Source organism: Cyprinodon tularosa, unplaced genomic scaffold (genome assembly GCF_016077235.1).
Source record: "Cyprinodon tularosa strain WSP-4 unplaced genomic scaffold, ASM1607723v1 ctg134, whole genome shotgun sequence".
Taxonomy (NCBI): domain Eukaryota; kingdom Metazoa; phylum Chordata; class Actinopteri; order Cyprinodontiformes; family Cyprinodontidae; genus Cyprinodon; species Cyprinodon tularosa.
Genome location: NW_024038158.1, coordinates 544,032 through 688,210, shown reverse-complemented (window position 1 = coordinate 688,210; position 144,179 = coordinate 544,032). Strand labels below are relative to the sequence as shown.

Here is a 144,179-nt window from a genome sequence, read left to right as displayed (position 1 = left end):
ACAAACCTCTCCTCCTCTTGCATGTTTCCACTGTCCATAGCATTCCTTGACAGGGTTGTTTCTAAGTCACCAATTTAGTGCTACTGTACTTGGTCCCAATGGAATTTCCCATTGGGAACCTACTAGCACTATTTCGCTAACTGGTTAGCAAGATGCTTCCGACAAACAGGCCATAACCAAACTTGCTTGTGAACCTTCCCCCAAAATAACCCCGCCCCAATCACATTCACTTTATTCACTCATGCAAAGTCATGCACCTCTCAGGAGAACTCGGAAATGCAGCGGTTGGAACAGCCGCTTCCCTATTACTTTAATGCTTTATAGGACACTCAGTGAAATACTTTGAAAATCCAAATTTCAAGCCAATAGTGTTATTTGAATCCAGGACAAGACCTTATTACCTTTTTAACATTAAAAAAATATGGATATTTTGATGTCAAAAATTAATGCCAATGTAATAACAAGGAACGCCAACTTGCCCGACAAATATTAAGAAAAATAAGAAAAGTGCTTCTATAAGAAATTCATGAAAACTACTCTGAGTAAAAGAAACACATTTTCTTGGTTCAACATAACCTTAGAGGCATTAATGCTGATACTGGCACTAGGCTTATTAAATTTTTACTTTTTAATTAGCTTTTTACCTTTTTTTCTTGACTTTACCTTTTTTTCCAACTTAATTTACAGTAAGTAATGTATCATTCAAGGGCTCATCTAATTGGTCAATTGCCAAAATCAGATATACAGCCATGTAGCAGGATCTTTGCTGGATGGCTGGATATAGATCTTGTGTTTCTAGACCTCACTGAGGGATGGGTGGACTCCATTTGTAAGGGAGTTCCATTTGCAAGTTATCAAAAATGATAAAGGGTTAGGAGGGTAAATCAAAGGGGTTACAGTCAACTGAAACAGCAGGTCTGGAAACTACAGGTCTCTATTTTTCTACTCTTATCTTCTGCTTCAGTATGGCTCCATCGTTTACCTGTGGTATCATTAGCATTAGCAATATTAAGACAGCCCAGTCCCATTTCTCTCACTTGGTTCTGAGAACACTTCAGTGAGTTCCCTCCACAATGAAGTTCACTCAGTATGAGGGAAGTGCAAGTGAAGATTCTCCCTAAGAGATGGGACACTGCTAGATGCAAATTTATAGTCAAGCCCGGTAGATTGTGGTAATGCCCTACGCATGATGTATTCACTTATGTCATGTGTAAACACAGAGTGAGCCAAACCTGTTGGGGTGTTTTTGTTCCAGGTGTTTGTACATGTTTGGAAATGCTGGCTGACCAGCCTCAGCAGTTATTTTACCTTTTGCTTTGGCCATGATGAATTTTCTCTGTTTGGCCAACCAACAGAGAATAAATGTGGAAAACCAAAGACAGCTCGGCCGCTATTTTGTCATTATTAATCTGTTTACGGTATGTGGACTTATTTGTTATGATGCGTTGTTGGTATAATATTAGTCTTAACGCTAGCATATATTCCTTGTTGGGGTTTTTTTTCGAAAAAAAAAATATCCAATGTCCAACTTCTAGCTAGCTCCACTGCAGTCATAATCATCCTACTTTACGTTTTTGAAAGAACTCTTTGTAAGTATTCTTGGAAGCCACAAATCAGCTCTTGACCACCCTCGGTCTGAAGGGATCCTTTTAAGGGTTGAAGGGCACTTCCCCCTAGCTCTCATAACTATTGGGACACCCTTACCTTACACATGAATGTGCAAAACAGAGTGCTAGGGCCCAAAACAAGTGCAAGTGAGAGAAATGGGACTGGGCCTTATTTTAGTGATCTACAAATGGAACAACAGAGAGGAGAGCATTTTTCATAAATGTAGAAATGGCCTGCCATAGCCCATATTATATAAACTTGTGCATTAACTTGAGCAACAATCTCATCTCTCATTTTTTAGCTGTAGTGCTGTTTCTTTCTCTTTAAACAAATTCTCAATTTTCTTTCATTTCTGCATTAAAATCTCTAGTTCCAGCAGGGTGAAATACACAATTCCTGTTGCCTGTTGTCATGGTGACTCGACGATACGAAGCTCCACTGATAACAGGTTTTCATATTTGTTCCGCACTTGCTAAACTCTGAGTGGACCTACTTAGAGGTTCTTGATAGCAGCCGTTGTGAAACCGAAAACTCAGAGTTCCTGACAATAGGCTAGATCAGCTTAGAGTTGCGGATTTGATTCCGATTTTGTTAAACTCGTAACCGAAAAGAGTCTCCCAGTCTCTTTTCGGTTCCAGTTTATGATCCTGGTGCTGACCTTCAGGGCCTTTTACAGTCAGGCTCACTCCTACATTAGAGACTTGTTGTGGCCATATACCCCCTCTTGGAGGATGAGGTCTGAGGACCAGAACCTGCTCATGGTCCCTCGTACTCGTTACAGGGCCAGGGGAGATCACTTGTTTAAGGCTGTCGTGCCGGCGCTATTGAAGGATCTTCCACTTTCCTTGTGCTTACTTGACTCTGTTGATGTTTTTAAAAGTGAAGTGAAAACCTATTTGTTTAAGAAAGCATTTTAATTCCAGTAGATTAAGGGTTGTTTTATGACCATGTCTTTTGTGACTGTAAATGTATTTTATTTGTATTCTAATTTTGTGAAGCACTTTGTGACCTCTATGTCTGTGAAAGGTGCTATATAAATAAACATTACTTACTTACTTACCTGCTTCGTGAAACGGACCCCAGGTAGTTTATGACTTCGAAGAAGGTCTGGTAAGTGATTTTCTGTTGAACTCAGATCCATTACCTTTATGAAATAAAATATCAAATTTTTTTATATAATTATTATTTTGTAAGAAGGAAAAAAAAAGAAATCCGAATTTGTAGGTCACGGGTTAGGGAAAGCAGGAAATTTGCATCAGTCAGGAAAAGCCTCTGCTCTTTGTTTATACAGTGCTAGAAGATATCCTGTAGCCTGTTTGAAAATATCTACTCTTAGGACTTAAGAGTCTAGTTTTTCTGTTTATGTAATTGCTGTTTAGAATTACATGTCTTAAAAATGAAAGCAAAGGGTTTGGTACCAAAATAATTTATTTTGATCCAATAAAAATCGACTGCTGTGGAAAAGGATTTGACTCGATTTGACTCGATTTCTGTTTTTTTGTATCATCAGATATATTTCTATTTTGGATCACCTGAGAAAATACAAATAAATAAGCAACAATTAACAATATAGAACTCCATTAAGAAAGAAAAGTGAGGCAATACAGACATAAAAATATTGTAGGTTTGAAGAATTCAGAGGAAAGAAAACTTTTTGTTTGTTTACTGTGTCACTGCAATGATGACGCCGTCTTCCTCACACCTGCCACTTTCTGCATTAAACACTAACAGAGACCTGTGGCTATTCATCAAGCTGTCAGCTGCAGCACACATCCATCATCCTTTTCCCCAGTGTCTCTGGTTCTTATACACCCACACACACTTAGCCCAAGGGGGTTTGGAGCATTTCCCCTCAGCTGACATTGTTGAGCTCTGGGGAGATTGCACAGGTATGCATAGAGGGCAAGGCCACGAACATCTCTCTGCTGTTGTTTTACTTTTCTTTGTCACTTTTCTTTTCCATATTTGAACAAAAAGTAAGAAAAGTGAAGAAAATGCTGATGCCAGGGAATGGCCTATTTTAGATCAGAGAGCAGAGCTAAAGCTTGGCAAGCCACAGATGAATATTATTCATTATTCATTTTTCAGAAAAAAGAAAAAGAAAAAACAAAAAGAAAGTGCCACAACATGGGGTGCTTTTAACATTGCTGATTTTCTACTGGTGTTTAGAGATAAAACCAGATCCTGCAATAATAAGCACAGATAGGCAAAATTAAAAAAAAGGTTTTACAAAAGCAGTGTTTCTATAAAAGATGGTAAACTCATTCATTATTCATCGTCTGATTAAAAAAACTCATGCGTACAGTTAATCTCCGTGATTTTTTTTTTAAATGAATGCATCATTTAAGGTTTAAGTTGTTTTTCACTGTCTTGCTGCATGAGGCATTTTGTTCTATTTTCCATTTACGTTTGTATTGTCTTTTCATGTTATACTTTATATGACCAATAAAAAAAAAACAAAAAAACATTTTAAACCAGACAGACTATTCAATGGTCATACTATCATGATCCCTGAGTGGTTTAAATAAGTTGAATATTTTCAGTTTCTTAATTATTTATCTGATTTCTGAAAATGTCTTAATTAAAACATGACTGACTGACTTTCTTAAATGTTTGCTTGTAGCTCTGCAATGCTTTTCATAACATGAGCTGCCTCATTATTTACTATCCATATCTAGGCTAGAGTAATAAGAGGCACGAATGTCTTTAAAATGATAAGTACATGAATGCAACAGTGGATTTTTCATGCACAGATGAATACAGTAACAGACAGAAAAAGAGAATGTGAAGCTCAGGGATTTAACTGTTTAGACAAACAGCTGAGATGTGTTCATTCCAATTTTGGTTATGTTCTTTTAGTCTATTTTAATTATGCTTGAATATTCAAACCAAATTGCTGCAGAAAAATTCGGAATACTTTTGATTTATATTTCCCAAACGAAAAAGAGAGTGGAAGAATGAATTGGTAGAAAAGGTGTGCAAGACACTGAGACATTAACAGTCTTGAAATGATGGTGAAGTAAGAAATTGGGGACTAGTGAGACATAGACTTTGGCTGGGGTCTTCCACAGCTACCACAGATGTATTAGAATATAACTTGTACACTCCTTTTTGTAAACCACCGCTGACACAGACTGAAAACATACCAGATATCTAATCCATATAATAGACATCTGTTTTAGCAATTCTGTAAAATAAATAAATAAATAAAAATAAAACATAATAATAATAATAATAATAATAATAATAATAATAATAATATATACACATATATATATATTTATATAGTTTTAGGATGTGTAATTAAGCTAGTTTGAGCTTTTTACAGAGTTACTGAAAGAAATAAACTATTGGAAGATTTTTGTTTTAAATGTAGTTGTAGAATGCCCCCATTTCTCTTGGGACCAAAATGCATCCAAAATGTTGCCTTCAAAAGACATCTGCTAACACTAAAAGCTACATTACAGGTTTTAGTTAATTTAACAACCAAGATGCACTTTGCAAAATATTTTAGGCAATTTAAAATCTCTGTTTTTCTTAGATTTTATCTGCTGATATTTTGTTAAAATGTGGTTTCTATTTACAGTAGGAGCTTTAAATAAAAAAACATAAGAAAAGCACTGAGTAAATATTTTCTGCCTACAGTGCTCATTATGGAGGACCAACTCAGCCATATTTAAAAACAAATACATAAATAAATAAATGCTCAGTAAATAAATAAGCATACAATTAATTGCCCCCAAAAATACAATACACAAATAAATGTAGGTAGAAATTTAATTATACAGTGAGACATAAATGTATATATCTCTTTTAATTAGCTTCTTTATTTATTCGCCTTTGGTGTTACTACCTTATTTAGTTATTCACCTTGGTAAATGGGCCTTATAGTGATGCTTAAAAGTATAATGTTCTCACCTCAAATGATCCTAAAACACAGTGAGCTCTGTGAGTTAAGAAGATGGGATGCCAACCAATGGGCAGAAGTTAACCATCTAAGACACACCCCCTCCTCATTTGCATAATGTAGCAGAAATGCATACAGAAATGTAAAAACGACAGGCAGAAATAAATAGCGTTGAAGAAATAAATAGGGTAAAAAAAATACACAGGAAGAATGAAACAGACAAAAATATTATCGCATAAATAAATACTTAAAATAATAAGTAATAAATAAATAAAGTTGACAATTACAAGGGACAATAAACAAATAAGGTAATTATAACAAAGGCGAATAAATAAAGAAGGTAATTAAAAGAGATATATACACTTATGGCTCAATGTATAATTTAATTTCTACCTACATTCATTTGTTTATTGTATTTTTGGGAACAATACATTTTTTGCTTATATATTTATTGGGCATTTATTTTTTAAATATGGCAGAGTTGGTCCTCCATACTTTAACAGATTGGAATTCCACATTTCTCCCAGGTGCCATGCAATCTTTGCAGCATTCTAACTCGGTTTTCTGCTAATAACCTCCTAAAAGTCTCGGTACATTTCACTTGAATTAAATCCATTGGACAATTTGACATGTAGTATAGTTTATCGGGTTTTTTTTCTCTTTTCCTTTTAACCAAATGTTCTTATTTTGTTTTTCCGGATTTAGTTAAGTTTAGTTCCATCACTTTTTACCCATAATGCACTGCGAGACAGCCACGTAAACCAGTGCATCCTGACGTCTCAGCTTGCTAGCTGCTTCTGCTTCCTGCACAGTTTCAGAGCTGCACATAACAGACAACCGCATGATGCTAAACTCATCCAGCAGGTATATATATATTTTTAAATCAAATTATTGACTCCTTTCATCTGTCATGTACAGTCATTCTACATTAAAGCGTATAAACTAGCAGTTAGCTCCCGAGCTAGTCGATTCTGCTAATGGTGTTAGCTCTCAAGCTGTTTCATTTAATATTTCTAAATGTCTTTTAGTCTAAGTTAATGTTTTTCATCATATTAAACTATTTTAGAGTGTTTATTGATGAGTCCTTCGATTATCTGGTTTATAGAACGGCTATATTCTATATACCGTTATAAACTAATATGTTTGGATTTTACCGTTAGCTTGTCCTGCTTTGCCATGTTTTTGTCAACTCAAATGAAATATTAAATTCTAAATTAAGGCTTAATTTGTAATTTACAATGAATATAAGCAGTGAGATGATGGCTCACATCACATCATTTCCTGTCGGTTTGTTTTCGTTCAGCCGTGGAGCTCTCCGTGGTTCTGATACAAACGACCCCATCTCTAGGTTTTGGTTTTGATGTTAAACCCATATTAGTTTGTTTTGAAATAAGAATAAGATACACAACATACATACGTCAATGAATAAGGTAAAGCAACTTTTGTTTTATTTCTGTGGTTGCAGAATGTAGTAGAATGCACCTATCTTCCCCCCACTGTTTGGAAATGCAGGCTTGTCAGTAGAAAGCAAAGGACTAACATGTGCAAACATCACTGAATTACTTTTAAATAAAAAAAAAGATGAATAGAGCAGGATAGCTTTTAATCGCAAAACTGTGTAAGCTTTCTATAGCTTCACCTAAAATGACTCAACCTAAACTGATAAGTAGGTTTATTGGTGCAATTATCAACCTTTTCAGCAAAATAACAATCCGCTTTCTGATAGTTTTTCTCTATTAAAAGCTGCCTTTTCTCCAACCCTTTATTGAATCAGATTGTTACTCTTGCTGTTAACAAGGAATAGTGGAGGTGTTTATTGTAGCTTGTTGGGTTTGAATGTGATAGATTTTTTTATTTTGGTGCAATACTGTGCAAAACCCATGTGAATAGTTGGGAAACCAATAATTAATTATAAGAAAAAAAACCTACAGTAATTACATCTAGATAAACAATACTGTATTCACATGGCCTGTTTTGAACCTGTTTACAGCCAATCAGGGAGACAGCCTCATCTGTAAAATGTCGATGGTGTTGTTTGCCTCCGTGGTTCGCGTTGCGGACGGCCTGCCTCTCTCAGCATCCACCGACTATGAACAGGAGAAGGACCTTCAGGAGACAAAGAGGCATCTTAAAGGTCTCTCCAGGAAACTCAACCAGTTTCCTGACCGCTGCACACTCAAGTCTGGGCCATACAATGTGAAGTATGACACATTTTATGGAATTTATTTAATATTTTATGAAATGATATTATATTTTAAAGGTAATATATGCATTTTTTAAATTTAACTTTTAATAACTTTAATTATAAAGGATTATACATTATACATTCATCCTCATTTATAATTATCCTGGATAGTTTTCCTTTTTCTTTCTCTCTGAATATTGTCATTGAATAATGCCCCCTGATGTTAGTAAAACTAAAACATGGAACCATTTAGGCATTTTTTCCTCAAAGAGCTATTTATAAAAGCTCAGCTGATGTTCAGGGGAAAGGCGTTAAAAAGCTTTCCAGCGCTGTTTGATAGGAGCCAATTAGTCTTGTTAAAACGCAGGACATGACCTTAAATGAAATGAGCCGATTACACCTTTCAGCCACAGCTTCCTTTTGATCAGCATCATATTTATTAATTTATTAAGCCTGCAAATATAAAACTGAAGGGAAGGTCATGATACTCAGCTGTTTTATTTCAGTGTCTAGTCTTTTTATATCTCCTTTACCATTTAGATGCATTTTAGGGATGAATAAAGCCTCAAAATCATGGCAGGCTGATATTCAACTCAACTTCTATGTATTTGATTTTTCTTGTTATAAACTGTAGGTAAAAGATAACAGAAAATGCCACAGATCTGACAGGATTCAGCCAAATCTCAGTAATCTATCATAAATTGGCTTAAATTTTGCTACAATTCATCTTGTTTTCATCTGATATTTCAATACTTAACTAACCTTTTATTTTTGCATTTACTGAACCAGATGTTATTGATTTATATATATATTTATGAAGTCTTTTTTGTTATATAATATGGTTATGCATCAGCTAACCCAGAGCATTACTATCTGACTGGCTTCCAGTTGCTGCGTCATAGATCAGCAAATAGCGCCTTTTTGCATTTTAACTTATTATTGGCTAATTTATGACAGAATAAATATCTAGCCTCTTGACTAAGATGTGTTTATCTGAAGTGAGGTGTGTATTTTGTTAAAAATAATTTATAAATAATACACACGTTACATGTGTTACCAGTGTACTTAAAGCCATATTCTGTAACTTTTCTTAACCTCTTAAAATCCACCTAATTTCTCGGGAATTCACCTATTTTGCATGCCCAAATGGAAAAGCAAATAATTGAGGAACTGTAACACCAAATAACATGTGTGATACATTATTTGAAAGCTAACACCTTCCTGTTTCTGAATATAAACCGGAAATTTGGGTGAGTAAAACACCCAAGCTGCATAAGTTCAAACAAGATTCAAAGTTTTTTTTTTAATTTATCAAAAATAATAGGTCTTTTTTGAACAGCAGTTATAAAGACATGCTTGCTTGTTGTGGCTACTTTGTCACGCTACATTTCGTGCTGCTATAATTGTGCTTTGGTGCTTACTGTGTCCATAAAATGAACTTGGTGGTTGAATTGTGGAGAATTTAAGCTTTCCAACGATGTCTAACATGCCTATATTGGTAAACATTTTACCAGTATAATTTTCATGCATTCTGAGTTATTATTTGTAAACTCTACCAGAGATGTCACATTATTTATCAACCACTGTAAAGATGCATGACAACCCTAAATATCATCTCTTATTGGTCTCACTTTAAAAAGGCAGCCTTTAACATGATATATGTTGAATAAAAATTACTAATGGTCCAGATATTGAAATACATGCTGTTAAAACTTGAGGAGAGTTTGTTGAATTTGTAAAATCCCTCGATATGATTAATTATAGTTACTAATGGGACCATAGAAAAGTAGACTTTGTGTCTAGTAAACTATTTATTGGCTGATCAATTATCCTAAATAATTATCTAGCTGAGCAAGTGACAAATTTATTGGATGGGTCCTCCTGATTTTTATTTACACATTTTTAAAGAAAATCAAAGAAATCATGGACTTTTACACTGTTTTCCAAACTATTAATCCTGCCTTTCACATTTTATAGAGCCTGTTTTTAAATAAGAAAAAAAACTCAGCCTTAGTCTCTTCTAATCACACTGGAAAAAATTATTTGGTATTCGAAAAAATGTCTTAAGTTAAGTGTATTTACCCTTCATTTGAGTAGGTAAATGAGGTAGTTTACCAATGTAATTAGTATTTTTCTCTTAAAATAAGATAATTCGATAAAATGCACTTGAAATAAGACAATGTAATTGTGTTTTCTTATTTTAAATTTAAATGGTCTTGTTCCATTTGCAAAATATCTCTTTTACCTCAATTCAAGAACAAATGCACTTATTTTAAGAAAAAAAAAGACTATCTAGATTTTGATTTTTTTCCAGTGCAGATCGCTTGAATTCAGCTAGTTTTGGCCTAGTTCACAGGGTAAAATAGGTTTGGAGAGATTAATCAGAAAAGACATTTTCAAATCTGTTTTAGCTCCTGGCTCTGCTATTCTTCCCTTCCTGGAGAGACTAAAATACTGCTGAATCCATTAAAAGGTGATGAGGGGAGTGAGAGATGGGAGGGAAGTTAACTTGAAGTGGTGCACAGTGTTATAGTGGCATTTATTTAAATATTTAAATGTTAAATTGTAGTTAATAAGAAAACAAATATCTTCTGCAGTGTCTTTGCTAGAGGATATAGTTTTGATTCGAAAAGAAGCTAAATGTTTTTACAGATTTGTCACCATCAATGCATCAAAGCACATGTTTCTTACCTTTATTTTATCTTGGTTCTAGTAAAAAGTAAATGCTTCAAAATACATGATGTAGCTTGATAAGTTTAAAGAACGAACACATTTCCAGTTCTTTGTTTGGATGCACTTTATTTTTAATGTTTAACCTGAAGATTAATGCAAAATGCAAGTTATTTTTCTGTTTGTCAACATTTATTACTTATTTTGCCTTGGTGACCCTTTTAACTAAAAAGAATTGTGTAGGGAAACATTTCTCAACTTCTCAGTTTATATTGTTGGTTTCCTTTTTGAATTTTATGACAGCAGAACATTTGAGTTAGAGGGAGCTTTGAGGTTATCAGCTTCTGTTTAGTTGCATATTTTGACTGTTTTACTTCTTGGAAAGAACTGCAGAATATGTGGAACAAAGAGTGATGAAGCTTTGCCCTAAATGCCAACCTGTCCAGCAAGTTCTGGGAAAGACTGAGGTTGAAAAGCTCAAAACAGAGGAGCTTTGTTCACCTTCCTTTTATGCACTGAAGGTCTCTCTCTCTCTAAGAAAATAGAGTTCACCTTTATATACATCTCTGTGTCTCCTCGGTTTCTTTGCAAAACGTATTCCTGATAAAGAAAAGAGCTAACTTTGAGTTTTCTTTACTCAGTAAAAGCTTCTGCTTCAAAGACTGTTGCTTTCTCTGCTACTATGAGAAACTACACATTGGTGCTTCTACCGCTTCTCTGCTTTCCTTCCTCTCTCTCTTTGTAGAGACCTATAACAATCAGTGCAATAACACCTATAACCTTCCTTGAGTATCTTTCTTTTTCTGTCAGACTAACCTGATGTGATTCTGCTGCAGCAATAAGTCCCACGGTTGGAAATCTTTACCCGTGCAACAGGGTTTACCATCATATCTGACTAGCAGTGTAACGTGTTCCAGTCTCTGCGGGTGGCTTTAGTTATGGCTGCAATACCTCCACCTGCTCCTTTCAGATTTAACTAGATTTTTCTCTTTTTTAAGACACTTAAGAGTTAATTTATCTCATCTTTAAAATAATTCACACAGCCTCCTCTGCTCCTTATTTCTGCTCTGAGCTATTTAGACAATACCAGTCTTTATCAGGGAAAGTGAACCTGCTAATCGTATTAATTAAAGCTTCCAGGCTGATAGGTGTTGTCTAAACAGCTGCATTTGAGTGTTAATGTGGTTATTATGTTCACTTCCCTGTAAAAGTGGGATTTTATGTTTTACCTGTAGAGGGGTAATGCATTTTAAACCGTGTTTGCTCTGTGATTAGAGCATTAACAAGCAAAATCATTACCCTTGTTATGGTACCCTTTGCAGTTTGTTGTCTTATTAGTTCTCTGGTGCGTTTGCCCTGAGAAAAATGCAGGACGCGTTGAGTTAAAAGCAGTAATATCTGTTCTTATGTCTGGGTTTTAGTTTCATATACTCACTGGGCGTTGGATACCTGATGGTCTGCACTGCAAATTACCCTAATATGCTGGCCTTCTGCTTCCTGGATGAGCTGCAGAAAGAGTTTATCATCACTTATGACAGCAAACGCATCAGCAGCGCCGTGCGGCCTTACTCCTTCATTGAATTTGGTAAGGTGTTTTTTTTATTTTTTTTATTACTACCTCCACACCATTTACATTTGATCAGATGTCACATTATTTAGCAACCACTGTAAAGATGTACGACAACCCTAAAAAATATATACCGTATTTTCACGACTATAAGGCGCACATAAACGTCTTTTTTTTCCCCTCAAAATGTGCAGTGCGCCCTTTGGTGCGGTGCGCCCTATGTGTGTTGCAACTGCGACTTTTGAGACCACCTCATTGAGGAGATGATGAAAGAGTGGCTGAATGTAAGGAGACCAGGTGTTTTTTTTCCACGCATCACCATCGCTGTTAATCTGACTCCATGCGTGCCCATCTCACAGCTGATGTGAAAAACATGGTGAAACAAATTAATGCTGTGCTCGCTGTGAACCGGACGCAGCAGGTGCAGCAGAAGCAGCGAGTTTACATGCAAAGTCAACGGTTGACGAGCGTACAGGCGCAGCAAAAGGTCCCGCTGCTGCTGCTCGAGATGGAAAAAATTGAAGTTTTGCTGCTGGACGCGCCGCATCAACGAATCAGAGAAGCTGATCTGGGAGCTGACAGCGAGACAGACACAGCGCTCTGATGACATATGATATTAACGCAAATGAAAAAAGCTGGATGGATGAGGAGATGATGAAAGCGTAGCTGAGGCAGGTGTATGTGAGGAGACCAGGTGTTTTTTTTCCACGCATCACCATCGCTTTTAATATGTGACTCCATGCGTTCCCATCTCACAGCCGATGTGAAAAACATGGTGAAAAAAAATGAACGCTGTGCTCGCCGTTATCTCGGGGTCTGACAAAGGAACTTCCACCGCTCAACATCGGTGTGAAGCGCCCGTTCAAAGTAAGGCTGCGAGCGGCGTGGGAGCGATGGATGACAGACGGAGAGCACAGTTTCAGGATAAGTGGAAGGCAGCGCCGGGCAAGTTACGCCACCGTTTGCGGATGGATTGTAGATGCTTGGGCTAACGTGTCTGCTGGCTCTGTTGTTCAAGCTTTTGCAAAAGCAGGCATTATTTCTGAGGAGCCGCGCGGCACGGAAAGTGACTCTGACAGCGAAGAAGGGGAAATTGGCATGTCTGATTTAGCGCAGCTGTTTAATTCAGAAACAGAGGATGATGACTTTGATGGGTTTGATTAATACTTTGTAATAAATACATGAATAAAGCACAATCATACTCAGTTTTGCTCCCGCTCTATTTTTCTACCTGAAAACTTAATTCAACAGCAGCCTCTGGGCCGGGTCTCCTCCTCTTCATCGCGGTGGCTGGCAGGTGTTTTTTCATCTAAATAATCTAAATCTTGCAGCTATATTTGCTGTGATCAGTGGGAATAAAGTAGTTTTAATATGTTTTTTAAGTGAGAAAGTCCACCTGAAAACTTAATAATTGCAGTCAGTTCATCCAGATTATCATCCTGCCTATAGGCTACTATTTCTGTCGGAGGCGCTCAGACCCCGACATACCAGCGGTGCGCCGACAGTAGAAATCCCTTCAACAGCAGCCTCTAGGCTGGGTAGCCTCCGGGTTCACCACGGTGGCCGGCAGGTGTTTTTCATCTAAATAATTTAAACTGCAGGCAACAGGATACAGGTAATAAAAGCGAACATATTCTGTCGGCAGGTTTCAGGATTTTAAGTTAATTTAGGAGTGATCACAGCGCTCTGTCATCTGCGATGTGTCTGTCTCATGGCCAGCTCCCAGGTTTGATTAATACTTTGTAATAAATACATGAATAAAGCACAGTCATACTCAGTTTTGCCCCCGCTGTATTTTTAAATACGCAGTAGAGGTATTTAAAGGTAGTAGAGGATATGTACCTGTATAGAAAAAACGCGCCCTATAGTCCGGTGCGCCTTATGTCTGTGTTAAATACAGAAATGGCACACATAACTGAGAGTGCGCCTTTTAGTACGGTGCGCCTTATGGTCGTGAAAATACGGTAATCTGTTATTGATCTCAATTTAAAAAGGCAGCCTTTAACATGATATGTGTTGAATAAAAATTACTGATGGTCCAAATATCGATACACATGCTGTTAAAACTTTGTACAAAGTCACTTTCTTTTCACGGATGGAAGCAAATTTAGGAGAGTTTGTTTAATTTGTAAAATCCCTCGATATGATTAATTAAAGCTACTAATGGGACCATAGAAAAGTAGACTTTGTTTCTAGTGGACTATTTATCTGTTCTAGCTGAGCAAGTGACAAATTTATTAGATAGGTCTTACTGATTTTTGTTTACACATTTTAAAGAAAATCAAAGAACTTATGGACTTTAACACTGTTTTCCCAGCTATTAATCCTGCCTTTCATATCTTATAGGTCTGGAGAGCCTGTTTTTAAATAAGAAAAAACTCAGCCTTAGTCTCTTCTAATCACACTAGAAAAACGATCTAGAAATAGGAAAAAAATTCTTACTGTAAGTGTATTTACCCTGAATATTACTCTTAAAATAAGATACTGTGATAAAATGCACTTGAAATAAGACAATGCAATTGTGTTTTCTTATTTTAAATGTAAATCATCTTGTTCCATTGGCAAAATGTCTCTTTACCTCCTCAATTCAAGAAAAAATGCAATTATTTTAAGAAAAACTTACTTATCTAGGTTTTGATTTTTTCCAGTGCAAATCGCTTGAATTCAGCTAGTTTTGGCCTAGTTCACAGGGTAAAATATAGAAATTGTTCGGGTTCTTTTCTTTTTCTTTTTTCCAAAACCCAACATACTTCACGCATAATTATAAAGAAAAACATAAATATTCCAAGTTGAGGTCCTACTTTGTGTGGAAAAGATTCACTCAGGAACGTTCAGATGGGAAATTTTCCAAAATCTCGAATTCCAAAGTGAGTTAAGAGCAAATAAATCCTGCAAAGATCAGGAAGGAACTTCTGTAGTTGGTGGATACATTTTAACAGAAAAAAATAAATAAGATAAAGAATCTGGTTATCCATTTGCCACGCTGATATGGAGTTGTGTTTTTAATTTTCCTTTCTGTGTTTCAGTCACATTTAGCAGGCTGTGTTTTCGTAGCCTGAACCAGCCAGGCTGACTTTACATAGCGCTTAAGTCAGTCAAATCAGGCTTAATAACTCGGCCTGAAAAAGACCCGACCAATCATAGCGCAGAAGGTGAGCCTGTAAATGCAGCAGGGCTTCTGTGTAACCATAACTCCTTGGTTCTGACCTTGTAGTTCAGTTTTTACATTCTTCACAATAGCCTCTGCAACCGTCAAATCTGTCTCTGTGCGCGACCACGCCCCGTAGTCGCGCACCTCAAAAAATCCTAATTACACATCGGACGGCCATAAACCCGTGCAGACCTCTAGTTTGAGTGCGCAGACAAAAAGCAGCTGTGATTGGTCCTTGGTATGCCTTTCCAGCTGCCTGTGTGGTCGTCCTTCTCGATTCGGTGCTGGGGCTTGTCATTTTTAAAAACCGAGGAACAACTTCAATGGAAAACTACGACAAAAGGTTAATCCGTGTTTTTGCCAACTTCATTAACAGAACCTGTTCCTCTTCCATTTCTAGCAACTCTAGATCCATCTCCGTAACTGTGATATCTTGCAGATGCGCCATTGTTGTTTTGGAAGATAAACACTCCCGTCGGCGCCGCCGAAGTTCTCTTGACCATCCGCCGAAGTTCAAGCGAGTTCTCTAATAGGCTCTCTCTTGCACTTTGGCAGGAAACTGCTGTGAGTCCCTAGAAATTCCAGACCAAAGGTGCAGAAGCATACCAGCAAAACTGGTTCGCGACCAGATGCAAGCGACATTTGATGTGTGCGGTTGCAGAAGTATAATCTGCCCTTTAGGGTAGAACCTTTTCCCAAAAAAGGAGGGGCATTCAGCTGAATTCTCTAAGCTGATTGGCTACCTGCCTCCCATCACAACAGCTTTAGAGGCTGTGACGTGTCACATTCTTCTGTTGCTTTACAACAGGTGGATTTAAGTGATAAATTAAACTCCTGCCAAATCAGGTCAGGAGGAACGTGCAAATATCTGTGTATCTTTTAGGATTTTATTTTAAAACGATATAGAAGGTATTCCAGCTAAAACCGTCACAGCCATCTTTGTTTGGCTTCAGCCTTCTGCCTCTGGTTGATATCATACACGCTACTGCATTTCATTGGTCCAAAACGTTTCTGTATCGAGGCTAATGCAATGGCTTATGGCAAGATGTATTTTTGGTAGTATGCCTTAGACTGTAAAAAACTGTAAATCTGTGTAAGTCAATTGTCCTTGAAATTAAAGTGTTTTTTAGCAGTTAAGTAGGACAGTTTGCAAAAGAATGAAATTATTTACACTGAAAAAAAAAAGCATATCTAACTATCTTCTTTTAAGGACAAAACTACAAATTTTCTCTGGTGAATGATCTTGTTTACCTCCTCAAAAAACTTATTTTATCAGATCATTTTATATATTTTTAAATCTGTTTTTTGCAGTTTAAGTGTCTCCATTTGAGGTCAGAGCAATCCCACCTTCCTTCAGTGTAGACTAGATTATGCAACACAGTACTGGAAGTATATCTCATAAAATGTTCTTTAGAGCCGTCTGAATAATCTAAGAGTCATAAAGATTGTCTCAAAGATCCATGAGATTATCTTATCGTGCAGGGCAAAAATGGAAATAAAAGCAAATCGATAAGGCGATTTCCATTTAAAATAATAAAAAAAAACACCTCCATTATCATATTCATGGTTTATACTATCTAATAATCTTATTTTAAGCATGAAAATACAAATTCTAATGGAAGATCATCTTATATACCTGCTTAGATTAAGAGCAAATACTCGTATTAAAGACAATTTTACTTGCTTTAGATCAGTTTTTGCAGTGTGTGAACCATCAACATGTTCAGATTTAAGTAGAAGGGACTAGAAAAACGTTTTTTGTTTTTTTTCCAGTTTTGCTAAAAGCAAGTAATCATGTTGATGGCATGTGACTGTTGTCCTGGAGATTTATGAGCCCTAGATACTGCTCTGTGCTCCAACATTGGCTTTAAAGGTTTATTCTACCTCCTGTTTATTGCAGTAATGAGAACAGCGTTCTCTCTTACTGCAAACGGTCAGATCCACAGATCCAAGTACTGCAAATCTAATGTTAAACAAGAGTTTTTTTGCATTTGCTTATTTTCTAACGTAATAAAATTCACTGACACTCAGATGGAACCATCACTGCAGGAAAAAAAAGTTTGAAACAGAAAAAATAATCCTAATTAATAACAATTCTAATAGGATATGCAGAAATAATCAATTTGTTTACATTTTTGTTAACACAATAAACAAAGGATTATCGGGCCATCCAACATGGTTGGAAGACTTTTTGCCCAGAAGACAATAGCTAAAATTAAAATAATAGAAAAAGGCTTCTCCTTCAGACATCATGGATAGCTAATTAAAAGTCCCTAGAAAACTGTGGGCGCTATAACAGTAAATTAATTAAAACAGTTATTCAGTTTCATTCCTTTTAAAGTGGAATGTTGGAGGTTGAAATGATTTTCCCAACAAAAACAATTCTCACTATTCATTTGTCCCCCAGCAATAAATGGGCTCACAATAAAGGTTGGATTTGAATTATTTCCTGAGATAATAAAAGATGGGCTTATTTAAAGCCGTTTGCTGCTCTTCACAAGATTCCAAATAAATATAGAGAGTAGAATAAGAACAATACCTGAGTTAGTGTGCACGCCAGTGGCAACATTACCAATAGAGGGCGCTAGGGCGCCGCCCCACACCCAATGACACTAAGACATAACAGATCGGAACGGTGACTTATTTCCGCCCTAGGGCGCAAAAATCTTTGCCCATTGACTCTCGTTAAAAGTTGTCCATGCGCACTCAGCAGCTCCTCTGCAATACAAAGGTGTAGGAGAGCTCAGGGCACAGCTCTCCTGCGCCCCGAGCTGACAGGAAATATATCTGCTCATCACTTCCCGCCACAGCGCAGACGTTTTGCGGGTGATTGACAGGTCGAGTCACGCGGGTTTGAGATGCATTAGAGAGAGAGAGAGAGAGAAAAAAATGGCGCAAGAACTGTCCATTTCCAGGACCTGGTTTAGCTACAAGGCTTGGCTAACTGCATTAGCAAGGCAAACACTTTATTCTGCTTTCCTGCCTCCTCTTTCAAGCAATCTGGGATTCAGATGGAAAATAATATAATATAGTGTACTTTTTCTAGATGTTTGTAAATTTGCATAGTTGCTCATAAATAAGCACATTCTCAGAAAATAGTTTTATATATTAAAAAAAGGTATAAAGCTCCCTTATCAAACTGGTATATTGTTTTTCGTTAGGTTTGTGACACAATATTGGACCATGGAAAACACAGATTTGCATTCTTAAAGCCTCAGAAGGGCAGGATTTATGTACAAAAATTAAACCTATGCATGAAATTATGTTTTTTTTTATATAAAGTGTTTTCATAATGTTTTTGGCATTCATATAAATATACTGGTGTGATAACTTAGTATACGTTTGATTGGTTTTTGGTATACATCTATTTTGAATTTATAGCCCTCCCTGCAGAAGACCCCACCAGCCGCCACTGGTGCACACTAACTTCTTAAATGTGTTGACTGCTCTTTCACTTTCCTGCTGTTTACGCCAACAGTGTCCCTACCTCTCAGCCACTGAATGTTTATCTCCCTGGTTTATCTCCCCGCTGTATTAACCACCTTGTTGTTGTGCTGATGTCATCCCCCAGACACCTTCATCCAGAGGACCAAGCAGCGCTACAACAGCCCTCGGTCCCTGTCCCCCAAGATCAACCTGGCTGACATGCAGACAGAGATCAAGCTGCGGCCGCCATATCAGCTTTCCCCAGAGGACCTGAAGGCTATCAATGGATTCTCAGTGCGCACTGCTTCTAAATACAAGGGCATAGGTAGGACTCAAGCTGCCACACAAATAAAAGCCTTTTTAACATTTGTTTTTTACTGCCTGAAATGTCCATTCACATGCTCAAAAAAATGCCTGCTGCATTCAGGTGTGTAGATAAGAGCTTCTGCCCTCTACGTTTTGTTGACACGTTTGCTTTGCTTCCTCCAAAGATGCGGGGTCTCATGTGTCAACAACAACGCATCACCTGTATGCTGTTTGTCGATAGGTGCTTCGCCCTTTGAGAAGTATTTTTTATCTTCTAACTCTTCAACAACTTTCTCCGCCTCCCGGCTGATGATGCTGTTTGTTTACTAATGTTCTCTGAGTCCTTCACAGAGCAGCAGGACTTATATTACAGGCTGGTGTTAGTGGGTTTACTAATGAGGGGACCTCTGAAGACATTTAGTGGAGATTTGATTCAAGGGTATCAGAGTGAGGGGGGAGCTTAATACGTATTAATGCCACACTTCTCCTTCCTTGAACTTCAAAACTTGAGCGTTTTACTTCATGAATAGTATTTTAATTATTCCCCATGCACAATCTAATGACACAAAGCAAAACCGTAACTTGTTATTTCAGGGTTTCAGCGGGTTAATAAAAACATTAAAAGTCGTTAAATGTGATTATTGTTGCATTTAAAATGATTTATTTAAAAAAAAATTTTATAAAAACAATTTCATCAGATACATCGCAATATATTTGTGCGGAACTGCTTCCGATTGATCATAAAGCCGTATGTTCAGAATGGGGAAAATAATAAATTTCAACGAAAGTGGTTGGAAAATGAGGAATTCGGGACATGTCGACAGTTAAGATGACAAAGGATTTTATATATATATATATATATATTAGAGTCATGGGTACTTGTTGATGGCATTAAAATTATTTCTAAGAGCCTTAAAATAGTGTTAAAATGCATTAAATTAGAGTTACTCATTCCTGTATAAACCCTGTATTTATTTGACAAGCTATTTATGTTTTCACATGTTTCCAGGAGTCAAAAACTCTGTATAATTTGCAGTAAGGTCCAACTTTCTGATCTTTGTTATCACTGCTGAGCACAGCTGCTGCTCATATGTTCTTGCTGATGTGATGAGGATCCTGAGCATCTCTCTTCATGCTTGCTCTCTTCATCTGTGTTTTTTATAATAACATTAATCATTTTGCCTTAAGGGATGAAGCGAAGCGACAACAGTGACACATTGCTTGTTTTATATCAGGATGCCCTAAACTTAATGACTTAAAACATCTTTTGACTAATGTTTGGTTGTTTTTTTCTTGATAAGAGGGATTATGCATCATGAGACGACACAGTTAAAGAATGCAAGCATTTACAGTGACCGCTGCCCTCTTCCAGCCCCCACACAGATGCTGCAGCCTGTGACGCTCCCTGGTATCGTGTCCTGTGTGCTCAGTGTTCTCTGCGGAGGCCTGAACCTGCTGAGAGGAGTCCATGCGATCGAGAGCATATTACAGGTGAGGACCTGCTGCAGCTGATATTTGGACATTTATTGGTGTTACAGCAGGAAATAACTAAAAGAATAGAATCCTTCACCATCAGATTAATTTTGTTGTTATTCAGTGCCGCAGTGGTTAGCTCACACGACCCATGTACGGAGGCCTTAGTCCTGGAAGCAGCCGACCTGGGTTCAAATCAGACCTTTGCCGCATGTCTCTCCCTCTCTCATACCCCTTTCCTGTCAGCATAATGTTCAAAAAATGAGCCACTAGTGCTCTTAAAAAGTCAGAAAAGAAGACAAAAACATTAAAGTCTTTTCAGTCCCTAAAAAAAACAAACAGTAAAAGCATATGTTGGTTGTTCGAAAGATAAAAAAAACTAATATATTAAAGCTGCAGTATGTAACATTGAGAAGAGAGCAGACTTCGACTGAAAATTTGAAGAAAAGCAGGTTTCACGCCACTCCCCCACCCTCTCTGCTTCACTCATGCCCCACCTCCAAGCTCCACCCCTCTCACAGCATCTGCGCGGCTACCGCATGCGACCAGAAGGGGGGGGGGGGGGGGTTCAGCGTGTGTGAGCTGTGATTGACACTCCATCAGACGCTCCTCTGGCTGTGATTGGTTGTTTTGACTTGTCCCGAATTATTCTTTCCAGATTGAAATACAGGCAGTAGGCGGGACCAATTGAAGCAGTTTTTTTCACAGGTTACATATCACATGTACTGCTGTCTGGGCATAGGGACAGTTTTAGCCAATATGACAAAAAAGTGATTTTTAAAAACTTACAGACTTCAGCTTTAAAGGTACAGTGGAATTTTTGAAAACACCCGCCCTCTTCACTTTTAAAAAAAATACACATGCACACCCCTGAACCCGCTCCTGAGAGAGAACGCCTATTAAAAGCTGATTGCAATTTTTCCACCGAGTCAGACTCACCACCGGTAAGTGGAAATGGGGGCGAGCATGTAGGACGGCCTTACGTAAACATATCACCAGGATGATTGACAATTAGGAGGACCACTTATTTTGATGATCCACCCGGAAAAAGAACATCCTGCACTATACCTTTAAATGCAGCACTTTATTGCACTGACTATAATGCGTTTTCTGGTAGCATCACCCTTATATTTGTAGAATAACTGGGTGCTGACCTTAATCTTCAAACAATATTCTATATTATATAGAATATATATATATATTCAATATTCTATCTTAATTGTCATGCTGCAAATTCAGTGTCTGCGTTCAAATCAACAGAAAAGTCTAAAGGTTTTGAGGCCATTTCACCTCATTCTACAAGTTTAACATTCAGTGTAACATGTCATGTAAGGCCTCATTTAATTAAACATAATTATGTTAGTTGGAAAAAATGGAACAGAAGATGCATTAAATAGTGTTTACCTTTAAACTGACTCTGTATTTGGACTTTAGGCATCATGCCGATTTTCTTCCTCACTAAACGTCTCCAAATCAGTCATAATATGAGGACATCTGGTCTCCCTGTGATCCTCTAGAGGTGAACCCATAGATTATCAGTCAGACTACGTTTTAAGCTCAGCCATCTTAGATCTTCATTTTATTTTTCTAGTGAATTCATCCGTATTTTTATTTATTATTTTTGGGCCAACCAGGATGCTGAGAAGTTAAAGCTCTCGTCCTCCACAGCTATCAAAGCGCTTGATCAAAGCTAAACAGTATTTTAAACTGTTAATTCTATTAGACCGTACAGAAAAAGGTAACAGTAAAGCCACATCATCATGCTGCCACCTTTGTTTTTCTCTCAAAAAAAATGTATTTGCTGTTCATAGGTTTAAGGTTAAACATAGCTGATAGAATTACCCCAAAAGGTTAAAGTTTGATTTCGACCGGGCCATAATACATTCCTGAGAGCTTTTAAGGTGTTTGTGTTTCCTTTGCTCATTTGGTCCTTAAGACAAATAAGAAAAAAAATAAAAAATAGCAATTATTTATCAGAAGTTGCCCTTTCAGTGTTACCCTTTGCCTCCCTTTTTTCCAGATCTTCTTGTTTCTCTCATATTTTCTTCTTACCCCTTTCCTGACTGCTATAAACTATTGGGTTTATTGGAAGGTGTTATTTTTCAGCTTTGTTAAGCAAATATCTGGGAAATAAGGTCATAATATGTTGTCTAATGACCTCCTTTACTCTGTGACAAAGGTAAAGGCCTTTTTTCACGGTTGCCATTATGTCCCATTAATCTAAAAACAGATTTAAGGTGAACAGAACTCCAAAATGCTGCATGATGATGATTTAATTTCACCAACAGACAATATGAGTGACAGTAAACCTGGTGCGTTTTCTCCCTGTGCAGAATGATGACGAGGACTTTAATTATGTGATTGCCTTCTTCCTCGGCACAGCGGCCTGTCTGTATCAGGTAAGTGATAGTCTGCGGTAAGAGCAGGCCCATCACCGGCTGACTAACAGCCCTGCACTTTACGGCTCAGCAGCTTGTCAGTTAGACAAACATTCGCTGAAGCTCAGTGCTCCTCTATAAAACATTTTCATCAGCTCCTTTTGTGCAGCTCCCAACGCTAAATGGAAGAGCACAATTTAGTCGATATACGTGTGAAATAGAGACATCAAATAGGGTTTCTGTTTTAAGGCATTAGTGGCCAATATGTTTTTGGTTCAGCATTAATGTGATTTAATCCCATATCTTTCAGTGCTACCTGTTTGCCTACTTCTCCGTCTGGAGGAACAGCAAGTCCTTCTTGGCGTTTGCACTCATCTGCCTGTCCAACATGTATCTGTATGAGCTGAGGAACATTTGGCAGATCCTCTTCCATGTGGCTGTGGGAGCCTTCATGACCCTGCAGATCAGACTGAGGCAACCGCTGGGCAAAGCGCCAGACTACAATGTCTGACAAAGACCTGTAACAGAATAGACTCATCCACCTTTGGTCGTGTGTCCTGGAGACACAGTGGAAACAAAAAAACAAGCCTCCCAGGTCAGGACAGATGGAGAGACGAGCGTATAGACGGATGTGTCTCCATTTGGGTTTGAAAGGAAATGTCTGCTTCAGTCTGACTGCTTCATGGATTGGATCGCCTTCCTGAACATTCAAATGGCCTGTTTTTTGTTTTTTTTGTTTTTTTTTATGTCAACAAAGGAAAAACTAATCCTAATCCTTTGTGTGATTTCATTTCAGAAAAAAACCTGAATTGAGAACCTTCCTCCCTCATCTGCTTTTTAAACTACCTTCACATGACTACCATGAGGTTTAATGGATTCCTGGAATAAACATAAATGTGCAAAATAGCAAATATCTTATTATCTCTATAGCTGCAGTGTCTGTAAACCTCATTGGGTTTAGCACCACTAATTTAAATAAATGGCATTTCAGGTTTCTGTCCAGGCTGATGAGCTTATAACCTAATTTAGCCATTGAAAACATGGATGTGTTGGATACCCGTCACTCTAAGCTTTTATTTAAGGTTTAATTTTCCCAATTTTTCCAGTATTTGCTGTTCAAATAAAGGGGGTCCATAGTATGCACTAGAAAAACAATCTACAAATAAGTAAACATTTCTTAAATTAAGTGTATTTACCCTTAATTTGAGTAGGTAAATAAGTTTGCCGATGTAATGAGTATTTTTACTCTTAAAATAAGATAATTAGATAAAATGCATTTCAAATAAGACAAAGTAATTGTGTTTTCGTATTTAAATCTAAATTATCTTGTTCCACTGGCAAAATGTGTCTTTTACCTCCTCAATCCAAGAACAAATACACTTATTTTAAGAAATAATTACTTATCAAGACTAGACTGAAAAAAAAAATTGCAGTGAGGAAGTGTTATAAATTTACCCGGAAAAGCTAAATAAATAAATTGGTCTTTTTTTCCTGAATGAATGAGATAACGCTGCTGTGTTTTCACAGAGGATGTTCTGTTACTGTTGGCATTACAGATTTCTAAGTTTTTTCCCTTAGAGAAGCTTCAACGGTGTCCCCTGTGTTTAATTTTACTTATGTAGATGCGGTTGCTATTAGTTTTTTGTTTATTTCAAATGAGCTTGTCAATTCAGAAAAACAGACCTTTATTTTTCAGGGGAATGCAATAACTCTTCCATACCATAGAAACCGCTCTAAAGTTGATGCCTGGATAACCAGACCATATGCATGCTGTTTTTCCCGTTCCTGTATTGTAACTTTTTTTTTTTTTATCTTTTTTCCAATGTGTGAATGGTTGTATAAACAAGAAGAAAAGAAATCAATTTTGCAAACCATTCATGCTTGTGTGGACAGGCTTTAAATTAGAACAATGTTTTTGGGTTTGTATCGGGTTGCCAGTGCGGATTCATTTCGGCTCGTAAGACCACTTGGCAAGGAAGTGTAAAAAATCTGCAGACCACAAAAGATTAAATTAGGATAACACATACGAAAGAAACTCAAGCAGGTAGGTCCATAACCTTAAAAAATATTGGCACGTTCTGAATTTGATCACTTTCACCTTTAACTCATGCTCTGCTTACTTGCATCTCCATATTTTTGGCATTCCTTCGTTTCCAGCCCGGTACAGAAATATTTTTTCCCTCAGATGATGATGTGAAAACTATGCAAAGCTGCCTTCCTCGTTTGAGTGGCTCAAACTTTAATTTATTCAGTCCTGTAATCAGGGGAACGCAGTCATATCTCATTTTACAACAGCTCACTATTTATCCAATGACTGATTTTTGGTACAAGATGTAATCATTGTTGAATTTCATGTTTTTTGATTGCTGCATTTTTAGTCAGACATAATGTCTTGTGGCGCCCTCGTGGATCTGTCGGCTCAGGCGGTTAGCAGTCGTATCCCTGCTCGCCTACACAGCCTGGAGCATATGCCGCTGTCACAATGACTGTGTGAATAAACAGATCTGTGCTGCCAACAGTAAAGATGCTTCACTGTTTTCTTTACCTCCTGCTGTGTTCTTTAGTTCAGCCATTTGTTAGACTCTTTGCTCCACTTAGGCATATTGACAGCTTATCTATTGATAAGCTTTTTATATCATTTTTTAGCTTTTAGAAAATTCTTTTGAACAACTGTGCTATTTCTGAACAGCTGAAGATGTGTGCATGAAAGGAAGCTAAATGTGATGTGTTTAGTCCTGCAGCTGTATGCACATCTGGCCTCAGTTAATAAGTTCCTGTCATGCAACCTGTCAGTGCAGTCTGACTTCTCTCTGCTTTTCCAAGCATTGACCACACCTATAGAAACAACACCGGCCGCCTGCTCTCACACAGGCTGCCTTGGAGCACAAATCAAGTCTTGCGTCACAAACTGCGTTTTTGCAACACACTCATCTTTTGCAGTTACAGTAAATATGTTACGTGGGCGTTTTATCAGGAAATGGAGATTCGAGGAGTTATTGAACAGATTTGTTCATGGATGGAAATAAATTAAGAGTGTCTGAGATAAACTCTGATGACTGTTGTTGGAATTTATACTATAATCAGTTTTAAATAATTTATCTGGAAAAGAAATGATGTTTTTCTCTGTAACGGGGCTCTGGAGGTTTGCACTGATTGAGAAACTTTGGATGTGCCACTGAGAAGGAGCTCAGCACTGCATGAGTATCCAGACCTGCTTTATGTCTCCCCTTGCTGATGCTACGTGACTAAAGACATTAACTTAATCTCAACCCCATAAAACAACTTAAGAGTTTTTACTTCTCGTTTCCTATTTATTTCATGTTTATAAACTGGAGGTGAAGCAGCTGAAGCGTCACTGGAAGAATCATCTAGAAATAAGTATTTCTCAAATTAAGTGTTTTTACCCTTAATTTGAGTAGGTAAATGAGATAATTTGCAAATGGAGTATTTTTACTCTTAAATTAAGATAATTTGATAAGATGCACTTGAAATGAGACAATGCAATTGTGTTTTAAATCTAAATTGTCTTGTTCCATTGGCAAAATGTCTCTTTTATCTCCTCAGTTCAAGAACAAATGCACTTATTTTGAGAAAAGAAATTACTTATCTAGGTTTGGATTTTTTTTTTTTCTAGTGTTTGAACTCACCTGAAACTAACCCGTGTCTAAACTTGAAAGATCCAGTTAAGAGACTAGTTTAAATCACACGATTAAAGACTCAGTGTTTGTGCTCAGGGATCATAGTTCTATTAAATAGGAAGATTGTTTTAGATTGACATTGCCAAAGCTGTACAAAAAACAAATAGAATTTGTGGGTAAATTTTATATTTTTAATTCTCCCAACCTAAAATGGCATTGCGTTGAATGTTTTGCATTCACCAGATAATCAGTGATTTAATTTGACTGTAGTAAAAATGGGATAAATGTGCCAATTTGTGAATGATATCAGGGCCAATATGAGATCTGTATTTGTTGACATGCATAATGAACACAAACTAGTTCAAGTTTAATCTGCAAACTTCATAAAAAATTTTCAGGTGGTGAACATTAAACATGAATTTATTTTAACAGTGTTTAACTGAAATAACTAGTTTTTGTCGAGGAGGAATACTACGTGTGTTAGTCTCTACTACTTCCATTATTACACCGCGTTTTAGACCTGGCTCAGCATCAGTGGCCCCCAAAAAAGGGCATTTTCTGCTGCATGGAAGCCTTTTTAACCCTAAACTGGTTCTGGAAGGGAGTCCTTCCTTTCCACCATCGCCACATGCTTTCTCTGAATGAGGAATTACTGACAGCTGGGTCTCTGAAAGCAGTTTTTCACCAGTTGGCACAGCAAATTGTGTTATGAGTATTAAATTAAAACGTGTTGCCTGCTTTTAATCCGTTTACACATTGGGTTGTTTTTAATCTCAAAATTCTAGACCAGTTTGTCCAACTATAAAATACCTTGGATGACATTAGATGAATTGGAATAGTAAACATAATATGGGAAGATATATTTAATTCAAACTATTTACTTTTAGGTTTAAAAGTAAATGCCTTATCGTACATCTAGAAGGTAGGATTTATTATAGGCCTGATGTAAAGCATAGATAAGAACTAATTTCTGTTTAACTTTATAGCTGTGGACACACGGAGCTTGGATATGCAAAGATATCATTTTTTTAACTGAATGTGAACCGATTAAGATACATGTGACTCAAGTCTGAGTTTAAATCTTAAAAAAACACAAACACTCAACTTCTGCTCTGAACTGGAGCATTAAGCCTGTGCTGCTTTCAAATTACATTTCCTAATTGGCAACAACGAGCTACAGATTACTTTAAGATTCGGAGGTTGCACATGAGGAATCACTATAATTGGGGGGATGTTTAATGATTTTATTTTCATTTTGCTGTGCACTCATAAGTTGCTGGGATTTTTTATTTTTTTTTCAAAATACACTTTTGATGTCTTTTCTTCCCCCCCCCCTTTAAATAGATACTGCTAAAATTAAAATTCTTTTTTCAGTTCAAGAAGGTCTCAATCATGTCTGAGGATTTTGATGCAAACTATTTTGTCTCCTGAATAAATACAATTTTCCGCTCAACATAAATGCATAACATGATTAGCCTAATAATGTTGACTAAACACCAAACTCAATTAAACTAGTCCTTTGACTGATACATAAATACACAGATAAAGCCTGTAATGGATGAACCTACAGCATGGTGCTAATCAGCTTTCCTGTATCTTGTTTTCCAACTTTTAATCACTGTGAATTAAGGAGCTCCTGCATAAAGCATGTGGCTCTGCTGCCATCTATTGGTAGAAGGTAAGTACTGTCCCTAACAACCAGTGTTCTTGGATTTTTACATTTAGCTTTCTGTTAAAATACATGAAGGTTGTTCTTTATAAACTCTTTATGAAGGTTTTTATTGCTGCCACAGCATCGTTTACAAAACATACTGATAACAGAATAGGCACAAAAAAAACATCTGAGAAACAACTCAGCAGTTTATTTCACTGTAAAAAGAAAAAAAAAGAAATAGTGTTGTAACAAGACAACAAAAACAACCCATAGTTTTCATCTCTGGAGCTGTTTTTGTCCCAGATGCTTCATGTCGGCATCATAATGAGGAATCAGTAGCTGTAAAGCAGGCGAGATGCCTCAGCTCTTATAAAACAAGATGAGTCACACATTAAATGAGCTTCTCACTGATCTGTGCCTTCTCTCTTCTAAATAAACCACAAAAAAGGGGCTCACACAAGGGGATAAATCGTCACAAAATAGAGTGAAATAAATGGCATTGAAGTCTTAGTTGCAGGAATACAGATACTAGAGATATTGCATGTTTATTTTCTACAAACTTGAAACACTTGGTGCATGTTTACATTTTTCACTGCCAGAAAATAAAAGAGAAAAACAGCCAATACTTATAAACAATCAAGTGTTGATCTCAGTTATGTAGGAAATAGGAATACCAAGGTGGTATTAACTGGTTAGTCAGTTGGGTTATACTAGTGTGCTGATATAGTTTGCATATTAACTGTAGTTTTAACTTAAAAAAAAAATAAAAAGTGGTGCTTTTAAAATGTTCTTTTTAACAGTTGTAACATTTTCAGACAACTTAATCGCTCTTTCTTTTGAACAAGGAAATCCCGTAAAGCTGGAAAACCCTTTGGTAGTTTTTTAAAACTTTTTTTTTTCTACAATGATATTCTAGGAATTTAACACCAATTAAGGTTGTGACTTTTCCACTTTTGAGACGTTTTTTTTCTCCAAATCCCTTATCATCCATGGATATGGTACTATTTATAATAGGCCTAATGTAAAGCATAGCCAAGTACTAATTTCCTTTTAACTCCATAGCAGCGAACACTAGGAGCCCAGATATAGAGATATCAACAAAGAAGGTTGTGAATTTTCCACTTTTGAGCCGTTTCCCCCCCCCCAATTATATCTTTTGAGATCACATCTCCAGTATCCATGCTAAGGAACTCTTCTTTGCTTACAACAAAGTTTAAATCTTTTTAAAACCTAAATTCTTATGCACTAATCATCAAATTAATCAACTCAAACTAGTATTTTTGTTTTATTAAATTGCATTAAAAATTATCAGTGTATAGTTTGAGAATGTTTGTAAAGGTTTTCAATATAAAAGCCTGAAAATGTCCAATGTACACACAACTACTGAGCCTATTTATAATTTATGGCACTTTAAAAGGAACCTTGAGGATTTTTTAAATTAAGTCTACTAAAAAAGTTCTGGTATCTTTATTGAAAGAACTCAGAAGCTGTTAATTATTAAGATGATGAAAGCAGAGGAGGTGTTAGTGGACTACCAATGTTTTCTTGATAAACATGCTGTGAGAATAAATGATCATTTCTGACCGGAGTCAGTTTCTAAAACAGAAAAAAAAAAATCTTTAAAATATTTATTGCTATAATAATTGTCTGGAGTGTTAACCTTTATATTCCAAATGACTGACCAGATAAGCTTTACTTGGTGGTTCTTCAGTGGATGTTTCCTGAGGGAAGTCTATTAATGTTGCACCGACGCCTGTGATAATATCCTGGGTGAATTTGTGCATAATTGATGGTCCTATAAAACCAAAAGAAAAGATTGAAACATATTTAAATGTCATAGTTCTCACAATCAGATATGACATTTTAGAATCAGAGCTGTTCTAAGACATCCACATTGTCCAAGAACCGTCCCCTAAAAAATAGTTCCTTCATCCCCAGGGACTGTATTTCCTGACATAGTGATTGCTAATGCTTTTACAGAAGAAAGCCATTTAAATAATTCTCACCTATCCATTTACTTCTTAAAGAGACATTATATTCACAAGATAGTGGATGAATTAATTTTATTTTTCAAAAGCTATTTTTTAATTTGCCAAATTAACTGGATTCAAGGACAAAGAAAATTTCAATCAAGATGTTTCCTAAGGCAGTTATTAAAGTTTGACTTTGCACCTTTTGGTACAATGAAGCCAAGCGTATTCTGGCCTAAAGAGCCCTGCTGAGTTCAAGGTCGGATCTTTTTTTTTCCATTTTTATTCTTATCAGTTCATTATAGCTCTTTCATGTACTTCCTGATTATTATTTAAAACCCAAAGCAGCCGGATGAATGTGAAAGGCAAGTTATTTCAACAACAGATTCAGTCACATTACATCCAGGGAAAATACTTACACCCCCCTTTTAATATTTGCTGTATTCTGAATATTTACTGGCAATAAAAAAATAAGATCAAATGTGTCTGTATTTTATTTTCTACATGTAATGGAGTTTTTTTGTACTTCTAATTTAGTGGGAAATTGACGCCACCCTGAAGATTTTTATTTCACTGTATTCTGTGACTCATCCAAAGGCAAAGCCGGAATTTTCTGAAACCAATAAAGTTTTGTGTAGGAGAGAAAACATTGCAGAATACTGAACAAAACGGCTTTGAGAGAACAAAAACAAATGAAAACAGCAGATAAAAAGTGCACATTTCCATGTATGCTCATCTGTCTCTGTCTACAGGATGAGCAACATCATCAGAGTCGCTCTAGAGTCCACGGTAAAGGCCCCATTGGAGAACATTGGACATTCATAGTGTCGTACCACCTAAACTGAGCAAACAGGAAGGGTCCAGCGGAACGGTGCACGAGCGGAGGCGGACGGCTGAAAGCAATGGAGTGCAAAATGGCGTTTGAGCACCACGGCTGATGCCTTTCAGTCCTCTAGCCAGTCCTTCAAACTGCATTGTCGCTCATAACGGTGAATCCTCTCTGCTGCGACACAGACACATTAAAATTGAGATCATCAGTGACCTCTAATCAGCCAGCAGTTGACTCCCTGCAGATTAAAAAAAAAAAGCTTTATTTGTTGAAAAGGGAAACCAGGAGAGTCGATTTGCTGAGATCAGGCAAAGTGTTTCTGCATTTCCAGCGGAGTGATTCAGTATGTGGATACACACTGCAGTTTATATGCAGTTTTATATTATATACGACTGTAGAAAATATATCTTTAAATAACTCCTAGGGTTGATATTCTGAAGTCAAAATATAAAACCTCTGTAAGAGTAGAAAAGGCGTTTTACTGACATCCTTGTGTTGCAGGGGTGTGTATATATTGTGTGTGGCTAATGGAAAAAGCTTCATATAAACACTATGTTGGACTCTGCCATCAGCCCTAATCTAAAAGTGAGCTCCTCACTTATAAAACAAACCGTGCAGTAAGACCGAGAAAAAGTATTCATTCTCATTGGACTTTTCATATTTTGTCATTTTATTGCCACAAACTGGGATTTTGCTGGGAGTTTGCAGTAGAAAAAAACAAGAGATTGGCTGTAAAATAAAGTAATGATTTTTTTCTATTCCTTACGAAAATGTTTGGAATGTGTTTTTATTCAGTAAAGTTTTCTTCCATATCCTATATATCATGAAACATGGCGGTGGCAGAGTGCTGCTGTGGGAAGCAGGGAAAGGGAAGCTTGTTGGTGCTGATGGTCAAATAGATGGAGTCTGCTAAAGGCTCAAAAATGAGATGGAATTTCTATTGAGTGAAATTTGTTTCACTATTGTTATAAGCAAAGAACAGGTTTTGTAAATGGACACATTTTTTTTATTGTATAGAAAAAAATACAATCCAGAAAAAAACTTTGAAAAAGGTTTTAATCAAAAACTAACCTTTTTCTATTTTATTAAATTTATATTTTTCACATAATTCTTTTCTCCAAATTAACTTTCAGTTTTTATCTTTTTAAACTTTATTTTATAAAACTGTATTTTCTATTAATACGTTTTTAATGTTATTTTTTTTCTAAATTTCTGTCACCTCTTGGGTAGGGCTTTCCTCTGGTGTGTGGAGTAAAGACTTCTTATTGGTCATGGAAGTTAGCAGCATCATATTGGTCAATGTGTGGGTCAAAAGCCAGCTTTAGTATTGGGCTTGAAGTGAAGAGAATGTCATCTGTGAAAATTCATTTGAAAAGAAATGAAAGTTGTGAATCTCAATCTAAAAAACAGAAATAAAAAAATGTAAGAATATAATCTGTAAAAAAAAATAAAATAAAAAGAAACTAAAATATAAAATCTGATAAAACAGGAAAATTTATCTCAAAACCTTTGTTCATTAAAACATATTTCTAAGTTTAATTTCTGGGCTGCATATTTTCAAATAGCAAAATCTGTTTTTTGCTTGCAACAATAATGAAACTAAATCCACTCCATAGATCTCCCTCCTGCAGGAGACCAAGTCAAAACATGCAGCCAGAGCTGCACTGGAGTCATTTAGACCTCAGATGGTTTATATGTCAGAAAGGACTGGTCACAAACCAAACCTTGATCCATCTTAGATTTTGTTGTAAGATTAAAAAAAAAAAAACATTCTTTGCAGTGGCTGTTTTTCTATTTCCGAAAGGAAAAGGGAAAAATATTTTAGCCTAAATGAAAAACCTTCCAGCAAGCAGTTCTAAAAAATACTGACTTTTGCAAACCACGATTTTCCGATGTTTGCAAAAACAATGTCTCCCTACATGAATCATTTTACTTCCCTTCCACAGGGACTCTGTACTGGTTCAGGACAAAAATCCAATCAAAATACATTTTAATTTGGTTTCTTTTGTGACGAAATGTGCAAAAGTTAAAAGAGAGTGAATACTTTTCTGAAGCATGTAGCTTACTGCGACGGAATCAATCCGGTAGGGACGGATAGATGCATGGATGCAGTGCTGGCTTTGTGTCCGTACTCCAGTGATTTGCACCTATACCACAGCAGCTTGAATAAATGTTTAACAAACAGTACATAGAATCATACACATAAACCATCCTGGGTTTTACATGTACACATTGTTTAGAATCAGCAGGAGAAAGGCAGAGAGAGGAGGTGACATAGCTATGGTCGTCCTGCAGGTATGTCCAAGAAGCCCTCTAAGAACCCGGCTCAGCTAGTTTCCTCCTGGAACCCTTTTATTTTTCCTCTCCCTTCCTCTCATGACCAAACCGGTCAAATCTATATGCTCTGATTAGACATCTTTGGTCAAAAAGGCAGACTCAGCAAACGTTGCTTTCAGCTGTTCCTCCTTCAAAAGGCCAACTCTGGGGTGAGTCCTCTGGTTCAAAGTGCCGACTGGTTCAAGGCGCGTTTGCTGCTGTGAGGAAATAACCTCCGTCTTCCACCAGCCATCAGAGGTCTGTAAGCCAGCGCATTATGAGAGGGGGGTCACAGCCTCCTCATGTGTCTGATTGTAACTTAGTAAAGGTTAACTGCCGGGGGGTCCGGCCGTGAGAAAGTAGGTCATCATCTCTCCTTTGCCTTTGACAGTGACGACGCCTCGGTATTCCAGTGTGTAGTTATAGGAGCTCAGTACCTGGTACAGATCGGTTGTCACCTGCGTGCAGATAGTATGGTTTAGATTCACTATCATTTTTTTGTTTTAATAAACAACTACTGATTAATAATAATAATAAAAAAAATATTAAAACCAAAACAATGTTAGTAGTTATTATTATTAAGATTATAATGTGAAACTTCTGAGCCAGTTTTTTAGTAATAAAGTTACTTTTTTCTATGCAAGATTTTCTGAAATATTCGACAGGAAGTCAATAATAACTATATTAGTTAGTTACCTGTATCCTTTCTGGGACCCCTGTGCTGTCCATGCGACTCGCTACGTTCACCGTGTTCCCCCAAATGTCGTACTGAGGCTTCCTGGCCCCGATCACTCCGGCAACCACAGGGCCAATGTTTAGACCTGTGAAAACAGATTAAGATAGCATCAGATATTTACCAACCTGTGTATTACTGCAATTGTATGTATTTTGGAGGGAGGGGGATCTAGTAACCATAGATACCATCTATCTCCCAAGTAACGATATGTTTGCATCTTCCTTCAGTTCCTGACTATCCATAGTCAGGAACTATAGTCAAATGTTTGCTGGGGGTCAGAATGGGCAACATCAAATCCTACCTGAAACTGCTGGCTAAGGATAAGGTTAAATACAGGAAGATTCTTATTCACGCTGGCGGTAATGACTATCCTGGGTGCCATTCCGAACTTAGTCCCGCCCACAAGGTTTGAGGTTGGGAAGTTCGGTCTGGCATTGCTCCATAGTAGCGCGAGTATGATCGCCCACTCTCTGGCGATCCAATCAAATTGTCAGGGCGGGCTTTATACGATGATGGACAGATGATCAACAGTAACGTAATCAACCACGTGACCAAAGCACGCATGGGTGATAACAACAATGGCTGCCGCCGGAGAGTTGAGGTGAGTAGATTCTGCTATTAGGTCTGTTCTAGAAGATATCCACAGCAAATTAATTTTAAAAGAGGAACAGAGAAACGCGATCAAGGCTCATCTTCTTATTCTAGGCATGCAACTGCACGCTTTGATTTTTGTTGACAACAACTATGCGTTGCTTAACATATATTACGCACTCCGTTGCTCTTATTGGTTGTAGGTCTATCCAATTGAGTGCAGAGGCATTTTTTTTCCTGGTTCGTTCCAAACACGCCCCATAATCACAGCTCTATGGAGCAGTATCAGACTCATATTCTGACTAGAATTGAGTAGGACTACGTCAGGCTAGGTAATGACACCCGGTTACGCAGACTGAAGGTCAATAATATTAGTGTTGCTGCGGTGTGTAAGTTTGCCAAAACAATTTCGGACTCCATCATTTTCCCCTCCCTGATCCGACTAGTAAAGACCAGTTTAGCCGCATGTCGTCATTCAATCGGTGGTTGTCTAGGTGTTGTCCTGAAAACGATGGGTTAAATCAATAATTGTCAATCTTTTAGTGGAAAGCCTGGATGGTGCAGCTCTTCTTTCTAGGAATCTGGCCGAATTTATTAATCCTCCAAAACCCTGACAACCTAGGGTGCAGACCAGGAAGCACAGTCATATTTTAAAGGGGTCATAGAATGCAAAACAGAGTTTACATTGTCATGGATGAATAACGATAGTTCAGTGGGTGAAATGGACGTACAGAGAAGTTCAAACTCCATCGACACCTAACCTGACCCCCTGCCAGATGGATTTGCTGGATTTGCTCCGCATATTCATCTGGAAACCTTCCATTGAAGTAATTTTGGGAAGGGGCGAAAATACTGGTTAGCTGATTTGCCTATGTTGGTGATAGACGGGCCAAATAAACCAATCAGATCAACGAAGCATATGACGTAACAGAGCGACGACGAAGAGGAGCCAATTGATAGATCAAACTCTTGCCGAAACCAGTCAGGAGAAGAGCAAAAACATCTTTTTCTTTGAGAAAAGCCTCCAGAGCAGTGCTTTGCTCTTCTTTCAGTGAAGAAATACTTCGTAATTCCGATAAAACTTGCTCGATAGCCACGCTAACACTAGTTTCATCGGCTGAAGCCGCCATGTTCTTTAGACTGAACTGTCGCGCTTCTCGTTGAGTCACACCTTAACCCGCTTCAAAGCCAACGCTGATTGGACGTCCGTTTGGTGAACAGCTCCAAATTTTCTTTAACAGAGAGTCTCCAGACTGATCTGCGAGTGAAACCTTGAAAGCTCGCGAGATCAGGATGGTCTCACAAGGCTAATCAACACCTCCTTTCTCTGCAAATCTCACAATTCTAAACTTCCACCATAAAACGGGCGAATTCAGACGAAGCACCGAAATGAACTCAATTCGAGGATGCTGCCTTATTTGGTTCTGGCCTGTACTTTTGTCACGCCCCGAAATTGACATACAGACCAGCCCAATGGTTCATTGGCCCAAGAGCATGAATAGAGGTAGATGTAAGACACCAGTTTAGCTGTTTATCCTACAGTTGGGTTTACTTCTACAATAACAAAGCAGGCAGTCAGAACCACAGGCGTAAATGCCGTGTTCCAGGCTGCACGGAGAAAGGGGACATTTTCACAGTCTTCCCAAGGATCCTAAGACTCGACAGGCATGGATTATTTTTGTCTATCAGAAGATCCCTGCAAAGTTTGATGCTCAGCTGTTCATTTGCTCTGAGCATTTTACCGAAGACTGCTGGGCCGCTGACTGAACCGGACCGGGCATTCGAACCGAGCACTCAGCTCCAGGGCTGGTCCGGGTCCAGAGCCAGCTGGGGACGGAGCGGCCGAACCTGACCCGGTGACGGAATGCTTCACCCCACTGCCTGGTAAGGCAGGTCAATGCAATCAACTGGTTTTCCTTAGAAAGAAAATTCTGAACCAGTCTGACTGTATGATCTGGTTGAATTGTCTCTGTAAAGTGCATTGAGATGACATGTTTTGAGTATTGGTGCAATATCATTAAAGTTAATTGATTTGAAAACTGTAACTAACCTGGTAGATATTTGAATTTAACAGACACCCTCCTCTAAAATCATCCACCATGCTTCCATTTGCCATGATTCATTGTGGGTCAAAGTGGATTGGTTGGGCTAGAACAGCAATGGCAGACAACAGTGGAAAATATGAGGCTCCTGTCTGCCGTTACAACGGTTTTATACAAACCTATTTTCATTTTAAAGTTGTTAAAGGAGTGTTCATTGATATATTTCATCTGGTCCATCATCCTCATGGCGTAGTCAGCCATGGCGCGAATGTGCGAGCGCCCAGCCTTGTCGTATGTGGAGTCATTGAGACCAGAAGCTGCCATGTAAGTGGAGCCGATTGTCTTTATCTTCTCCAGCTGCCGGAACTGGTCCTCGCTGATGATCTATCAAGAGCAAGAAAGTCTGAAGTTGACACTATTCCAATGTCACACACAAATAAAAATTAAAAAAATTCAGATGGACATGCTGTGAAGCCAGCTGATCAATCGCATTGGAACTTGGTGTGACTTTATGCAGCTGGAAAACCATTAGGTAGACTCAGATCCTGATAACATTCATGCTCACCTCATCAAAGTCTGCAATAATCTCGTTGAGCAGCCGAAGACACTCCACCCCTTCGTTGTTGGCCTCCAGCTCCACGTAAAACTCTGAGAAGTTACTGATGGAAGCAAACATGACAGCCACACACTCACAGGACTGGTAGTAGAGCTCATCGTTGCGCCGCTCGCGCTGCAGGAAGTGAGCGGCCACGTCTTTGGGCAGGATGTTGTGGAGCAGACGCCGATTGTAGGCCTGCAGCTCCTCCATCTCCTCCTTCTCCTCGGTGGCCTGGAGGTCATTTCCAGATGAGAGTTTAAAGTCGAGGGAGCAAAGCTTTCCTGTTTCACTCATTACACTACAGGCTTAATTTTAAATGGATCCAACTTCATAAACATTTGATTTTAGATAAAGTAAACAAAATTAGCACTAATACCGTAATATAGTTTCACACACAAACAAATTAGTATAAATGTTTTAGTTATATGTAAGGTGCTACGATGTGGATATCCCTTTTCAGCTGACATTATGAGCTGAATTTAATTGAACTGCAATGTAAGGATTCAATTAGAACAGATATAACTCAATTTGAATTAGTGCATACACATAATAAACTAAACCTTTGTTTTTTAAAGTGCCTTAACATGTTTGTTGTAAATTGGCTTCTTTTTAATTACATCACAAGAAGGCATAACAACTTTGATTTTACCATTTAAAAGGAGTTTCTTATTCTTAGTGAAAATCTTTCAAGATTGTGCTTATTTTAGGCCTTTAAAAATTTGCGTTTTTATATATGAACTGTTGTCAGATTACAAAGAAAAATCTCCATCTCAGGAAATGTGATGCATCTCTGCTTCTGTCTCCTTGAACCCCAGTCGGCCTCGGCAGACGGCCGCTCAGTGAGCCTGGTTCTGCTGAAGGTTTTTTCATGTTAAAAGGTAGTTTTCCTCTCCACTGTCGCTACAAGCATGCTTAGTGTGAGGGATTGCATTTGAGTCAATGCAATCAACTGGTTTTCCTTAGATAGAAATTTTTTAATCATTTTGACTGTATGATCTGATGAACTGTAAAGTGCCTTGAGATGACATGTGTTCTGAATTGGCGCCATATAGATAAACTGAACTAAATTGAAGTGAGGGACAAAAAAATTTATATCGTATCATGGTTAGCCATTTCCCCAAAATAGCTTCTGCTGCCATTTTCTTTATACATTTCTCTTTAACACAGAGGATACTCATAGATCGGTGATTTAAGTAGTTTTGTTATTCCGCCAATCACCAGTAGGTTGCAGCAAATGGCTTCTAACATTTAGCCAGTGTCTGTACGGCTGCAAAATGCATCTTCAATATGAAGCAGAGCAGGTGAGCGAGGCGGAGTGGAAGAAATATGGTGGAGAGCAGAGTGGTTTTCAATTCAAAGGCCGGAGCGAGGATTTCGCTCCGCTCACATCAATTAAAAATGTTGGAATATAAAATTTGTAAAATAACATTTATTTGATTTCAGTGTGATTTTATTTTGACAAATAACACTTAAATAGCGAGGTGTAACATTCACAGCTGGAAAACAGTGCGATAATTTAACAGCCAGTCAACTTTGAGCGGCAGAGCGAATGATTGAGCGGGAAGCAGGAATTGTGTGGCGCTCCGTTCACATGCTCTAATATAAAACATTGAAAAATTACCGACTTGGTGTAATAAACTGGATTTACTTGCACCAAATTTGAATAATAAACTGAAATTTTGTAACTACGATCAAATGTATAGAATGTATTGGAACAGTAGGATATACCAGTAGGTGTTTTATAACTAAACGACAATTTAGAAAAAAAGCTTCACAGCTACTTCAGCTTCTAAAATATCCAACCAAAGCCCTATGCTAAGTTTATTCTTTTTTTACTAGAAGTTACAAACTGAATCTTCTGGAGCAGATCAAACTGGTTCAGCCACATGGCCCTTTCCTGAATCAGTTTGACTCCCCTGTTCCTAAAGGAACCGGCAGGAAAACCAGATTCCTGGCAGTCCAGGCAGCAGCTCGGACTGACCTGCAGCTTCCAGAGGAAGTCGAGCCTGGCTGTTGACTCCACCTGCTGGGCATGAAGGTAAAGGGCGAGGACGAAGACTGTGATCACCACGGGGGTCATGATCTTCAGAGGAACCTTGTTGTCAACGACGCAGCTGGAGGAACAAACAGGCAGGCTGGTGTAAGAATCAGCAGAACAATCCAGAGATACAGGTGTTACCCAACATTTAGAATACGCTCCAAGGAGGAATCCGACACAAACAAGCTGTCCTATAAATCTGGGCTCGTTAGCACAAGCATCTGTTGCCAGGGGGTCATCATTAGATTCATTAGTGAGGTAACGACGCTGCCGGTTTAACAGATGATGGAGCAATGAGGACATCCGACTATCTCACCTTGTACTGTTATCTGGTTTGCTGTGAGGAGAGAAACAGAGAGGAGCTGATCAGCGGTCAGGACGGGTCCACACTAAGGTTCAAGCGTTGGACAGAGGTGACGGCAACACTCACGTGTAGTATATGGCGTTTGCTATTACCAGCAGGTCCTGGTTGTCAAACAGGCTTACTTTAGGCACCTCCATTATGAGAAGGTAGAGCAGCTCGATGAAGAGCATGAGGAAGAGTTTCCCGATGCTGCTGATCTGGAGGAAGACGGAGCAGGCCAGCAGACTCAGAAGCACACAGGATGTGAAGTACTGAGGAGGACACAGAGAAAGAGAGTATTTATCCACAGATAATCGAAATAAATGTTTATTTTTTTATATAAAATATCACGTCTCCATATTCTTTCCCATAAATAGGATTTGATCTAAACTATTGTATTATGGCTATTTTATAGGATGATTTACTTTTAAAAGAAGAACAAAAACAACTCTATTAACTTATTTTGAGTGAACCATACTATATAATAAGATATGGTGCATATCTTATTATCAGGTGAAGTATACTAATTCCTTAGAGGGATTATCTCATTAAGCTGCATGAAAAAAAGTCCAAAAAGACCTATTTATAGACAATTTTTACTTATATCAGTTTTTGCAGTGATGTTAAATCAATTTCTTAGGATGACATGAGCTTAAAGTAGAGACTATATCTAGTGTTTCCCTATTTCACCTTAACAATTCACTTAAATAATAAATATCAGATCATAGTCATCTGTTAGATCAAGGGTCTGAAACAGTTTTTTGTTTGTTTGTTTCCCTTTGTTATTCTTTGTTCTGTGCCTCCATGGAAAATTATGGCCCCTCGTAAATTTAGCCTACAGCCACTGCTGGCTATAAGATATAAATCCTAATATTTTTTGATCTCCCTATAATATCAATAGGATTATAGCACAAAAAGCTGTAGGATCCTTTTTCTTAGTAAAAAAATAGTCATCTTCATTCCGTGTACAATTAAATGACCTCAGGCCTTAACAAGGCTGGAGAAAAGCCATTACGAAAAGATAACGTGCAGCTAAAGGAGACACAATGTCTGACACAATTACTCTTTCTAAGGACCGGTTTTATAAATAGAATATCTGTAACCAGGCTAAAGTCACCTAGATTAAATATGTGACGTTTACACAATCTGTCAGATAATACACAGTGTAGTAACGCATCACTCTACTGATGTTACATTAGGAAGCAGACATCCCTGCACTTTTTTCTTTGTGTTTATCTGGAAAGAGTCTCTGAACTGATTTTTGTAGATCTTTAGACTTAGACAAGTTTTATTGTCGTTTTGTATACACTCTGCATATACAAAACAAAATTTCATTTTCTACAGCTTTCATGACATTCCCATTACTTTAAGTGCAGCAGTGATCATATGTGAACAGTGTGGGAGAAAAAAACATGGTGCAAAGAAAATGCATTAATCTCTACTTGGATTACAATAAAAAGAGGTGTTTAGTTTAGTAATATCTGAAAACCATCTCTTTAAGAGGATGTTGTCATCACTGCTGATCGCTTAGATCGAAAATCTGGCCTTTAAAAAGAGACTCCGCTAGAAAATATGCTGGTTTGATTTTTTCCATTACTTCCATTTATACTAATTGCATATATGTAAAACATTATACCTCTGGTTACATGATCTTGTTATAATAATTATCAAACCATGATTCAGTTCACTAACAAATAGACCAAAAATAAAGTGCAAATACAGAAATAATATATAATAGGCAGACAGGGCTCAATAAATTACTTGGAAAGCCTACGTATGCAATTAGAGCGAGGTACTGGTGTAGACGTCCGTTAAGTTGTAGTACCTGGCAAAGAACCCTGAACTTTTATTGATTTATCATATATAATCCTAATAAAATTCTGAAGTTTATAGCTGTAATTAAACAAAATATGAATAACATTCTCCTGAAGAATAAATAAAGGGACATGTTGGTGAAGATTGTCAGTCATCCAGGTCAAAGTCATGACTATAACCTGGATGACCTTAATCTTCACCGGCATACTGCACTCCATATTGGGAAAAACACTCTCGGAATAATGCGTGAGTATGAGAAATTGCTTAGGTAAACTCCGTGCTATTTCTGACATTTTTAATTGAAAAAGCTTCCTGGATGGGAAGCGAAACGTCTCATTGGAAACAAAGTCCAGTGGATTGTTTTTAATTTTCTTTTTTTGGAACAAAGGGACATGGTAGTTGGAGTAATGGTGCTTCATTGAATGTAATAATTTTTCATCTTTAGTTGTATTGTGAGTTATATACAAACCTATAACCTCCTGTTACACTTTTTTTCTGTCAGATTATTGTATAGAAAATCTGAATGAATGAACAGTGGTGGTTTTTGCACATGAAGCTGCATGAAACAAGTGGTGCATAAGTAGCAACAGTCCTACTAGCAAGGCTAAGAAGCGTTTTCCCCATTAGCACTAGTTTTGCTTCCATGTCGCAGAGTAAACACAGGGCCACTTTGACATGAAACTGATTCTGAGAACAGCTCAGGGATAAAAAGGTTTTCCCTCATGTTGCCCATATCAGAAACCATCCACCCACACACACAGACTAACACTAACCACAACTCAAAGGACGCAACTTTACCCTATGGGGACGAGTTGAATGTATCTGCAAATCCCCACATGTAGGATATTTATTTTGCAAATTACTTCCTCCACATTGTAGGTAAAACATACCCACATACCCACCCACCCACAAACACACATATCCTCGGATTGATGAGCACCTCAGGAAAGCTGCAGATGAGGGCATCATCCACACAGGAGCCGTGTTGTGTGTCCAGGTTGTAGTTTAGTAGGAAAGCATGGCACGCATTCACAAGGTCCTGGCTGATATTGAGCTCCGACTGGATGCAGCTCCGCAGGCTGTGACTGCTGCAGGTGAACTGAACCAAATCAATGATTAGTGAGTGGACTCAGCTAATTAACACTCAGCTAATTAACTGTGTAAAAATTACGTCATCAACAAATCCGTAAGCGTCATTGTTGGCAACTTACAATGTTAATGAAAGCAGATAGGAAGACGACGATGATGGTAAAGACCCCAACTAAGGTGCTGTTAATTCTGGACTGAACAATACTTTTGGAAAGAGTCTGCAGAGGAACTGGGAAGATCTGGGGAAAAATATAATAAACCGGATTAAAGGAAGAACGTGTTGCGTGTGATGGCACAAATGATTAATCCAAAAACAAAGATTAATCCAACAACAAAGATTAATCCAACAACAAAGATTAATCCAACAACATGCTCCTGCAGTAATTGGCTTTTAACTTTATAGGGAGAATTTGCTTATGCCTTCACTGTAGATGAAACAAAGTAAACACAGGAGAATGAAGTGAGAGAAAAAAGAAACTCATGGGAATGGGTTGTTAGTGGCATAAAGGGAACCTGAAAAATTACATTATTATATTAAAGATAAAAATGGTTGATAAAACAAAAGAAAGACACTTTGGACTCATATTTAGATAAGTCAGTCAAAGGCAACTCTAAACAATTTTTTTTACTTTATTTAAAGCAACTTAAGAGTTGAAGTGCTCTTACAGTTTGTGGGAGTTTATTTGTGATTCGTAGAGCATTAGAACTAAAAGCCAATTTCCCATATTTGGTTCTGAATATCCAGAGGGGATTTAAGCCAGAAGGGGTCTGAACAGATAATCCCAAATGTACTAAATACTAAAAACGAGTCTGTAATGTAATTTGATGCTAAGCACTTCAGTGATTCATAGACTAACAGAAGGAGCCAGTGCAATTCTCAGCTCTAGTGAGGATGCAGGCAGCAACATTCTGGATCAGCTGCAGCTGTTTGATCCACCTTTTAGGCAGATCTGTGAGGACACCATTTCACTAATCAATTCCACTAAAGATGAATGCATCAATAAGCAGCAATGGAACGCGAATAGAAGAAAGATTTTAAATGCTGTAATATTCAGTCCTCTGTAGGACTTTAAATGCTATTTTTTATTTTATTTATTTATTTTTTTATTTAACCTGTATTTAACCAGGAAGTCCCATTGAGATTCAGAATCTCTTTTTCAAGACAGACCTGGCCAAGGTAGCAGCCAAACCACAGGAAGTTCATACATATTTACAACATATTACATTTTTCATAATAAAATCAGAGCAGTATGTTAAAACACATTGAGCATCTCATGAAAAACAAGCACATATCTCCATCACTACATTCTTCATGGTTTCTTTAAATTCAATAATGGACACGAGAGTTTCTAATTTGAGCTCTTTCTGGAGGTTATTCCATCCCCAAGGTGCAGAGTAGGAGAATGCAGTTTTTCCCAACTCGGTTGAAGCTCGGGGTATATTAAAAAGTAACCACTGAGATAACGCAACTGATAACTACCAGAACTCACAGAATAGGTCTGATGGTATGATCAAGTGTCTTATTTCAAACAGAGAAACTTTTAGAAAAATGAAAAGTTCAATTAGCTTGTTTTTTCCCCTCTAATCTTATCAGAATCAGACCTTACCAACTCTAACTTCAGGACATAATAGACATCATAAAGATGTCTTACACAGACTGCTTTTACTGTATATTAAGCAGATCTAAATTCCAGGACCAATTAAACCATAATAACAAATACCCTTAATCAACACGCTGGTGAAGATTCTCATTCATCCAGGTCGTCTTAGTGACATTTTGAATTGAAAAAGCAAAAAAAAAAAAAAGGTAAACATCTTCAAACTTGGAAACCAAGACCAGTGGATTTTTTATTTTATTTTTTTTTGGAACCCTTTATCAATCCATCTGAAAGATTAAAATTTGATTTCTAGGTTGAAACCCCTCTAAATGTAATAGAAACCAACACTATCTGACACTGGACTCTACTGTAACTTAGAGCAGGAACTTAAGTGAAAAATACAGCAAAAAAGAGCTACATAAAAAGCAATAATACTCTATTTATTTAGAAATATAACATAAAATTCAAGTTACAGATTTTTAAGGTTGGATGAACAAAGTTTTATAATGAGCTAATAGAGGGGGCTACATTTTATTCTGTTCTGAGTTCACAACTGTTACTGTAGATTGGTCAGGATGTCCAAATCTTACCCCAAAACAGCCGTAAACAGCTGAGATGAACATCACGCCAGTGAGGATGATAAAGCAGGTGATGAAGAAGCCGATCATCAGATCAGAACTAAAAAAAAAAAGAAAACAGGAATTAATTTACAGTTTTTTATCTCTTTATTAGCCGTTATCCTTTTTTCCCTACTGGATACCTTAAATTCCTACTGCTGATAAGATGCAACTTTCTGTTTGTAGGTTTAGCGTGATGCACAAAATGTCCAACTTCAGTAAATGATTCCTTATATTTTCATCAAACGAGACTAACTGTGTAGAAAAGAGTTTTATGATTCTGTGCTCTCAATAAAAACGATTCAACATCATTTAAACTTGGATTCATTTCTGTAATTAACTTTAGAAGTTACATATGTTTTCGTCCTTTGGATGATAATGGTTGCTGCTAAAGAAAACCTGAAACATAGTTTCTCAGAATGTTAGGATGTAAGGAAAGAAATAGAAAAAGTATCAAATATTGAGGGAAAATTGGGAGGAAAATTAAGGTCCTAGAATCTGAATGAGGAGTAGAAAGACAATATGGAGAGGGCACTGACCAGCATCTACTGGTTTTGGTCCTGTGTGTTTTATCAAGTCAAACTTCAATGCTGTTGGCTGCCACAGCATTTTTATGAACTTTATCATTTTTCTCTGCTGGTTAGCTTTATGGAGATACTGATTTTTATTTTCCAGAGGGACTTTGTACCGGTCCACACTGCCAGAGGTACCAGTGGTAGGTTTAGTGGTGATTCTGTGATTCATTATTTAGCATAATGGTCTGATCTGAAAACTAAAGAGAATATGTGGAGTATCGTCAGGAGGAAGGTGAGAGACACTGGTGCATGCCCCCTGAAGGCTTTTATCATAGCAACCAACAAAACCAAAGGATGATCACATCCATGCCATGCCACAATGATGCAGAAATTCATGAAAAAAAAAAGAGATCCAACCAATTACTTAGTGCATATTCTGTTTTTCTAAAGGGGCATAGAGCTTGGAATCCTGAGGTTCTGAGTAAAACCCCCACTCCCACAGACTGCCACTGTGGGTTCCTGAGAAAGACCCTTAATCCCACACTGCTCCTCGGGTGCCGCACAATGGCAGCCCACTGCCCCCCAAGAGGATGGGTTAATTACAGAGAGTTCATTTCATTGCTCTGTACTTGTGACAGTGTAATGACAATTTAAAAAAAAGCTGGAATATTTTGAAAAGGGCCAACATTTTCAACTATTTTTTTCTTTTACACTTTCCTTTAGTATTCTTGATCACCTGTGCAAACATGCAGAACCCGAGCTCACAATCGTCTGGTACTATCAAAGCATGCCAGAGGAGTGACTCACGTTGGCACAATGACGATCTGGATGAAGCAGATGAAGAAAAAGACGAGGGTGGCGCAGGCCACATATGCACCGAACCTGGTGTCCACCTGTTTGGAGTACTGAGAAGAGGGAAGAGAAACTTTGATATTAGATATATATATATATATATATATATATATATATATATATATATATATATATATATATATATATATATATGTTATCCCATAAAGTTAAAAAAATATCAAACTTTTTTAGTTTTGTGCTTTATTTATTTGGATCTCTGATCTTTTCATTTAAATAAAATTAGATTTTTATTTTAATTTATTATAATGTTTACGCTTTTACTAATACGTTTTGTGATGCCTGCTGACTAATAGTAGATATTGATAGAAAAATGGTCAGTAGTCTTATATGTGTCTAAGAACAAACCAAATGAAATAAGAGTTTTTTATTTATTATTGAAATGACACTTAGAACCACCATGTGAGCAAGGCCCAGACAACAGCAGAATTTGTAATACATCAGATTGAATTGTTGAAGATGAACCTTAAACTAAACTTAAATCATGTGGAAAAAACATGTCCTTCAATGTCTAAAGCAGGTTTCCTCCTTTGACTTTAAGCCTACTACTTTCAAAGACAAACTGCAGTTTCTGTTTTTCTCTTTCCTTTGCTCTTTGCACACTGTGGACGGCCTGTCACAACCACTTATTTGCTGATTTTCTGGCACCGTTTGTGTGGCCTAACCTTTTTTTCCAGGTCGGGTTCTCTGAAGGTGAGCAGGAACTTTTTGACGTGTTCGGAGCGTAAGCGGTCGATGCTGCGCGCGTCGATGGCCCTGCCCAAGAATTCGTCCACCTCGTCCTCTGGGTTTAGGTTTTCCTGCGTGTTCCTGAAAATAAAATGCCTGAATAAAACAAGAAGTGACCAAGTGACATTTTGTTCTTAAAACAATGTAAACAAAATGCTTTGTTCTCATAAAGAAAGGTAAAACCCCCTCCAAAATAAAAGTAAAAATATTATCCGAATTATAATAATAATTATGTCATTTAAATGTAATGCATATAAATGATTGAAAATGTTCAAAACCAGTTTTCAGGTTTTTATTACAACTAAAATACTTTAGTATGGTAATAAAAGCCATCCTATTGCAACAAGAGGTGGGTAGAGTAGCTTAAACTTTACTTAAGTCTGAAAAGCACAGCTGTACTCTTCAGTTTCTCTTTCTAAAGAAGATAGAAGAAAAAAGAAATCTAGAAATGTTTCCAGTCATAATAAAAAAATATGCTTAGCAAAGATGTTAGATAAAATGTAAAATCAAGAGCTGGTGCTGATACTCCTAAAAAATAATAACTTAAAAATTATTATTATAAGAAATATTATTCCATGAAACCAAAGAACAGTATGCTGGTGAAGATTCTCAGCCATCCAGGTCATAGTCATAAAAAAAAAAAAGAAAATTAAAACAATCCCCTGGATGCTGTTTCATGCATGTTTTCAAACCATAAACAAGGCTTTGTTGGGCTACCGTATAAAATCTCGAACTCAACGCTATTCCTGACATTTTGAATTGAAAAAGCTTCCTGGATGGGAAGCGAATTGTTTCAAACTTGGAAAATTTTAATTTAATTTTCTTTTCTTTTTTTTTTTTTTTTTTTTTTTTTTTTAACAAAGAACAGTAGCTTTTTACTCACACCTAAAACCTTTTTAACAAGTTAAACAAATCATGGAGGTCTCACAGGGATATTTCAGACTTCGGAGGCCATGAACAATCAGTATCCTACTCTAAGTATTTGTTTTATTTCAATTCTAAACATTATATCAGTATTTTAACCAAAGGACTTTAAAATGTTTCATTAAAACTAAACTTAATTAAACTGCTATTTTATGCATGCTCCGCCCCCACTGACCTTTAAAAAATTGCATCTTTAAAATCCCTTTTTTTTTTTCATATGCAGAATTCCTACGATCCATTTTAAAGAAGAAAAAAAAACTTGGTTATCCCAAAAAAATATGTTTTTTTTTTTGTTTTTTCTACTTTTATAATAATGATGGGGAGAAACTATTGGTCAGGTGACAAATAAATTCTACATATTTAAAGCCAAATATAAAGTCCTTATAAAGAAGTAGAACTTCTTTTGACACCTTTTCCACATTTAAACACTGAAATTTACAACAAGCCAAATAATCAACAACTGACATGAAAACAGGCCTTTATTATTGTAGTATTTTAGAAAAATGCAGAAAAATGCAAATAGCAAAAGCAATAGAGACTAGCTCAGTCTAAGTCTGATAAAGAATATGGTCTGAAAAGGAGATAGAGCTATACGCTCTGATGTATTAACTTTAATGAGAAATTGTGTTTTCACATTTCATTTGCAATGATACAGATCTACAGTGTTTTAGCAACCAGCTCAATGTGATTTTCTTCCGAAATAAAGGTTAATATTCCAGCTGATGGCAAAGTTTGGTCAGTATAAAAGTGAAGCTCTGCCAAGTTTAAATAACTCTAACTTTAAATCTTTGGGCCCTTCTGATATTTACGGTTTTAAAAATCAGTTTTGACTTGGATAATTATAATAATTTGATAATGATCCATTAAATCCATGCTCAACAGCCAACTTTATCAATGGTGTCAGCACTCTGGCTAATATCAAATCAAAAGCCTTTTAAAAAGTCAGAGACGTATTCTGAATAGGTGGCTTCTACTGCTTCTTCTACTTCTTAATCGGGTTTGGAGTGTACACCTCTAACTACTACAGAAAGCCACCTAAAAAAAACATCTGGGTCTATCTGCTGGAATGGAAAGTGAAAGACCTGCCATGGTAGCAGATTTCCAAATGACCCCACTCTATGATAATGACAAGTTTATTGGAAGGAGAAAGGAAAAGTTTTGAAGGACGAGCAGAGTCGGGGTTCTGTATAAATGATATTGATTGTTTTTTTTTTAACCCCTGTAGGTGAAACAGCTGCTGCTGTGCGACCAGCAACTATTACTGAGTCTTTGACCTTGAATGACAATATCTGTTTTAAAGCAAGGTTTTGGCACCTAATGCTCCAATCAAGAATTTAAGTGTGACAAAGAAACTTTGTTAAAAACTGCAAAAGCTGCTACTTAGATGAGTCAGAGCTCTTTGTGGAAGCATGTTTTCTAGAACAGAATAGAAAATCCCTTTATTGTCCCACAATGGGAAAATTCTGGTGTTTACAACGGCAAAAATATTATAAAAAAAATTTGGACACACAAATGTGATACCTTAGAAAAGTGTATAAGAATAACATTATAGTGAAGAGTTAAAAAATAAACAAATGAAAAACAGTGCTTTTAAGTGTTTTAACAATATAAAACTGTGCACCTAGAGAATCAATAACCAATATTCAGATATGGACATTTTTACAGTAATGCATATTTGAAAATAGCAGCAAAATCAGATGTGCAACATGACAGCAGCATGTTTTTTCAACTTATTGAGATTGTTTGGAACAGTGGTGGTTATAAAGTTCCCTTTACAGCTGCTGGGAGGAAGTATCTGTGATAACGCTCCCTGGTACATTTAGGGTTCAGTCTGTCACTGAAGGAGCCCTCTGTGTTGGACACAATAGATGACTAATAGCCATCCAAGGACACTAAATTACTTTTAGTCTGGATTTACAATTTCAGCAAGGACTAAGTCAGTCAGTGTTTCACCAAAAACAAACCAGAGAATAAAAAGAGCAACAGCAAAGAGCTCCAAGTCTAAAACTACAAAATTACATCAATTCAATTAAGTTTATCTATATAGCACCAATTCATAACACGTCATCTCAAGTTCAGCAAATTATACAGTTACATTGATTCAAAGTTTTCTATCTATTTTAAACCAGTAGATTGCATCAACTCATTGACTCAAAGGCAATCCTTCACACTAAGCATGCATGTAGCGACAGTGGAGAGAAAAAACTCCCTTTTAACAAGAAGAAACCTCCAGCAAAACCAGACTCAGTGTGAGCGGCCATCTGCCGAGGCCGACTGGGGTTCAACAAGACAACATCTAAATATTAAGGTCACACATCTAATCTATTCTATGCTGCAAACAAACTGAAACCACAGCCCCAGCTCTAACTCTGTGTTTTGTCAAAAAATCAAGCAGTTATAAAATAAAAATATGATAGTTTTCTAGGGAAGGTAGCACTAAGGATCTAAATGATCCACTTAGCAGATCTACTGTGAGACACAAGACAGGTTAAGAGGTTTGTTGGTACATCTGCTATAAACTTGTAAAACACCTAAAAAGAATTTCTACTTTTTTGCAGCAAGAGTGTAATTGACATAGCAATAAATGTAACATGCATGATAAAACCAAACTGAATAAAGGTTTAAAGGGAGTTACAATAAATGTGACCCTCTCTAAATAAAAGGACTCTAGGACTCTGGATCTGTTCAATTCTAGTGGTGTTTATGCCAGAAGTACCACAAAATATAACCAGTGCTGTGTGTTAGAGCATAGTTGATACTCACTTGTCTTTTGGGTCCCCGAAGCCCTGAAATCAGAAAAAAAAGAGGGTGGGGACAAGATTAAAAAAATAATACAATGTTCTTTTGACTGTAATTTAAACACAACTTGTTGTACATTTAATATAAAATCCTAATCCATAAAATAGAATAGGAGCTCTGATGAAGTTATTTGTCCAATCAGAATGACCTTTAAAAAAATGAAAACCCTATAGGCAGATATTTATCCTAGATATAGATCACATTTCTATTAAAACCTTTCTTTATTGGTTTAAAGTTATATTTCTATTTTTAATGTGGTGATTAAGATTTGAAAACATCAGTCTGAGAGTAATTATTAAATAATTATTCTATTTAAAGAGTTTTACTTAGTGACAGATTTTTTTCTGTCAAGCTAAAATTTAATCAGTATACAAATACAAAATGAGAAGTTTTTTTTTTTTTTTTTACAATCTTTCAAACAAAAGGTTTATGCATGTATACCCATAGATATGACATTGCCTAAAATTAAAATGCTAAACTTTTCCCACCAATAACAACTGATGTAGTGACTATTTGTGCAAAACTAATATTCAAAAATCAAAAAACTTAAGACTTAAATGTGATCAAAGCAAAAGGTGAATTTAGGTGAAATAGTCACCTGATGCACCGTGGATTCTGGCTTACGCAGCCCAAAACGACCAAAAACTTGTCAAAATCGAGTTTTTTGTTGCTTTATTCTCCGTTCAGACAAAACAGGTTACAGGCTTAACAGGATTCTGCTGCTGCTCTCATTCTGACTCCTGCACCTGTTCTTTGATTGACTGACTGACTGAGACTGAGACCAAGACTGGCTGGGACTGGTAAACCATATGACCACCCACGAGCATAATGAGCCATCTAAAACCTACCTGTTCATACTGTGAAAAACCCACATCCCAAGCTGAAATTAATTAACTAATTAAGTGAATTACTAACCAAAAACCTATTCTAAATAAAAAAATAGAACTAAGTAATCTAAATTCTAAGATTTAACTGAAAATTGAGAAATAGCTCCTATAACTGATTTATGCTTTTTTTTTTACTTTGAGCCTTTTTTTATCGTAATGTGTAAACGAAGGGTTTTCTGCAAATCAGCCTCTGATTGCATCATGGACAATCCTATGATAAAAATAAAACCTGGTATTATTATTTTTTTAAATAACTGTTATTTGGGGAGCTGATGACAATGATTGGTCTGAGGCGAGAGAGGGAGCAGACGGCAATCATGAAAGGAAATGTTTCCTGTGGGTGGAAAGAAGTCAGCAGGAAGGAATACATTAAGAAGGTAATGCTAGATGAGTGATATTTTAATCCAAATCTATAACCTGTTGTTGATTTTATTAGGTGATCTAAACTTTTAAAACTAGATAAATACAACAGTTATCTTAGAAATACTTGTTTGTGTTGTATAATGCTGTTATTTATCCTATTAGCGAATAAAAAAAGAAAGCATGTGATTTCAGGATGTGGTCAGTATGAGATCTTCAGATACATTTTTCATGCTTTTAACTCTCTCCCAATACAGATTATTCAGAGCAATGATGACAAACAACATTCAGCAATTTAGCATTTCTCAGACTAAGAGGGTGAAACTATTGACATTTCTAAATATTAACCATCTTCTAATATGTTTAAAGATGCTATTTTACACAAACATTTGTCATCAGAAAACCAGTGCATCTCTAGCACCCTCTTGAGGTGTAATGTGTAATATCTTGTTAAAATAACTATTGTAACCTGTTTGCATTATTTATTTACTCTTTTTTGCAAATCCTTTTTGCTTTTTTCTCCGTTCATGATTATAAAGACATTCTGCATGTTTAGTTTCTCTGCACACGCCCTGCCACACACACACACTTTGTTGCCCTTTCTCTCCTCAGGACCGTCTGTTAATGAACACTGGAGACACAGAAGGCACCACAATGACAGGCGGTTTAAAAGATGATGTATAGCTCATGTAAAAAAATTAGACTACACAGATTGGAAGGGTTATAAATGAGTCAGGATGCCTTTGCATTCAGTGGGTGGCGCCATTTTCATCTTTTCCTAATCAGTCATGTCTGATTGCTGAGGATACAGCCCACTCCCTCATCTTTGTAACACACTAATATTGCATTAGTATTCCTATGAATGCATCTCTGGAACATATACTTTGTTCACAACACATTAACTGGTACTTTTAAATAAAAAAAAAAAACCTTACATAATTCCTCTTATATATGAAAAGTATACAAAAAAAATCAGAAATGATTATGAAAACACATGATCAAGTGAAAAAGACACGCACTGGTGAGTTTATACCTTCAAAAACGACTTTATTTCCCTGAATGCACTTTTCACCTGCAGAATTTGGCTTCCATAAATCTCTATATAACAGATTTATAACAGGAAGACCTGCCTAGAGATAATGGTGCCCATCCTTCCTTTTCCCTTTGTAACAAATATTGTGAACTTCTCATCTAGAGATGCTTGCACTTAATGAATATGCTTCTGGCCTCAGACGCGGAGCAGCTACAGCACATAAATATAAACCAGAATTTCAATGAGTTCACATCACTCCACCGCAGCATTTCTCACTTGATTGCGGCTGCCTACACGCTGCCTTTCTCCCCTCTTGCCGAGTGCTGCTGAGAGCCTCTCACTGCCAGGGTTAGGTGTGCCATGAAGGGCCATCCCCGCTGCTACTCAGCAAAGAAGATCAAAGGATTATGATCATTAACAGTGTGTAGGCTTCACCACCAAATGAGGCCTGAGATGAGCTACTCGCAGCAGAGTCACCTGTCTGTGGCAGTCTAATAATCCCAATGAGCATAATATTACTACTAAGTGGAGGGCCAGTCTAACTTAGTCAAACATTGGTCAATTTCTTTGAATCTTCCTCACCATCCTCTTCATCTCCTTGGAGATCTGGTTGTAGAAGGGACGATCAGTCCAGTGGCCGCTGTTGTGAGTGACAGAATTGGTCCTCTGTCGACTCATTTTGGCAATCATTGCCTTTTCTTCTTTCTGTAAAACAAAAAGAATACAGAAATGAACTTTGAGCCTTGAAGAAAAATGATATTATATTGGATTTTTTTTATTGCATCTTATCAATTTATTTAAGAATAAGTTCCTTTCAGCAGAGAAACTGAGATATGTTGCTTTTCTTTATACAGTGCTTTTGCAAAATGATTCACCTCTCTAGACTTTTAACCTATTTTGTTAACTTTCATCTCTTAATGTAATTGTTTTATTGAGATAATTCAATGTGAGATGCATCTAAACATAAAACTCCAAGTACATGAAATCTAACAGTAATGAATCCATCCATCCATCCATCCATCCATCCATCCATCCATCCATCCATCCATCCATCCATCCATCCATCCATCCATCCATCCATCCATCCATCCATCCATCCATCCATCCATCCATCCATCCATCCATCCACAGAAAAATATAAATATTTGCTCTCTTTGATAGCAAATTCCTTAAAAGTTGTTGTGTAACCAGTTACTTTCTCAAATCAAAGAGTTAGTGAAATAAGTTAACATTAGTGGAGCTCAAGTATCTGTCCACAAAATAAAAGCTATGCTTATGATAGAGTTGCTGGGGAAAAAAATCCATTAGTCAGTTTCAATCAGATACTGAGTTTGCCAACATGGAGGAAGATGCTCTGCTAAGACTAAAATGCATATCTTCAGCCAGGAAGGAAAACACTATGTCTGGTGCATCTCATCACCACAATGACACCATTCCTACAGTAAAACATGGAGGTGGTGGAATCATTCAGAGGGTTTGTTGTTCAGCGGCAGCCTGAGTTCAAGGTTGACCTTGATCAGGTGCACTGCTAGTTAAGATGTCTGCGGTCAGGTCAAAGTTATTTTTCATTGTTTTTTTTTTCCTCAGAACATAATCTTGAGAGTTTTAGGTCTGCTCTTGAAATGAAATGGGAACAACAAATCACTCAAACTATTGATATTATTTCCATATTGTAAGTAAACAAACATGGTAATTTGGTCTGCTCACTTCTTATGGCATTGATTATAAACTAAAACAAGCTGAAACTCTTCATTTCACAAGGCTTGAACATGAAATGCAGAGGTATTCATACACATTTGAAAATAAATAATGTATTCCAAAGCTACTATCAATTTTCTCCCAAGCTGTGCTGGAAGTATTGAAAAAAAATTAGGAAGGTTAATGTGTTAAATGAATTGTGCCATAAAACTAAAGCAATGTACCAGGCATTTCTGTTTCACAGATCTAAGGACTGACCAAATAAAACCTTAAACTTCAAAAAAGTTCCCTCTGTCCTCAACCACAGGCAGTGAAATGAGAATAGCATATCACTTCACTTCACATGACATGCTAACTATAGTCGCAGCTTGTGATACTGCCGGGGGAGGAGAGGCTGATAAAAAAGCCAAGTCATAAACAAACTGGAGGCTCATGCACTGATAAACTGGGTCCTATCTGAGAGATAGTTGGTATGGTGCATAATGTCAGTTTACTAACAGAGTGGGGAGCAATGTGGACTGGAACTGTGAACAGGAGTCTATTAAATCAGTTATTTAAAGCAGAATTGCTTCATATTAATTATTTTCTTACTTTTTAAGGCTTTTATGCAATCGAGCAACACAGGAGTGAGAAACTGTGAAATAGAAGGATAATGAATCAACAGCACAATTGCTAAACAACAAGTGATCAAATGGGAAATGTATCTTTATCTTTATCTCTTTTGGTTGGATCTATCTCCTCTGATAAAAAGGCTTTGTCTGAATAAAGACAAAGGTTGTGTCTGAATGTGCACCCTAATTATTATATAGTAGATACGCCATTTTAAATGAGTGTCCGTACGTCTAGTAGATAAACAAAGTAGTGGACTGGAAATTTCCCACAATGCACCTTGAAAAGTAGTGATCATCCATCACTACCCGATCCGTCCTGCGCATGCGCAAACAGATATACATCCCGGTGCCCATAAATAATGTAATTATGGTACTAAAATTTCTATCCTTAACTCTCTAAAGAATGCTAATACACATCTTTGAAAAAATATTTTGTGACTTTTGTGAGACAATTTTGATGCTTTTTACATTTTCTTCGTTAAACTGCTTCTATGTCGTCATCGGACATGCTCAGAGTAGTCTTGCAAAATATGATTAAACCATGTTTATCTGAATTTTAGTTGTTTCGTTCTTTATATTACGCACTATATACCATAATATTAAGACAAAGGAAAACATAAAACTAAAAAAAGACTAGATTTATGTTTAAATCCAAAGCCAAAAAAGTTAGCTCCCGGAGGTAGAGTAGGATCCCATTTCCAGTGCAGGTCGAGCAGAGACGAGTGATAAAACAGAAAGGATTTTAAGGCATTTATTTTCTCAGGAAATACACATTATATTTTAGTACGCTTATTATTTTTGGGGAGGGAAAAACGTCATTAAGGTCTTTTTAACAAAATAAAATCTAGGGTGACCCGGATGTTTTTCTTGATGCACAAATGAGCAGATGCGAATGCGCAGAATGGATTATGCTTCCAGGACGGATCGGGTAGTGACAGTCACTAGACGAGCAGATATATCCTGGAATACTCTTTTCTTAAATCCCATAATGCTTTGCCCTCCTCACAAAGCATTATGGGATGTGTTGTCACAGGGGCCCACTGTCGCCATAGGCTGCCGCTACCCGACAGCAGCGACAAATCTTCTAATGTAATAAAGGGGGGCGAAAAGTATTGATCATCTGTCCGAACGGTCATTTAACTGAGTTCAGTATAAAGTCCCCGCTCTATGTAGTGATTGAGGGATCTAGAGGTTAGGGAGGATATTCGGACACAGCCAAGGTCTCAGTCAGATTCTTTTAGGTGTTATAATGCTGCATCTCTCTTTCTCACCATTTTTATGATGAAACGGGGCAGATACCTTTGGAGGCGTTGCAGGCACCCACCTGTATACACACCCAAGCACTCTTAGGAGTTACATATAGTATATACCTATTTAATGATACTATTTCTAATTTGCCAATTGTGGGATAGCTCCATATTAATTTCCATCTATATTTACTATACTATACTACTATATACAGTATATATATACTTGGTTTTATATTCTTCTTTGTCCCTTTTAAAGAAAAACATCCTCACTATGATGCAACCACAACCATGTTTTATCATGTCTGTGGTGGGTTCAGGTTACAGTGTCGGCTTTAAGCCACACTACAGTAGTTATTTCTGCTCTTTGCCTCAAATAGTGTGAAGAGCAGTGTCTAGACTTTGACTGGGCCAATCCAAGAGATGAACATGATTTGGTTTTAGACCACTCCTTTGCAGCTCTGATCATTTGTTCAGGGTTGCCTCCTGCTGGTAGGTGAATTCTGCCTCCATCTTTTTTCCAATCATCTCTACCTTTTGAAGGGTGCAATATGGGTTGTCTTCCAACACAGTGTTTAACACTAAAAAGTTGATTTATTCAGATTTTCCAATTTAATAGCGAGTGTAGAAAATTCTTAGCGTGTTTTTTTGTTCTAAAACCTTAGTCATTTTCAAACTTTGTCAGAACGTGTAGTCTTTATGATACTGTTGTTATCATATGTTCTCTAATAAAAAAAAAAACTCAGGCTTTTGTTTAGAATTACGTTTTAAGGTGCCATCTAGACATCTTAATATTAGTAGTTAAGTCTGTAGCCCTACTTTCATTTTTTTTATCCGTCATTTTATCTTTTTTATATATAATCCCGTTAATTAAATGCATCATTTTTATTTTCTTTAACTATTTGTGTTGCCTGTATTCTACTGAACGGTACTTTTTTTTGGTATCATGTACAGCGCTTTGATTCGTCTTACCGCTGAAATGTACTACATAAATAATCACCAATTCCGGGAATTATAAGAGAAACTGTTACACAAGATTTCTTTTCAGGGTGTAAGACAAACAAGGCTGAATCCCTGTACACTGTAGTTTAACATCTATACTAGATTAGATTTTAATGTTTAACTCTTTAAATTACTATATTTCACATCTTTATTAAATAAAATGCTCAAAGTTTGGATGCCAGCAGGCAACTTTTATAATACAAGTCAAACTTTTCCCAACAGCCAAAAAAATAAAACATCGCTGCAAAATGTTGTTTCTAATGGTTCCCAGATAATTCTGTCTGCAACTATATGTAAGCAGCCTGTTAGCCTGGATTTCATTTAGGGGTATAAGAGTGATGGGGGTTCAACACAAATGCATGCACTAGTGGCCTAGTGGTTAGGGCATTGCACTTGGGTCCCAAATGTTTTGAGCTCAAGCCCCACTCCCACGGACTGCCTCCATGGGTCCCTGAGCAAGACCCTTAACCCCAGACTGCTCCCCAGGTGCCGCACAATGGCAGCCCACTGCTCCCCTAGGGGACGGGTTAAATGTGGACAGTTCAATTCCTTGTTTTGTACTTGTGACAGTGTAATGACAATAAAGTTGAATTCTATTCTATTCTATTGTGAACAGAGGCAGTTTCTAAAGCAGCTCCTCCTTCATTGTTTTTCCATAACTATAACTATGTTTAACAGCTGAAAATGTTGATGAATGTAATTTACCAAAAACAATAATGCTTAAAGCTTTTTATAGTGAATAAATGCTGGTTCAAATATATTAACTGCTGTTTTCATAAATTAAACTTTTAAGACATTTCGTAGTATTTTTTTCTAAACGTCTCCCTTCACTACATTACAAATAAAAATGAATACCAAATTTGTTTTTTGCGTTCTACTTTCAAAATAATCTACTTTCCAACTTTAAACAAGCTGCAACATTTTCAGTTATTTTCCGATGTCCACTTCAGCTTTGAATCAGTAATGAACCCTCTACCCTTTTCTGGCTGCAGCCCACAATGAGGTAGGTTTCTATATTGTTCCTCTTCAAGTAGGCGTTTCTCTCTCCTCCTGCTCCCGGTTCCACATCATAGTCCCCATTCAGATAATTCAGAGTGGCTTTGGTGATGTGGATGCGCCTGAAATGAGAGCATGCCATTATAGTCTGTTATGTAAACCTCCACAGCTGATCATCCACACTTAAGCATGAGCTTGTAGGAAGAGAAAATGGAGAACAAAGTTTATTGGACAAACCCAGCTGAGCCTCCTGCTTCCATCTGATTTGCTAGTGTGACATCATTGGACCAGACATCAAACTGCCACTTCCTGAGTCCCAGCACCCCGCAGTGAACCCTGCCGCTGTGGATGCCAACTCGCATGTTCACATTCACCCCTGTCACCTCCCGTACCAGTCTGTAGGTAACATAGAAGAAAAAGAGAGACAATTCGAAATCTGAAATCACCAGAATCAACCAATACCTTACGATAGACGTTTTCTACTGTGTTTTGGTAACATCAGCCCCATTTTTATTGCCACTAAAAAATCTGGGACGTTTGAAAACCCGGGTAGTGTATCCATACATATTCAGCTGGGTAAATTCACCTTAGTGGGACTTTGGACCCTCTAGAGAGGCAGTACGGTTTTTAAGCAGTGGTTTGTGTACAGCTGCAGTGCTTTATTTCACCAGCGGCGAGAGTAACCAGTGAAGGTGAGTGTTAAAATGTTGTTGTACATGCCCTATGCTTATCACAGAATAAGTTTTAAGATGTTTGTGAGTGAGAAAGTACACGTCAAAACTTATCTATGCAATTAGTGTGTCCAAAAATTGCCCTGTTCTAACTTTGTGATGAAGTGGCAGAGTCCCGGTCTTCAGGCAGGCTGGTGGTTACTGATACTGTCAATCCTTGATGATTTAGCCAACTTATGCCGAGCGTGGAAAATTTGGCAAAAATGCTGGCGTACATTGGATAAGTTATGGGTAAGTTTTAAATTTTACGAATGCCAACGTACGCTCATACGTGGGCCATACGTTACAGGTAAGTTATGTAATCGTTGACACACACTAATTGTAAGTTACTCATAAGTTGTGGTGTCTAGCTTATCCAAAACCTAAGATTAAATTGTGCGTAACTTTTACTTAAATTATCAAGAACTTATCTCCAATGAATATCCACGTATGCCGCTATATTTGATGTGTTTCAGCACGTCAGGGAGGATCATTGCTGCAACCCCTCAGGACACTGACTTGTAACATATCATTGGGATTAGGCTAATGTGCTATATGCATAAGTTAGGCTGTCGATGGACATAAATTCTGGAGTAATTTTGAATATTCCATGTATACGCCCAAAATTGAAAAAAACTAATAGAAAATTGAGTGTATGCCAGCGTTTTAGAAGATTCTAGGACATTGGCACATGCTGGCTAAATAGTCAAGGTGCGACAGCGCCATGATAGAGGGAATATGAGTTGTATGTCATCTGTTACCCATCGTCCAACGTCTCAAGCTTCTATTTCATATAAATATATGCCTATGTGGACACATGGCTTAACATCTTGGTAACATCTTGACTAAAAATGTTTACCGTTTGTTCTATGGATATCTGGGATTTTCCTGGTTATTAAAATGAAAGAAAATAACTGTTAATTAGCTTTTAGTGTCATTTTACATGAATCATAGATTTAAAAAGCAACTGTGGCCAGATGCAGGTTGATGAAAAATTATATGTCAATTTTTTTTAAGCTTGGGGATTTACTTCAAGCTGGTCAGCACTGGAGGTAAAGGGAGATCCACTTGTATATTCTTGTTCCAGCCACCTGCTGGAGTGAAGGTGTAGTACGTTTTTCTCAGGGGGATTGTCGGGGGGCTTTCAGAGTAATGGAAAATTACTCAGATTAATTATCTGGGATTCCTATTACCTAGGTACAAATCCTGGGGCTTTCAGTAGAAAAAGGTTGATCATGACATTGGATCAGGTGTTCTACAACTTACGAGATGGCTTCTATCATGTCAAGTCCCATCTCTACACAGCAGTGAGCATGATCAGCTCTCGCCTCTGGCAGCCCAGACACACAGTAGTAGCAGTCCCCCAATATCTTGATCCGCAGACAGTGGTTCTCCTGTGAAAGAAACAAGAGAAAGAAAGGATAGGTATATTCTAGTATTAACTAAATGTCATATAAAATTATAGAGGATTTTTGCAAGTTTTTGAAAAGACCAGTCCTCTCCACTTAAAAAAAAAAATGCACATGCGCAACCCTGTACCTGCTCCTGAGAGGGAATGCCTATTAAACCTATGCGAGAGCATGCACAAGCCCATTTCTCTTCATGCACACTCTGTTTAAAAGTTGCCGCTTGCATCACTCATACAAGCTTACTTTCCAAAAGAAGATTTACAATTTTTCCACTATGTCAGACTCACCACTGGTAAGTGAAAATGGGGACGAGCACGTAGGACCGACTTACGTAAACATATCACCAGAATAATTGACAATTACAAGGGCCACTTATTTTGAGGATCCACCAGGAAAAAGAACATCTTCCACTATACCTTTAAAAAAAATTATATTTTTTTGTCTGCCAAAATTCTCAGTCAGCCAGGTCATGGCAAAACGGGCTTAAATCTAAGGCAATCGGGGTTTTGCTCAGTTTTTCTAAAACCATTCTGACATCTATCTTCTCTTTGTCAATACGGTTTGACGGAATCTGTAACTGGAGCGCTGACGTCTTTAAGCAATCGAGGTCCATTCTCCCAAGGACGTTCTAAGTCAGATGCAAATCAATTACCCACCCTTACTCTTTGGTTGTTCGAGTCTGTTTTAGAGCATGAGTTTTGTGTTTAGCCATCTAAATGGTGATGAGTGTGCTTGGGTAACATCTTTGAAATGACCACCAGGACCAGATTGTAGATGCTTGAAAGCTCAAAATGCAACTCTTCTTTTCTGTTCATTGATGGCTTTTCTCTTTCACCCTCTTTCAAACCATCTATCCAAAATCCGAGGTAGTTGATACTTGTTTACTTAACTGTTAGAAATATTTTTGTGGGCATATTTGGGGCAGAATTAAAACTTGATTGTAAATCAAATGGGGGCCCAGAGAGAAAAATTTAAGAACCACAGACTTTAAAGACACTATGGTAAAACCTTTGTCAGGTAGGTGCAGGTTAGTTTAGTTCTGCTTGTGATGCAGAACCTTGTCCTAATGTTGTTGCACACTACAGGAGTGCCAGATGCAAACCAAAAAAATATTTTGCCTTAACAAGCCTCTGGACATCACAACCTTCAGACACAGAAGACGTCTTAAAAGCAATACATATAATGTAATTTAGGGTGGTGAAGAAGGAAACCCAAATTTTCAAGACTCACCAAAGAGAGTCAGAGTATGGCATTTGTTCACCAAAAGTTAGCATTGAAAAAAGGGACCTGCAACTAATGTGGATTTGCCTGAAAACAACTCTTTTAAAGCTGAATGAGACTCACTCTTAAAAGAAATACAAGTAAAAAGAGATTACATGAAGGGAGACTGAGTGTTATTGTGGAGTTTACAGAATCAACTTAAGGGGTCCAGGTAGGAAAAGGCAATGAGGGCATACAGAAAGAAGCTGGAAAGGAAACTCTAGCAGAACAATATCAGAGATGTGTGGTCATGGATGAAGAAGATCACGTTTTAGGCTAAAGGGAGATCAGACAGACTTAAGTCTGGACAGAGCCAATGAACTGAATACATTCTTCACAGATTCCGTTTAGGAACAGGTTGAGCATCCTTCTCTCCTGCCCACAGTCAGACATCTCACATCTTTGACCGAAAGCTTTTCCATCACACCTCAAATGTTTCACCTCTACCACTGACTCTACTACTTCTATGAATTTGTTGTCATCCAAATCAGAAGATGAAACTACTCTCTCCACCTTCCACCTGTCTGTCTCTAATAGTCAAGTGAAGAGACAACTGGAGAGACTGAATCAGGATAAGTCCCTCAGCTGACACCATGGTGTCGGGCCCAGAGTCCAGAGCAGCTCTGTGGTTTATTACAGCACCTCTTCAACCTTCGCCTGACCAGGAGACATTTCCGATGATATGGAAGACCACCTGCCTTGTTCCAGTACCAAAGAAAACTCAGGCAACAGTCCTCAGTGACTATAGACATGTTGCACTAACACCCCACATCATGAAGGTCTTAGAGAGACATCTGTTGGTTCACCTCAACTAAACAAAGAAGCAGCCATCAGGGCCCCTGCAATTCGCTTATCAGTAGAGTTGGTGTTGAAGTTCCCTGCATTCACCTGCTTCAACAAACCCACTGTCATATAGAAAAGGCAGGACACACTGTGAGAATCATATCATTTGATTTCTCCAGCGCATGTACCACAATTTAGCCTGACTTACTTTGTCAGAAACTCAAGAAGACTCGGGTAGAGGCATCAACAATTGCCTGGATCAAAGACCACCTAACAAATAGACCACAGTGTGTTAGACTGAAAGGTCAACTATCTAATCAAGGAGTCAGCAGCACGGGGGATGGTACTCTCACCATTCCTTTTTACTCAGTATATCTCAAATTTCCAGTAGAAGACAGAGTTCTGTCATCTGGAAAAATAGTCTGATCACTGTAGATGTCATGTGCATCAAGAATGGGCTAGAAGCTGAGTATCTGATCCTGAAAGTGAGAAAAACAAGGGAGATGATTGTAGATCTCGGAAGAAACAGGAAAAGGATGGATCCTATTAAAATGATAGGAAAAGAAGTGGAGGTGGTGGAGGTGTGTAAATACAGCCGTGAAATCATACAGAAGGTATAGAGCAGACTATATTTCATTAGGAGGCTTAGGTCCTTCAGCATTTGTAGCAAGATGTTATATATCTTCTATAAGTCTGTTGCGGAGAGTGTGGTCTCTTCTGCTGGGGTAAAAGCATCAGAATAAATGACTGATGGAAGAAAAACAAGCTGATTAAGGAGGCCACCTTTTTTTATGAAGTCTCTAAAGAGAACTTAAAGAAGAATTCTTCATTAAAATGAAGGAACATTTTGAACAACAGGGAGAATCTTCTTCATATGATTGTTAAACTCCAACAGAGTGTCTTCAGGAAAAGACTTCTCTAAATCCGGATCAAGACAGACCCCTAGAGAAGATTTTTCCTGCCTATAGCTATCAACACCTACAACCACTCATTAAACAAAAAACATTTGTGCAACGACATCTCATTTCCCTTTGGGATCAATACAATATTTTTGAGTTGAATTGAATTACAATAAAATTCCTGTGCTCAAAAACAACAATGCATGCACAATAATTTTGCTTAACCTTTTTGACTTGTTTGCAATATAGCTGCACAAAAGAACACAGAAATGAACAACGTAGCACCAATGCACGTAATACGAAACAATATGATATAAATGACAGCTTTACTTGTTAAACTAAACAACATTTACTGGTTGTTGCATTTCAAGTGAAGAAAAAATGCCATCTAGAATAAATCCAGCTGCATATTCTAAAGCTTCAACAGTGTAAGCCTAATTAGCTGAATTCTTGGAGCATCATTTAGTCATTAAAGCACCAAGGGTTTAGCAAACAGAGGGTCTAGTCACAAAAGTAGGGCTTGAAATGCTAAAGGAAGCATTCAATCTATCAAAACGATACGGAAGCAGGGGTCTCACTTCGGATTTAAGACTCATAAACATGCAAGTCAGCATCAAATTAGTTAATTTCTGTATATGGATGTGTGTGTGTGCACATCCTTAGGGCTCAGGAGACTACAGTGTCTCATGATAACCACCTGAGCATCTTAGCAGCACATGGAGCAAAACACAAAAGGAGCCACTGTGTAAGGAGCACAGCGAGCAAATGTGTGTGTGTGTGTGTGTGCATGAGTGTGTGTTCCTGTGAACACAGAGACAGAAGGTACATCTGGCATGGAGATTAGTGTCAGATGCCACATTTCTGGTTTACAACACCATTATGGCTGCTGGGTTCATAAATATTGATTAAAGGCCGATCATTTCACCTTTCATAAACAAATGACACACATTGAGGATCAGCTCAACCAACGATGACGTTGCTGGACGAGAGAAATGCATCTATATTAACAGGTTTGCCGTTTTAAAAGCTTGTGGTGAAAGTATGAAACCTGCACTGCTTCAGTAATGATAGTAAAGTGTTAGTAAAGTATTTAAAGTTGCTTTATGGTTATTACCAAGTTGATGGTGGTATGGAAAAATTAAAGTTTTTATGATTTTGATGAAAAGTCATCCACATGACTTTTCAAAATGTGGGCTTTAAATTCTAAAACATATTTCAAAATAATTTTTTCACAAATAAATTTTTTTGTTTTGTAACTGTGTAAACAAATAAAATGATTTAAAATTCCGCCCAACATGTCTGACTCTGTGGGAGCAGGTACTCATTTTTAGCCACATAATTTAGGAAACCTAATGACTAGCATAATGGGAAACTAGAGACTATATGACAGACTGAGACTGTGTCCTAATGTCCCCCCTATTCACTATATAGGGCACTCTGGTGGTTACACCATTTTAGATGAGTGTCCGAACGTCTACTGGATGAGAAAGTAGTGGACTCGGAATTTCCAACACTGCACTTTGGAATGTAGTAATAATCCATGGTCACTAGACGAGCAGATACATCCCAGAATGCTTTGCAAGGAAGGCTCTTCTTACAAAGTATTATGCAATTTGTTGTCACAGCGGATGGCTGTCGTCTACAGCTGTCACTACCCAACAGCGATGACAAATAACATAGATGGCACAGAGGTGTGCGTGTAGAGAGGCGAAGTTAAGTGACCAACGCGGAGAGAAAAGTAGTGATCATCTGTCCAATTGGTCAGTTAACTGATTTCACCATAAAGTCCACTATATAGTACCCACTATATATAGTGAGCGAGAGATTTAAGGGTTAGGGAGGACGTTCGGACACAGCCTGAGTCTTACCTTGATGATGTGTCCACGTTTGTGTTAGGAACACGAGTCTTCTCTTTTTCCTGATGTTCCTAGTGGTTCTGACGAGGATTAACTAGAGTTTGGGCTTTTTGTAGATTGGTTTAATTAATCCTGTCTGGTCTTTGAGCATGTGGCTTTACCTTGAGGCATTGCACAATGGTCTGGATCTATTTAGTAGTGGCCATTTGGCTTCTGACAGTTCTACAACACTGTTGGTAGATGGCGCCACATCCGCTTATGTCAGCTCATTGCGCCCAGTGCAGGAGTTCTATTTAGTCTCAAAAAGGATTATCTAAACCAGGGGTCACCAACATGGTGCCCGCCTACATAAAGGGGCCCTCAAGGACCACAAAGGGTGCTCTCACAGTCTTCTGAAAATGGAACTCGCCAGTGGGCTAACTTTTAAATTTTATTTTACTCTGTTGCCCTTATTTTTTAATACTTTATTTCAAAATGGCATTGTCTAAAATGAAATTAGAACTTAAAAGAAACAATAAAAATATGTTTATAATGTATGAAGTTTAGGTGAACGCAGTTCATGGGTCAGTAATGTTAGCCCTTCCTATGACTCCGTACCCTTGAAGTGACTCTCAGCCTTGAAAAGGTTGGTGACCCCTGATCTAAATACTATCAGCACAGATGCTGGGTGTAAATAACTTTATTTTATAATGATCAAATGTTTTTTTTTTAATCTCTTTTGTATAGACGTATAATGTGACTATGTACCTTTAAGAAAAGAATGCAATTCCAAGTATTAATGCAGTTATTGAAAATTATACATGCATACATGTGTTTACATCCTTACCGCTGCCAACTTGTCAAAGCGGGCGAAAAGTTCATTGAGAGTCATCACTAACTCCTGTGCAGTGCATTGTGAAGCCAGACTGGTGAAGCCCTCAATGTCAGCAAACAGGATGCTGCAGAAATACAGAAAAACAAGAAAAATCGAACCAAACGTTCTCCATACAGCCCTGTTTCTTTAGTTTGCCAGCAGACAGCAGTATATCAAGTTTTTAAAGAGTAAAATTAAAATATACTGTTAATACTATTGTCTAAAAAGTTGTTTACAGATTAAAATACAGATTTTGACAGCAAATTTGGACTTAAGGTTAACCTAATCGTGTTTTTTTTTTACTTTTTTCATTCAATTATATTTCAGATTGTAGGTTTCTAAATTTCTAGGTCCACTTTTGCCATAGAGTGACTAATCAATGAAAGGGTCAAGCATCCCAATATGGTTTTATTTTCAAAATGTTTGCATCATATAAACTTGTGAAAACTTTAAAGCATGTGCAAAGCTGAGCTTCTAAATTGGTGCAACTTCAACTGAGTGTCTACATTGAACGGAAACAGGCACACAATTTATAGCCTATGTGCCATCATGAACATGAAGCTCATATGCTAACCAAACCCTGTAAAATTTGTTTGTGGGGGGAGGATACTTGTGTAAACATTACAACTTGTGAAGTTATTTATCAAACCGGAAACTAGCATATGATAATTCAGAGGGGCTGGAGAGAGTAGAGGCAATGGAAAAATGGTATAAACACCGTGCCTGAAGCTAAAAATGTCATCTTCATAATACAACAAAACTTAACATTTGCAGCCGCTGGAGAACAAAAAACTATCAAGGAACCCGTGAAAGAATCTTGCAGAACCCCTCCCATATACAGCTGAAATTACTGATCTATTTTTCCCCAACCACACAGAAGTACATGCAGTTTCCTCATTTTAGGGTGTTCCAAACCACTTTTGCAAATGTTACCTTTCCATATCCTATGCAACCTATTTTGTTGCATAGGATATGCAACATATCATATGTTGCACAAGCAATACATTTCTCTTCAGTGGGAACCTTTGAAGATCAGGCCGTTAGTTTGCATATTAGTCTACATTAGGCACAAAGGTATACAATCTCCAGTGAGTGATGACCTGGCTGCACAAGCTTTCAATAGATTAAATCTATTTTATAAGGAAGTTCAAACGGAGCAAGGGAATCAGTTACTATCCGAAGGAGAGGCAATATCAGCATTGTTTACAGCACCCGGAAGAGACATAGGAACATTGTTTACAGTACCTAGGTTCTTGTGGAATAAAGTTGTTCAGCACTTAAGTCCTCATGTTTTATTGACTACAGATTTATTGTATTCTGAAAGTTGAAGTTATCCAAAAGGGTGAGAGCCAGAGAACAGTTGTCTGCCTCCATGCATCCCGGCTGGCAGGCTGCTCAGTGTGAACCACGCCTCGAGCAGCATGGCATGCTGTGACTCTGACACAGATGAGTGTAAATGATGGATGAGAAGTAGTTTCTCATCACACAGATGTTATTAAGCAAGCTTAGCATGACTGCTATTGTTTCAACTTTATGAAAGGATTTTGTATATTTCATAGACTGATTGTATACTTATAGCATACCCGATTGAGTGTTTAGTCACACATTAATCTAAACATGAAAAATGTTATATGTGATCAGCACAAAGTGCTTTACATCTGTGAGGCAGAAGGAAAAGACTACATGCTTATGGTTTTAGTTTTAATTCAGAAATAAAATAAATAGTTAGGAATGCAAACGTATTCAGAGCACTTTTCTGAGAAAAAAAATCAGTGCAATCGTTTTTTTTAGTTTCTAACTATTTAGTAAAGTGATTCTTCACTGCAATTTAGTAGCAGAAATACATCATTTTGTGAAAGCATCTGAGGTTGCCTGTTTTAGGTAACATTAAAGGGACACTATGCAACATTTTTCAGTTAATTAATGTGTTCCATAACGTTATGGATGACTAAATGAGTCATTTCAGGTTGAACAAAGGTATTCTCAGCCGCCCTGGTGGTCTGTGGGGGAAATACTGCACTTGCAATTGCAGGAGCACCGACCCGCACCCACAGGCTCAGAAGTCTCGTGAGAGTCAGTCTTGCTTTACGGCGAGAACTGCTACACGCCCCCAGTTAAAAGCATTCTCGTTGCTAGCACAGTGGCGATCTTTGTGCAGTTATGCTACGTTCACGCAGCAAAAGCAGCAAAATCACATCTGCTGCTTCATTTTTGCTGCTTGTACCAGTTAGTTCTGACGCGCGGCTGAAGCAGCTTTGCTGCTCTGGCTGCAAAAGTGTGTCTGAGGCGCGTTGGGCGGAGCTTCACTATCCTTTCTCTGCCTTGCAGCTATATTTGCTGTGATCAGTGGGAACAAAAGTAGTTTTAATATGTTTTTAAGTAAGAAAATACACCTGAAAACGTAATCAGTGCAGTCAGTTCATTCAGATTATTATCCTGCCTTCAATATTTTTTCTGTCGGAGCCGCTCAGACCCCCACATACCAGGGATGCGCCGACAGTATGGATCCCTTTATCAGCAGCGGTTCACCGCGGCAGCTGGTAGGTGTTTTTCATCTAAATAATCCAAACTGCATATTCTGCCGGCAGATTTCTGCATTTTAAGTTAATTTAGGCGTCAATAAACTGTTTAAGAGCAGTGATCATCAGCGCTGTGTCTCTCTCCCTGCGTTAAACGCACCCGACGCGCTGCTGCAGCCGCTCAGACGTGCTGCGCCTGCAGCTCAAAACGCGCCGCGGGACCTTTGCATGTAAACTCGCTGCTTCTGTCGCGCCAGCTACATCCAGTGTGAACGCAGCGTTAGTCATTCGTTGCGTTCGCCTGTCTGCTAAGCTCAAAACAACCGCGCCTGGCTTGACGGAGAAACCAGGAGAACAGCTGAGCATATTTACGACAGTGCACTTTTACTTTCGCCCTCTGGAGGGAGCCTCACTGGAAAATCAACACCGGTTGCATAGTGTACCTTTAAGATCAGAAATGCACCAGACAGGCTTAAAGTTGTTCAATAAATTTTACCAGCTTGGCTTATAAAATGCATGCAAAGGTTAAATAAAAAAAAAAATGCTGTTTAATTGATTCAAAGGAATTGGTTTAAAGTTTCTCTCAACTCAGGTAGAAGATAAAGAAACATTTTTAAGAAGGAATTCTTATAGGACGAGACAACAGTTTGGCCTAAACACAAACAGGTTAAGAACTAAAATGGTGCATTATCCTCAAAATACAATCCCCATCACCAAACAGCGTGATGATAAAGACAAGATGCAGCCATTCTTTCTCTGTAGCACACATATGAAAGCTGCTAATTGAAGGATAGTTGGAGCTAAAGCAGTAAAACAATCCTGGAAGGAATCATTAGAAATGGGTGAGAGCTCCCTTTCAGCAGAACAACCCCAAACATACACCAACAGTTATAATATCATGGTTTCAATTAATGCATATTTAAATATTAGAATGGCCCATTAAAAATCCTACATCTAAATCCATTTGAAATCTATTTGAAAATCATGCATCATCCTTCCTACAACCTCTAAAAACCTTTGAAGTTAGTGAAAGATTAAAGTAGCATGAAATATTGATTTAAAACACTTTGAATGATATAGATGTTTATATATATATATATAGGGGGGTGTTGGCCTAATGGTTAGAGCAGTGCAATTATGCTCTGAGAAGTTTGCAAGTACCCGGTTTCATCCCCATGAGCCTGCACTCTGGGTTCCTGAGCAAGACCCTTAACCCCACACTGCTCCCGGGGCTCAACAGTGGCAGCCCACTTCTCCCTCAGGGAGCTAAGGGTCAGATGCAGAAAGTGCAGAGAGTGAATTTTCCCATTGTGGGACAATAAAGGGATTTGCATATACAATTACCTAAAAATTCATTTATTTAAAAATGAGTAATAATGAAAAAAGGAAGGAAAACAGCTTTGCAGACCCCTTCCAACACTGCTTTGCATTTCCTCTAAACCTATTTAAAACAATAAAAAAAAAAATCAAATGAAGCCGTTTGAAAATTTTTTAAATATGATTTGATCCAGTTTTGTGCTATTTGGACAGTTAAACAAGTTGCAGTTTAGCAACCAATAACCTAAAAGGAAACAGAGGGAAATTAAGAAGCTTTTGCGAAAAAGTCAAAAAGACTAAGCAAATCGGGCGGCTTTTAGGGTAGAGAAGTAAATTAAATGGAATAGCATAGAAGGGGTTGGACTCAAAACAAGCAGCTTTGAAAACTAATGCTGGAAGTTTTAGATGCGTCTTGACCTTTATGATGAATAAGATATTTTAATTAAAAAGCTTAAATTCACATTAATTCTATCTAAAATCAGTGCCAGAAATTTAGCTTATCATGTTTCTTTTTGTTTGAAGTTACACTAAATCAAAAGAAACTTGTGATGGATTGGTAATTTGTAAAGGGTGTAGCTTGGCTCTGGTCTGGACCAATGGGCTGATTGCTCGACCTCTGCTTCATTAACATGGGAACAGTTTTTCCCTGATTGAGATGTTTTTATTTTTTCCCAATTTGGCAGCGGTTCAGCAGCAGGACTGATGATCTCACCAGGCTGAATTATTTCTCTCAGCATGCAGTCCGTGCTGACAGGCTAGCCTGTAATAGTCTGGGCAAGACTGGCAGATTGGCCTTACATGCACTCACAGAAAAAAGCCTGTCCTCACTAACTCAGGTTGTTTTGTAAAAGATTAGTCCTGCAGCACAAAAAGTCATGTTCTGCGCTCAGCTTTCTTCTCTCAATGACCATATTCTTTCTTTGATTTCCATGTTTTTCCTTGGGTGAAACATGTGATGTAGTGAATTCAAAATTGAAAGAAATAACTGAACATTGTTTCGTTTGTCCCCATTTCTCTTTATGACTTAATTTTTCTTCTCATGTTAAAAAAAAGAAATAAAAAACTTGAAAGTAAATAAAGTTGAAAAATAATCATAACCAATTTCAAAATATTTATCAAATTTCTTCAAAAACTAACTAATACTCTAATAAAATATATTTTATTATATATATATATATATATATATATATATATATATATATATATATATATATATATATATAATAAAGTACTTTAATAAAGTATCTCCAGTGTAGTAGACTACACTAAATATGGTTTGTTAATTCTTAAATAATATTAAAAAAGCAAAATAATGTATTTTACCGACCTCTATCTTCTAAACAAGAACTATGAACTACAGGATCAGTATAAAGGAAAGGACCACAGGTCGGATTCGAACCCGGGTTGCCCACGTCGAGGACTAAGGCCTCCATACATGGGTCATGTGCACTCACCACTGTGCAATCAAAGCACGCCCATAATGCAACTTTTTGCAGAGAAAGAGTAAAATGGCAGATTTTAAAAATAAAAAAAAACATCAATAGTATGAAATAATATATAATAGTATTTAAACATGCTTCTTTTGGTTGTGTGGTCCTTGGTTTCCTGGGAACATGATTATGGAGGCTATAAAGCAGGCCGACACATTGCATGTCTCCAGTTGGGTCAGTCAGCGGTAAGAAATACCTGAATCAGTGACAGTAAATTAGCAGCTGCAGTGCTTCAGGGTGGATGGGGAGATGGTCTCGTCCAGCTGCTTTTCAGGGTTTTTTGCCTACTGAACAATTTATGAAATGTAAAAGGTAGGGAAGGGGGTGGAGCTGAGGTAAAATGTTCTGTATCTTGTATGGAGGATGAATGGTTCACTCTCAAAGTGACAGTAAAACTGGTTTCGCTTTTTTTGATAGTTTTGGGCAATGGTTTGATTGTTTGTAATCTGTCTTAAGCCCCTAAAGACAAATGCCTGTAGATGTGCTGCCTGCAGTCAGTATCTCTCCATGCTAATCCTCGAATTTATCAACCACTATCAGTCTGTTCCAACTCCTGAAGGCTCTTTTTCAGAATTAGCTGTCCGAGTTTGGCAGTAAACCATCGTTTATCATTATTGTTTGGAAAACAGTCCTAAAAATATAACAGTCAGTGCAGTTTAAACACATCTGAAGATCCCCTACAACCTTAATTACTCCAATCTTTAAAGTTTTCCCCAGAGGCAGTGTGCAGGATGAGGTGGACCATCGTGTGATCAGGGTGACCTAGAGCAGCATGGAGGACAGCATGATCTGTGGTATAGCAGGGATACAGGGTTTTCTCCTCTATGGTTAGAAAACTGTTTTACTTTACAAAGAATCCTGGCTCTGGGTGAAAATATGTTCTCAAAGAAAATAAGGGATATTCACTTTCACTGTTATTTTTTTTTTCCATTATATTCTACTGCCCACAAAGACTAATGTATTTTAAATCCATAATCATGTTTCTACCAGGAATGCCATCGATGGATATGATTGTTTGTTAATATGAAGTACACATGTGTGATTTTCAACTTTACATGTATAACAAATTATTTTTTTTTTAAGAGGTATAAAAAAGGAGGAACAAAAAACAAACAAAATATAGTAGGTTATTTATTGATATACTGTTCAATAGCTTAAAATGTACATTTTATGTTATGTAAGTAAGATGTGTAAAAGGTTGCTATTCTTATCTGCAAATTAATTATATTTCTGTTTTTTTCAAGAAGCACTTTTGCTATACAGCTTATCTTATAATGATGCATTACTCTTTTATTGTAACCAGGTATTTCTGACAATCTTACAAAAATAAATGCGGGCAATAAACATGCAGTGATCAAAGTTGTTTCAAGGCTTTATTTTTATCTTTTGAGACAAAGCTGCAGTAAAAAAAAGTAGCTAAATAAACTATGTTCCTAATACTAACCCAGGACTCCATTGTGTGTTTGTATATTATGTTCTGAAGAAAATCTGTGTGATCTTCTTTTAGGAAAAACACTGAAAACCTACCCAGTTTGTGTCTCTGGTTAAGAAGGGATTAAGTGTCCCAACATGGCCGTATCCATTTCAGAGAATAATTGATTACATTCTGTGAACCGTTGCATGGGAGGTCAGATAAAACCAGGAACTTGGCTGCATTGTCCTAGCTCAGAAAAAAAAAGGCTACTTATTATGAAAGAGGACATAAAAAGTAAAATGTTGCATTGAGGAAAAAAAGAAAAAAGCAAAGCAGATCTGGGATGTTTTTAATACAAAACAAATAGTTTTATTGCTGCTTATTCTTATTCCCTCAGTTTTAAATCATATCAATCAATTATATCAGTGTATTAAGTTGAAGCTTTGTAAAACAGCTTAATTGGACAAGAAAAAGTAAAATTATTAAATTTAGTCTACTTTAATAGCCAAATAGCGAGTAAACTATTGTTTTAAGTTGTTTGGAAATATATCGTTTTTCATTCCAAGTTTTTTAAAATCAGGTTTTCTGTTTTTTGTAAGATGAATAGCAACAAGACCACCATACTTTAATAAAGTATGCAAACAACTATTTTATCTAATTCTGAAAGTAAGACAAAAAGTAAGAAATATTTAGAAAATTTTAAGACATTCTAATCCTTCCTAAACAGAAATCTGGCTGCTTTAAATCTTTTACCACATTTCTTGCTAATGTATGAATATGTAAAGAAATTGGTGAACTTTTTTCACATTTTTTCTAATCATTTAATATCAATGTGGTAGAAAAATTAAGCATTGTTTTCAAAGTATAAAGAGAAAATTATTTAACACCAAAGCGAATACTTTGTAGATTCAAAGTTTTCTGCAAATACAGCTTTGCATCTTTTAAGGGTATGTCTCTACCAGCTTTTAACACCAAGAGACTTAAGTTTGTTTTTCATGTTTAGAAAACATTCAGACTGGTTTCTGGAACATCTATCCTTTGACATTTTTAAATCATTTGCAGCTTTTAACAGCTTTTCTTATACGTTTTTGAAAATTCAGTTCAAGCAATCTTTCCAACTTGCTTGTCGTAGACATTTGTGTCTTGTGTCTTGGTCTTTGTGATGTCTGTTTATAAATAAATTGCATGATAATTAACCTATATATTCCTCCCTCTGTGACCTTTAAAACTTTAGGCGGTATGAATCCCGGGCACTTCTTGAACATATTGTTGCATTTAAACAGTTGTTTATTATAATATTGCCCACGCTGACATTGCCAAAGAAATGTATTTAGGATTTAATACTGAGATTGAATTGTTTGAAATTGTATTTACCAATTAATCAACTTCTGAAGGCAGAAGTTTGCAATGGTTTTATGTAAGGACAGCAAGGTGAAGGGACCTACAGATAAATCCAGCGATAAGTAGCTATTTGGATTGTATTATCACCCTACCACTTTACTATCCTGCACAATAGATACCACAAATAAAAAACACTGAAGTTGGCAGTCAGAAAGAATAAAAAAAAATTATTATTAAAGGCACGAGACATAAAGCAGTTCTCTAGATCCAAGATAAAAATGTGGGTGTTCTTTGTATTGCTAGTGAAGATAAAATTCTTTTTAATGTAAGAAAAATGTTTTGATTTTCTGAACAATTTCCCTGATCAGGTCCAGATTCCTGCCTGTTCACTGCGGATGCTGCATCGGGGATGCTCTGGACGGATTCTGCCGCATCTCGCTGGCAGTGCATCGGCTGATCCTGCCTCACCCAAGAGGATGAACTGACCTGTTAAACCAGGTAAGTGACTCACATGGATAATTATCTTCTGTCAGATTATTGTGGTCACTTAACTGTGTTTCTCCCCATCCAGAGTGTCAGTGATTGGCGATGCTCCGCCTTCCCCCGCAGCCACTCCAGTTTTTTGTTTCTCTCTTTTTGTCATTAAACATTTTGAAATATCCCACTGCCTCGCTTGAATACTGAGTCCATCTGCACCATTTTATGACAGATTTAAGTACTTTCTTTAGCAGGAGAAACAAAGAGTTTAAAATCTAAATTACATTTTACTTTTAAAGAAGTCGTTTACAAAAAGGTGTAAAACATCTTTTTGGGGGAAAAAATCCGCTAAAAAAGTTGATTTTTTATTTTTTTCCCCCATTTTATTGTAGCTGGAAATAACCTAAGGTAATATTAGGTGATTCTAAGATAAAATTATTACTGCTGAATACATTCTTAAAATCTTGGCTCTTAAAATTTTTTCAAAACAAATAAAAAATAGGCATAAGCAAGAGTACACCCCAAAATGTGTGTTTTTTAAACTTGTGAAAATTATTTAATAATGGAAATTGTGTAAGACCCCTAAGTTGATCAGAGTGCATATAAACCAACAGAGACTTTTCTTAGCCACTTTTCTAAAATATTAAGATGTGAGATCATGACATTAAAGCAAAAGCATTTTTTTTTTTATTATATTGGCCCCAAGCCATCTATAAATAGACACAGAAGGACATTAATGGAGGTAAAGAATGTTTAGAGCTCACCTTTTATAGAACTGTAGCCTTTCTTTCAGTGTGCGATGCCATAACATATTAATACATGTTAAAACATCTTCAATAGGGGCCCCAATGATTGTGAAATGTACTGTAAATGTCAAACATACAGATTTTCTGGTCAATTATCCAAATTAACACATAAGCAGAGATTAAGTCCACTCCTCCCACAGCTTGAAGTAACGTTAGTGGTGATATGGAGAGGGAATGGCAAAGGCTGCCAGGGTCATTGAGTCTCATTTAATTGTTACCTTGGTGATGAATGGCTGGTTAGTCTGAAACATTAACTCTGAGATCTTAAAATGAGATACACTGCAAGGGAGAGTGTGAGCGGAAAGGCTATACAGAGGGTCCATGAGAAAAATGTTGCTTTTGTTGTTCATATGAATTAGTAAGAAGAAGAAAAAAGAAACTATAACTCAGTAACCCTTTAGGTTTAAACAAAGAAGGGTCCAAGCTAATTTTATTAGGCAAATTTTCTACTTGTTTGTTTGAAGGGTAAGAATATTTCAAAAATATATGTAAGGCAAAATCCCAATTCTGACTCAATGAAAATGTACAGCTTTCATCAAATGTACTTGGTAGAAGGTACTTTAATTAATTTTAGAGTAGAGTTGTCCCATTTTGTCAGCAGTATATTCATCGACCTTTTTTATTTTTTCAAAGTGTTTGAGAACCAGAAAGGGAACTATTTATGTGGTAGGGAATGGTGTATAACTGTAGTCTTATCTTGAAAATCTTTTGAACATAAATTTTAAAATAATCAATTTGACAAGGTAAGGATTTAACCTTGGTCATTCCTTTGTCTGGTTAGACTCCAGCAGCTTCTGAGGGATCAAAAGGTGTTTCTAGGAGGGTTATAGACCAATCCAGCATGTTCTGGGCCTCTAGAGCTTGTCCTCACTTCACAGCAATATGGCCAAGAACCTTCCAGTATTAGTATATGTCTCATAGAATTCATTTAAGGAAGCTCAAGCTTAACTTAAAAGACAATACATGGCCCAATAAATTGAGAGCTGTGTTTTCTTTCTTAGCTTCTGTAACAAAGACACAGATGAGCAAGTATCCTAACTACAGTTTATACTTCAATCCATCCACCGTTCCATCCTGCAATCACAGCTGGACAAAGCAGTAAAAGCCAACAGCTTTCTTCATTAACTAGAGTATACAATGTTTATCATTGTGTGTTTCTTTTCCAATGTAACACAAAAAGTCTCAAGTCTTAAAATGGCAAAATTATAATTTCCTTCAGGTAACCTCCTCTTCTTTTTAAGACCAGCTAACAACAATGATGAAAGCTCAACTGAACGTGTGTCCACCCTGAAACCAAGGTTGTTTGTTGCTTGTTCTCGCTTCCACCAGAACATGGAGAACAAAGGCGCTGAAGGTCAGTCCCTCTAATTTATGTAATGTGGTTTGGAGAGCTGCTGGCCTACATACCAGCAACAGCAGCTTCCGTCACGTGGTTTTGTTGGAGAATATCCCTCGAACATTTAAAGGGCAACCTGGAAGCATCAACATGTACCCCCAACCCACCCTCTCTCAGAACTATCTTGCATAATCCAGAAATCAGCAAGCATTTTGCCTCATTAGGACAAAGAACTTTACTATGGTGGATAAACAAGTGACTGATGGCTGGAATTGGTAAATAAAGTGATATTAGTTGCATGACATTCAAAGACATGATGAAAAAAATGATGTGGAATTACTTAGGAAGTATATTTACATCTTCCTGTCCTCAAATTGACCTGAGCTTAAAATGTTGGGGCTCTTTTTTGTCCACTGGTGCCAAAGTGCAATTAATTATGCTAATTGTAAAGAATTGATGGAGTGTACCCATGCCATCTTTGTAAATGATGTTTTTACAAAATATATCCTTCTTTTCGATGAATTTGCAACCCCACCCTGAAGTGAAATGAACCTGGTTTTTGGTCCAACATTGTAAAATACAATGGTTGTCACTTGTGACACTAGTTACCACATTTAAATTACATATTTACTGTTTTTTATTCTTTGCACTTCAAACTGAGAAAATCCCTTGCCATCGATCTGACTTGGTATTCTGTTTAGTTGTTTAGTTAACATTATAACATCAAGTATGATTAAGATAATATTTTCTCAGTTTTTTGCTTTATTGGTTACCCTTTTTAGAAAATGTTTTAAAATTTCCCTCCCGAAAAAATGCCCTTAACAATCAAGCTCTATTACACATCCGAGATCATTCATGGGAAATTTTAGTGTTACTTCCCTTTATGTTGGTTGGATCCATCTCCGCTTATATAATGCTTTGTCTGAGTAAAGACTAAGGCTGTGTCTGTACGTCCACCCTAACCACTATATAGGGCACTATATTGTGGTTACTCTATTTTAAATGAGTATCCAAAAGTCTAGCCATCAGTCTCCTCTTGTTTGGAACTTTTTAATTTTGGAACAGTTTTAATTTGTGCAAAGTATTGCAAAATAAAGATTAACAGTTGAGAGTTATTTTGGAAGGATGAGATGATGATTGCATGCATGTATGAAAATGTCTGATTGTAAGACAAATTTCTCCTTGAGGGGACTATAAAAGAAACTGAACTGAATACCTGTACCCATTTGTTCATTTGCATTGGTAAACCCATGAGTCAGTTAAAGGTTTCTGACTCAATTCTTCCAAGATCTCAGTCTGTAAAATGTCATGATGCAAGTTTATACTTGTACAGTTGGACACTTTAAACTCCCACAATATTTAAAATTAGAGTGTCTTCTAGGTTTAAGATCTTTCAATGAATGTGCCTTTTCTGCTTTTTTATTCTCCTTGATTTTTTAACAAGATCTAATGACTGTGTACTACTTCTTCTGTGTCTCCATTAAGGTCCTCACAACTTTGAGGCGCTAGTTTAGATGGACAACTGCAAACACCAACAAAGCTTGGATTAGAACAGCTTGGCTTAAGGTGGCTCGATCTGAGAACCATTTCATCAAATTGAAATGGTCGCAATTATTCATCCTCATTGTTTTCCCCTTATCCAGGACTGAGCCATGAGGGTAGCAGTCTCAGCAGAGACTCCAAGACTATACTCTCCCCAGACAACTCATCCAGCTCTGCTGGGGGAAGCCTGAGGTGTTCCAGGGCCAGCAGAGGGAAATAGTTATTTCAATGTCTCCTGGGCCTCCTCCCTGCAGGACATGCCTGGAAAACATCCAATGGGCATCTGAAACAGATGTCAAAGCCACCTCAGCAAACCCCTCTCAATGTAGAGGAGACGCGCTTCTAATCATAACCTCTCTTGGATGACCAAGCGCCTCACCCCATCCCTAAGGGAATGCCTGGCCACACTGTGGAGAAATCCAATTTCAGCGGTTTGGATCCAGGATTGCGGTTTTTTTCAGTATTGATCCAGATTTCATAACCATAGGTGACTGTGGAAACTTAGACCAGCCAGTAAATTGAGAGTTTGCCTTTTGGCTCAGCTTTCTTCACCCTAACAGATCATTGCAGCATTTGTATTATATTAAGGCAGCAACTGAACCAATCCGTCTAAAGATCTGTCACTCCATTCTCCCCTCATTCAGGAACCGAACCCCAAACTATTTTAGCTCCTCCACTTGAGGCAGCATCTCTCCTCCAACCTGAGAAGGGCAGGCCACCTTTGTCTGATTTAGAGGAGCTAATCTTCATCTGAGAAGCTTTGCACTGCCCCAGCACCTGCTGCAGGTCTTCACAGGAAGAAGGGAGCAGAACCATGTCCTCCTTAAAAAGCAGGAATGAATCAGCTTGCCCCCAAACCAGAGCCCCTCTGGCTCTTGGCTGCAGCTAGAAATCCTGTGCAGAAAGATTAGGAAAAGGACCCATGAAAGAGGGCTGCCCTGCCAGAGTCCAAGCTGCACTGGGAGCAGGTCAGTCAGTAATGCTTGCAATGGAGACCAAACTCCTGGACAACTTGTACAATGATTGGATAGACTCCTATAAAGGACCCCCTTCTCTCCTGGAGTTTGAAAACCTTTTCCAGGTCCACAAAACACAAGTGTACTAGTTGGGCAAACTCCCAGGAGCAGTAGAGAACTTTAAAAGCTAAAAAGGACTGGTGTCCCATATTGCCACTTGGCCCATATGCCAAGAGAACAGTCAGAAACAACCCCCCACCCCCCCATTGAAGACAGAGGGATGTGACTCATCCATTGCAGTGAACTCCAACATGAAAAAAAGTATCTTGCAGAAGACAAGTAGACCCACTCCCAGCCCACTGCCTCTCTATCGGTCAGTCCAGAGTAAAAGAGAGACTAGCCTCTCTCAAGGAGCTGGTTTCTAGATCCCCGTGCATACTGCAGAGGTCAGCCTAGACCAGGGTTCGGCAACCCAAACTGCAAAGAGCCATATTGGACCAAAAAAACAAAAAATAAATCTGTCTAGAGCCGCAAAAATGTAAAAGTCTTATACATGCCTCGTATGGAAACACAGGCTCTAAGTGTATTAGCACACTATAGAAAATGACTATGTGGGCTTAAATATATAATAAGCATTCAAGATTAAATCTTTATCCTTGTCACATAGCAGCATGAGGTGAGGGACGAGCAGTGAAGGCTCTCACCGCACGACGCTTAACTGCCCTTCATCGCGCGGTTTAAGTTTTGTTGCATTGATGAAATTATAGAAACAGGATTAAGGAATCTCCCTATGGTGGACATGTTTCTGTTGGGAGGCGTTGATTGAGTCATGAGGAACCAAGCAGGAACTGACATCCATCAGAGCAGAGCTCTCTAACCCTGAAATCCCCCATCCCAGCATTCCTTGTTGTGATTTATATTTTTAGGATTTGGGGGAAAAAATGGAAGAAAGTTCCCATCCAGTATCAGATCTCTACCTGTTCGATCTGTGGACGGTTTTCCATCCTTGCAAGAAAACTAGCAGCAGTAGTGGAGTTTGGAGATGTAATCCACTTCTTAAATCTACATTTGCTCTCCTCTAATTTATCCAGAAGTTCTGCAATCACCATTTTTCTCCCTCCCAGCTTGGTTGTTGGCTGCATATTTAGCTTGCCTTCCCTGGAAATGCCTTTCCAAATTTTTATTTTTATTTTTTGCCAACCTCTCATTACCGAGCAAAAATGCAGGCAATCGTTCCGCATTGATAATGAAAGAAAATGATTCGGTCCATCCTTTGAATCCTCTTTTCTCATCAGCTATCTTCCTTTTTTCCCCTTTGGGATCCATGGTCTGAGACACTCCAGCAGCATGGCACCGCGCAGCGCTGGTTGCAAGTTATGACCACTGATCTCTATGGCTATGACGCAATTTATTGTTTAAATTTATTTATTATACAAATGTTTACAGCATTGGAAAACATAATTATTTTTTGTTTGACCTCCTGCATACCATATTAAAACAAAAGAAAACTCGATTTTCGGAAATTTTTGAAAAAGCTCCAGGGAGCCGCAAGGGGAACGCTAAAGAGCCGCATGCGGCTCCGGAGCCGCGGGTTGCCGACCCCTGGCCTAGACTATCTCCAGCTAGTAAATGCTTAATCTCATGCACAAGCCCGGACTCCTTCCCATCAATGAAATGAAATTCCATAGTCCCTCATGGTTCCCACTGGAGGATGCCCTTCCGTCTCTCGTTTAGGCTTGGCCTTTCCAGGTCTAGCAAACATTAACCCATCCACCAGGCACTCGCCAAAATACCACAACACCCTAGGCCTAGTTCCAGCCGGCTCGCCGTATCAGGCAATGTCACTGGCCTTGTCATTTTTTATCATAATGAAGGCTTTTGAATAGCATTCACTGATATGTTATTTAACTAAGCCTTTTTTTTAACATTATTATATATATATTATAAAAGTAAATATGTCCTAATCCTATTTAACAGTCTAAAATTTTCGATAAGCTTTTTTTTCTTTTTTTTTAAGGCTGATACTTGATGTGAATTTAACCTGTAAAAATGTTTGTTTACCTGAGCACCCAGATGATTCATTCACTGTGGTATTAAATGGGTTAAGTAACAGTGACCCACTCTGAATGGGTAAAAATGTGTAGCCTCAACCATCAGAGATAATTTGTGCCTTTGTATTGGATCAAAAGGATGTAATTACATGCCTTACATGCTTCATCAACCGATTTGCCACCTCTGTTGCGAGGCTCTCTGAATTCCCAAATTAAAAGCTGCGGACAGACATATGCCTAATGCATCTGTACAGCAGCAGCAAGCTTTCAACCCCAAACAGCACCCTCCTCGCGTCTCTACCTCCCTCTGTTTACCCTCTTGCTCTTTAGTTGTGGCAGTGGGAGCTGTCTATCCTCTTCCTGTTGTTTCTCTGCCTCTCAGCAGAGCCCAATTACCAAAAGCTGCTGACTGATTCCCAAAACAAGTCCAGTCACACCTCGTTACTGTACGATGCTTTCGTGACCGCTGACAGAACTCGGCCAAGATCAGTTGATGCTGCTAATGTGCTTCATGCTCTCAGACAGCCACAGAACATCTATTATCCCACTATATTTGGGGTCCAAGCTTTGTCTTGCTGATTTAAGCATCTTGTTATTTCATATGACCTTATTCCACTGCTTTTAGGGGTAAATCTGTTAAAACAGATCACAACTCTCCTAAAATCTTTCCCTTCATAAAAATTATGAATTTTGAAAATTCAGTTTTTGTAGATCTTTTTTTTTTTTTGAATTCCCTTTTTTAAAAAGAAATAAATTTCCTCATAATAAAAAAAAGTTTTATCTCCCTTTCTCTGTCAATGACCATATACTATATACATTTTAGAGGAGAATAGCAAACTTGTTGAATTGCATCCGACTGCCCTGGTGCTTGTTATTTTGTTTTGTTTTGAATCTTACTTTTAAAACAATTAAACAACAAAAAACGAGAAAAAAAAAAACAAATAGCAGAAAATCCAAATATAATGACCTGGAATTATTTTTAATTCCTATATTTTTTTTTCACTGCAATACATTTTATTGGAACGTTTTTGACTAACTCTCAGACTAGATGAAGAGAGTTTACCATGATTTTCAGATCTTGACAAATATTCCCAATTAACTACAGGTCTAACTGGGCCACTAATGCCAGGGCCACTAACATGCCAGGATTTTACCACCTTTTTGACAATGAAAAATAGCATCCACACAGCCTGATCCAATACAACCACCATGCTTACAGTGTTTTCTATTAGCTTCCTGGCTGACTCTTTAATGAATGGTCAAATTGTCCTTAGTTTAAAATCATGTGGATGGCTATTTCTTTGCTAATTTAAGGTTCTTCCAATTTCATATGTCAGATTTACCAGCTTTAGATTGATACCCAGGGACCTCTTTCATCTGTAGATTTTTTTTCAAATAAATTTTGTGTCATTTTCTATTTTCTACCCCCAATAATGAAATAATATGTACATGTATCAGATAAAATAACATGCAGCATAGTTTGGGGTTGTTGCATTAAAAAGACTAATTAAACTTTAATACAAGCGCTTATTCAAACGCTTACATTCAGTTTCAGCTTTTTCCTTCATGCACTGATTCTTCAAAAACTTAAAAAGGAAGAAGTTCTTTTCCACAGAAAGAATTACATTAAAGACCTGAAAAGACCTTTGTTTTTTAGAGAACGAATATGTTACTTGATGCTCTAAACAGTAAGGTCTCATAGGGAAACATCAAAGCGATAAAGGGCTGCTATTACCACTCTACCACCTGACTAAGAGCTAGAGGCAATACATATGTCGACTGTTGTTGCTTAGGTCATTTTTGCCTCTGCTGTATAGTTTGTACAGAAATATCTACTTTCTTAAAAGTTATGGGGCCTGCAATATAACTGTATTGATTTAGGCACTAAATAAGACAATATCTTCAAATCTCTGACATCAGGCTGTGGAGATGTTACAGTGGTTTGTGCTGGAGAACTACTGCTCTACCAAAATTTTGAGGCCTTCACAGAGCACCTATTTATACCAAGTTTATTAGCACACAGATGAACTTATGTCTAACTTTGAGAAAACATCTTAAAAGCAATGGGGTTTTATTAAGTGGTAGTAAAAAAAAGATTTGCTGTAACTTTTCCAACCTATTTTAGATGTTATTTTACTGTAACACTACTGAGTGAATATATTAAAACAAATACAAAGTCTATAAACATCTGACCTATTATTTATGCTAATAATGTAGAAGCACCATTTATTTCCATTCCATTATGAATCATATTACACTTCTCAGGGATACTGTGGAAGGACATGGGTGGAAAATATTCTTGGGAAGATACCACAGAGCATGTTGACATGGCAACGTCTGTTCTTTTCCTACCTCCTCTGCCACTATTTGTGGGTGGGCTCAACCCTTCTGTATTAACATTGATTAAACTGTCTGTCATATAAACAATGTATTTGCAGCCGGATTTTTCAATTAGTTGCAAGTTTGTATTTTCCCTGAGTACGATGACTTAGACTTAGATTTAGACAAACTATTTTCTTTTTGTATACAAAACAAAATTTCGATACATACAGCTTTTCGACTGTGAATGAGCAGCAGCTTAGAAGTGAAATGAACATTTCTATTTATAAATTGCAGCAGTGATCAAAATGTAGACAGTGTAGGAAGGTTCAGAGCAGTGAAAAAATAAATAGATGTTGCTGATAAAGCTGTGTTGAGTCCTATTTTAGAGATTCTCAGTGTAGTGATGTTTACAGTTTGATGCAGACTCTTGTTTGTGAATTGATTAGACCAGGGGTCTTCAATGTTTTCCAGGCCAAGGACCCCCAAACTGATAGTGAGATGGAGAGGGGACCCCTGATCATATATATAGTATGAAATTGTGTTATATCAAACTGATCCTATAGTCACTCTATTGGAGTAATGCAAGGAAAGTAATTTCTCCCTGGGATTATTAAAGTATTTCTGATTCTGATTCCTCATTGATGGGGCAGGTGTTGTGAATGAAACGGTGCCCAGCTTGAAAGAGCTCCTGTGTTGCTCAATGTGTGCATTGATGCCTGAAAGACATCTTCTGCCTCCATTTATCTGTTTATTACAGTGTGTTGAATTCATGTTAATGTGGATTTAAAGACATTTCAATTACGGGGAAAAATTTCAGTGGGGAATAAAAAAAAAAAGTAATCAACCAAAATTCAATTCAATTCAATTCAGTTTATTTATATAGCGCCAAATTCACAACACATGTCATCTCAAGGCACTTTACAGTTCAACCAGATCATACAGTCAAATTGATACAAAGTTTTCTATCTAAGGAAAACCAGTTGATTGCATTGACTCATTGACTCAAATACAATCCCCCACACTAAGCATGCTTGTAGCGACAGTGGAGAGGAAAAACTCCCTTTTAACAGGAAGAAACCTCCAGCAGAACCAGGCTCAGTGTGAGCGGCCATCTGCCGAGGCCGACTGGGGTTCAAGGAGACAGAAGCAGAGATACAAAAAGCAGCTGTAAAAGGCGGCCCCGTCCAGGAAACACACAGCCAGGCAGACGAGCTCCAAGGCAGCTCCCATGCCAGAGGACGAAGAGAGCACATCCACTCAGTCACGGTCAATGACTGAGTGGCCCCCATGCATTATCTCTGTGGACCCCCTAGGGGTCGCGGACCTCCAGTTTTTTGTGTGTCTATGATAGGCAACCAGTTTGGATAAGCCAAATTAGAGGTTAATTAAAAAGCAAGCCCGACATTCACACCTCTTGAGTTCAATCCTGTATCAGAGAACCAAAAGTAAGTCTAATCGGATCAGCGTCACATCTCTTTTGTGTAAGAACAATGGTTATACTAGTTTGCTGTTGTGTTTAAGGGATGTTTGGACTTCTTGATCAGTGACAGATCTCACCCTTTTAAGTTACATAGCAAGAAGCATCAACACACACTAATCACTGCGTATTGACCTAAAAAATTATTTAATGTATATCAAATTAAGTTAATACTTGGTCAGAGTTGCACAGTGTTGCTTTTAAACTTTCACAGGCCTCAGCTCAGGATGCTGAGTAACTCTTTTTGAATTGAGTATTGATTTCTTTTTTTCTTTATGAAAACCATATGGTCAGATTAATCACTGCAATTACAGGGAATTTGAATCATCAAGCTTTAGATAAGTAGAAGTAATTAAGGATTTGGAAGTTTTACAAAAAGATTAATGACTTCTTGGAGGAAGTTTGTTGGAAGGACCCCAAGGTGACTACAAAGATATGAAGTCTAAAAAGGAGGTATGAGCTTAAAAGGAGGGATTCAGAGGTCATACAGCACTATCCATATTAGTTTTCATTCGGTATATTCCCTCATCATCACAGTTCGTCTGATGTTTACCTGACATTGTCATGCTTTTGGATGTAGATCTTATGAAACATCATGTCCTCCTGCTTGGCATTTATGTCAGCTTTCATCTCCATGGCAACATGACGAGGGAGTACTGAGAGCAGGAGACGCTCCTGCAGGAAAGGATAGACGTAAGGTAATAATAAATGGGAGTAGATATCAAAGAAGGGAAATTACTGTATTGCTGTGGTAAATATGAATGAAGATTTAAAATAAATCCCTTTATAACAATAATGATTAGGAACTCAAATTTGTACAAGTCACTTCCGAGGCACAATTTTAAAGCTAGAGGCAGATATTTATGCTAATAAATGGATGATCTAACACAGAGTTTTAGGTGCTGTATACATTTGATACTCTAGTACGGTGATGTTTAAAACTTCCAACTTGCTCAGCTTCTTTTTATTGTAATCTTATCAAATGGCAAAGCAATTCAAATAATCCTTAAGCTGAAAAATGTGGATAATTTATTAAGAATACATATGCACAGGTAAAACAATAAAGGGTTTAAAGTGAAAGCAAACAGTAAAAGCTTACAGTAAAAAATGTAGTCATTGAGTTCCACATTTCAGCACATATGTAGGCAAATGGCTTATTTAAAATAGCCTTTTAGAGGGTTTAGAACAAGCACAAATTAAACACATCTGGCGAAACTTAAACGGAAGTGTGTCCTAATAACGCAGCACCACCTGGTATGTCCTGCTGCATGGTTTTATTACAAAATTACAAGAAAAAAAAATTAAGTACTTAAAGAAATCAACACTTTTTTTTCTTCCAAAGTTTCTGTTTCAGAAAGAAGAGCCAAACACAAGTTAAAGAGTGTAAGAAATTGAAAGGAAATTGAAAAGAAAGTTGAATATTCTTCAAAAGCACAACAAGAGATAAATTAAAGGAATAGTACACCCAAAACATGATTAGCCTTCATTTTCTACTCACCTCCATGCTGAACAACACTCTGGAGTACTTTTTTGATATCTCAAATGCATCTGGAGATCTGGGAGGCTTCTTGCTGTCTGCTGACATTCAAATAATGGAGGTCCATGGCGCCCGAGACAGAAAGGTCCATAAAAGTCCACAAAAACGTGTCAATATTCCTCCATACTGCTCGTCCAATGTAATCCAAGTGTCCTGAGTGGGTAGCATCCAGAATTTACTCGAAACGAAGTCATTTAGAATGTTTTTAGAGCATAAACAGTAGTGTATAGGATTTCCTAATAGCGCCCCCATGCGCGCTCGCGATTCTACGGAAGCCGGCAGACCAAACCAGCGCATTCAGCTCGGCAAAGAACTCATGCTCTTCCTCAACACTGAAGTCCTCAGACATTTTTCTTTCGTTGTTTCTTTCTTTGCACAGGTAAACAGCACATTTCTTCTTCTACGCTTGCATTATCGGCAGACCAGACGCTGAATGCGCACTTTCTTCCGGTTTGGTCTGCCGGCTTCCGTAGCGTCGTGAGCGCGCATGGGGGCGCTATTAGGAAATCCTATACACTACTGTTTATGCTCTAAAAACATTCTAAATGACTTCGTTTCGAGTAAATTCTGGATGCTACCCACTCAGGACACTTGGATTACATTGGACGAGCAGTATGGAGGAATATTGACACGTTTTTGTGGACTTTTATGGACCTTTCTGTCTCGGGCACAATAGACCTCCATTATTTGAATGTCAGCAGACAGCAAGAAGCCTCCCAGATCTCCAGATGCATTTGAGATATCAAAAAAGTACTCCAGAGTGTTGTTCAGCATGGGGGTGAGTAGAAAATGAAGGCTAATCATGTTTTGGGTGTACTATTCCTTTAAGGGAGAATTGCATGAATAATATTTCTCATTAAAGTATGCCGGGGCATTTCAACTTTACCACAAAGTAGATATAACTTTTGCTTTATAATTCTTTAGCAGATAGTGTATTATATACTGTATGTCACAGTCAAAGCAATCCAACGCTGTAACCACGTGTCAATGTCACCTTGAAAGCCTACCTGCTGCTGGTTTTCCCTCTGGGAGTGAAGGCGTGCCTGGATGCATTCCCTGGTCTCCTGGAAGGCCTGCCTCTGGGAGCCCTCAGCTGGGTAGTGGGTACACACTCCAACAATGTTGGAGCAGGAGAAGATCAGGATGTTGGACACTATCTGTGGAAATAGGTGGAAGAGTTCAATGCTTTGCTTTAGTTAAAACATTTGTGATAATTCACACCAGCCAATCCCAACTGCTGAAAATAACATTTACACTCAAGCTGCTTATTATCAAAACCTAATCTTTACAACCGAATAAAATTCAGGTGCATCTTAGTCAGTTTAAATAAAATAAACTAACTTACATCAGTAAATAAATCCAAGAGGACCACAACATAGATTCATTACACACTGATATTTTTCAGAGGACAATTTTGTAATCTTCATAAATAAAAGCCAAAGCAGCTGCACCATGTCTCACATCATTTAGATGTTGTATTTATATTATACTATAAGCATTTTAATAACACATTTTGCAAAAAGACACCCTTTAAAATATATTATCTTTTATATTACATCTTAACCATTTATCAAATGAGGTTATCAATTTGATATTAATAAGGTCATTTTGAGGCAGATGCAGATACAGATTATTTTCACATCAGTCTAACTGTAGATGTTTTTGGGCAGATTCTTAGAGCTTCCATTTACACAATCAAATGTCAAAATTGATATAAATATCCATTTTCTCCCGTTTTTTCTGTCAGGGTCACAGAGGGACTGGTGCCTATCTCTGACAGTCTGTGGCTAAAAGGGAGGGTACACCCTGGACAGGTCACCAGTCTGTCACAGGGACACACAGACACATACAACCACCCACATACACTCACAACTAGTGGCAATTTCGAGAAGCCAATTAACCTAACGGTCATGTTTTTGGACTGTGGGAGGAAGCCAGAATACCCAGAGAGAATCCTATGCATGCACAGAGGAGAACATGCAACTCCATGCAAAGAGACCCAGAACCTTCTTGCTGCAAGGCAACAGTGCTACAAACTGATCCACTGAGCAGTCTAGAACACTGGATAGAAAAAGGAGGGAACAACAATGCAAGCACTTCACGTGATCTCAAGGCAGGGCTGATAGATTAACTGGTGCAGTTGATCCCAAACAATTCTTGCTGGGCCCCCCTTTTGCTTACAAGAAAGTTTTTACATCCCCTCAACCCTTAATACATCCCCAGCCTTCTTAAAACGGTTTTAAATAACTTTCAGTTTTGGCTGATTTTGGCTCCCCTGGTGGAAAAAAGTTGTATTGTTTTGCATGAAGGAAGGCAGCATTTCCCAGCGTGGTAAAATCCTGATCTCCCATTCAACTGCATTTGGACTGAAGTACATTTCTGTTTTCAGTGGCAGTGTGAAAGACGAGTAGCGAATAGTTATTAAATCTAATTGTGGCGAAACAAATTAATATGACAATGCTTCAAATAAGAAACGTTCAACTTTGGTTTTGTACCGTAAACCCAGGGAAACAATACAGTGCATTGATCATAACAGTTGACTACATTCTATATTTCGTCGCTGTCGGGAAAAAACCTTGTAACTCCCATTTTGGACTTTTTTTTTTTCATAAATTGATACGATTGGTCAGTCCCCACGTGTGAACGTATGTTTTGGAAAATATTAACCAATTAAAAGTGTTGAAAAAAGGTTGGGACTTAATCTCGTTACTCCATTGGACTCTTCCGCTGTCGCTGTTTTTACAATTTCCTGTAAACTTTATGGTTTTGGACATACGAGGTTTCCGTCCGACAGCGACGATATGTTTTCATTTAATAGTGCACCACATATTCATTATTCTTATTATTGACTTTTGCTATTTAGTCCAATATCTAAAAACTGAAAAAATAAATAAAATAAAAATCAAGGAACACTACCAAAAATACACATGGAAAAAACGGATTCTTGTCAGAAGGACTTAAAGGAAAAAAATTGTACATTTTGGTCGACCGATTAAATGCCAAGTATGGTAGAAAACACAGTATATCACTCTGATCATTCCTGCAACCCTACTGAGACACGACCTTTCACCAACACAAACGGATCAGTTAGAAAAACATTAATTATGAGCCACCAAAAGGCCTTTGCCAATCCCAAAGGAGTTTCAGAGATCTACAGCTCAGATGGGCAAATCTGTCAATGCATTTTAGAAACATAAGTGCACGGAAACAAAGTTTCAGCTTTCCACTGGCAAAATATGATTGCTAAATTAAATAAATGCTATGATGGGCAAACGACTCACACTACACACTTTTAGCACATCATCTCTACAGCGCAACACAGTGATGGAAGCATTATGCTGTGGGGACGCTTTGCATAAGCAGGGACGGTGAAACCGCTCTAATTTGATGGTTAGATGGATACACCTAAATACAAAACGATTCAGGAAAAAAAACTCTTAGAAGCTGGAAAATAAATGAAGGATTATCTTCCAGCAGAAGAAGGACTCTAAGCAAACAGAAAGAGCTACATAGGTCAAAAACAGTGTAGTCAAAGTCCAAACTTATATCCTATTGAGAATCTGTGATCTAATCTTAACATTGTTGTTTAGAGTTGTTTCCCATGCAGTCAGGAAGAACCTCAAATATTGGGTGAAGAAAGCCAAAAATATCAGTTTCTATGTAAAGCTGGTGGACAAATACTCAAAGAGACTGTCATCAAAATGTAGATCAACAAGGCATTAAAATGATTTAAGACCAAGTTTTTTCATTTGTTCCCACTCCATTAAATATGCAGTACTTAATGTAAAAGCCTGATAAAACCATCCTGATCTTTGTGGGTTTGATAATGTGAACTACTTCTTGGGTTGTAATCTACTAGATATCTTCCAAGACATTTGTTTTAGAAAAAAATATAGCAAAAAACAAGCAACTTAGCAAAGCATGTAATACCCTACAAATGTTAGAAACATTTTAAACTGTCTGTGGTGCACCTGATAAAGAACTTTTGTTTCTGTTTGCTTAGGTTTGAATTATGCAGAAAAAAAAAAAGATATGACCTCGACAAAGGCGGTAAGAGAAAAACAAAGTGTTTGAAGTATGTTTTTCTGCGCTGCAGCTGCTTTCCCTCAGAATGAAAGCAAAGCAGTCTTTGTTTCCACCTGCTACACTGGTGTGCCTCCCTCTTGGCCGCAGGAACAGGGCGTCTCAACCCTTCTCAGGGTTTTGACACGTTTGTCCGAATGTCTTTATCCAAGGCGGTATTTTTCTCATTAGGAGAATCCTTAGAGGCGGCTCCAGTACCAAGTTTGAATGGTTCTACGTGAATATGATGAAAAAAGAAGTGGCTGGGCACATCAGGGAAAATGGCTCTGATTGCAAACAAACTGTTGGTTTTCAGTTGGAATATAAAAACTTGCAATATATCTTAATATTCACTGCTAAAAAACACTCAATAAATTGGAATGAATGAAATATTCTCATTTAACACTTTGTTGAACAGGCTAACAAAATCAGAACATAAATCATTAACAGAAATCAAATTTATTAACCAATGGAGGCCTGGATTTGGAGTCGCACACAAAATTAAAGCGGAAAAACACACTACAGGCTGATCCAACTTAAAGGAATAGTACACCCAAAACATGATTAGCCTTCATTTTCTACTCACCCCCATGCTGAACAACACTCTGGAGTACTTTTTTGATATCTCAAATGCATCTGGAGATCTGGGAGGCTTCTTGCTGTCTGCTGACATTCAAATAATGGAGGTCTATGGTGCCCGTGTCAGAAAGGTCCATAAAAGTCCACAAAAAACGTGTCAATATTCCTCCATACTGCTCGTCCAATGTATTCCAAGTGTCCTGAGTGGGTAGCATCCAGAATTTACTCGAAACGAAGTCATTTAGAATGTTTTTAGAGCATTAACAGTAGTGTATAGGATTTCCTGAAAGCGCGCGCCGGCGCGTTCATGACGCTACGGAAGCCGGCAGACCAAACCAGATGAAAGTGCGCATTCAGCGTCTGCTCTGATGATAATGCAAGCGTAGAAGAAGAAATGTGCTGTTTACCTGTGCAAAGAAAGAAACAACGAAAGAAAAATGTCTGAGGACTTCAGTGTTGAGGAAGAGCATGAGTTCTTTGCCGAGCTGAATGCGCACTTTCATCTGGCTTGGTCTGCAGCGGTTCCGTAGCGTCATGAACGCGCCGGCGCACGCTTTCAGGAAATCCTATACACTACTGTTTATGCTCTAAAAACATTCTAAATGACTTCGTTTCGAGTAAATTCTGGATGCTACCCACTCAGGACACTTGGAATACATTGGACGAGCAGTATGGAGGAATATTGACACGTTTTTTGTGGACTTTTATGGACCTTTCTGTCTCGGGCACCGTAGACCTCCATTATTTGAATGTCAGCAGACAGCAAGAAGCCTCCCAGATCTCCAAATGCATTTGAGATATCAAAAAAGTACTCCAGAGTGTTGTTCCGCATGGGGATGAGTAGAAAATGAAGGCTAATCATGTTTTGGGTGTACTATTCCTTTAAATGTAATGTCCCCAAAATAGGTAAATATGAAACTCATTTTTGTGTGTGACCTCCTTGTGCCTGTATAAGCTACCTACAACACTTGGGCACGCTCCTGATGAGGTGGCTGAGGGATTTTCCCCCCAGACCTGGACTAAAGCATCAGTCATCTCCTGGGCATTCTGCAGTGCAACATGACTCTGGTGGATGGATCGAGACATGATGTCCGAGAAGTGCTCATTCGGATTCAGGTCTGGGTAATGGGTGGGCCAGTCCATAGCTTCAATGCCTTCATCTTGCAGAACTGCTTACACACTTCGGCCATATGAGGTATAGTATTGTCCTGCATTAGGAGGAACCCAGGGCCAATCGCACCACCATATGGTCTCACAAGGGGCCTGAGGATCCCATCTTGGTACCTAATTGCAGTCATGGTACCTCTGGCGAGCACATGGAGGAGTGTGTCACCCTCCAAAGCAATGGTCCCCCATACCATTACTGACCTACTGCCAAACCGATCAAGTTGAAGGATGTTGCAGGCAGCTGATTGCTCTTTACGGTGTCTCCAGACGCCGTCATGTCTGTCATATGTGTTCAGTGTGAACCTGCTTTCATCTGAAGAGCACAGGGCGCCACTAGCGAGTTTACCAATCCTGGTGTTCTCTGGCTAATGCCAAGCATCCTGCACAGTGTTGGGCCGTGAGCACAACCCTCATCTGTGGATGTCGGGCCCTCATACCTTCATCTTTGAATTGGCTTCAAACCGTTTGTGCAAACACATGCGCAGTAGCGGGAGAGGCAGCCTAGTGGTTAGGGCATAGAGCTTGGATTCCTGAAGTTCTGAGTTGTGAATATTAAAATCAAGTTAAGTCCGACTCAAGGGTTTAAGACCTGATAGGTTTGCCTCAACAGCTTTGAAAACCCTTACGAACTTTGTTTTATAATTATTATCATTTATGCACAATACGAGCATTTTGTTTTTAATTTCAGTTTAAAATATAGTTAAAGGAAACAAAATAAATTATTACTGGGGGAAACTCACTGAACTGGGGTAGGTGTTCACCTTTAAATGATGCGTTGTTCATTCAGGCTCTCTATGCATGTAAGGAAATGCAAATTTATATTTCAGCAAAACTGAATGAGTTTATGTAAAAAAAAATTTAGTTTTATTGCTTAGATGTTAATATTGATATTCTACTCTTCCTACTTTAATTAGCTGTGAGTGGAAACCTCTAATTACTAAACAGTCTGTATGTAATGTATCTGTAAAGTGTTTCAACAAGTGATTTGAGTTAGTGCAAATTAAAATTTTAATTATATTTTATATCATTGCAATTAATCTCTGTTTTAAGAGAGTTACATTTTTAAGCATGAAACGCCTTGAAGTTAAAGAGGTAAGACAGTAAATTAATTAAAAAAGTACATCTATATATCGTTTTTTTAATTCAAAACAGCAGATGTTGGTCTGAATCACCTTGCTGATAAAACATTATTTTCTAGATTAAAAAAAACAACAAAAAAACATATATTTTAAATAGCTGAATGCATTGTCATAAGTAATTCTGTTATTGCAATATTCAACAACTGCATATCACATCTTCTCTAATATCAGTGGGCCCTACTGTAGATGTGGCAATTGATGTTACTTGGAAGACTTCCCAAAATAAATTTTGTTTAGGGCCCTCTTTAGCCTTAGGCCAGCTCTGACCTGGCTGCCTACTGAGCCCGAATTATCAGGCTCAACCTAAGACAAAAACCTGATATGTTTTATAGAAGAAAAAAATCTGGCTACAAAGAAAGGGATAAATTGGATTTATTTTTACCAAGACGATAGATAAACTATGAAAGCAAAAATATAAGAAATGTAGACATATGGGAAAGAAAAACCCGCTATGAGGATTCTGTCAGGTCCACCGTGTGTATTTGTAAAAATTACAATTAATTTGAACAGGAAATAATTCTGGGCTTATGACAAAATGTAACATTTAGATATTAAAGCTAATATCAGAACACTGTGTCTATCTCTAGTAACTGATATCAGGCAGTATTTGTTAAAAATGGCTTAGAGATAAAAATAATAGAAGCAATAGAAAACGCCTAAAGCTTACATTTTAAAAACTAAGGTAAAAAAGAATTTAATCATCCTCCCAGCCTTTTGCTTGTGTTTGTAGATCTCTTTTTGCCACTTTTATCTGCTTACATAAACAGGATAAAAACAAATCTTTAAAAAAAAAAAAAAAAGCTCAGGGTTGTTGGATTCTAACACATATTATGCCAAACTGCTGTAAAACATTGTTCCTAAACAATGCAGGCCACATTCAAGAGAAATATTTGCGACAATTTTGTTGGATTTATTTGATTTAGCTGAACCAATTTCCATTCAATTATATTTATTTGCTCTTATGCAAAACATTTAAATCAAGATTATGTGCAACATTAAACAAATTAACTGCTTGCAAACAAAATTGCAGTTATTGGAGCTAGATTTATGAGCTTGTTTTAATTTACAATTGACCTAAAATTACAGTAAGGTCTGAGCGCTAACCAAATGACTTCTGTACGAGGGGCCAGAATAAACTGATAAAGCGCAAAAAGCCAATAATAGGCAAAGAATCCCGCAGATTATTAATATAGTATCAAACAGAAGGAGTATTGAGGCGTAAACTAATAATGAAACAAGAGCTACAAACATAAAGTAACTGAGTACCAGACATAAGGTGCACTGATTTATTGCTGCGATTCTTCCTGCATCTTATCCCTTACAGTTAAACAGTAATTTAATCACAGATAAGAAACCACTAAGATAAATAAAGTCAAGCCACCAGAGACTGTTATGACCATTAGAGTTTATTTCCCATGATATTCGTTATTTTCATAGCTGGTTCCCATTTACTTTGGGATTCCTATATTTACACTTTTTTTTCATGAGTAAAACTTTCTTGAATTTTGAGTCTCCCTTGGTTTTAGGGGACTTGTGCTCAATATATATAGTTTTCCACTCAGTTTGATCAAAGCAGGTATTTAGGAATTTAAGCAACAGTGGATTGAAAGTGAATGATCCACAAGTATCAGCAGAAAAAAAAAAAAAAAGTCGGATCTCATGCCACCCTCGACAAGTAGATGTCTGAGGGTTTTTTCCCCTTTAATTCTGTGAAATCTGAATAAAAAAATCTGTTCCCCTTTAAGCCAAAGTGAATTCACATGAAAACATCCCTAAATTGCCCATTAATCTTTTTCATTGAAAGGGGATTGGTTGAGCTTAGACAGCAATGGCAGAAGGGAGCGCCAGCAATTTCAAACTTTAAAGCAGTTTAAAAAAAACAACTTTAAAACAGTCACTTAATTTTTTACACAAGCTTTGAAGTTTTAGCCAACATCTAACCATTCACACGACTCCAACAGCGCTAACGACTGTTAGCAATGCAAGCAAATTATCTTTATTTTATTTGTCGCGTCACAAAATGATAAATTTTTTCCAGGGTGATATTTTATAGCATGGTGTGTAAACATATAGACAACCAGTGTTTAGCAAGTTAGCTTTCATGTAACATTTTTAATATTGCAAATTTCCTTTGTTTAAAAAGAAAGGTTTCTATACAAAATGACCATCCGTGCTAAGTAATGTCACTGATTACTTCTTAAGTTAGTTTTGCCAAAAATAAACAAAGTTAAGGTGCGTAGTTATTTTTCACGAATAGCTAAATCACAAAAATATGATGATATGGAATGAATAAACAACAAAAACCTTTACACAGACATGACATAAGCTCTCTTTCTATGCCTCATTTGTTAGCTCCTGAGTAAGTGCAGCCACACAAGGCCACACAAGTTAACAAAAAAAAGTCTGATTTCTAAGAAATGAAACAAAATCAAACTTATTTATATTTTACTTATATCCACTCATAAAAAGATCAAATAATTGTTGTAGACATGTTGCCTTTTTCTTCTTCTGTTGTTTTAAAACCTCCTCCTGAAGGCTGTTAATTCCCGTGAGTACGGACTCGTGTCTCACTCGCCAAGTACCGTATGTTCTTGAGAAGAACACAGGAAAGTTTGGACTTGGGGAGAATGGGAGCATGCAGCATAAATATGGGTCAGCTGGAACAGAAGTGTACTCGTGACGTCACAACATGCACGGCTCGTCTAGAGCTGCATTTCACCTCCTGTCATTAATAGTCTCTGGATAACAAATTTGTACTTTTTCATTTAGTGGGGGAATAATAATTAACACAGTCAGATAAACACAAATCCAATGAGCATTTTGATAAATTAAACAAGAAAAGAAATCTCCATCAGAACCAGCAGTCCTTCACACACAGCTATGCCAAGAGAGGGCTGCTGCAGACGGCCTAATGTTAGCCCTGGCTGCCATTACACTCAATGACACTACCCATTCCATCCCGGAAGCACAATCCATTCTGCGCATGCGCCATCAGCTCATTTGCTCATCCAAGTATCCATCCAGGTCTCCTATTTTAAGACCTAAATTATGTTTTTCGCTCCCCACATATAGTAAACGGACTAAAATATAATGCGTTAAAGGTTAATAATGTATTTCCTGAGAAAATAAATGCCTTAAAATCCTTTCTGTTTTATCACTCGTCTCTGCCAGGTCTGCTCCAGAAATGGGATCCTACGCTACTTCCGGGAGCTAACTTTTTAGGCTTTGGATTTAAACATAAATCTAGTCTTTTTGAGTTTCATGTTTTCCTTTTATGTTAACGGTATGGTATATAGTACGTAATCTAAAAGAAACAACTAAAATGCAGATAAACACGGTTTAATCATTTTTGCCGGACTGCTCCGAGAATGTCCGATGATGCAGTCAGAGAAGCAGTTTAACGAAGAAAATGTAAAAGGCATCAAAATTGTCTCACAAGAGTCAAAAAACATTTCTTAAAGATATGTATTAGCATTCTTTAGTGAGTTAGGATAGAATAGAATAGATAGGATAGTGAGGATAGAAATAATTTTAGTACCATAATTAAATTATTCATGGACACCCAGATGTATATCTGTTCGCGCATGCGCAGGACAGATCGTGCTTTAGGTACGGATCGTATAGTGACAGCCATGGTCCTCTCAACAATGGACCTTTTTTTAAAATTACGCTCTAACTCAGTAAATGGGACATGTACTCATGCTTTAAACTATAAGTTTCTAATTCTCAAATGATCTTAAAACGTACTTTTATAGAACAACAGTGACAAAGAACTTTTAACTTAACACTCTGAGCTCTGTGAGCGCTCTCTGGAAGCTGCCGCAGTGCATGCTGGGACAGCTGTCAATCTCAAGCATGGAGAAGCATGGATACTCAGTGAAGAGGGAGGGGCGAGAACATCCGGGTTACCAGGGCTGACGCTGATGACGTTTCACGAGTACACGAGCACATGACAATGGATTCATACACAAGTCTTTAATAACAAAAAAACGTTCTTCTTCTTCTCCTCTTTATTTAAGCTGTTGGCCATGGGTTGTTTATTCAAAACAGACTGTTTGAATTGTAATGCCTTACCCGCCTTAGGAACTGTAATAATATTACCAAAATTTAGTGTGTAACACATTATTTTCCTACGTTACAGCATGAACTAAGTGTACACAACATTAGGCAGACTGACAGAATCAAGGCCGCCATCTAATTGGTGTCAGCAGGCTCTTTGACCACCAACAGCAGGCAAGGCGGATTAAGTGTATCATCCAAGGACAATAGAGAGAGACGGTGAAAGGACTCAAAATGGCAACTCACTGGTCTAATAAAGAATAATAATGTTTAACTTAAATCTTTTCATTTGAGCAATCATGATACTTCTTAGAGTTTACATCTAAAAGTGAGCTTCTGCAGATTCCAGTCACGCATCCAGTTACAGCCGTGCACAGAGCTCTGCAGAGACCATGTAGGATCCCGCCTACACCACTGTCATAGAAACAGCATGCATCAGATAAAGTCTTTCACCATGGTCAATACAAATATTCCCCAGCTGCAGACCTATTCTATTAATACCACAAATGCTTATCCAGGCCTTATTTAGAAATTACATGAGCTGTAGCACAGAGGCATGAAGGAAGCAAAAAATGTACTGTGGTTAAAACTAAGGAAATCCCTGGGTGCAAAGAGAAATCTATCAACACAAAGGGCTGCAGACACCTGGCAAAGTCTATGCTAATTATGGAGCCATCTATACACCAGGTGAAAATGATTTTCTGAACCATGTAATAACCTCTACAAAGGAGGTTAAGGTATAGGGAGGGTTTGTGTGTGTGAGTGTTGGTTTGTCTGTCCATGTAGTGGATACATTATAAAGTTATGGACGGATTTTAATGGAATTTTTACCAGAAGTGACAAAATTTATAGCATAATATGGGTTTCTTTTTTTTTTAGGCTTACTGTGATATAGCAATTTTTTTTTTACAATAAATAGAGACTGACTGATGAGAAGACATACATAAAATTGGAAGACTGGTATAATTAAAGAGAGTAGAAAAATATACTGATTAAAAAAAGTGTAGGGGAGGAAAATGGGAAGACCGAAGCAAAAAATGCAGAAAAGAGCAGAAGAGTGTTAAAAAAAAAGAGGCATGATAGTTGAACCTGAACGCCACTGGGCCCAATTTTTTAATATTTTTAGGAAATTCCAAAGCCAGTAAAAAAAAAAAAAAGACACATTACTGCTGTTACACTATTTTTTTTTCTAGCTTAAATATGTAAAGTAAATAAAAGCAAAACCATAACTCATTAATTTTTTTCCCCCATTTCATTATTTTTTTATCCCAGAGCTCCAAATGTCCCCAGATTGTGTATCAGACATCTGGTCACCGTAGTGAAAACTTCTCCCGATGTGCAATTCCAAAACATATTCTATAGCTTCCAAGATATAAGTCAGTAGTGCTTATTGCATTTTCTTCTGAGACCTTAAACATGTCATTGTTAATGTAATGAGAGTTTTCAAATTTGAAACAATACTATAAGCAGCCAATAGATGGAACAAATTCCAGGCAAAATAACCTCACTGTAGGTCATTCTCATTAGCTGAACGCCGCACAGCAAATTCCAGTAAGATGTCTTTAAAACCATTATCTTTGTTATTGTGCTTGATAATAAAAAGTAATTTAGTGACATGGATGACTTTGAAAGGCCATCTTCACCCACTCCGCCTGTATATCTCAGGTTTCTGCGACTCATTAATGCAATTTTAAAACAAGTATCCGAAGAACAAAGCTGAGAGGTTGATGGTCTGTTCCTGGTTTCTTAGATAACAGGTCTTTGAAAGCAATGAAGGGATGGAAAAAATGGAGCTAAAACCTTAGAAATATGCTCGGAGTGAATCACATGCAATGCAGGGAACAGTGGATCTATTATCGAAGTTCAAAGCACAAGATGCATTGCTTTCCAGACCGCAATCAAACTCCTGGTGTGCAGAGCAGGTTAGTAGGGGGGGGGGCACCTCAGGTGAAATTACCAAGGCTACGTTTCTAACGTGAAGCAACGGATAGAAGCCTTAGATGAGAGGAAGTGACATTACGAATTGAAACAATGAGGTTAAAGCTAAATACATTTGGTAAAACAGAGGCCGGTAAACATGTCTTAGAAACACAAAAAATATGTATCAGGTATGGCAATAAACACAGCTGGTATTTATGTTCCTGTGTGATAACAGCAGCTGGTTATCACACTGGAGCTCTTTGTTAGCTTTAGGGATAAATATAGATCATGTGCTGCATGGTAGTTACCGTCAGCGACCCACTGCCAGCTTGTTTTTGCAAGGCAGTTAGTTAGTGAGGGACCTAATGTCTCTCACATGAACCCCTCAAGTCATTTGTTCCTGCATTCTTCCTTGAAAGCTGTCAGCTGCTTTACTAATGACTTTTCAGGAATTGATTTAATGGAACATACACAGATCACGTAGCAACTTTTTATTTGCAATTTAGTTTTATCATTTTATTAAAATATAGCTGTTGCTGTTTTAGTTTTCTATGTTGAACCTGTAAAGACGGTCAAGTTTTTCATGGGTCAGTCATACAAATAACAATGGTGCATATACCAAATGTGTGTTTAACATAAACTATGTTTTCTTTTATGATTTACCAAATAAAAGTAGCATCAAATAGAGTTACAGAGCTTTAAAATGTACTCACATCTTCATTTGTGTTTATTTAACTGAGTCCTTATTAATTGTCAGAGAGAATAGAAAAAGGAATAGTCTTATAAAATAATTTATGAAAAACAGGGGGAAAAATGAAGTAGGACTTTTAGAGTTAAAAGAATATGGAAAATATAGAAACCAATTTAATTAATTGAATTAAGAAAAAAGCTAAAAGTATGATTGATATAAATTGAAAATAGATATTTGGTTAACTCTATACCTATACCTATAAATACCTAAAATGATTGAAAATAATTTAAAATAGGCTACTAAAATGCATTAGTAAATATATATAATAGCAAGTTTTCCCTATACACTTTAGTCTTTATTAATCTATTTCATGCAACTATGACATCTTCAGCAATAAGTATGAGATCCTGTACTCATAACAATGAGACACCTGTCTGATTCTATTTTGTTTGGTGGATGCAATGAGCTTCAGTAATCTACAAGAAGATAGTTGCAGTAAACTAACATTCCTATTAAAATATTTATTGCATATTTTATATCTATGAAAGGAAAAAAAAAACATAAAACAATCAATTAATTGGTCATAACACTGCCATGCAATGAATAGACAAACTGACAGGACAGATTATTCATCTGACATCAAAAGGTACTACAGAGAAGATTTTAGTTTTTTAAAGAATTAAAACTAGTTTAAGCTTAAATAACCACTTAAGGAGTTCTCAAAGACCATATGTACAGACAGAAAAATATGATCATCTCAGAATAGGTTTGTCAGTTGTTAGACAAAAAAAAAACTACTGCTCAGAGAATTTTTTTTTTTTAGCAAAATGTATTTTTTTAACACTGTCTACTAAAAGTTAACAATCGATTGGGAATTAAATGCTTTCAACACTACTTTAATTGCGAAATTCAGCCTGATAACACATTCATTTAGAGATCATTATACGCCTCTGTTGTTTTCTTAATAGAAATATCCTTCATTATCCCTAAAATGGGAAAAGAAAACAGAGAAATGAAAGATTAAAAGACAAAAAATATATAAAAACAAAAAAAACTAAAATTATCCTCTAAACACATGAATAAAAGAAGAGAACAGAGGGACACAGCAGTGCAAAGCACATGTGTACTGTATGTTACTATTCTAAGGCAGACAAAGGAAAGTTTGTCCAAGCTTTTTGATATCTGAAAAGGACATTTTCCACAGTTGGTATTTTTGGTGTTCTAGTTTACAACAATGTTACCTAGCTGCTTTAAAATGGGCCTGGTGCCTCACAGGAGATGGGAAACTCATGATAACTGAAAGGTCATTCTGTGAGTCATGCTTTTGAAGAAGAAAGACAAGCCCACAGACAACGAGAAGAAAAAGCATGGTTAATTTTTTATCTCGTGCTTCAAAAGAGCAAAGGAACATGGACATGGATGAATCCCATATTCTTTCAAATATAGAACCCAGGTTGGAACCAGAGTCTGATAGCAGACCGGACTATATGGTGCTTAAATTAATTTAACCCTTGTAACTTTAAAAAAATTACACTGGAAACAAGTTCTTATTTAATATACAAATGGAAGCAGGTAGTCATATCATGCTTTCTAAAAAGGAGAAATGATAGAGATTCAATAAATTAATAAATGATACAGCTTTAGAAAATTATCTAGAAGAAAAAAACAGTTCTAGACAGCTAGGGCGGGGTAGAGTAGAGAATATTTCTATTGAACCAATTCACTTCAGATACAAAGGCTTTAAAATAATGTTAAAGAGACCATTTTTGTAAAAGTTTAGAACTATATCCTGTAATGACTGTCTAAATGTCATGCAGGTGTCACCTTTTGCCCCACAGACCACTTTATATGCCCAACAGCCCTTTAGGACCAGGATAATATTAATCAAGAACTCAAAACTCTGACCATAGTACCATACATGGAAAGGGATTTTAATTTATTGCTTTGGTGTTGCATCAAAGAAAGGTTTTCTGGAAATGTTAAACCTGTGTTGCCCTTTGAACTTAGCAGTTGATGATTCATTCAAATAAGGATAAGTAAACAAGAACAAAGATGACCCTGGTCAAGAATGCATGTATGTCACAAAAAATGACTAAACTTTAGGTCCATTACAGGTAAACTCTTCATTCAAAGTTTGCCAGGCCAAGGACCCCCAAACTGATGGCGAGATGGAGTGGGGACCCCCTAATTACATATATTGTATGAAACTGAGTAATGTAACAAAAGTAATTTCTCCCTGGGATTATTAAAGTATTTCTGATTCTGATTCCTGGTTGATGGGACGGGTGTTGTAAATGAAACGATGCCCAGCTTGAAAGAGCTCCTTTGTGTCTCTGAATGTGTGCATTGATGACTGAAAGATATCTTCTGCCTCCATTTATCTGTTTACTACAGTGTGTTGAATTCATGTTAATGTGGATTTAAAGATATTTCAATTGGTGGGGGGGGAATTGCACGACGGAATATAAAAAAAAAAGTCTACCAAACCAAAACTTTCGCGATCCCCGCGCAGTACCACTATGGAACCCCTAGGGGTCGCGAACCCCCTGTTGAAGACCTCCGCTTAAACCACTAGGGGTGCTAGATCTGTAATTTTCAGTTTTAGCGCAGTTTGCTAACAGAATAAGACAATTTACATTTAAAATAGAAAAACAACAGCTCCAGTTTCTTATTTTAAGTGTATAACACCTAATTATCTCAGGTAAAAATACTCATTCCATTGGTAGATCACTTCATTTATCTATTCAAATTAAGGCTGAATGCACTCAAGCCATATTTACAGTGGAGACAAGGTCAGATTCATCCAAAATCATACATCAGAGAAGCAAAAATGTCATATCCTTTTTTTTTTTTACAACTTTTAGCTAAGCAAGCTTTCTTTTTGTCATAAAATGCTGCTCTGGGTCACATGATGGATTCAATCCCCTCATGTTATATAGTCAATTTTTTTAAAACAGCCTGATAGGAGCATAAGGTGATGCATATTAATGCAATGCAAATAATCGCTAAATAGTATATGGATTAATTGACTTTAATTTTGTTTTTAGATATAGCAACATTTAAATTTGCTTTAATTGAACTGACAACAGAACAACAGTAAGTTGCTGTAAAACAAAAATTGTTATAAAGAGATAACTTTTTACAAATTTTTTTTGAAAATTATGAATTTCATAAAGCATTTTCTTTGAATTTCAGCGTTTCAAATTACAGATTTTTTATTTATCTAGTGAAATTGTTTCATATTTTAGACAGAAACCACAGCACATTTATCTTTGCAATAAAGATAACTGCAATCCAAACCTCAACAAACCTGCCAAAACACAATTACTACATTTTTTTAAAAAATTTTATCAGGAGTAGCACTTGAACAGTGCATTGTTAGATATGCAAAGAACGCTAGTTTATATTTTTGAATAAGTATTTTTCTTAATGCTAGTTATAAAGTATTTGATTGTTCCTTTTTATTTCTATTAAATGATTCTTACTAATTTAGCACAATAGCAGCCATACTGTGCTTAGAGTTAATTTCCATTAATAGAGCTTAAGTGATTTTATTTACACTGTGTAGCACTTTGAGATTTTTGTTAATGAAAAGTGCGGTACAAATTGGATTGATTATTATTATTATTATTATAAACCAGATGTAGAAAAGAAAATCATTTACATATATTTGTATATAGATAAGAGGTAAGGCAACCTGGAGAGACCTAAAGGGTAAAGATATGAGATATTTTTAGCCCTACATCTGCATGAAGGTGTAGACTATAATTTGAATAACAGATGAATACAAACATTTCTCCTTTTGTCACCTCATACGAACCCAAACACACTGGGAGACCAGAGGGCATGCAAATAAGAGAAACATAAACCTCCTTTGGGGAGAAAATAATAGGCAACTCTTGTAGTGGTGGTAAACTAATATAGCCACCAACATAAAGCCGCTGATCTCGACGATTGTTGAATTAGTCATTTAGAATTTTCATAAATGGTTGTTCTAAAGTCACTTAATTAGCTATTTTTTGTCTAAGCATATATTCAAAAAAGCATTTCTCTATGCTTTGCTTCAATCTGTTGGAGGAAGTTAAAAAAATAAGTTAAATGATCATGTTAAGCCATTTTTTAAGTATTTTATTCCCTCAAGAATTTCAATCAAAGCCTCCATTTCAGGAAAAATAAGTCTCATGAAAAATGACAGATATCTTTGTAAGTGACAGACATTAATATGTATTATTTTCTAAAGTTTGATTTCTTTTTTTCAATTATTAGACACAGACTTGGTCTAAAGCGATCAATTACAGGATCCTTTCTTTTGTCGTATGTGCTGATGTCTCTTATTCACCATTTTAAAAATGGAACCAACCGAGAAGACTGTAAAAATTGGTCAAAAGCACATTTGAACTTTTAACTGTATAGCTGCAATAAAAAAAGATCACAGCTGCACATAAAATGTTTGAACCTGCAGCACTAAAGGCTGAAGAGTAACCAGCAGGTTAAGTATCATTCCCTCTGGGGTGCATTGATCTTGTCATTGATTAATCATAAAGTAAAACCTTGACGATACGGAGCGATCACTGCCTCCTTCTCACAGTTTGCTTGCTCACTCCCTACATTTAGGAACCTCTCATCACCGCTTCTTAGGTCTGAACAGGCAAAAACAAAGACCATGCTATAACCATAAAGTCTGCAAGGAGAGAGTCAGATATATTACAGCCCTTCACCCTGTGGTTTAGTTCTTAAAAAAGCTGTGCATACTCATTAAGTAAACCAAGGCATGTATGTGATCATGATCCTACATTTTAATATTCTCTTTAATGCTGTTTATCAACCAATATGCCTGCAGCTCAGACATGAAGGAACTAAATAATCATCTCTGATAAAAGAAAATAAGTAGCTTTAATGTGTAGAGAAAAAAAAGGGTTTGTCAGAAAGCTTTAGCTTAGTAGTAGAAGTACCAAGCCTCAAAACATAACATACCAATCATGCCATGTCTGACCTTTTGAGGCGCAGTTCCAGTACACAGGCAACTCCAACTTCTTTGGTATTTAACACTCTCTTGGACAAGATTCTCTGTTACGTTGTTAAATTGAAATGTGAGTGAAAGTATAACATGCTGGCAGGTAAAATCAGGATTATAAAAATGCTAAGGTTGCTCATCTAAAAGCCAGCATAAAGACTTATTTTTGGTTTATTCACTGATCAATAGACAGAGATAAATTTGATGTTTAACACTGGTTCATGTGACAAGATTAGTTTCCAAAAACTAAGAGACCCCAAACAATAAAATGAAATTTAAAAAAAATTAAAAATCTAACCAAAATAGGTTGGGTCCTAACGCAACATACCCCCAGGAAAAAGATTTGTATTCAGCAAAAATACTGATGTTAGATGAGGAATTTCACAAAACTACTTGAGCCTAAATGTAATTTTTGAGCAAAAATAAAAATGGCCGGCAAGGAAGAAGCAATGGAGATGCTTTGCAGACTAATAAGAGAGAAAAAAACATTAGAATAAGAAAAGCCTTTGTCTAAAAGGAATTGAGATGGCATGAGCAGAAGCTCCTCTTGCTATAATGGTAGTTTCGTGTTATTCTACCGTAGTAGGGAACCACTTTCTGATTAGCTGCAAATCAAAGGCAGGCTCAGTCCCAACTTGTCAAAAATCAATGCTTGGTCAAGGCTCCTGCATGTCAGATGCTGATGCAAAGGGATGCCGTCATTTATTGACAGGGAAGGTGACTAAGAGGTAGTGGAAGGAAGTCACAAACATTTTCACTGAACCCATTCCTTGCCCAAAACAAACACTGGTATACATGTTGCCATACACTCCTAAAGCTACCAAAAATACATTTACAGGCAAAAATTACATGATGTCCACAACCTGTCACTATGTGATGAGAAGGGTACCGCCCATTGCACCAGTATCTGACATGCAAGGGGCTTTGAACAAGCATTTGAAAAGTTGGCGTTGACATTGCATGGACAAGTCCCATTCAACAGGCAACGTCCTTGTCTGAGCTTGGTTGGACATACAACCCATATGTTGACTTGTTATTTGTTGTCCACACCTCCCTTCTTTCTTCGATTTCATGCCTGTTAGGATAATTATCATTGATTATGTGTGAGTTTATTAAACCTTAATATAAGCTGTCAGAACTGATGCTTTCTCCAGAAGTTTACCTAATTAGGACAGTTCCTCAGTCCTGCTATATACAGTTATAATCTTCATTTTGTACGTGGCAAAGACTTGGGAATGAAATGAGAGCAGTGTCCTTCAGCTAAGAACAAAGCGTAATATTTTGATAAGGCTGGAGCCATGGATGTCTTCTCATCTGCTACAGTGTATGATGTAAAATGTGATGATGTGGCAGACTGGAGATGTATAAAATGCTTCTTTAACTGTCAATCGTGGCCACTTCCCAAGAAATGCACCCGGTTGGTAAGCAGCTGCCTTCTGTATCCCTAAACAACTTCCCTGATCTGAGTAAGATTACAATTTCAGAATCTGTTGTCATGTCTCATGGTTATTTAATACATATAAGTTATGAAGTGTTATTTAAAGAATTTCTCTTTTCAGGAAAATGAACCAGAGAGAGAAAGCTTCAAGGTTTAGACACTGAGCTTTCCTTTAACATGCCACATAATATATAATAAAGCTATGCTTCTAACCCAATGAACCCCCGAGCCCCCAATGCGACCTTTCAAAGGACATCTGGATATAGACAATGGATGGATGGATGAATAACATACGCTTATTAGGAGAACAAATTGGACAAAAAAGTGAGACAAAAACCAATTCACAGGGGAAAAACTCACACTGCATTTAGAAAAACTAGAAAATATTTCATTCAAACTGTAACAGTCCACAATTATTTCTTACTCTCTAAGGAAGAATAAGGGTTAGAATGAACACTTGCAATGCGACATCCTGCACATTATAACCATGAACCCTCTACATCCTCTTAGCTGTTCTATCCATTTGGACTGCAGTACAGTTTATGCAAACGGTGGCACCTGACAATAAAAGAGGGCTGGGGCCAGTACTTTACTACTCTGCAACTTATGTAAAGTCTCTCCAAACCCCATGCAAAGGTGTAACTGTATTTAAATGTATATACCTAATTCAGACTTTTGCCTATAAAAGATCTGTGGCAAAAGAAGAAGAGCCTCCGGGTGTTTAGGTGCATCTAAGAATGAAACCAAAATAAATATACATCCAGCAATGCAACAATAAAAGTTATTTGACAAATATAGGCAGGGTAATTCTTCCTATAAAGCAGAGGAGTTTGTTTCCCTCTAACTAAAAAGCTACAAACCCATTTACTGTATTTAACATATTCCTTTGAGGTGATGTTTTTTATATTTGTACCTTGTAAAAAAAAAAAAAGACATTCCAACATAATGCAAAATGTGGAAACCTTATAACATTACAGAAACAGGATGATTTATTGTACTTTGCAAAACTATTGGTATTGCTTTGAGGGTTTCCTCTTTATCTGATGTTACAACTAGGGCTGTAACAATTAATCATGATTAATCGCTTATTGAAATAATTCAGTTCAGTTTTTTTATAGCGCTAATTCACAACACATGTCATCTCAAGGCACTTTACAGTTCGCCAGATCATACAGTCAAACTGATTCAAAGTTTTCTATCGAAGGAAAACCAGTTGATTGCATCGACTCATTGACTCTAAGGCAGAGGTCTTCAACAGGGGGTCCGTGACCCCTAGGGGGTCCGCGGAGGTACTGCATGGGGGTCGCGAAACTTTTGGTTGATTCATTTTTTTTATTTTTTTTTAATTCCCTCCTGAATTGAAATATCTTTAAATCCACATTAACATGAATTTAACACACTGTAGTAAACAGATAAATGGAGGCAGAAGATGTCTTTCAGTCATCAATCCACACATTCAGCGACACACAGGAGCTCTTTCAAGCTGGGCACCGTTTCATTCACAACACCTGTCCCATCAACCAGGAATCAGAATCAGAAATACTTTAATAATCCCAGGGAGAAATTACTTTCCTTACATTACTCCATCTGTAATAGAGCGACTATAGAACCAGGTTGATATAACACAATTTCATACAATATATATAATTAGGGGATCCCCGCTCCATCTTGTCATCAGTTTGCGGGTCCTTGGCCTGGAAAACATTGAAGACCCCTGCTTTAAGGCAATCCCTCACACTAAGCATGTTTGTAGCGATAGTGGGGAGGAAAACTCCCTTATAACAAGAAGAAACCTGCAGCAGAACTGGCCTCAGCGTGAGCGGCCATCTGCAGAAGCCGACTGGGGTTCAAGGAGACAGAAGCAGATATAATAATCGAATAATAAAGTAATATGAAATAATCAGCAACTAATTTAGTAATCGATTAAATATTAACGGGAGTATTTAGACTCTAAAACATGCCTTTAGCTGACAGAGCAACCCACTTGGAGGAGGAATTAAACCAAAATTAAAAAAAAAAAAATGCTAACATTTTGCATTTAAGATAAAAAAAAAACAACAACAAATTTCTCCTGTAAGCATGCTCTATCTAGAACATCTCAAGAGTTTCAAATGGTTTAATTATGCAAACTGTCTTCTTTAAGGAACCTTTGGCTATCCGATTATTAATCGTTTAATCTAAAAATAAAAATAAATTGTTTTGCAAAATATTCGTTAGATGAAGCCCTGAAGAGGACCTACAGTTAGACTTTTTTTTTTACCAAAAAACTAAGATGGTGTGTTTAAAATAACTTAATATCCTACCCACCTACACACAAAGGGTCAACCACTGTGTGATTTAATCTTAGAATCACACATCTGCTTCGGAAATCATAGTTTGCCAAATAATATTTGAGAACTATTCAACATTAATTTAGGATTTTATATTAGCTTGATTTAATAACTCAATAAATCCTCCAATTTTCTTGTTTAAACACATAAATGGGAGAAGGTACTACTACCAGAGTTTCCGCAGACGGCCAGAAGCAAAAATCCATGATATCAAACATGTCATAGCTACACGTATCAATAAGTCTGACCTGTAGTGAAGCTTCAACTTGGATAATTGAAATCTAATGCTGTGAAAATCTGAAAAATCAGTAGTGGATAACATCTCTCCCCCCGAAGCTGCACCCTAATTGTCAGGATAAAGCAAAAAACCTCAACTGGGGGCTTAATTTCTACCCTTCTTATTTTTTTATTTTTATTTTGAAAAATGTAGAAGAAATTGTGAAAGACAAATAAGGCCTAAAAACAGATTCATGAAGTGAAAAATAGTCCAGTGTGGAAACGGCACCGCTCCGCCTCCATCAGAGTGAGCAGTCTGCATTAAATATTTTATGATAAACTTCAAAAGAAATTATTCTTCTAATTCTCCAGTTCATCAGCATGATATTTTGTTGTAGAAATTTCTTTTAAATCTGAAGGAATAAGGGAGAAAAATGGGGAGGAGAAAGAATAAATAAAAGCAAATACTTGGATAGATGCCTTTCTGCTGGCTGAATAATTAGACATGTCATATGCTTCGTTCTTAACTGCTCGCTTCACAGTTTAATCTGCTGGCTTTGTGAAGTTCTGTGTCTGCCCATCTGTTGCACTTGGGTGTCTGAAAGCCAGACTGGGGGCCGGCGGACATGTTCTGAGCGATCAAACACGCCCACGCTTCTGAAGCATCGAGCCAAAGCAGAGCATGTGGCTTTCAGAGGTTGTTAGACATCGTCACAGCTACAAATGGCCTGTTTCAGTGACACTTTACTCTGCTACACCTTTAAATGCATGTCGACTTCACAGCTGGACCAAACCAAATACTCCAAGTCATTGTTTGGTGCTGTTTGCAGCCAAACAGCTCAAACTAAGAGGGATATTTACAATAAATGTTGCACCATTTGATTCTTGAACCAAGTAAAGACTTTAAACTAAAAATCGTTTTAGAGGTTGGAAAAAAAAAAACAGGAAGTTTCAGTTTTATTCTGAATTTTTTAAGCAAATAAATCTCAGTCTTCCTACATGCAGAAAGTCCAAACTCAAAATACCTTTTATTATAACGAACAAAAAAAAATATATATTTTTCAGTTTATTTTTTTCCTTTTAGTGTCTAACATAATAATAAGTTTTAAAGGAAATTACAGTACTCTAAATAAACCATGATAAATCTGTTTAGCCTAGAATAATAAACAAAGTTGTGTAAGGAAAGCAATATTTTAAGAAAACTAAGGTTGCAAAAAATGTTTGGCGGAAAAAAAAAAACTTATGAAAAAAAAGGCTTTTAGAGCTCATTAGTGTTGGTTTTCTCCATCAATATTGTACAAAATATTGAGTTTATCGAGACGAAAACGTTGAATAAGTCTAAGGAAGGATTTCCTTCAACATGTTTTTCAACTACATAATTTGTTTACATTTTTTTGTTCGGCCCTTATTGTTATTTGTGTGACCAGTTCCCATTTAAAAAAATAAAACATACCAGAAGTACTCATAATCCAGTGACAGATTAGTAATATTATTTTTTACTTCCTTACAAAGAAGTCACAAAAACGAAGAAAAATGCTGAATAATCCCAGTTGAAGTTTGTTAAAAAGAAAACATTTGAACCAGAAAAAAAGTGTATTAGAAAAACAAAACAGTGGACAATAGAAAAATGAATTTTCAGATTCCCAATTCCCAAACTTGCAGATTTTATTTTCCCAGCTTCAAACTTCAGGCTGTGTTTTAGTGTGGGGGGCCACAGGGGTATGCAATCATGACAAGTAGCCAGACAAAATGGCACATGTAGCCAGAATGATATGAGTATAACCGAGTTGAGTTCTACGTTATCAATCTGGGATGGCTGCCGTTCAGTCTGTCAGTGAAAAGGAGGGACGTTTATTAAGATACTTTGAGTTGATTGGTTGACGTGCCAGCTAGTACCCGCCTTCCATAATATGCTTTCAGCCAATAGTAGCAGCCAATCGTAACGTTTCGTAAGCTGATAAATCAAACTTTTTCCAAATCCTGTTGGAAGAAAAGCACAGACATCTTTACCATCTACAAATGCACAAAGTTCTCTTTGTTTTTTAAATGAGAAATTGTCGCTATTTTAGCTTAAACCGAGTCAATGGTGGTACAAAAAGGTGAGTCCTCAGGCGTAGCCATGTTTGTAATGCCCAAGCAAGGTCCTTCTGACTGTCTTCATTCCTACATGTCAAAAAACCCTGCTGGCGTGTCATTGGTCTGACTCGCTGCTTGTTACGGGACAGACGTATTAGCGAGAGTCTTTCAACATGGGTTTTGGATGGATTGCTCTTGCAACATTCCAGCTTGCAAGGTTACAACACAGTGACTTAACAACCAATGCCCTGTAGTTGCTTTCAGTGACCGTAGGAACTGGAAATGTCTATACAGTAAATGCACCAGGGAGCGTTATCACAGATCCTTCCTCCCAGCAGCTGGAAGACTCCATGACCACCACTGTTCCCAACAACCTCAATAAGTTTTTACATTCATGCTGGTTTAGCACAGTTTCTACCTTAGTCAGTTAAATAACCTGCTGCTGTCATTTTGCACATCTCTGATGTTGCTGCTGTTTTAAAATATCCATTACGGTAAAAATGTCCATAGCTGCATACTGGTTATTTATTCTCCAGGTGTACAGTTTTATATTGTTAAAACACTTTACAGTACAGCATTTTATATTGTTTTCTTTTCTTTTTTTTGACTCTTCACTATTATGTTATTTTATACTCTCTAAGGTCCACATTTGTGTGACCATATTTTTTTCAATAATATTTTTGCTGCTGTAACACCAATAGTCCTACAATGGGTGGGACTATTGGTGTTGGGATCTGGAGTTGTTCCACCTTTCTCCAGCAGAGTGCGCCGTGGGTTCTCTGGGCTGGAGCTCACCAGCACACCTGGAGCTTGTCAGCCCATTAGTGGACCCTCTACTTAAAGGGATAGTTCGGTATTTTTGACATGAATCTGTATGGCATCCCCATCACCAGTGTCATGCAATCACACTGACTTACCCCTGGCAGCATCCTGTGAGCAGAGTTCTCGTCCAGTTTTGGTCAAGCCGAAAGTAGTCCAGCAGGTTTGCTAGAGCCAGCGAAATAAAACGTTTCTCTTCCCAAAACATTATGTGTTCAAAAGAGTGATATTTTTGCATCCCAAAAACGTTGTAGTGGAAAAAGTCACACGTCGTTATCACTTGGTCCTATTTTCTCTCTGTTCGTATCAGTGCGCGCCGTCATTCAGACAGCGAGCTCAACAACAGCCAGATGCATGTCTCCCTCCGCCTAGCTCCTAGCTGGGCGGAGGGAGACATGCATCTGGCTGTTGTCAGGTTAGTAGGCCCTAGCTGTCTGAATGACGGCGCGCACTGATACGAACAGAGAGAAAATAGGACCAAGTGATAACGACGTGTGACTTTTTCCACTACAACGTTTTTGGGATGCAAAAATATCACTCTTTTGAACACATAATGTTTTAGGAAGAGAAACGTTTTATTTCGCTGGGTCTAGCAAACCTGCCGGACTACTTTCGGCTTGACCAAAACTGGACGAGAACTCTGCTCACAGGACGCTGCCAGGGGTAAGTCAGTGTGATTGCATGACACTGGTGATGGGGATGCCATACAGATTCATGTCAAAAATACCGAACTGTCCCTTTAAGCAGATGCCAGACCTTTCTTCGACGCCGCAGTGTTAGCTAATTTTGGTTAGCGAACCTGAGCCTCCTTGTTTTTGAATTTTGTCCCCTAGAGAAAACTGAATTCTAACCAGCCTTTGTCTTGTCGCTCCTAGGAAAACCTGTCTCTCGTGTGAAGCTCTGGGAGAGCTTAACCTGAATCTGCCTGCCTGCCCTAGAGAGCCAAACCTGAAGATCTCACTTTGGAATCCACCTGCTGCTCTGGAAGGAGAGCTAACCCCCCAATCCAAGGTCTGATCCAACAGTCAGAAGTTAGACGCTGCACCTGCTGAGCACTCTGCCAAACCAACAGTCTCTGGACCCAACCGGTTCCCCCCCTCTGAGAAGAAAGCCAGAAACTCTCCAAGGTATAGTCTGCAATAATCTGAAAACTCAACAACGCTTCCAATCCACCTGGTTAACCAAACTGTCATCTCTGCAGACGCCTGAGAATCCAGCCCTGGACCTGTTTCCTGAATGCAGTCTTATTTTTGTGCAAACATTTAATAAACTCTGAACTTTTCATCTGTCTCCTGGTAGTGTTCTGCATGTGGGTTTGATTCAGAACCAATCATGACAATTGGTTCTATTCTAAAACATAACCAGTATTTATTCTTTAAGGTTTAAATTCCTTTATTTTTTTCAAGAAGACGTTTTTTTTTCTTTTGACCTGCATGGAATCATGAGAAGTGTTGATCACTGAAGGATTCTCTGGATGTATCCTTCATATTGTCCAAAAAGAGGAAACCTTAGCCAGCTGTACAGGTGCTGGTCATAAAATTAGAATATCATGAAAAAGTAGATTGATTTCAGTAATTCCATTTAAAAAGTGAAACTTGTATATTATATTCATACATTACATACAAACTCATATATTTCAGATGTTTATTTTTTTTAATTTTGATGATTACAAATGACAACAAATGAAAATCTCAAATTCATCATATCAGAAAATTAGAATATTGTGAAAAGGTTCAAAATTGATGGCCCCTGGTGCCACACTCTAATCAGCTAATTAACTCAAACCACCTGCAAAAGCCTTTAAATGGTCTTTCAGTCTAGTTCTATAGGCTACACAATCATGGGGAAGACTGCTGACTTGACAGTTGTCCAAAAGACGACCATCGACACCTTGCACAAGGAGGGCAAGACACGAAAGGTCATCGCTAAAGAGGCTGGCTGTTCACAGAGCTCAGTGTCCAAGCACATTAATAGAGAGGCGAAGGGAAGGAAAAGATGTGGTCGAAAAAAGTGTACAAGCAAGAGAGATAACCGCACCCTGGAGAGGATTGTGAAACAAAACCCCTTCAAAAATGTGGGGGAGATTCACAAAGAGTGGACTGCAGCTGGAGTGAGTGCTTCAAGAACCACCACACACAGACGTATGAAAGACATGGGTTTCTGCTGTCGCATTCCTTGTGTCAAGCCACTCTTGAACCACAGACAGCGTCAGAAGCATCTAAAGAGAAACAGGACTGGACTGCTGGTGAGTGGTCCAAAGTCATGTTCTCTGATGAAAGTAAATTTTGCATTTCCTTTGGAAATCAAGGTCCCAGAGTCTGGAGGAAAAGAAGAGAGGCACTTCATCCACGTTGCTTGAAGTCCAGTGTAAAGTTTCCACAGTCAGTGATGGTTTGGGGTGCCATGTCATCTGCTGGTGTTGGTCCATTGTTTTTTCTGAGGTCCAGGGTCAACGCAGCCACATACCAGGAAGTTTTAGAGCACTTCATGCTTCCTGCAGCTGACCAACTTTTTGGAGATGCAGATTTCATTTTCCAACAGGACTTGGCACCTGCACACAGTGCCAAAGCTACCAGTACCTGGTTGAAGGACCATGGTATCCCTGTTCTTAATTGGCCAGCAAACTCTCCTGACCTTAACCCCATAGAAAATCTATGGGGTATTGTGAAGAAGAAGATGCAATACACCAGACCCAACAATTCAGAAGAGCTAAAAGCCACTATTAGAGCAACCTGGGCTATCATAACACCTGAGCAGTGCCACAGACTGATCGACTCCATGCCACGCCGCATTGCTGCAGTAATACAGGCCAAAGGAGGCCCAACTAAATACTGAGTGCTGTACATGCTCATACTTTTCATGTTCATACTTTTCAGTTGGCCAACATTTCTATAAATCCTTTGTTTTTATTGGTCTTCAGTAATATTCTAATTTTCTGATATGATGAATTTGAGATTTTCATTTGTTGTCATTTGTAATCATCAAAATTAAACAAAATAAACATCTGAAATATATGAGTTTGTATGTAATGTATGAATATAATATACAAGTTTCACTTTTTAAATGGAATTACTGAAATCAATCTACTTTTTCATGATATTCTAATTTTATGACCAGCACCTGTATTTGAAGGAGTAAGGAGGATTGGGACGGCCTTCGCTGCAGCACTGCTTTCCAATGATCTGCCACTGAATTCAGACAAACCCCAAATAGAGCTTCTTCAACAAATGGTTAAAGTTGTTATTGTACATCTGTTACACCTGTAAACCAACAGGTTACACTTGCAAAAGGTAAGCTGCAGTGCTCCTCAAAGCAAACAAGATCTGTGCAACCACCCAAATGAACCAGTGGACTGAAAACCCAAAGGTTTTGTTGAACAGCTGAGACCCTAATGTTACCAATGACACAAATTGGATTAAAAGTGAAATGTACTTTTTCATTTATTCCATTTGGCATGGATTAGGATGGTTTGAGAATGACAGATACAACTTAACTCTGACCTGGGACTCGTGAGCGGCTGTTTCCAGCCAAGCCCATTCAACAGTCGAGGCTCAAACGCCATCCATATAAGGTCGGACTCGGAGACTGGGAGGGTTATCACCCCCTGAGTTCTCTTACTGCTCTGCTCCACAGTTACAGAACATGTAGGGAACATTGATGGTGAAGGGTCTGAGGCTTTTCTTTGACAACCAGCCAAAGAACGATAACCTCAGAGTTAAAAGACGGCTCTCACATGATGTGTAATTTTAGAGTCTGCTGTAGCTCAACCTAACAGGCCCATTCTAAATATAAAAAGGAAGAAAAAAAAAGATGTGCAGAGACACCTCTATATCTTTGGATGATAAATACACTGAGACAACATTTTGTCTAAGGCAGGCATCCCCAAACTCGGTCCTCAAGGCCCCCTGTCTTGCAGGTTTTAGAGGTTTCTCTGCTTCAGCACAGCTGGTTATAATGATTGCAGTAGACCAAAAGCCTGTTAATCAGCTTTCAATTAAAATCAGCTGTGCTGGAGCAAGGAAACCTCTAAAACCTGCAGGACAGGGGGCCTTGAGGACTGAGTTTGGGGATGCCTGGTCTAAGGAATCTCCTCTATATAGATAATTTAGTTCTGGGGTTTGAAACCTTGATAATCCAAATAGCAATTTTGCCCCAAGTCCAAATGAGCATAAGTTGTTAAATATTATATGACGTTTTAATAAAAGACATTTGTGTTAAATATCTTTTATAGGAAATCTGTTGCAATTCAGACATCCAACAGTTAATTTGCATGTTTAACCTCAAGAAAATGAGGCAAGAATTTATTTCTAGGATGTTATTTGATGTATTTTGTTTTATTTTTATGTGATTCTGTTGTGAAATCAAATCTTGTTTAAAAAAAACTGAACTCCTGTTTTGCATTCAAACAAGTTGTTTAGTAGAATTTCACAATATATAGAACAATATTGAGCTACCGGTACTTTAATCGCAGCAATATTTTAGGTTAAAAATTACACACCTGAGACAGAGTTACAAGGATTCAAACAATCAAATTTTACACTATAATTTCATTCTATAAAAGGAGATATGCACCTATACATTTCAAAACAGATTTTAAACACAAATTCAAAGTAATGGATTCACGCTATGACGTTTCCTCCAATGGAGATTTTAACGTCTAATTAAAGCGGTTCCTTATGAGGAAGTTTAAGCTGCAAGGTGTTGCTATTGCCTTCAGATTTCAGAAGCCTTCAGATTTCTTTTTGTTTTGTTTTCATTACATTACATTTTTAACATCTATTTTTCCCTTTCTATCACAGAATACTGTAAATATGAGGAAGATCACAGATAAGACAAAAGCTTGGAGACTAAAAACCAGACTGACCAAATTATTGATTTGTTCTCTAGATAAACCTTTTCTTATTCAAAATCTAGTTATTGTTTATGGAGCATTGTTGGACTTATGTTGCTCAATATTTGACGGTGCATGATTCTTCTTCATCTCCAGATTTAGTTTATTTTTAGTTTATCTTTACTTGTTGTTTACAATGATAAAAAGAGCTTTGAAAACAATACTACACAAAACAATAACTTTTACCTGCTTATTATGCTTCAAAGTCTGCTATAAAAATAAGAATAGTTCCACACACGAAGGACATTAAGCCATTCCCTCCACTTCAACAGAACCTTTCCTGCGTTCCTCACCATAATGCCATCATAATGTGAAGCGTATGTTCAGCAGCAAAATTAATTTAAACGACGAGAGAAAATAAAATTAAATTTACTATGATCTCTCTGTTCCAGAGATACCTCAGGACAGGGTTTTGTATGAAAAGCAGAAACCATTCTAAAAATACCTACAGGAGCATTGTTTGTCTGACCCTAATTTTACTGATGAATCATTAGTAAATGTGCATATATTAAGGAACATCTTCTTTTTAAAGACAAAGCAGAATTTCTATCATGTCTAACCTTCAATGAGGTGCAGACTAGACAAAAGACGTGCATTCATTAGAGATGATAATGAAATTACACCCTACAATGTGCATAATGGCACATAATGGATCCAATAGATTCCATGTGCCACCTAGACGATGACAACAAATGAGCAGGACTAGATAATATAATAGCCGGTTGAGTTTATGCAGTGAACACATGGTACAGGATGACAAAGGCAAACTTTGTCTTTCTGTGATGTGTTTTCTAACTGGATTTTTTATAATTGGGTCTGTATGCATATTTGGGAATATTTAGTAGATGGGAGATGTTGTTGCTTATAGGCTAAGGACATGTAAACTATGCACACAGATCCAGGTCTTTACTCTCAATGTCATTGTAATGGACAGTTGCAGTGACTAATAAAGTTGATTGTCCTTATCAAACTGTTGGGAAAAGAGAGCAGGAATTTATGACATCATGAAAAGATGAGGGGAAAAATACAAAAAAGAGAGAGCATCATAATTACCAAAAGCCTTTAGTGGTTTGGTGGCTTCTAATGCCGTAGGGAGGTCTAAGTAGATGTGCAGTGGGAGTCAGAACAATGACGTAAAGGTTTGGAAAATTTCAGCATGGCTATCCAATTTAATATCACATAAGGAAGGGGCTCAAATTTATGTTTTTAATTTGAAATGATCAGAATTGTGCCCTTGAGACTGATAAAAAAAATGTTGCATAAGGGCAAGAAAAATAAATTTTTGGCTACATTTGTCTCCTGTTTCAAAGGGGCCATATTTGCTTTATGTTGGTCTGTACTTGGATACCAGTTTATCTAGTCTGAGCACTGGTAAATCGATCTAGAAATAAGTTAAAAAAAAGTCTTAAATTAAGTGTATTTATCCTTAAGTTGAGTAGGTAAATGAGATAGTTTGCCAATGGAATGAGTATTTTTACTATTAAAATAATATAATTAGATATTATGCACTTGAAATAAGACAATGCAATTGTGTTTTCTTATTTTAAATGTAAATTGTCTTGTTCCATTAGCAAAGTGTCTCTTTTACCTCCTCAATCCAATAACAAATGCACTTATTTTAAGAAAAAATTACTTATCTAGATTACGATTTTTTCCAGTGTACCAGATCTGCTCAAGCCCTTTGCCTGCTGGAGACATTACACTATATGATTGGCTTAACATTGCCACAATGACCTAAAAGACTGTGGTCATTTTGGACAATAACATATTGTGGCACCAGTGTAACTGCTCAGGAGAATCTTTAGTGTTTTTGCTTCTAATGATCAATTAAGTTACACTTTATGGATTAGAAAACTGAAACTGGTGAACAAAGTAACTAAAAGAATTTGGTATGAAGGGCAGAGCTGGATAGTAGTCTGGCGAGCTACACTATATTGCCAAAAGTATTTGCTCACCTGCCTTGACTCACATATGAGCTTAAGTGACATCCCGTTCCTAATCCATAGGGTTCAATATGACGTCGGTCCACCCTTTGCAGCTAGAACAGCTTCAACTCTTCTGGGAAGGCTGTCCACAAGGTTTAGGAGTGTGTTTATGGGAATTTTTGACCATTCTTCCAGAAGCGCATTTGTGAGGTCGCACACTGATGTTGGACGAGAAGGCCTGGCTCTCAGTCTCCGCTCTAATTCATCCCAAAGGTGTTCTATCGGGTTGAGGTCAGGACTCTGTGCAGGCCAGTCAAGTTCATCCACACCAGACTCTGTCATCCATGTCTTTATGGACCTTGCTTTGTGCACTGGTGCACAGTCATGTTGGAAGAGGAAGGGGCCAGCTCCAAACTGTTCCCACAAAGTTGGGAGCATGGAATTGTCCAAAATGTCTTGGTATGCTGAAGCATTCAGAGTTCCTTTCACTGGAACTAAGGGGCCAAGCCCAGCTCCTGAAAAACAACCCCACACCATAATCCCCCCTCCACCAAACTTTACACTTGGCACAATGCAGTCAGACAAGTACCGTTCTCCTGGCAACCGCCAAACCCAGACCCGTCCATCAGATTGCCAGATGGAGAAGCGCGATTCGTCACTCCAGAGAACGCGTCTCCACTGCTCTAGAGTCCAGTGGCGGCGTGCTTTACACCACCGCATCCGACGCTTTGCATTGCACTTGGTGATGTATGGCTTGGATGCAGCTGCTCGACCATGGAAACCCATTCCATGAAGCTCTCTGCGCACTGTTCTTGAGCTACATGAAGTTTGGAGGTCTGTAGTGATTGACTCTGCAGAAAGTTGGCGACCTCTTCGCACTATGCGCGTCAGCATCCGCTGACCCCGCTCCGTCAGTTTACGTGGCCTACCACTTCGTGGCTGAGTTGCTGTCGTTCCCAAACACTTCCATTTTCTTATAATACAGCTGACAGTTGACTGTGGAATATTTAGGAGCGAGGAAATTTCACGACTGGATTTGTTGCACAGGTGGCATCCTATCACAGTTCCACGCTGGAATTCACTGAGCTCCTGAGAGCGACCCATTCTTTCACAAATGTTTGTAAAAACAGTCTGCATGCCTAGGTGCTTGAATTTATACACCTGTGGCCATGGAAGTGATTGGAACACCTGATTCCAATAATTTGGATGGGTGAGCAAATACTTTTGGCAATATAGTGTATGTTCAGTAACAAACTGGTTAGCCTCCAGTAGCTCAGTCAGTTAAACAAATAAGCTTTTTGTCAACAAGAACTGTCCAATTTTTACAAGTAGATAAACTGCTGTTTTCTTTGTCTAAAATCTCCATGAAGGAATTTTTTGGGAGATGTTTCATTTGTCCTTTCCTGCCCCCCAGATTTAAATAAAAACAGGCAATCAAACTTGTTACAGTCACCTTGTTAAATGTCAGAGCTCTGTGTCTTAGAATCCAGCACCAGCCTTCAAGACTGATAAAAATGTTATTCTACTTTTGGCTCCTTTGGGTTGCCAAAGGAAATATAAAAGAGGAAATACTGTTTAGGTAATGGTAAATAAAGACTCCAGAAAGATTTGAATCTCATGAAAATGGCGAAATACAGTTGGAACAGCATTGAAATTTTGTGATGTCATCAGCAGAGGCAGAGCCCAAGCAGATCCACCCAACAGATCTGGTACCTATACCTGTGTAGTGTTTTGTCTGGAGGACCCAACGACTGAGGCAGATTGTGAGAACTTGAAAAGAGGTCAATACGTTTCATGCATTATTAAACTAACAAACCCTTAAATTAACTTAACTGTCCTATCTTTTTTTTTTGAGAGCATGTTGAAAACAACATGTTAGGAGGGGCTTGAAAAGTACAGTTTAGGCAACTGGACGTAAAATTCTAGAAGACGTTTCACCTCTAATCCAAGAGGCTTCTTGCCTCTTGGAGCACTGATATTAATATACTATAAGTGTAAGAAAGAATTAGGGAGAATAAAAGGTGGCTCTGATCCCTCCTAGTGGATTGGCTAAGGAGGTCACCTGGGGTGTTAACGGTCATAAGAGTGTTCTAATGGGTCGTTAGACCCCTTTGTCAAAAGTTAAAAAACAATCCGCCAGACATTGTTTCCAAGTTTGAAGATGTTTTTAAATTAAAAAAGTCAGAATTAGCATTGAGTCTGAGGCTTTATAGAGTGGACCAAAAACAAAGCCTTGTATTGGCTTAGAAAACATGAAAACATGCAAATTGGACAGTCTACATAGACAAGTACCAGGCATGCTCAGACTGGTAATCTGTGATGGGCCGGTCCTAATTTCAGCATGCGAGGATCGGCTCTCCTTAAACCAGGCATCCCCAGAGTCTGTCCTCGAGGGCCACTGTCCAGCAGGTTTTTAGAGGTTTCTCTGCTTTAGCACAGCTGATTCTGATGATTGCAGTTCAGCAAAAGCCTGTTAATCAACTATCAATGTAAATCAGCTGTGCTGGAGCAGGGAAACCTCTAAAACCTGCAGGACAGCGGCCCTTGAAGACCGAATCAATAACTTAAGGAGCTCAAGTAGTAATACAAGGTTAACTACCTAGATGATGCATGCAGTATATATAGCTCTTCCTTGTCATCAACATCCTTGTGATGGTTGGCATATGGTGTAATTTTCTATTTCTTCAAATTGTAAAATCCTTGCAACAAACTAAATTATAATACAACTAAAATGCTTTCTTTAAACCAAACTACAATGTTCCTCTTATATTTGGTGAATTTATGTCTGAATATTTTGCAAAAATATGTTGCGGTGCATGATGGGGTTTTGCATCATTTCCAGTCTTACGTGCATTGTTGCCAGGTTGGGATGTTTCCAATCTGGTTTCTGTTTGCCAGTCCATAAGTGTGTAGATGTGTAGATGAAAGAAATGTTTCATCCAGTGTAGATGAAAAAAATGCCAGGGCCAAGAATTGTTCCCAGTCCGAGCCTGGTATCGGGTACTGCAGGCTAACAGATAACCTAAATGAATGCCCGTTCACCCGGTTCAATTTGCATGTTTTCAAAGCCAAAACACCCTACTTTTCTCCCGTAGACAGCTGAAGATGGGCAACCCCAGCTGGGATGAAGTGTGACAGAAAAATTTATGGATGGATGGTATAAAGTATTGTCCATTTTTTTATAGTTTTATCTCAAGCAAGAAGAGATTATCAGCAGTTTATGATATAAACAGGTGTATTACTGTTTGTTAAACATGCAAAACAATAATTATTTCCTTTTGCTTCTAATAAAATACACCTTATCCTAGATCTACCAAATCTAATCACGAGCATTGATTACAGTAGAGTGCACAGCATATAACCAGGTGGAAGGTGAACAACACATACTGGCAAGAAACTAGGACTAATTGCTTCCTGGGATTTCATGCACTCTAATGATTTTAGGCATAAGGCCACCAACACATACACACTGAGACACATAGACATAAAGCAAGTCGCATGCAAGAGGCTGAACCCGGTATCCACTTTCTCTTCCAGCTCTGGCTAAGACCAGCACAGGGAGATTTACTGTCTCTGTGCATGGAGTACCTCTGACTCACCAATTATGAGGCAAACCTGCAAATATGAGACAGGGAAGATCTCCCTACGCTGCTGGCAGCAGGCAGGATTTGACTTATCAAAATAAATGTGCAACAGCATCTATTTTTACTGTACTGTCTATTCTTTAAGCTTAGTGGAAAAAACATTAGAGGGAAAAAAGAATCCCAGTATAAGTGTACTGGTTTAGTGAATTTAATCTGTATCCTAAAATACAAACAAATAATGAATATTAAGTTACCTGGTTACACAGAAAAAAGAAACTGATCAAAGCTAAAATTTATGACATAATTTAAAAATTTAAGTCAGGGTGTAAATTGGCAAGAAATTGGGGATCCGATGCGTATTACGATACGATTTATTCAAATACATTAACCAAAACAATATATTATGACTTTCCTAATATATAATATAGCTCTAAAAAACCTCATGAAATGTTGTTGATCTGCTGCCAACTAGTTGCTAAAGGTCAAAGTTATAGAACAGGAAGACAGTGACATGATTATTTGCCTATAAATGTTATCATACATCTAAGATCCTTTTGACCATATTTTGAGTTAATACCAACATTTTCCGATAAAATTTAATATTGGCATTTAAATTATTACAGATATTGTCTAATGAAACATCACAATATTTGAAAGTATTTTTTTCTAAGAAATTTTCAGTGACAGCCTCTTGGAGGCCCATCTATATACAAACAAGTACCTTCTTGTTCTCTTCATATTATCTTTATAGTATGACCTTCTTTTCAGAGTCATTTCAGATAAATACAAATCTTTGAACCAAAACGAGAATTCCAGTATTCCAGATATAAAGAGCATAAAACAACTTTGCTTACAACTGACAGTATGATAACTAATAATCTAAAATTCACTCTGTTTTTATTTAATCCACTATGATTCCACTTGATGTTGTTCTTTTTATCCTTTAACCTTTATTTGCTATAGATATGTAACATCTTGAAAGTAAAACTGCCTCTTTGACAACTTGGAGACCTGGTAGAAATTATTCTAACCTGAAATATAAGCAGGTAGTAGTATTGCAAACTGCAAGTTAAAACAGCTTATTTACAATAAAGGTAGGTCAAGCAGTTAAAGAGACATTATGCAAATATTTGCTAAAAAATATCCTAGAATAGCCTTTTTATTTTACCCTTTGTGATTAAAACATAGTTTGATGAGCAGACTGAAACCTCAGTAGTTTAGCACCCATGCATCTACAATATAAGCATGTAGCCTATTTTACTGAATCTACTTCGGGTAAGAAGTTCCTGCGCTGTTTAGCGGATGTGACATCAAGCACGTCCATGTTAAATGGTCCAAACTTGCAAGTAAGCAAAGCGTTATATTCAGGATGGATTTGGTGGATACTAAGAAGCAACGGACATCCAGCTCAATTCAGACACCAATAGGAACTCCACATAAGGTGAAAATAGTTTTGAAACTTTCCAAAACAAGTTGATGTTTTATTACTATGCATGAAATTTTCAACTTGCATGTAAATAAGGCAGATGACAGGTCTGAAAAAGAGCTTAAAGCTTCAAGTGTTCTGAATCTGAAAATATCAGCATCATTAGATATTTGAAGTCAATCTCAAAGATCATACTTGAACCCAAAAATACTTGATGAGTGCATCTCTGTATTTTCTGCAGTCTTTTTTAAAAAAGGACCTTCACTTGTTATTTAATCATTATTTTCATCTTATGTAATGCTTCCCTGGCTTTAAACACTCAGTGTTTGTACAATGTAAATAAAACTGTTACATTTGACAGTTCAGGGTTTTTAGACAAAAAGCCTCTGATGCATCAGCACAGCTTTACTGCAATTGGTGGCAATCTACAGCCATTATACAAATGGGTAGGTGTGAAATGTGCTCTGCTTCTTAGGATAAAAATTGGTTTAAAAAAAAATTAATTCATTTTTTTTGCGACTGTGGATTTTTACTAAGTGAAAAGATTAATCTCCATCTAAAAATGTCCAATAATCTTAAATTTTGATTAAAATAAAATGTCAACTTCAAGTGTTTTTGGGTGGCATCTTTCGAAAAGGTTCTCAATTCAGAATAAAACGGAAAATAAATCATCTTAATATATTTAGCAATTATAAAAAAGAAAATGATTAAAACTGCACTGAATAAAAAAAAAATATTTTTACAAAATAAATATGGATAATTTATGTTCTCTTTAAAACAAAAATGTATTAAATTAATTTGTAGTATATGCAAGACTGAACGCCAAAGGTAGAAATCCAATTTGTAACATAAATTTCATTTTGCAATTCTAATTACGGGACATTTTTATTGCTCTTTATTCAAACTATAGCTCCATGTCATCTAATCTACGTTTAGACAGTCTTTATGTAAAAAATCTAAAGATAACTGAATTTATTCAGGATTTTGTTAATAACTGCTAAACGGACATACATAAGCATGGATGAAAGATTTAAAAAAAAAAGTCAACTTAAACCGATGACCTGCTTGTAGCCTTCAACAGAAAAGCTTAATAAAGACCAAGGTATAAAAACAGACTGATCAGGGGTAAAGTTTGGAGAAATTTTAAAGTAATTTAGGTTATAAAACATTCTCCCAAACATTTAGTTAAAAAGGAGCCATGTTCAAATATTATCCCAAAAAAAAAGTCAAGCAGAACCAAGTAAGGGACATTCTTTTCATCCAACAGGGCTTGCAAAGGTAACATTAATCAGAAAAATAGCCAAGAGCCTCATTGTTACTGTGAAGGAGCTGCAGAGAACTGCGGCTCAGCTGGAAAATATATTAGCTGTGCTACTATGTGTTTACTTGACCAATGTGGTCTTAATGGAAGAGCAGCAAGAAGATAGAAGTTAGGTAGGGAGAGGTGCCATAGCAAATACATGGTACAAGGAAACAAGGGCATCTGGTCAGACAAGACCAAGACTGAACTTTCTGATCTATATGCAAAATATCGAGTATGTTGGAAAAATAATCTCATACCACAACACAAATATATCCCCCTACGGGAAAACATGGAGGAAGCAGCATAGTGGTATGGGGGTGATTATCAGAAGATGAGAAACAGAGTGCAATGCTGGAAAGAAAAGGATTAATAGCCTTCAAATAATTTAGAAAAGTTCACCTGGCAGTTACTGTAAATGATCCTGACAATACCAAGCTACAATAGAGTGGTTATGATCAAACTGTATTTATGTTAGAAAGGTCCAGTCAAAGCCCAGAACCTAGTCTTATTTTAAATATGTGGCATGATTTGAATGTGCACGTTTCTGCCAACTCTGCAAAGCTGGTAAAGAGATATCAAATGTTTACACTGCAAAACATTGAAATCTAAGTAGTATTTTTTTCTTAAAATAAGTGCATTTGTTCTCCATCTGCCTGGCTGTGTGTCTCCTGGATGGGGGCCTCTCTGCTTCCGTCTCCTTGAACCCCAGTCGGCCTCAGCAGATGGCCGCTCACACTGAGCCTGGTTCTGCTGGAGGTTCCTTCTTGTTAAAAGGAAGTTTTTCCTCATCCCTGTCGCTACAAGCATGCTTAGTGTGAGGGATTGCCTTCGAGTCAATGAGTCGATGCAATCAACTGGTTTTCCTTAGATAGAAAACTTGGAATCAATTTGATTGTATGATCTGGTGAACTGTAAAGTGCCTTGAGATGACGTGTTGTGAATTGGTGCTATAGAAATAAACTGAATTTAATTTGTTCTTGGATTGAGGAGGTAAGTGAGACACTTTGCCGAAGGAACAAGACAATTTACATTTACAATAAGAGAAAAACAATTGCACTTTCTTATTTCAAGTACATATTATCTAATGATCTTACTTTAAGTGTAAAAATATTATTTCCATTGGCAAATCATCTTAATTACCTACTCAAATTAAGGGTAAATACACTTAAAGAAATGTTGACTTATCTTTATATAATTTTTTGCAGTGTACAGCTCAAGTGGTTAAGCAAAGCAATGATTTATGAGACCACTACTGACCAACCAGTACTACAGAAAGAATATTTTAAAAAAATAAACTCTTCAAGTCTCGCTCACACACTGCAGCTTTCAACAGTCTCGGTACCAAGATCATAAGACTCACCATATCTTATGCTATGAGCTAATAAATAATACAATAATGTAAAGCCAAACCTTAGAGAGACACATATCCTGAAGTAAAGTAGAGATCCATCAATCAAACAGCATGAGATTAGCATCTGACAAGGCCTTAGGTTATTTTGCAGGCTGCTGGTTCTTCAAATACATAGCAAGGCTTATACAACTAAAAGACTACAGATGCTCCTCTTACTGTACAAATAAGACCATCTCCTAAAGCAACCTTTTTGCATTATCTAAATGTTTTGCATAGCAGTCAAGATAAAAAAAAAAAAAATAAGGGAGGCTTGTGGAGTGCACCATAAAAGCATCAACACATTTCTGCCAGAGCCAACACTTTCATACTCAGTGAGGAAGAAAAGAGTTCCCTTGGTTTTTCAAGGCCAAAGTCAAAACAAACCGATTTAAAGAGTCCAAACAGAATCAAAGCATATTTCTATTATCAACCCTTTCACTCCATGTAGCCTCTTGGTGCTCAGTTACAGCTGAAATAATAATGAAGCGATATGATAAATTTGCCATAATGTACTTTGCAGGCACAGTTTCTAAGACATTTACTGTCATGTATGAGTTATAATTCTGGCATGATAACTCTGTTATCTTCCTATATTAAATCAGACTCTGCGTTATAGTTCCAAAGGAAGAATAATCTATGTTTTTCTATACTCTGCTCTCACAAAACCCAAGTAAAGGGAAGAATATTCAAAATCTACTGAACCTGATGTCCCTCATCTCAGGGTGTGCGTGTGTCTGAGAATGTGTGCTTGGGGGTGGTGGTGTTAAAACAGATTTATCACACAGTGTAACACAGCAGAGGTGGTTACAGACTGTATATGTGTTAGAACCACCATGGTGCATGGCAGCGTGGGCAATGATGCAGTTTCAATGCTAAACTCAAGAAAATACAGTAAGTTAAGTACTTGTACAGTAAATGTCAACCCTGTTTGGTCAGAGTGAATGCACAAAGATAAAAAAATGTTTTGTTTTTTTATTCTACACAATATATTAAAAAGTCACAGCAAACCTCAAAGAAGGCTATATTCATATCTCCTTTTCCCCTAACATATCATTAAAAAGATTTTAAAGGATATCACAAACAGACCCCTGCATATAATGTCTACATGACAAGTAGGCTGTGGATTTTGCGAACATATAAAATTCTTTCTGCACATATAATGATCAGTGATTGTTGCACAAGATCTGGATTTTCAATCGTAATGGGACTGTATTCAAACAGTCATGGATTATAGGTTTCAATTTCGATATGAAGCATTTTTAATCGACACCTCAAATTTTCAAGAGTCTGGTTGCAGAGCTGCACTTTCAGGACCCAGAGCTGCACTTTCAGGACCCAGAGCTGCACTTTCAGGACCCAGAGCTGCACTTTCAGGACCCAGAGCTGCACTGTCAGGACCCTTCGTAGCAGACCAGCACTTTCAGGACCCAGAGCTGCACTGTCAGGACCCTTCGTAGCAGACCAGCACTTTCAGGACCCAGAGCTGCACTGTCAGGACCCTTCGTAGCAGACCTGCACTGTCAGGACCCAGAGCTGCACTGCGAGGTCTCCAGTGTTGTTAGATCTGGAAATTTATTCAAAGCTAGATGAAGCTAGTTTCCTTTTTTAAACAAGTGTTATGCTGGAAACTTATGTACATGCATAATTTTACTCCCCAACAAACTCCTATCTGGAATAATAGATATGTGCTACATAGAAATAATTCTGTATTTGGATCACTGGATGGAAAAGGGTTTTGGGTCTATAAGACATTTTTTAAACGACAATGGAGATTGGCTATGAGGATTTTTGGTTACTGTATAATGTAAACTGCTCCTAAGCTCAGTTTAACACTGTCATTAGCTCTAATCCGGCAGCAAACACATGCTACTCGCTATTCCAGAAGACTTCAAATACAACTTCCAGAATAAAGTTCTCGTCCTGACAGTCCAGGAGAGCCCATTTTGCAGGTCTGCAATGAAGGGTCCTGACAGTGCGGCTCTGGGTCCTAACAGTGCAGGTCTGGATCCTGACAGTGCAGGTCTGCAACGAAGGGTCCTGAAAGTGCAGCTCTGGTTCCTTACTGTGCAGGTCTGGATCCTGACAGTGCAGGTCTGCAACAAAGGGTCCTGAAAGTGCAGCTCTGGGTCCTAACAGTGCAGGTCTGGATCCTGACAGTGCAGGTCTGCAACGAAGGGTCCTGACAGTGCAGCTCTGGGTCCGAACAGTGCAGGTCTGGATCCTGACAGTGCAGGTCTGCAATGAAGGCTCCTGACAGTGCAGCTCTGGGTCCTAACAGTGCAGGTCTGGATCCTGACAGTGCAGGTCTGCAACGAAGGGTCCTGAAAGTGCAGCTCTGGTTCCTTACTGTGCAGGTCTGGATCCTGACAGTGCAGTTTCTGCAACAAAGGGTCCTGAAAGTGCAGCTTTGGGTCCTAACAGTGCAGGTCTGGATCCTGACAGTGCAGGTCTGCAACGAAGGGTCCTGACAGTGCAGCTCTGGGGTCCTAACAGTGCAGGTCTGGATCCTGACAGTGCAGGTCTGCAATGAAGGCTCCTGACAGTGCAGCTCTGGGTCCTAACAGTGCAGGTCTGGATCCTGACAGTGCAGGTCTGCAACGAAGGGTCCTGACAGTGCAGCTCTGGGTCCTTACAGTGCAGGTCATTGTCCTTACAGTGCAGGTCTGTGTCTTGACAGTGCAGGTCTGCAGCCAGACTCTTGAAAATTTGAGGTGCTGATCAAAAATGGTTCATATCTAAATTTAAACCTTTAATCCATGATTGATTGAATACAGTCCCTTTAGGACTGAAAATCCAAAATACTGTAAACTCAGCCAATAACATGACACCTTTTCAATTCTCAAGTCAAAATGCTTATTTAAAAACTTGCTTTGCAACAAAAACAAAGGTAACAGCTCTTCATCACCACCTATAGATCAGCAAAACAAAGAACTGCTGAGAAGTTAAACGTGTAGCCGTCACATAACGCTGAGACAGTCTAAATATAAGTTTAGGTTTTTAGGAAGATTTAGTTACAAGGAGGAAATAAATGTTTAAATATAAATGTTTTTTATATTAATATCACAAACCTAACTTTAGCTGTGGCTTTCTGCTTGAGTGAAATACTAACCCTAACAGTAATTCCCACGCTAAATGAGACCACACAAATGATTGGAAGTTGTGGATGTATTACACACTAATTTACAATTCGCCCTAAAAATAATCTCTCTGCGAGTTACTATTTTAAAATGGCAAACAAACTAATTAATGCTAATAAATGGCAGATAAGTGGAGCAGAGCATAGAAGTCTCTTAGTGTTGCTCTGCTCGCTATGGTGAAAACACAAAGTGGAAAATATGCATTTATTTGAGATTACACCATCAGCTCAATTTCCTCCACTACACAAAAAATAACTACTTAGAGAAAATTTAAAAAGGTTTTTCTATATTCTAAAAATCAGGCATTTTTTTCTTTTATTAAGAGACACTTGGTTTTTATTAATTTCATTGAAAATTGCAGTACCCTTTTAAAATCCATTTGACACTTTGGTGGAGCAAAGATTTCCCTGCAGAGACTCAAGTCAGACACAATATTGGTCACCTATTAAAAAAAGGCACAGCAACTATTTTAGCATGTCTACAAACTTCGTGATGAATAAATAAATAAGTGTAGACAAATAATTTAAAGCCATGTTACATTGAAGGGATTTCAATTTTTTTTTATTTCCTAAACACCTTTAATTGAAAATTCTAGACTTTCCAAAAATTTGTTTTTTTAGAAGCAAAACATTTTGGCGGGATACAAAAATATTGCATTGGGCACAATTAAGAATAAGAACTTGGACTTAAAGATCTTGGGAGACATTTTTAAAGCATTTGGAAAAATGACCAAAAGTAGAATATTTAAAATAAAAACAAAACAAAACAAATATACTGACAATACTTTCCACTGATCCAGACAATAAACCAGGTTACTTTAGGTCCACGGCTGGAAGTACAAAGCACACTGGTTCTAAAAAAAAAAAAATAATCGGTTGGTGTTCGAGACATACCATCTGTTGCTAAGATACAGGAACACGGGTTAGTTTTCTCAATCTGCAGCCGAATGCGTCAGCACCTGTTCACAGAAGTTATCCTCAGTTGGCCTTAATCTATGCCTTTAAGTAAAATACAGGAGCATCCTGCATTTGCATTGACAAATTTAAAAACTTCCATGCAGGAGGAGGACAAAGCATTGTGGAAAATATTTGTAAATGTTTGGAATCTGATTTATCAATCCAATCAGTACAGATTCAATTACAGAGTAAACTCCATTATGTAAAAATGAGAACTGGGAGTCAAAAGGAAGATTAAAAGCATGTCGAGCATAAATGGGACAGGACTCGATAAGGTAGGTGAAGCAAGGTGGGTAAATATAAAAATAGATAATGTGGGCATCTGGTTTGAGTTTCCACACATTACAAGCAACAAGCAGTACAATTAGGCAGCCAGAAACCCCATTACCACTGGAGCGCTGCCAACTGGGACTGGTCTGCTAACATTTCCCCTGGAAACTTGGAAAGGGGTGGAAGGACAATACATGAGAAAACATGAGGAACCAAGGTGGTCTACACCAATGTCAAGAACTGCAAAAACATGGTCAGTCAAAACATGATCAGTCATTATTTTTACACTACAGATTTAAATTGTGTTGGAAGGGAGAAAAAAAGAAAACTGATCACACACATCAAGTTAATATGTTTTCACATATTCATTTTGAGGTCAAAGTGGGAATTAAATGGTAAGATTACCCAGTTTAAAAGCAATAAGGAATTTGGAGTTAGAATTAACAAAAAAGGGGAAGGCAAATAAAAAGCACCGGCTTGGTATTAAAACTATATTTTAAAATGATATAATTACAGAATGATTCATAACTAATTTGGCTGCTCAGTGGAGCAGAGGGTAGCACTACTGCCTTACAGCAAGAAGGTTTAATTCCCTGCCCGGGGTCTTTCTGCATGGAGTTTGCATGTTATCCCTGAGCATGGGTGGGTTCTCTCCGGGTACTCCGGCTTCCTCCCATAGTCCAAAAACATGACGGGTTAATTGGCTTCTCTAAATTCTCCTTAGGTTTGAATGGTTGTTTGTCTCTGTGAGGCCCTGCAATAGACTGGTGACCTGTCCAGGATGTACCCCGCCTCTCTCCTGTAGACAGCTGGAGATAGGCACCAGCACCGCTCACGACCCCGCTTGGGATAAGCATGACGGAAAATGGATGTATGGATTAATAACTAATCTAGAGAGGTTTGCTACACAGTAATGAAAGTCTAAAACCCTAACATTTTGTCAGTAGTGTTTTTCTTTCTTTTTTAGAAACAGAATATAAAAGGTAAAACTGAATAACTGCTTGTAAAGTTGTAATAACTCCGTATTTTATAATCATGCTTAAAATTCACTGAATGGATAAGCATTTAAATATGCAAAAAATGCACTTTAGGAAATGAAAACCTTTAATGCACAAAAATATCATTTTTAATGAAGAGCTTTGTTAGGAATCTAGAAAAAAAAAAAACGACCGAAGAAGAGAATATTTCTCAATGATGAGTAACAACTGATTTATTTTTTTTTTTTTTAACAACAACAGATTTTTATTCATAAACAGCAACAAGGAAACTAAACTGGACCACCCACCAGTAAAGTCCAAATTTTCCCAAGAGCAAACATCCCTTTCTACACTTCAGACAAGAAGGAAAAAATAAACTGTAAAATAAGCATTAAACTAATCATTCAAGGTCATTTCAGCTGTATAAATCTCTGGTTTCCAATTACCTTTTTTTGCTTAGCATTATTACCACCCACCAGTACAGAACCGGGTATATGAACTGGGGAAGATATTAAAACAGCAGCATAGTGAGGAAAGAACAATAAATCCAGTAGTTTGTTCCCACATCAAAATGACAGTGTGGCTTCTGCTAAAAACACAAACAGATAGAGGGTTACATACCATTAAAAAAACAATTGTACTGAGATGAAGAGTGAAACTCCAGGCTTTCCTCTAATTGACACATTCTTTGCAAGTTTAGAGTGCAGATGATCATTTGATAATTTGGACAATGTGATGCATCACTGAGTTTTTAAGACGTCATTTCAATAAAAGTTCTCTGGAAAAAAATGCACTCATTCCTTCTGTCTGGATTTCAAAAATGTGTGTTTAACAGATGAATGTGTGAAAAACCGCCTACGACTTTTAAAATTGTCACTTAAAATGTATGCCATAGGAAATTTAAGTTTTGATACCTTTATTAAAACTCCCGAACCAGCCAAGTCCTGGTTAAACTCAACTTATTTCAGCATCACTGGAGATTTACAAACATTCACACAAATGTATGCCCTGATCAGATTGATTTCATTCAAAACAGCAAATCAGCTATAACATGTATAACAGCAAAGCTGTTTCTCCTCAATTCGTATCTACTTAAAGAGTTTAAACAAAAAAATCAAAAGGACTTTTGAAATCGTTTTTACTTTTAATTCTCGGCTGAAAAGTCTAAAAATACATAAAGCTGATGAGGTACCTCTCTACATGGCCTGGTAAGTTCATTCATAAATTACATTGGCAGGATAATTCAAAGTGTTTTACATAAAAGAAGAAAAAGAAAAGCACATTGAGAAATAGAGACAACTCAGATGACTAAAGAGAATAAAAGAGGATTATATATGAAAAGAGAATTATATCAGAATAAAAAACGCTTATACACGTCAACCACTGACTTTAGTTGACGCGACCTTTTCAAGCATCAAAAGCATTGAAGCAGCTGAAGCAGCGCCTAATGAGCTTCACAAGCAGCAGCTGCTGGAGTGGGAAAAACTGAACTTTAGCTGCTGAACTCGCCACATCAACCGATCTTGGAGCATGCAGGGAGACGCATTTAAGGCCTAAACTCATTTAAAACTTCAAAATCTGCCGGTAAAATACGTTCGCTTTTATTATTCTGGTGCTTGAGGTTTGGATTACGTAAATGAAAAAACTAACATCTCCCTTCAGCCGCCACGGACTGTAGCAGAAAAACCCTAAGAGGCATTCAGGCCAGAGGCTGCTGTTGCTGGGGATTTCCAGTGACAGCGCGCTGCTGGTGTACGGGGGTTTCCTGCTGGTCCGACAGCAAAATAATATGTAAAGGGAGGATTGTAATCTTGATGAACCGACTGCAGAGATGAAGTTTTCAGCTGGACATTCTCACTAAAACTCATTAAAACTACTTTTTACCCAGTAGCATACGAACTAAACACTGATTCTCCGTTTTGGTTCTAATTGTTTTTATGCAAAGGAAATTAGAGCCAGGAAACCTAAGTGGTCTGGGTGGTTCATGTACTGGCAGCAAATTTTATGTATTTTCGGGCTAAGCCATTCAGTAACAGGAGTATTTTGAAGTCTATTCTCTGAGATACGGGGAGCCAGTGGAAGGTTATTACAACTGGGATGATGTGCTCCGCTTCCACAGTTTCAGTGAGGACGAGGGCAATCTAACCAATCACATACAAACTTCCGTTTTTGTTGTCTGTTGTTTCTTTTGTTCTGACATTTGTGTTTTTTTTTATTCAAAATATTTAAGGTAATTTAAAGGTTTAAAGTTCAGGTTACTGAATTGCACTTAGACTGAAGTCTAAACTTTGATTACCCCTCCCAGCAAAGAGGGGGTTCAACTGTGTTTCTTATAATGGTTTTCTGACATTGTCGTTTTGCATGCTTTATGTAACAGAATCAACGACTTTTTCCAATTTAATCTCATCAATCTCCTGAATATTTTTCAAAAATGTTTTGATTTTTGATTCTTTGTTTACTCTAATTCCCTATGGGAAGGATAGCAGAGAAAAATAAGCTTTTAAACAGTGAAGAATTACAGCTCTCAGAGCACATAAAGGTTCGAAGTGATGGAAATACTTCAATTTTCAGTCAAAGATTCCCCTCTAAATTAACATTTGGGAAAACTGCTCAGAGAGCGGGGAACTTTAAAATCTTTCCTTTTACTCGGGAATCAACCCACATTATGACCAGCCGTGAAAAAAAACATACAAGCGTTTCCCAGAAGTCCTGCTTATTCATTGAGTGGGTGAGTAACTGCTAAGGCCTTTATACAGCTAAGGCAACATATTGTGAAAACAACAAAAACAACTAAATTACACATTGTTTTGAGACAACTATATAAAAATGTGTGTGTTTTGTCCAACTCCCCACAAGAAACAAAGGACAATCTAATTAGGGCTGATTCTGTTTCTCATACTGAATATGTAGATCTATACACATGTTTTTATAGAGATCAAAGGAAGAACATAACATATGCTGCAAATGGCTTCATACAAAACGCTAACCAATCCTCCAGTAACTTTATTTTGGTTTTATTGTCAAAAATTTCAGACTACCATCAGAAGTCTCAAACAACAAAACATCTATTTAGGTTATTTGAAACACAATTCAAACTAAACCTATACAAGACCACCACTTACAGCTAAAGCTATTCTCCTGTTTCATTCACACAAGTAATTCCAACCTTAAATCCCACTAAAAAGGAATTCTGTGTCTTTCCAATTAGCCCTGAGATTATAAACCTCCTAATTAACCTTGCTAATTCAACCTTCCCACAGTAAAACAACTGTAGCATCCACCAACGGCGCAACAATCAGTCTCCCTGTTGCTACAGTCAGATTATTTTGGCAGGTTATTTTCTATATTAGGCATTGTGTTAGGGGTCAGACTAGGACTCCTACTTCATTCATTGAAAAGCAACATAAAAAAAAAGAAATGCTTGGTTAGATGATGGAATAAACAACAGTCTGTTTCATTGTATTGCTTCTTCAAGTTACATTAAACAGATGTATTATTCAGTCAAAAATAACAGAGTAAACAGAATATGCTATCATGGTTTCAAAGCATTCAGTGTCAAAAAGTAATTCAAAGCTAAATTGTGTGATAATAAAAAGAAACGGGCCATCATGCCTTATCTAATAAACACAATTATTAGAAAGCTTAGTTATGTACATATTATTTTTGCACCATTGGGTTTAATAATTTAATAATTTATCACAATACATGTCTAACACTAGACATGTATTAGAAAAATAAGTTAAATAGTCTTTCTGATGGCATAAGGAAGGATGAAAAATCTCTGACCATCGGTTTGTGGTCTTAACTGCAAGTTAAATTCTCCCCGTCTTTGTTCACTCAAAAAAACATGTGAAACTCCATGTTGTCCCACTCCTGCTTCAACCATTCATGACTGACCCAAAAACAAGTTGGCCAATTACGTTGCTGTGCAACAGTTTAAGGCGAGAAGGTGAAGGAAAGAAGAGTCGCCGAGCACACAGCTGAATAAAACCAGCAGCTCAGTAGCAGATGCTAACAAAGATCCAAAAATTCGTTCTTAAAAGACGAAGAGCAGGAGCGTCACAGATGTAGGTTTTGGTTTCTCATGGTGTCTGCTGCCATTTCATCGTTTACCATGATTGGCTTAAAGCAAACTTTGGTAGGCAGACGGTAGGTGTTGCCTCATCCAATCAGCTCAGAAGGTTCTGGGTAATGTCCTTCATTTCCCGAACAGTATGGATGGAAGGAGTCCTATTAATGATGTGTAGAATTAAACATGTAGTGCTAAACGTTACTGATCTGACTTTAAAAGTTAATCTTTTGTGATTTTGAGATAAAGCCGATTCGGTTTCTACAGCAGAGCAATGATTAAAACACAGCACTACTACTAAAGAACGATTTTGGGGTGACCCAGTCAAAGTCTGGAATTAAATAGGATTAAAATGCGTTGCCATTACCTAAATAGGCTAAAAACACCAAAATATGTCAAAGCTTTTCTGTTTATTGATTGTTTTAAGACACAGCGCCTTCACCCAGAGCCAGGATGAGGTTGGACAGCTTTTCCCCAAGTTTGAAAACTGCTTTTTATTAGCTCAGCATATTTCTACCTGGTATTCAAATGTATTTGGCAATATTTAACCTTTAAATGATTCAAACAGGTAAAAAAATTACATCTGTGTGTTAATACTTTTTCCCAGCAATTACATTTCCTTTGTTTAACACACCCTGCCACATTCTTTAGGGAGGCCCTTGAATGCAAAAACCTTTCCCCTGCACATCAAGGCATTCCTATAAAAGGTCCATAAGTGCTGCGCTGTTAAAGCAAATGCTTATGAGCTCTACAGAGCCTGATAAAACTCTATAATGGTTCAGCAGCCAAAAAGCCAAACGTGCAAAATTTGCAGCTCATTTAGGAGTTAGGACAAAAATTATATATATATAAAAATACAGAGCCTAGCATGAGGATAATGACAATGAGCTGGAGAAAGTCAATTTTTCCATTATGTGTATCTTAACAAAAAAAAAAGAAAACTATAAATTAAACCCATTTGCGTAACTTTTGTTAAAGATACAGCTAAGCTCCCTTAAGAAATGCTTATTAAAACAACACCAGGAGTATTGGGATGTTTTGACGTCTAGCAAAAGGAGAATAAAAAACAAAATGTCCTCTTAAACCACCCGGACTGGGATTTTTTTTTTTTTTTAAAGCAAGCAGTAGCAACACAAAGAAAAAGTACGAAGAAACAAATAGCTATTAAGCTTCCAAACTCCATCTTTTTGGAGTTTGCAAATCACCCTTAATGGCTGTTTATACTCATGCAGCAGTGCGTTTACTTTACTACTTATTTTTATGGCGACTTTTTACTTCTACTCAAATTTTTACACAAATATCTGTACTTTCTACTCCTTACATTTTAAAAAATTGGCTCGTTACTTTAGTTTTGAATCATTTCAATGGAGTTACCGTTATTATTTTTCACGTCATCAATACCAAATTCAATCTAATTGGATGGGAATCTACGTTGCATTTGACGCACCACTACAAGATGAATCGACAGATTCGGCGGTATTCATTCGCGGCAAATCATTGCAGCTTGGTGGCGGTGGCGTTAGCATAGTAGCATGGACGACGAGATGATTGAAAATGAACACAACGGAGATCTAGTCCTATTGGCAGACATCCATTTAAAATGTAGGCAACGGCATGAAAAAAGTGGTTTCTACTTTTACTTTTATACTTTAAGTAAATTTACAAGCCTGAAGTTTGTTACTTTTACTTGAGTAAAGAAGTTTAATCAGTACTTCCACTTTTACCAGAGTATTTTTTAACACAAGTATCTGTACTTTTACTCAAGTACAGAAAGTGAGTACTTTTGCCATCTCTGTACAGCCGAGGCGGTGAGGTAATAGAGGTAAGTTTGTGCGATAACGGAGGGACATGAGGGCGAAAAAGAGCGGGGATCCAGGTGGAAAAAGGGTCCCAGTCGTTTTCCACAATGGCAGTCATACAAACAAAACAAGCTTGTAAGGTACCAAACAGAAAATATGCATAGTGTAGAGTGGATGTAGATTTGACCATTTAGAGGCCTCCTTTCTGCAGCACTGTGGGTAACCTACAGGTATGGAGAGGTGCACCAGAATGTCTGCGGAAGGGACAGGGGCATATCTGCGTTAACTGCGACACACACGCAGACGACTTGGTTTCCGAGTATAAACCAGCCTTTAGGCCTGGGCTCATTGTAATAATCAAGGGTTCAAAACATCAAGGTTTTAAAACTTAAAATATGAGATCTTTTCAATAGTACAAGTTAAAGAGAAAATGACAGAGTGACAAAAGCCCACTGTTGCTGGGCACTGGCAGTCAGCTGGCCTAAAGAAGGCTACAGTGATTCTCCATTGCTTAATTGAAAGCAGTTCAGGCATTGAAACTGGGACTGAAACAATGAATAGTGATTAATCGAATATTGAAATAATCAACTAATTTAGTAATCGGTTAATTGTTAACTTGAGTATAGAGACTGTAAAACAGGCCTTTAGCAGACAGAGCGACCCACTTAGATCAATAATTATACCAAAATAGTAAGAAAATATTAACATTTTGCATTTAAGAAAAATAAAACTTTTTCATCTGTCAAAATGCTCTATGTAGAACTCCTCAAGTGGAAAAGTTTTATTTTCAACTGGTTTGATTTGGTAAAAAAAAAAAAAAAATCTTCCCTAAGGAGCCTTTGCTGTCCGATAATCTATTAATCCAAAAATTCCGTAAAAAAAAAAATCTAAAAATATCCACTGGACTTGCTTTACAAGATTTGAAGACGTTTCGCCACCTCTCCAGGAAGCTGGCGAAACATCTTCAAATCTTGTAAACCAAGTCCAGTGGATATTTTTTGATTTTTTACGGAATGACTATGACCTGGATGACTGGGAACCTTCATCAGCTTAATCCAAAAATAATCGACAGATTAATCGATTTGCAAAATAATCATTAGTTGCAGCCCTAATTGAAACCATCACTGTAAAACGTGTTTAAAATTTTGTTTATGATGAACCAATATTGTCCAGATTCTTCTTTACCATCCTCTGAGATTTAGCCTCTCACCTACAAAAAATAAACAACTGTCTATGGGATTAAAGGGTAGTTGGAGTGCTGGTATAGCCCCTAAACAACCAACCATTACTTTTATTATAGTATCACTGTTTTAACACAGCAGTTCAAAAGTAGCCCACTGAAATATTTCATAAGAAAATTTAGCAGCAAACACTTTGCTGAAGTTATGCACCTCTATAAATGTATGAAAGACATGTAATACAATTAAGAGGAAATAGAATACTGTTTGGCACAAAGACTTTCCTCAACAATTTTGCTATTTGGAGGTTATACTGAGTTACTGAGGCCCCGTCCACACAAAGCCAAACCCTGGTCTAAACGCACAAATTTTTCACCAAACCAGCCTCTCATCCATACAAAGCCGGCGTTTCGGGGGTCTGTAAATGATCTTTTTTTTTATTAAGCCTTCAGAGTGGGTAGATTTTTAAGCGCCGTTTTCGCGTTTCCATCTTTAAGCTCTAACCGCATTTTTTGCTTACACGCATGCGTCATAACGTCGCCTCTAAACACGCATGGCCACACAGTATCACAACAACAATGGCGCCGTACTGTGTTGAATGGTTGCTGCTCATGCTACTCACCCTGCTGTCGGGCTTACAACAGAATCTTCTTCTTCTGGAATATCTCTAGGAAGAACAGAGCAATATTGACGACATAGTTCAGCACCTGAATTTGACTGAACCACGAAAATGGACCCGCAGGGGTTTTCCGGTTTGGTTGTTGTATAAATATTACTGCGCATGCCCAACATTTCGTTGCCTGTTTTCGCCCATTTTTGCTTTGGCACCACATCGCCACTTACAGGCCTGGCATACGTTTTGCAGCGTTTTCATGTATTCGTGTGGTCGATCACATATATTTTACGTCTCCGTCTTTACGACAAACGTTCTGGAAAATATTAGCGTTTCGTGTTCGTTTTGACTTCGTGTGGACGGGGCCTGATTTTCTTTCAAATTAATAAGTATTTTACGTCAAAAAAAAAAAAAAAGGAGGAAACCAGACATTTCATACACTGTATAAAAAGCCATTTTAGAATTGCCATTTAAAGTCTATGATAGGGTGAAACATTTAACGTACTGTATCCTCTGTAAAGTTCCTCATAATAGTTTGCTAGAATTTTGGTCCATTCCTCCTGACAGAACAGTGTAACCCATGCCGGTGTAGAACTCCCAATACATAGATGGATTAAGTGATGGGGACTGTTGCATAACAACTCATTTATACTGCAGTCAGGACAGCTGCTGACGGTTGTAGCTAATATTTACAACATACCTTTTTATACAGCACCTTTAATAAGGTGTTGGCCGTTCTAATAAATGTATGATCTTATTAAGCCACTTCATAATTATTTGTGCTCTTTGCACAAATACTCTTTTTCCACTTCAAAATGTCTGGGCAGACATGCTGCTTTGGTATTACCACTTTATTCTTTCCTGTTAACATCTATTTTATACCTTGTGCCCCAAATGCATGCCCAAAGCATAATGTTGCCTCTACTGTGCCTTCCAGCTGAGTGGTGTTCTCAGATTTTAATAACCCAGAGTGTATAGCATTTGGAATTATGGCTTTTTCCACATCAAGCGGCTGAAAAATTACCAGAGCCATAAGCTGCCATTTTTGTTGAAATGGTAAAAAGAAACAAAATAAAATGGTTAAAAAGGCCATGAGGATAATGCGGTTTAAAATAAAAGGTCACATTCTTTTTTTTTTAACCTGATGAAGGCAAATACGTGTAACACTAATCGGTTGTTTTGATCAAATTTTGATTCATCTGAAAAAACAGGCAGGTTTAACAGGCAAAGAGAGGAAAGAACATGTTATTGTCTTGTTTGGTCTGGGGTTGTTTTTTTTCTATTCTGATCTCATGATACCATGACCAACTTTATCTTTAGTTGAAATCACAAAGAGTGTGAATGAAACCATTCATCCACAGATAATCAAATTAAGAGAATTCACAGCTCTCCATGTTAATCCACATATAGAAATATCCTAAACTTACTGAAGTTAAAAATGTGCTACCTCCACTGAATCCCTTTAAGATGTTTTGCAATGCTAACGTTAAACTAAACATTTAATATTTTCAGTAAAAATGTCATAATTCTGCTCACATCTGCATACATCCTAAAAAGTGACATAAGTGCTAATAATGAAAGAAAGCTTTCTGCTTTCAGTCGACTGGTTTGGGGAGAAGAAGGTCATAGAAATTGATTACTTTTTCTCAAAAATCCACCTAATACAAATTATCTGCTCTTTTTATTTAAAAAAAATGACAATAGCTAAAGTTCCATGTAATTTTCTTCTCGAGTTAAGTCCAGATTTTCCCACCATACACCCTCTATATCCTTCCCAAGAAGAATTTAAGGACCCAAGAACAGAAGACTGTAAGAAACTTAAGTTTTATAAACAAGTGTTATTTTTATAAAAATGCTTAAGTAGCACACAGGGACAAAGATAAATCAATTCTTGAATAAAAAAAGAAAACCAAGGACTAGTCTGATAAAAATCGAGTAAGATTTTAAATCCAACTATAAAATGAGAAATATTTCATAAATATAAAACCCCTTCTTTCACATCATTTTAAAAACTCTGCAAAGTAAAAACTTAATTTGATAATTACCCACAGGTTTGGAAGAGGGGTGATTCAAATGGGGCTAAAAAGCCGACTCAAGCAGGCAGTCAGATACATTTTCAAGATGGTAAATTCAACTTGTAAATTCAGCAGTTCTCTAGTCCCTTCAATGCATAGAGTGATCACTTCTATGTTGTTTTTGACATAAACGCCCCAATGCATTTGTCTTTTCCAAATAATAACAGCCTCTCCACTTTCTGCCAAGACTTCATATAAGAGTTCATATAACCAGAGAGAACTTGAAGTCTGTGTCCCTCAAACTGCTTGTCTAAGAAAGGCAGAACAGAAAAGTCAGTCATCTTCAACTTTCCAGTAACTTTTCTTAATTTTCTGCTTACTTTGGTGATTTTATCCCATAACTCCAAAGAAGCATCACTATACCACCCTAAAATAATTCATCTGCACCTATAAGCATCCTGTTCTTCCAACCTTTTGATCAAACTTTACATTAAGGGCATGACATTTACCAAATTGGAGGTTTCGGCTCATTTGCGTCTTTACGCATGACCGCGTGAAATTCAATCCCAGCACAATCCACGTACCTGTTTCCACAGAAAGTTGTCCACTCCGTTTAACATCCAAGAAATACACACGTGGATGGCGGAGAGAATAACCCCCGTGATGACAGCCGCCCGCATCCTGACGGGTAACAGGGTGTAGATGACATGGATGAAGAACACGGTCCACCAGATGCCCTCTGAGGCGCTCCTTGGCTGCACCAGCAGCACCCCGATCACCTGGATCACAATTACCAGCAGGATCACCACATAGCACACCACCCACATGTGGTCCTGGTGAAAAGAGTTCCTGTTGCAGACCACCATGAGCACCAGCGTGATGAAGATAGCCAGGGAAAACACCACCACGTAAGTGATTCTGGGAGCTCCGGAGCAGTGGAAGGCCAGCATCACGGTGAAAACCAGCACCAGGACTCCCATCAGCATCGTCAGGCTGCTCTGGTTGAGGCGGAAGAAGTAGCGCTGGTAGAGGCGCTCCAACTTCTCCGACTGGAACTTCTTGGATTTAAAAACGTGCATGACGCCGACGCAGCACGCCACAAGAGAGAAGTTCACCTCCGGCATGACCTCCTCCTCCTGCTCCCCCTTGTCGCTCCGGGATTTGGCTCTCTGCTCCTCCAGACCCAGCTCCACGGACTTGGGTCTCACCTCCCCGCCGTCAGGACGCTTCGCAGACGCGAGGTTGCTGTTAACGCGGCTCTCCTCACCATGGTCCTGCCAAGCCGAGCGGGACCTGAAGCTGACCCTGCTGCTGACTGTGGTGGAGGCTCGTCCGGGAGGCCGGCGCTCCGGATCCACATCCTCCGCCTCCTCCTCTTGCCTCCAGCGGCTGTTGGTGCGGGTGAGCTTCTTGCGCGGGGATCTGGCCGAGTATGGGCACCCGTTGGCCACAGAGTCAGCCTCTACCCATGCTGATCTGTGCTCGGTCCCTCCCCTCAACCCGGGAGCACCGACTCCTGGTGGGCTGACGCTGTTTGATCTGGACATTGTGGATGACGCAACAAATAAACAGATGCGCACACACCAAAAAAGTTTTGTTCCACCAAAAAAAAAAAAGAAAAGGAAAGAAAGTCAGGACTATTTAGTCACAAAATGTCGCTTAAAATATCTTGTATGAACTGAAATCTTCATCATTGGGAACAAACTAAACGTCCTTGATGCATAATAAAATCAGATCCCAGCGTTTAAACGCAAATTTAATTATTTTATGGAGTAAACTTTGGGGGGGGGAAGGGGGATTTAAAAAATAGGAGGAGGAAATCAATTGTGCATGAAAAGTCACAGGGGAGAAGTGACGCTTGTTCCAGGTGGATTTGGCTCTACATCATTGGGCCCAATTAGAGCTCATCCATGGAGAGGTTGCACGGCAGCGCGCCTTCAAGATGGAATAAACGCATTACACAACTCAGAGGGTCCCTGGAGATCATAGCGCAGGACCATCAGTTATAGCGTGAATCCATTACACCCATCTGCGGATGTGATTCCAGTATTGCTGTGGTCGCCTTTGATGCGCATCGAAACAGAAAGCGGATTCCCATGTTGGCAGCTGCGATCTCCACGCACCTGTGCTCTTCAAACATCTCAGTCATGACGGCTGTAGGAGCCACACGTTTGGCCAAAGCGATGCATCATCATCATCACGATCCTTTCACGCGGACTAGAGAGGAGAGCTGAGTCGATCCTGTTTCTCCTGTGGGAGTCTTGTTCTATTGCTCAGCATGTGTCACCGCGCCAGCAGTTCACCATCAGCCCTGAAGCGCAATCGATGACCAACAGCTGTCCATCACCGTTCAGATCCTCTGCAGAGGGAGACTCTTAAATGGCCCTGCAGCTGCAGACTCTCGGTGCGCAGCTGGAGAATGACGGGCGTTTGACGGAGCGTCCGCTCGGTGTTAGATCGGGCATCCTAACCGCCTCGGTGTCCGATCAGAGCGTGGCATCACAAACAGATCCGCCGCTGATTGTCGCTCTGATGACCATTCAACCAAGTGTGCTTCCTGTGGCC

The 144,179-nt window shown here is 37.7% G+C and overlaps 2 protein-coding genes across 4 annotated transcripts; one reads left to right on the top strand and one right to left on the bottom strand.

Moving 5' to 3' along the window:
• Positions 1–6,226: 6,226 nt before the first annotated feature.
• sec22a (SEC22 homolog A, vesicle trafficking protein) lies at positions 6,227–23,376 on the top strand. Of its 2 annotated transcripts, XM_038277738.1 has the most exons (7): positions 6,227–6,379; positions 7,506–7,716; positions 11,792–11,955; positions 18,660–18,839; positions 20,193–20,311; positions 22,627–22,692; positions 22,982–23,182. In XM_038277738.1, exons 2-7 carry the CDS (start codon positions 7,535–7,537, stop codon positions 23,180–23,182), a joined length of 912 nt encoding a protein of 303 aa, XP_038133666.1. In that variant the 5' UTR covers positions 6,227–6,379; positions 7,506–7,534. The 2 variants fall into 2 exon arrangements, with proteins under 2 accessions (XP_038133666.1, XP_038133667.1); XM_038277739.1 differs by lacking the exon at positions 6,227–6,379 and having other exon boundaries at positions 7,535–7,716; positions 22,982–23,376.
• Positions 23,377–32,240: 8,864 nt separating this feature from the next.
• adcy5 (adenylate cyclase 5) lies at positions 32,241–143,415 on the bottom strand. 2 transcript variants are annotated; one of them, XM_038277736.1, is made up of 21 exons: positions 142,199–143,415; positions 87,579–87,728; positions 85,588–85,709; positions 65,960–66,071; positions 60,193–60,320; positions 58,454–58,612; positions 58,197–58,338; positions 53,245–53,367; positions 50,347–50,369; positions 46,596–46,755; positions 45,868–45,965; positions 44,519–44,606; positions 42,453–42,569; positions 42,182–42,340; positions 39,514–39,698; positions 39,400–39,420; positions 39,027–39,159; positions 37,013–37,276; positions 36,627–36,831; positions 33,775–33,899; positions 32,241–33,536 (listed from the first exon to the last, which is right to left on the bottom strand). In XM_038277736.1, exons 1-21 carry the CDS (start codon positions 143,159–143,161, stop codon positions 33,408–33,410), a joined length of 3,606 nt encoding a protein of 1,201 aa, XP_038133664.1. In that variant the 5' UTR covers positions 143,162–143,415; the 3' UTR covers positions 32,241–33,407. The 2 variants fall into 2 exon arrangements, with proteins under 2 accessions (XP_038133664.1, XP_038133665.1); XM_038277737.1 differs by having other exon boundaries at positions 46,596–46,740; positions 142,199–143,161.
• Positions 143,416–144,179: the final 764 nt, after the last annotated feature.

Coding starts and splice junctions, on each gene's coding strand:
- sec22a (XM_038277739.1), top strand. CDS start 7,535: ATGTCGATGGTGTTGTTTGCCTCCGTGGTTCGCGTTGCGGACGGCCTG. Junction 7,717..11,791: donor TCTGGGCCATACAATGTGAA/GTATGACACATT, acceptor TCTGGGTTTTAG/TTTCATATACTCACTGGGCG. Junction 20,312..22,626: donor CGATCGAGAGCATATTACAG/GTGAGGACCTGC, acceptor CTCCCTGTGCAG/AATGATGACGAGGACTTTAA.
- adcy5 (XM_038277736.1), bottom strand. CDS start 143,161: ATGTCCAGATCAAACAGCGTCAGCCCACCAGGAGTCGGTGCTCCCGGG. Junction 85,710..87,578: donor AGAGGGAAAACCAGCAGCAG/GTAGGCTTTCAA, acceptor CCTTTCCTGCAG/GAGCGTCTCCTGCTCTCAGT. Junction 58,613..60,192: donor GACATGATAGAAGCCATCTC/GTAAGTTGTAGA, acceptor TGTTACCTACAG/ACTGGTACGGGAGGTGACAG.